Raw genomic sequence first — 114,097 nt, forward strand, 5'->3', positions numbered from 1 at the left:
ATGTGTCTGTCATAATTTTTTTATCCAAATGTTCCAATCTGCTGTGCTAAACTTTCTTTAAGAGATGTAAGGGGTTTACATACATGTATATATTTGCTTTCATGTTTCTGTAAAGTAGAACCACGTGTTTCTGTAGAGTCAGACAGAATGACAAGGCTGCGCAAAGAAAGTGTCATTTTGACAAGACTATGGTCGAAACGTGTCAGCTATTTGAATAAACTAGCACCATGGATTCATAAATATGGTTGTTGTGGTCCATTCATGTGTGTTGTTAATCTTCCCTTATTTATAAGGCTTAGGCCGTGATTCCATAATGGAGCAGTGCACTAGACAGACAGCAATGCATCTTTTAAAGGCAATTTATTTAGCATAGATCACATTCATTTTCTTTCGCTTAGTGCGCTGCTCTATAACGTGCCTCGGATTGAATCCCAGCCTTGGTATTTCAGTATTTACCCAGAAAAGCACCCCATTCCCATAGAAATGTATAATAGAGCTGCATACCTGTATCTGAGGTATCCTTTATTATGCATTGGCATCCCATAATGTTTTACATGAAAGCTCACATAATGTTTCTTTACCGTTAACACACACATTCATAAGAGTAAGGACCCACACACACTGTCATTGTGGAGGTTCATGTCCATCCTACAGTGGTTTCAGATACAGTACGTAGGAAAATGTTACTAAAGATTGTTCCCCACACAAAAATCTCTATCAAACGCATAGTAGGACAAATTCATGGTATCTCACAACCACAGTCTACATATTTACTGACTGGATATGAGATGTGATGCACATAAGTGTTGTTATGCATGTAACCACAAAATGTAAGGAAAAACACATGAAACAATTCATTAATCAATTGAAGGAAAAAAGCATGAAACAATTCACTCATCAATGGTAACACTTTATAATAACTTACATGAATAAGCATTATATTTTTTAAACGTTTATAACATTTCAAAATAATGTATACGAATTTATATAAACCTTCAACATGTACTGTCTATTGGCTTATTCAGTAAAGGTATTATAAAGTGTATTCAACAGCTGTCCATTAAAATCCCTGAGATGTCATGAATTAACAATTAATAGATTGCATGCTCTCTGATTGTAGGACTTTAACCCCAAAATATAATTCAATATAATATATGTGGGGAGCATTAACACTTGAATCCTCAGTGAACACATACAAGCAGTCTGCAGACAAGGCTAAAGCAATTCACTGCAATATCTGTATTGCTTTATCATTTAAGTATCTGGGGGAAAATGCATGGACTTGCTGACACTGTATCTGTTTGCTTACTTTGCTAAATTTGGAGTACAGCTGAGGCATTGGCCTGCACTGAGCTTTGTAGCATTAGCTAACTGTTTTTGAAATTATCTCCAACCAGTTCTTTAAGGCCCTTCTACAAGTCCTCCAAACCGCTTGTGTCCACCTTGACCTTAACAAAGAGTGTATCGTCTCTCACGTAGATGGCATTCTTGGGCGTCTCCAGCTGGGCATGCGAGGCAAAGCACTGGAAACCAGAGGCCACGTTGGTGGTTGCAGTGGCCAAGCCGGGCCGGTGGAAACTAGTGTTTTCTGGGTCGGGTTTGAAACTCATAGTCAGGTGGTTGTTGGTGCCACTCTGGTCCAGCACTGACAATGACACAGGTTGTCTGAAGGGCCAGGGCAGGAGGGGGTCGAAGTCACCCCTCATGAGGACCACGTAGAGAGACAGGTGGGTCTCCCGGCCGGCCCCGTCGCCGTTCAGGTAGGCCCTGGCGGCCATTTTGTAGCCACTGCGGCTCGTGTGGAAGGGTGCGCTGCTCAGGCACGGTCCCTGGCCTCGAGCCCCGGCCTCCTTCCTCTTGCGGTAGTCGCGGAGCTTCCAGATGAGCTTGCCGTCGTACGAGGTGGACTCGAGCTCTCTGAAGTGCTCCTCGTTGGACTCCAGCTGCGCTGTGTGGATGCTGAGGAGGCGCGAGTGGCGTAAGTAGGTCTCCTTCAACTCCCCTGGGGGGAAAGATGGCCGATGGAATTTTTTATACTTTAATTAATCCACGAGTGATTTTAATAAATGTCAGTACAATATTAATGATTTGCTCATAATCGCTTAAAAGCCTTAGAGACTTAAGATCATTGGCCTAACACAGTCTTGAGTCTTTCCATAATCTGTTACAAGCCTTGGAGACTTTAGCTTATTGCCCTAAAAGTATTGCGTCTTTCCAGTAACCCGGGAATGGTAACCACTGAGTTACTTGAATTGTGTGGAATATGCTGCCAAAGACAGAGGCAGTTTTACCATAATTCAAATAACCCAGTGGCAGTTACATTTCCCAAGACCCACTTTTCACACGTCATGGGCTTACTGTCTGTGGAAACAATAATAATGATCTCTAATCCACCTTTAGTTCACCCAGACCATTAAGGACCCCCTCCACTCACCCAGGTGGTCTTTGAGCCCCTCTGTGACGGACACCTGCTGTCTGAGGGCGTCCAGGGACGCTCTGATTTGGCCCAGTTCCTCCCGGGCCACACCAGGGCCAAACACACTGGATAGCTCCTCAAGCTGGAGCTGGACGCTGGAGATGTGGTCCCTCTGCTCCTCCAAAGACCTCTGGACAGGGACGTCCAGAACACGGTAACAATTTATTTGCAGTACTGCTATTTACCTGGGTAGTGTTAATAATCCTTAGCCTCCAAACAGAATGTTTTAACTTTTTGAAACGTTTTCTGTTGCATGCCCTAATAAACACAATCCAGGTAGTCTCTCCTCTTATGAGAATCCCAAAGTTTTGATTCCTATGACCAATGGATTCTATTAAGTGCAGTGTTGTGTGAATGAATGATTCCTGCTTTGATTCCATATACAGTAACAGCAGCGTTTCTTACCTGTACAGCAGACAGAGTGCATTGGTACCATTCATATTTTCATATTTTATTGAACAGAGAGAAGATGTCAGTGGGGAAAGATGGAAATAGGTTGTGTCAAAGGCAGTAGGCCAGATTCAAACCTATACCTACACTGTAGACATGCTGGATGCTGACCAGCCAGGCCTCTGGGTGTTGTATTGGTTCCATAATACAGCACTGCTTCTTACCTGTACTGCAGACAGGGTGTTGTCACAACGGCTGACCTGCTGGGCCAGCGGGCGGACCTCCTTCTCCAGACCGCTGACCTGGCGGCTCCTCTCCTGGAGCTCTTTGTGCCTCAGCAGCACCTCCTGCTGGAGGATTTCCATCTGGTGGGTCAGAGGAATGGTCAAAGTTCAACCGCTGCCACCGCACTGGCTCTAGGTACAATTTTCCCTTTAGCACACTGATCTAGGCACTATAAGGGCCGACTTCTAACTTGAGATGTGTGCAGGAAAGTCATATTTTGCGCAAGTCTCCAAAGGAAAGGACAAAAGTGTGTGTTCCGTGTGTAAATCTCAAGTTAGGATTTGGCCCTTTTGAATGTTTTGTGACCATGCATTGTCCTTATGATGACCGTTATTAACTTGCTCCTTCAAAACAGCACCACCTAAACATTTCCTACGCTTTCTTCATTCTGAATGCACCCTGGTCCATAAACAGAAAGGTTCTGGGTAGGGATTGGTCCTACCTGCGTCTCCAGCTTGGTGTTGCTCCCCAGAACCAGGAGGATGTGGTAATTGAGAGCGTTTTCTTCGTGAACTTGAACTTGGGCTCTCTTCTCCTGTCCACACAGAGAGAAATAACAATTCGGTACTACCATCATCTATTGCCATACAACTGCCTATCATGTCTAGACATGTTTAAGAATGACATGCCAAACAATTACATACAAATTATAACACTCATTATACATACTGTATTGACATTAACTTGTCACGATGGGTAAGGCTGTTGTTGAACCAAGACAACTTCATATATGTGTCTTTTGGTTGTAATGTATAGGACTAGTTCATATAAACACCCATTACTATTACTGAGCAAAAATATAAACGCAACATTAGTTGGTTTCATGAGCTGAAATAAAAGATCCCAGAAATGTTCCATATGCACAAAAAGCTTAATTCTCTCAAACCTCAGACCACGTGTAACCACGCCAGCCCAGGACCTCCACATCTGTATTCTTTACCTGCGGGATCGTCTGAGACCAGCCACCCGGACAGCTGATGGAACTGAGCTTTTGTGGGGATAAACTCATTCTGATTGGCTGGGCCTGGCTCCAAAGTACGTGGGCCTATGCCCTCCCATGCCCACCCATGACTGCTCCCCTGCCCAGTCATGTGAAATCCATAGATTAGGGCCTAATTTATTCATTTCAATTGATTGATTTCCTTATATGAACTGTAACTCAGTAAAATCATTGAAATTGTTGGATGTTGCGTTTATATTTTTGTTCGGTATAGATATGAAAACAATGTCATTCTGACACTTTCATAGAGACATTCTTGAGACCGTATAGACAGTTCTTATTGTAGTGAATTGTTAGAAGGCCATTGTTTTATCACGACACAACATCTGTGTCAGCCACTACCATCCAAGAGGGTCGAATAAGGACTTTGACTCATTGACTCATTGTGGTCCTCTGTAGCTCAGCTGGTAGAGCACGGCGCTTGTAACGCCAAGGTAGTGGGTTCGATCCCCGGGACCACCCATACACAAAAATGTATGCACGCATGACTGTAAGTCGCTTTGGATAAAAGCGTCTGCTAAATGGAATATTATTATTATTATTATATTATTATTGAGATAATGCAATCATTGCGACTTTGTGGAGCTTCCAGCCCAAACGATAAATTGAGAATGTCCGACTACAATTAGATTTCCTTTGGCGTAGAATTGGATTCCAAAGCACAGAGAATAGGAGAATATATCCACCAACCCGGACAGAGCAGCCATATTTCTTATAAACACAGTCCGTCTGCACCTCAGGGCACTGGTCAGCATGGTCTTCAAGCTGTGTGATAGAGAGAGAGTACATTAAAAGCAAAGAGGTGTTAGTCAGAGATGGAAAGTGAGGGGGAGGGTATAAAAAGGTGAAAAAGAGAGAGGGGAGAATGGAGACGAGAAGTCAGAAGGAGAAGGATACATGAGAGAGAAGGGTGATTGGGTGAGAGGTAGAAGCAGGAACCAAATCAGTTCTACACACGCATACAGTTTTACAAACTGCTGTAACGTGTATTATATACCGAGTGGACAAAACATTAGGAACACCTTTCTAATATTGAGTTGCACCCCCTTTTGCCCTCAGAACAGCCTCAAATTGTCGGGGCATGGACTCTACATGGTGTTGAACGCGTTCCACAGGGATGCTGGCCCATGTTGACTCCAATGCTTCCCACAGTTAGGCTCCTGAGTGGCGCAGCGGTCTAAGGCACTGCATCTTAGTGCTTGAGGCGTCACTACAGACCCCCTGGTTCGATTCCAGGCTGTATCACAACCGGCCGTGATTGGGAGTCCCATAGGGCGGGGCACAATTGGCCCAGCGTCGTCCGGGTTTGGCCGGTGTAGGCCGTCATTGTAAATAAGAATTTGTTCTTAACTGACTTGCCTAGTTAAATAAAGGTTAAATAAAAAAATAAAATAAAAACAGTTGTGTCAAGTTGGCTGGATATCCTTTGGGTGGTGGACCATTCTTGATACACACAAACTGTTGAGCGTGAAAAACCCAGCAGCATTGCAGTTCTTGACACACTCAAACCGTTGCGCCTGACACCTACTACCATACCCTGTTCAAAGACACTTAAATCTTTTGTCTTGCCCATTCACCCTCTGAATGGCACACATACACAATCCATGTCTTAAAAATCCTTCTTTAACCCGTCTCCTCCCCTTCATCTACACTGATTGAAGTGGATTTAACAAGTGACATCAATAAGCGATCATAGCTTTCACCTGGATTCACCTGGTCAGTCTGTCATGGAAAGAGCAGGTGTTCCTAATGTTTTGTACAATCAGTGTATGTGCTTATGGTCCTCTGTAGCTCAATTGGTAGAGCATGGCGCTTGTAACGCCAGGGTAGTGGGTTCGATCCCCGGGACCACCCATACGTAAAAATGTATGCACACATGACTAAGTCGCTTTGGATAAAAGCGTCTGCTAAATGGCATATTATTATTATTATTATTATTATATTATTTATGGAAAAATTTCTAGGAATATAGAAATTCCTTCTTCAAACAATAAATTAGTCTCTTCAAACAATACATTTAGCAAATAAAACCAATATTATGGTCATATCTGAATATTTACCATACATCGTTTAATCATCTGGGAGCATTTGTTGGGGCACTTGATTTCAACCTCTGGACATGAATGCCTCTCATGGTCCTGGTGGAGTCCAAACAGAAATAAGTGATTATTAAGAAGGATGTTCCTTCTTAATGACTTGCAGTATCATATCATAATAGACTGAATAGAGCTTCATTCAAGTGTTGTCAAAGGCACTTGTTTGTAGTTTTGTGAACCTTTAAGAGACTGGAGTAAGGGTGAGGGATTCAAACAGCTATTCAAGTCACTTGCGCTACCTGTTGGGAGAATTACTGTAAGTAATGTAGCCTATGTTTTTTGTCCCCCCACTTTGGTTCTGAAATTTCCATCACCCACTAATTAACTTGTCATTTTTGCAGATTAAGTGTTTGACCTAGTAATGTACAAGTATCAATATTTATTGTTTACAAATTAGCTATGACACAGCCAATAAATAGCACAATTTTGGATTTGACCCCCATCTCAAAATCAAATGGTTTTGACCGTTTGGAAGTGTAGTGAGTTTTTCTCCTCTTGCTTTAGCCATGCAGTGCGCCTTGCAAAAGTGATTCCTCGTTTTGAAATGATGAACTTTACCCTATATGTCTAAAAATGACCATATACACTGATTGTTTAAAGTAAAACTACCCAAACTATTGCTGATGGGTTTTGTGCAGCAAAACTATTGCCGAACAATTTAAATAAAATCTATTGTAAACCCTGTTCAGCAGGTATATCTCCCCTGTAGCTCAGTTGGTAGAGCATGGCGCTTGCAACGCCAGGGTTGTGGGCTCGTTTCCCACGGGGGGCCAGTATGAAATTGTATGCACTAACTGTAAGTCGCTCTGGATAAGAGCGTCTGCTAAATTACTAAAATGTAAAATGTAAATGCCTAAGACCCCTAGACATAACGGGTGCAGCAAAATCAGTAGGCTAGTTATGGGTTTCGTAACTGCTTTGCTTTATCTTGGCCAGGTCACAGTTGTAAATGAGAACTTGTTCTCAACTGTCTTACCTGGTTAAATAAAGGTGAAATAAAAAATAAAATAAAAAACAGAGTAAAAATACTATGTTGAGCCTGAGGACAGTTCCACCATCTTAGAAAATCCCAAATCAACCGCAGGGTACAATGGCAAATCGAAAGTCCTAATTTATATCATAAAACTTACCCTGACCATTGCGTGAGTAAACAAATTTAAGAACAAATTAAAACAGACTATGTTATAAAACAGTCCATTTCTCTGGCATTCACCTCGAGTTGGCAGCATGTGTAAGGATGCTTGCAGTAGTGACAGGGCTCCATACGATAGGAGCAGCTGATGCTGAGGTGCTCCTGCAGGTCCTTACGTTGCATGATCTCACTGCAGCCTGCATTGGAACACTGCAACGACTCAAACTGACATGCCTGTAGATGCTCCTGAGAGAAAGAGGGGGAGAGAGAGAGAGGGAAGGGGAGAGCCTGTCATGTATCAAATATTTGGTCACGTTGCTGTCTGAGCGTTTGTTAATGATTTATTTTACAGTCTTGTTTTAGCTGGCGTTTCTCTCGTATTTACTACAGCAATAGGTAACATTGGGTACTTGTGGTGTCTTGTGGGATTTACCTGCAATCGACATAATGTGATTCTGTGGGAGCAGTTGGGAGAGTTTGTGCAGTAGACTTCTAAATTTGAGATCTCCCTTTTGCAGCAATTGTCTTGGAAAACCTGCAGGAAACGGTAACAATTGTGTAGTATTGTTTACATTTCAAGAAGCTCATGATTCATGTTTCATTTCTGTCCGAATTTTAATACAATCGTTTTTGTCTTACAAATGAAGTAGGTTGGGTGTCTTAAGATTTCATCACAAGTAAAACCCAAAAGTATTTTTGTGTACCAATGAAAATACATTGTAGACATCAGTTGGGTTAGCAGTAAAAATGTACTCTGCAAAAGTAATTCAGAATAAAGTATGCCTAAAGTATTTCTTAATATATTTAGCTTTTTTTCTTCCCAAATGAACCATGGTTTCTTAATCTCACCTCATCAGATTTGATCAAACCTCTGTCCAAAGGACAGGCAGGGGTGGTGGCTGGGGAGTTTTCCCTGCATAAAAGAGAGCATCACATTGCTTACTTTAACTCATGACACATGCTACCTACAGTATCAACTAAAGGCCCTTTAGCGCAATGGGCTAACACATTTTTAAAGAGTAAATTCAGAATAGTACAACTTGATTAATTCACAAAACCTCTTGAACAACTAGAATGGGTGAGAGTATTGTAATATGTAATGTTGTATTTAAATTAATATGTGCACATGCCTCTTGGCAGGTGTAACTCATAATATGTAAAGGTAATAGGAATGTGGATTTGTTTGTTTTTACTTAGCTTTTGTAGTTTTTCAAAATTTCTGTATGTTTTTACATTTCCTGGTTCTAATAGTTCGCCTAATTTCAATTTGACAAAATAAGCAATTTATAGTGTAGAGAATCATTGTACCATGTAAAACGCTGTGAATTATCTTTTTAATAACCAAACATATTGTATATTCAGCTGTTTGCTGGTCTACAAAACCGAAAGTAAAAGATGCAGAAAGGAAACTTAAGAATGGGAAGCATAGAAATGGCTCACATAGAACAGATCTACCGCTTCTAATACTTTTTTTCAATGAGAATGACAGATCTATATCTCACATTTCTATGTGAATTTGGCCGGCTCGCCCAAAAAGTTACATATTGTAGCTTAAAGGACTCTTGGAAAACTAGCCCATGGTGGGCTAAAAGAGATCCTAATCAAATCAACCATGGCGGCGAAGAGCAAAGTGTACAAAGTGTTTATCTTGTGGTGGCTAAAGTTAGCTGAAGTTTGCAGTGGCTGTTTAAAGAAGAACCAAACCATAGATTAGTTTCTCCTGGCCCATGGACTACTTTCAGGGTGAGGAACCACCTTACTTACATTTAAGTCACTTAGCAGACGCTCATAACCAGAGCGACTTACAATAGTGAATACATACATTTTCGTACAGGTCCCCCGTGGGAATCAAACCCACAACCCCGGCATTGCAAGCGCCATGCTCTACCAACTGAGCCACACGAGACCACTTCAAATTGTAAAATCCTGAACTTCCCCTTTAAGTTGTGCTTGTCTGATACCAGGCCAGTTAGATTTGCACAATTGAGGGCTGGTAATTTGTCATAGGGCTGATTCCAGTTCGATTTCAGTCAGCTCTGGGAAATGTACTTTTAAAAAAATTATTGTCTTCAGAGGGGAAAGGACCATATTCAAATCACAAATAGAATTTTGATTAAACTCCTAGATTGACTGGAATTGAAATGGAATTGACCCAAAGTCATACCCCCAAAAAAATCTCACTGTGTATATGAACACTAAACATGCAGTAAATGCCTGTTTTATTATCACTACTGTGATCGTACAGGAGCCCTTGGATGCAGCGGTAGCAGAAGATGTGTCCGCAGCCGGTTTGGTGTGGGTTGAGAACTACTCCTTTACAGGTGGGACAAACATAGTGCTCTTCCAGCTTCTTCACAAACTTCAAACTGTGCTGCACCGCAATCAAGTCCGATTCCCAAGGTCCCGCCACTCCCGAATTCTGCCTGGAGAGTCCTCCGGATCCACTCGGGTCACTCTCCGTTGTTGCCATGGCAACCTGTAGACTGACAGGTGTGTGGTAAATGTTGGACAGTTTGTAGACCCATGCAAATGTACATCTACAAAGTCTGTTGACATTCAAATGTCCTATTCCAGGAGTCCTGCAATCGACTGACTACCTGCATGACTTTGACATTCAGAAAATCCCATTCACAGCCCTCCATATTGAGATATAGGTCTAACATTTGTGCATAGAAGTGTTTAGTAAATAGGGGGAGGGGTTTATATGTAAAATCCCCACATTGTAAAACAAACCTATCTTTTTAAGGAGTTTATTCACATGGATTTATAACCAGGGCCATAGCTACATATGAGGACACCAAGGTCTGGACCTCTGTAATTTCTTTGAATACAAATAAATAAATTGTCACTGACTGACAGTCACTCAATTAGAACATGACAGTTAACGTTTTTTAGATTGGTAAATTAGTCGTTAGTCTAGCCAGCTAAACTTTCATGGCTGAATTACCGACGGGGGCGAGCATCCAGACCTCACTAAAACTCAGACCGTGGCTACCGCCCTGCTTGTCAGGATGTTCAGAAAGGCATTAGTGTGTGGTAAAGTTGGCATCTAGCCAACCATGGTGCCGGTATCTAACATGTTTTATGTTAAATCAATCAAATATTCCCATGATTCTCAATCTCAATAAGCACCCAAGAAGGACCGTGGGTCGTCGGTGCATTGTCTCATCAGAATCTCCCTTTCAGAAATCCCCCTAGCCTAGTGCCTTAGTGCTGGTGGAACCAGCGATTCTGTCTTTGGGGTAACCCCCTAGCACCCCATGCTAAGAGTGCGCGGCAAATCCTTAATGCGACAATGGACAATTAAGCAAAACATGGCTTGTGTTGTATTACATGAACAGTTCGAGTAGGCTATTCATTACCGTTATATTGAGAAAGACATAAAGCAGCGACGGAATTATGCGCTCTGTGCAGCGATACAATGTCGGGGAATCCCCACTGCTGAAGAACAGCGCAATTCATTGCAAGGCATTATAATTCCAATAGATGAAAACATCATGATTATTATAAAATAATGAATATTTTAATGGGAAGACAAAATCCAAAGGAGTTCAGTATTTATATTTTTAAGTCAAAAAGGCACACTGAAATTAGTTGTTTGCTTTCGTTTTCATAGCCTACAGAATAAACAACTGTTGCATTGAAGATCTGAACAGGCATACAGTGTGTTCTTACCGTGTTTTTAAAAACGGAATGTGCGACGATGTTCTTAACTTACTTTTGTAATTTACATCCACATTCATATGGCAAAAACCTATGCACAGTACGGAGTATGTAGCCCAGGCTATACGTCACAACTCGGCGTGCCGCCAATTCTATATGAGCGGAAAATGTTTCAGGAAGTGAATGTAATGGCACTAATGTTGTGTTCACAGTTCACATCTTTAAATAATCGTAAAACGCGGTAAAATAAAATGTATAGTTTGCACCTTGCATATCCTCCCTGAAGCGTTTCCGGGACAGGGTGCTCAAGAAATTGTCCAATTTTTATGCTTCCACAGGTTTAAAATCGTATTTTCTGAAAATTGTGAGTTGAAAAAATGTGAGAAGTTTCTTAAAATATCACAATGTATTTTAAAATAACTTAACTATATGCTACAGTTCACGGAGCTAGTAGTTTTATCAAACGCTAACGTCAGAGGGGTGCTTATAATACTGCTATATTACAGGTTTTAGCATATGGAAATGTAATAAGTGGTCGAAAATAACATACGTTTAGAAATGTTGCGCACATTAATATTGCTTTTTAACATAACAAATACATAACAGAATCATGTAGGCCCTAGGCCTAATAAATCAAGACCATCAAGAAGCACAGCTGATGTTTTTACATGCATGGCGAAATCGACCCATTGGCAAAACTGGATGAATCAACGTTGTTTCCATAAAATCTATGCAATGATGAATCAACGTGAAACTGATTGGATTTGCAAAAAGTCAAGGTAAGGGCATATTTTTTTCCCGACCCAACCTAAAACCAATGACATGGTGACATTTGATTTAAAGTTATATTCACATTATTTGACAACTCAACCAAATGTAAATCAAAACTAGACGAACTGACGTCTGTGCAGTGTGGAGGTATTATTTACATAAGCCCATGCATTTTAGCGCTTTTCTACTTCATTGCATTTGTTTAGAATTATTCCAAAGCAGTTACATTAAGGCTTGATGCTTTTGGGAAAACCATTAAATTATGGTCAATTAGGCATGTCAAATAGCAGAAACAATGCTGGATGCTGATAAAATGATTTAGGCTAAAGTAGCCGAAAATCAATTAAAGGGAAGCAACAATTCCAAATGTATTTTTATTTATTTAAGTGCTACATTTATAGTTGTATCTTTGGGATTGCACTAGTATGCAATATTCATTTCAATTTAAGCAGCCAGGAAAACGTTATAATTTACTATGACAATATAGTAGGACAAAGACAACCCAAATAAATGCCTACAATAGACATGGAAATGAAAATTGTTTGAATGACACTTGAATGAGATGCAAGTGCAACCAGAGACTGAAATAATGACAAGCGACGATCATGTACTTTTAAGGCAAAATGCAAGTCCTCAATGTTCATGATTCTACTAACTTTTTTAAATTTTACTAACAGTGCCTTGCAAAAGTATTCATCCCCCTTGGCGTTTTTCCTATTTTTGTTGCATTACAACCTGTAATTTAAATGGATTTTTATTTGGATTTCATGTAATGGACATACACAAAATAGTCCAAATTGGTGAAGTGAAATGAAAAAAATAACTTGATTCAAAAAAGTATACTAAATAAATAATGGAGAAGTGGTGCGTGCATATGTATTCACCCCCTTTGCTATGAAGCCCCTAAATAAGATCTGGTGCAACCAATTACCTTCAGAAGTCACATAATGAGTTAGATTGCACACAGGTGGACTTTATTTAAGTGTCACATGATCTCAGTATATATACACCTGTTCTCAAAGGCCCCAGAGTCTGCAACACCACTAAGCAAGCGGCACCATGAAGACCAAGGAGCTCTCCAAACAGGTCAGGGACAAAGTTGTGGAGAAGTACAGATCAGGGTTGGGTTATAAAAAAATATCTTTGGAGCACCGTTAAATCCATTATAAAAAAAAATGGAAAGAATATGGCACCACAACAAACCTGCCAAGAGAGGGCCGCCCACCAAAACTCACAGACCAGGGAAGGAGGGCATTAATCAGAGAGGTAACAAAGAGACCAAAGATAACCCTGAAGGAGCTGCAAAGCTCTACAGCAGAGATTGGAGTATCTGTCCACTTTAAGCCATACACTCCACAGAGTTGGGCTTTACGGAAGAGTGGCCAGAAAAAAGCCATTGCTTAAAGAAAAAAATAAGCAAACATTTGGTGTTCGCCAAAAGGCATGTGGGAGACTCCCCAAACATATGGAAGAAGGTACTCTGGTCAGATGAGACTAAAATTGGCGCAAACCCAACACCTCTCATCACCCCGAGAACACCATCCCCACAGTGAAGCATGGTGGTGGCAGCGTCATGCTGTGGGGATGTTTTTCATCGGCAGGGACTGGGAAACTGGTCAGAATTGAAGGAATGATGGATGGCGCTAAATACAGGGAAATTATTGAGGGAAACCTGTTTCAGTCTTCCAGAGATTTGAGACTGGGACGGAGGTTCACCTTCCAGCAGGACAATGACCCTAAGCATACTGCTAAAGCAACACTCCAGTGGTTGAAGGGGAAACATTTAAATGTCTTGGAATGACCTAGTCAAAGCACAGACCTCAATCCAATTGAGAATCTGTGGTATGACTTAAAGATTGCTGTACACCAGCGGAACCCATCCAACTTGAAGGAGCAGGAGCAGTTTTGCCTTGAAGAATGGGCAAAAATCCCAGTGGGTGAATAGTTATGCACACTGAAGTTGTGTTTTTTTGTCTTGTTTGTTTCACCTCAAAAAATATTTTGCATCTTCAAAGTGGTAGGCATGTTGTGTAAATGAAATGATACAAACCCCCCAAAAAATCAATTTTAATTTCAGGTTGTAAGGCAACAAAATAGGAAAAATGCCAAGTGGGGTGAATACTTTCACAAACTACTAAGTTCTGGCCACATTATTTCCACAGGAAAGGATGAATGATTCAGTGTATATTAGTGGTTTAAAGGTAATTGAAGTTTGTATTTCAACATGTTTAATGTCATGTAACAAGCTTGGTTGAAATCTTGTCACCATGTAAAGTACTGAATTAGCCTATTTCTTCCTCCATTCCTTACCAGTGATTAGGCAAAAGTTGAGAAACGTTCCCAAAGTTCCAGGAATCAGCCAAACAGGATTTCTGGAGAACGTATTCACTTAAGGACATTTTACGGAATCTCGCAACCCCTGAACATGAAGTGGCACTAATTAATTCCAAAACTTGGTAAAAAACATAAAACAAAATGTTACAAATATTTGAATGGATATGTTAAGGACTATGCCACATCTTACACTGGGAATTACTGATGGGCGACCGTTAAAACAAAATCCATAAGCATGGTTTTAGGTATGATCTTGACTGTTTAAAATTAAGCAAACAAATTATTACACAACTGTACAGAAGTCAAACATTTTGTTCTTCAATGAAAATCATTGAAACAATCTAATTCCTGAAAATGTGGCTCACTGACTACAACAATCGATTCACTGACAGTGACATCCTCGTAGCTTCCTATTACATTAAAACAAGTTAATTATATTAACCAGTTAATTTTTTTCAACCAGTTTCTTCCAGTTTAGATAAATTCAATCACGTTAATACAGTTGTCCTAGAAGCGTAAGAGCACTTACACAATGGTTATTATTATACTGGACATAGGCAAAAATCAGTCTAGAGTCCATAGCACCGAGTAGAAAAATAAATAATGCAGATATAAAAGATAAACGTCTATATTCGCTCAAAGAACAAATATGCGTTACAGCAAATCAAACACATAACAATCCAACTGAAATATGGCAATGCCACCTTTTCACTAGTAGTGGTGTATTGTCCATCATAGTGTCTTCAATATACCTTTTTGTTTATATACCACTTGCACATTTTGCCAGTTTGTAAAATATACATTAACCAGAAGCCAAGAACACTTTCAAACAGGACCAATGCTTCTAGTAAATCTTTAACATCACCAATACATAACATCTAAGCCAGTCTATTACAAAGATGAGTAAAAAAACTAAAACATGATTTCAAATAAATAAAAAACCAAGACCTAACCTAATATACATAAACTTTAAAAACTTCACAACGGTTTTACGTTTCTCATTAATATACATAATCTCCTCATAACAACCAACGATTGACGACCTTCAGGAACACAACGGTCATTGTCAAGAAAAATACAAGCAAACAAACGAGCAAGTAGTTTTTAAAAAAAGAAAGTGAAAAATCCGTGACTAAGCCACCGACTTTTCCGTTTTCTTCCTTCGCCATCGCACACACTCAGTGCAGCGCGGAGGAGGACGGCGTCTCCGATGGGATGCCCACCAGGGTGGGGGGTGGCTGGCTGGAGCCTGGGCACCCTGTGGAGGTGGGGGCTGAGGTCAGGGCAAGTGGCCGGGGATTGAGGCGCGGGGGCGGGGGGTTGGAGGGCCGGATGAGTGGGGGGGGCTGGTGGAGCGTGGGCCGGGGCTGGAGGAAGCGGGCCTGCTGCTGGAGAGGGGGCGGCTGCCTGTGGAGGGCCGGGGTGGCCGGCAGAGAGGGCCGTAGGAGCGGGGGCGGCTGGTTGAGCGAAGTTGCCGACGACGTCACCAGGGTCTGGGAGGTTGCCGAGGAAGTGGCAGCGGGAGAAGGGCCTGACGAGGGGGTCACCTGGCCCTGGAAGAGAGAGGCGTGAGTTGAGATTTCGGACCAAAACCGATGGGCAATACATTACAGCATACAGTGGGGAGAATAAGTATTTGATACACTGCCGATTTTGCAGGTTTTCCTATTTACAAAGCATGTAGAGGTCTGTAATTTTTATCATAGGTACACTTCAACTGTGAGAGACGGAATCTAAAACAAAAATCCAAAAAATGACATTGTATGATTTTTAAGTAATTAATTTGCATTTTATTGCATGACATAAGTATTTGATACATCAGAAAAGCAGAACTTAATATTTGGTACAGAAACCTTTGTTCGCAATTACAGAGATCATACGTTTCCTGTAGGTCTTGACCAGGTTTGCACACACTGCAGCAGGGATTTTGGCCCACTCCTCCATACAGACCTTCTCCAGATCCTTCGGGATTCGGGGCTGTCGCTGGGACTTACGGACTTTCAGCTCCCTCCAAAGATTTTCTATTGGGTTCAGGTCTGGAGACTGGCTAGGCCACTCCAGGACCTTGAGATGCTTCTTACGGAGCCACTCCTTAGTTGCCCTGGCTGTGTGTTTCGGGTCATTGTCATGCTGGAAGACCCAGCCACGACCCATCTTCAATGCTCTTACTGAGGAAAGAGGTTGTTGGCCAAGATCTCGCGATACATGGCCCCATCCATCCTCCCCTCAATACGGTGCAGTCGTCCTGTCCCCTTTGCAGAAAAGCATCCCCAAAGAATGATGTTTCCACCTCCATGGTTCACGGTTGGGATGGTGTTCTTGGGGTTGTACTCATCCTTCTTCTTCCTCCAAACACGGCGAGTGGAGTTTAGACCAAAAAGCTCTATTTCTGTCTCATCAGACCACATGACCTTCTCCCATTCCTCCTCTGGATCATCCAGATGGTCATTGGCAAACTTCAGACGGGCCTAGACATGCGCTGGCTTGAGCAGAGGGACCTTGCGTGCGCTGCAGGATTTTAATCCATGACGGCGTAGTGTGTTACTAATGGTTTTCTTTGAGACTGTGGTCCCAGCTCTCTTCAGGTCATTGACCAGGTCCTGCCGTGTAGTTCTGGGCTGATCCCTCACCTTCCTCATGATCATTGATGCCCCACGAGGTGAGATCTTGCATGGAGCCCCAGACCGAGGGTGATTGACCGTCATCTTGAACTTCTTCCATTTTCTAATAATTGCGGCAACAGTTGTTGCCTTCTCACCAAACTGCTTGCCTATTGTCCTGTAGCCCATCCCAGCCTTGTGCAGGTCTACAATTTTATCCCTGATGTCCTTACACAGCTCTCTGGTCTTGGCCATTGTGGAGAGGTTGGAGTCTGTTTAATTGAGTGTGTGGACAGGTGTCTTTTATACAGGTAACGAGTTCAAACAGGTGCAGTTAATACAGGTAATGAGTGGAGAACAGGAGGGCTTCTTAAAGAAAAACTAACAGGTCTGTGAGAGCCGGAATTCTTACTGGTTGGTAGGTGATCAAATACTTATGTAATGCAATAAAATGCAAATTAATTACTTAAAAATGTGATTTTCTGGATTTTTTTTAGATTCCGTCTCTCACAGTTGAAGTGTACCTATGATAAGAATTACAGACCTCTACATGCTTTGTAAGTAGGAAAACCTGCAAAATCGGCAGTGTATCAAATACTTGTTCTCCCCACTGTATATACGGTTGCCTAACCCTCTTCCCGGAGAGCTACCCTCTTGCAGGCTTTCACTGCAACCCTTACCTAGGACAATCCTAGATTCACAGCTGAATCAGTTGTTACAAAAGACATGGAGCAAAAGCCTGCATACCCAGTAAAGTAGCTCTCCAGGAGGAGGGATAGCCACTTGACTGGTCTTGACATTGAATGACATGTTGGAATACCAGATTTAAGATCAATTTAACAAATGTCATTAGCAGTCATATTGGATATCAGGTTATGAAAATAAGCCTGGCACCTGTTGTATTTTGTTTCCTACTTAGCTAATTGACAAGGTAGCCATGAAGGCATATACACTATATATACAAAACTATGTGGACACCCCTTCAAATAGGTGGATTTGGCTATTTCAGCCACACCCATTGCTGACAGGTGTATAAAATCCAGCACACAGCCATGGAGGAGGAATAATGGTCTCGGGCTGTTTTTCATGGTTCGGACTAGGCCCCTTAGTTCCAGTGAAGGGAAATCTTAACGCTACAACATACAATGACATTCTAGATGATTCTGTGCTTCCAACTTTGTGGCAACAGTTTGGGGAAGGCCCTTTCCTATTTCAGCATGACAATGCCCCCGTGCACAAAGTGAGGTCCATACAGAAATGGTTTGTCGAGATCGGTGTGGAAGAACTTGACTAGCCTGCACAGAGCCCTGACCTCAACCCCATCCAACACCTTTGGGATGAATTTGAACGCCGACTGCAAGACAGGCCTAATCGCCTAACATCAGTGCCCGGCCTCACTAATGCTCGTGGCTGAATAGAAGCAAGTCCTCGAAGCAATGGTCCAACATCTAGTGGAAAGCCTTCCCAGAAGAGTGAGGCTGTTATAGCAGCAAAGGGGAGACCAACTCCATATCCATGCCCATGATTTTGGAATGAGATGTTCGACAAGCAGTTGTCCATACTATTGGTCATGTAGTGTATTTGTTTGAAATATTAGTATTACATTATTTTCAATACTGTACAACCAGGTCATCTACCACTGCTTATGATATCTGTTAAATAATACTTAAAGCTACACGTCATGGAAGGAGTAAAAGACCATTAGTTGACATCAACCACATTTAAATATTTCTACAAGTTATCAAGTCAATGGGACATTTGTAGAATAATAAATTACAAGTGTGTATTATACACATGTGAATTGGAAATTGAGTTTTTTGCATATCCCCCCCCAGGGTTAGAATGTCCACATGCAACTAACATTGTTAGGAACTTTGGCACATAATCATAACTGCTTATGACATCTTATGCCCTGCTTATAATGATGTTAAGACACCTTTATGAAGGAATGTAAATGAAACTGCAGTGTTAGAGATTTGTTGGAGCAAACACCTGCATGCAGAGGGGGCTTGTGGGAGGACAACTCCCAAAACTAACTATAGCGAAATCACAGAAGGGGTTTCTGGGAAGGTTTAATTTGTTTTGTTTGAGGGGAATAAAGGAACGCTCCACCACCTCCTCCTCTTCTTCATCCGTACTCTTCCCAGAAGGGGTGTTGGAGCTGTTCTTCCCCTCCTCGCCAGAGGTGGCAGTGTCACCGTTGGGGGCACCAGTTCCCTGCTCCGCCTCCCACTCCTGCAGCACCTCCTCCAGGTTAAACCGGCGGCGGTAGTTCACAAAGAAGTTCTTTACCTGCCCTACCGTCTTATTACCGATAACGTCGGCAATGGCTTGGAAGTCTTTCCCGTACTTCCGGACACCTGGTGAAACAACAAATATTCTGAAATTGCACGAGGTAAACAGACTGCCGGGCCATGGACAAGAACTTGAGCCAACTACAAGCGCACAAAGAACGTAGGTTTACCTTGAACTGCCAGAAGCTGTTCATCTGTTGTCCAGCGGGCATTAACTTTTTGGTTGCACTATAACAGACAAAAAATACCTGATATTATACACTGAACAAAAAAATAAGTGCAACATGCAACAATTTCAAAGATTTTACTGAGTTACAGTTCATAAGGAAATCAGTCAATTGAAATAAATAAATTAGGGCCTAATCTATGGATTTCACATGACTGGGAATACAGATATGTATCTGTTGGTCACAGATACCTTAAAAAAAAGGTATGGGCTTGGATCAGAAAACCAGTCAGTATCTGGTGTGACCACCATTTGCCTCATGCAGCGCGACATCTCCGCATATAGTTGATCAGGCTGTTGAATGTGGCCTGTGGAATGTTGTCCCACTCCTCTTCAATGGATGTGCGAAGTTGCTGGATATTGGCGGGAACTGGAACACGCTGTCGTATACGTCGATCCAGAGCATCCCAAACGTGCTCAATGGGTGACGTCTGGTGAGTATGCATGTCATGGAAGAACTGGGACATTTTCAGCTTCCAGGAATTGTGTACAGATCTTTGTGACATGGGGCCGTGTATTATCATGCTGAAACATGAAGTGATAGTGGCGGATGAATAGCAAGTCAATGGGCCTCAGGATCTCTTCACAGTATCACTGTGCATTCAAATTGAATAGATAAAATGCAGTTGTCCGTAGCTTATGCCTGCCCATACCATAACCACACCGCCACCATGGGGATACTGTTCACAACATTGACATCAGCAAACCGCTCGCCCACATGACATCCATATATGCTGTCTGCCATCTGCCCGGTATAGTTGAAACTGGGATTCATCCGTGAAGAGCAGACTTTTCCAGTGTGCCGGCGGCCATCGAACGTGAGCATTTCCCCACTGAAGTCAGTTACGACGCTGAACTGCAGTCAGGTCAAGACCCTGGTGAGGACGACAAGTTTCATCAGCTGTCCGGGTGACTGGTCTGACATTCCCGCAGGTGAATTCCCGCAGGTGAAGAAGCCAGATGTGGAGGCCCTGGCCTGGCGTGGTTACACAAGGTCTGCGGTTGAGGCCGGTTAGACTTAATGCCAAATTCTCTAAAACGACGTTGGAGGCGGCTTATGATAGAGAAATTAACATGAAATTACCTGGCAACAGCTCTGGTGGACATTCCTGCAGTCAGCATGCCAATTGCACACTCCCTCAATTTGAGACATGTGGCATGGTGCTGTGTTACAACTGCACATTTTAGAGTGGCCTTTTATTGTCCCCAGCACAAGGTGCACCTGTGTAATGATCATGCTGTTTAATAAGCTTCTTGATATACCACAGCTGTCAGGTGGATGGAGTATCTTGGCAAAGGATAAATGCTCACTAACAGGGATAAAGATAAACTTGTGCACAACATTTGAGGGAAATATGCTTTTTGTGCGTATGAAACATTTCTGGGATCTTCTATTTCAACTCATGTAACATGGGACCAACACTTTACATGTTGCGTTTATATTTTTGTTCAGTGTAGAAGCTAAGTGGCAATAAATGTCAAGACAACAGGTCACTCACTTCATATAAGCAACCATAATAAAGAAACGTCCATAACTAATGACTTAATCTCTTGGTAGAACTTCATTTGTAAGCTCTTACATGCTGACCACATCGCGTGCGCGAGCATTGCAAAATAAATGTACACATACATGTTATTCAATTATTGCACCCACACTGCTCGTGAGCGCCTGCGTGGCCAGGCGCTAAAATAGAACTTGGTTCTATTTGTGACGCTCAATGCGCTGCAAGTCCTGCCTCTCCCATCTCCTCATTGGTTTTTAGGAGCATCTACCCACGTGGGTGATTGAAAGATGAACTGATGTCTACGCTCCAGTCCAGTTGGTTGTGGTAATGCACCATAAAGTTGGTTGCCAACCACCATATAAAGTCCAAAGAAGAAGAAGAAGACTGAAGGAGGAGAGATTACTAGAAAACAAACTTTTACCGTTTTGTCTGTGGATTAATTGTTGGAGTAGAGGACCTTGTGCATTTCAGGTAAAATAACAACCCAATGTTTATATCCCAGGACGAATGAGCTAGCAACAGCAAACCAGCTAGCTAAATTGCCATAAATGTTTAATGCTTTTCAACCTGTCCCGAAATTAATATAATTGGTTCAGAGTTTGTTTTGATATTTCAACCTGCGTGTCCTGATCGCGTCAGGTGTGGGGTGGCAAAATCAACTTGCGCGCAATGGCGGACGCACGAGCGCGTGCGGTCTGGGTAGCATGTTAGTGATGTGTATGTTATGACCACTTATGTCACATTGCTAGGTCCCTTTCTCTCTGAAATCTAAACATTTGGCACATACCTCCGGCAGCCTGAAGTCATCAATGCCCGCTTCCATCCTGTGTTTCAGACCACTGTTCAGTTGCTTTGCATTTTGAACCTGTGGAATAAATTCCTAGTGCCTTCAGAAAGTACTCACATCCCTTTACTTTTTCCACATTCTGTTGTGTTACAGCCTGAATTTAAAATAGATTAAATTGAGATTTTTTGTCATTGGCCTACACACAATACCCCATAATGTCAGTGTAATTATGTTTTTAGAAATGTTTACAAATTAATAAAAAATGAAAAGCTGAGGTGTCTTGAGTCTAAGTATTCAACCCCTTTTATGGCAAGCCTAAATAAGTTCAGGAGTAAAAATGTGCTTACCAAGTGGCATAATAAATTGCAATAAGTGTTTAACATGTTTTTTTAATGACTACCTCAACTCTGTACCCCACACATATACAACTATCTGTAAAGTCCCTCAGTCGAGCAGTGCATTTCAAACATAGATTCAACCACAAAGACCAGGGAGGTTTTCCAATTCTTCGCAAAGAAGGGCACCTATTGGTACATACAAAATAAACAAATAAAAAAGCTGACCTTGAATATCCCTTTGAGCATGGTGAAGTAATTAATTACACTTTGGATGGTGTATCAATACATCCAGTCACTACAAAGATAAATGAGTCCTTCCTAACTCCGTTGCCAGAGAGGAAGGAAACCGCTCAGGGATTTCACCATGAGGCCAATGGAAAATTGAGGATGGATCAACAACCTTGTAGTTACTCCACAAAACTAACCTAAATGTCAGAGTAAGAAGGAAGCCTGTACAGAAAAAAATATTCAAAAACATGCATCCAGTTTGCAATAAGGCACTAAAGTAAAACTGCAAAAATATTGGCAAATTAACTTTGTTCTGAATACAAAACGCTATGCTTGGGGAAAATCCAACACAACACATCACTGAGTACCACACTTCATATTTTCAAGCATGGTGGTGCCTGCATCATGTTATGGGTATGCGTGTCATCGGCAAGGACTCTTTTTTTAGGATAAAAATAAACAGAATAGAGCTAAGTACAAGCAATATCCTAAATGAAATCCTGGTTCAGTCGGCTTTCCAACAGACTGGGAGACAAATTCACCTTTCAGCAGGACAATAACCTAAAATACAAAGCCAAATATACACTGGAGTTGCTTACCAAGACGACATTGAATGTTCCTGTGTGGTCTAGTTACAGTTTTGACTTAAATCGGCTTGGAAATCTATGGCAAGACTTGAAAATGCCTCTCTAGCAATGTTCAACTTCAACTACCAACTTGACAGAGCTTGAGGAATTTTAAAAAGAATGTGCAAATATTGTACAATCCAGGTGTGCAAAGGTCTTGGACTAACCCAGAAAGACTCACAGCTTTAATCTCTGCCAAAGGTGATTCGAACATGTATTGACTCAGGGGGTTGAATACATGTATTCAAGATAGAATTTATGAAGAATAAAACACTAACATTCGTAAAAAATTATTCTTCCACCTTGACATGAGTACTTTGTGTAAATCATTGACAAACTGACAAATCCATTTTAATCCCACCTTGTAACACAAAATATGGAAAAAGTCAAGGGGTGTGAATGCTTTTTTAAGGCACCGTACATATGCTTAGAACAACACAATGCACTAAGTAGTGCTGATCCACTAAATGACCAAAAGTATGTGGACACTTTCTCGTCAAACATCTCATTCCAAAATAATGGGCATTAATATGGAGTTGGTCCCGCCTTTGCTGCTATTACAGCCTCCACTCTTCTGGGAAGGCTTTCAACTAGATGTTGGAACATTGCTGCGGGGACTGGCTTCTATTCAGCCACGAGAGCATTAGTGAGGTCGGGCACTGATGTTGGGCGATTAGGCCTGGCTTGCAGTCGGCGTTCCAATTCATCCTAAAGATGTTCGATGGGCTCTGTGCAGGCCAGTCAAGTTCTTCCACACCGATCTCAACAAAGCATTTCTGTATGGACCTCGCTTTGTGCACGGGGGCATTGTCATGGAAAGGGCCTTCCCCAAACTGTTGCCACAAAGTTGGAAGCACAGAATCATCTAGAATGTCATTGTATTGTTAAGATTTCCCTTCACTGGAACTAAGGGGCCTAGCTCCAACCATGAAAAACAACCCCAGACCATTACAGTTGGCACTATGCATTGGGGCAGGTAGCGTTCTCCTGGCATCCGCCAAACCCAGATTCGTCCATCGGACTGCCAGATGGTGAGGCGTGATTAATCACTCAGGAGAACGCGTTTCCACTGCTCCAGAGACCAATGGCGGCAAGCTTTACACCACTCCAGCCGACGCTTGGCATTGCGCATGGTGATCTTAGGCTTGTGTGTGGCTGCTCGGCCATGGAAACACATTTCTTGAAGGTCCCGACTAATAGTTATTGTGCTGACGTTGCTTCCAGAGGAAGTTTGGAAAACAGTAGTGAGTGTTGCAACCGAGGACAGACGATTTTTACACGCTATGCGTTTCAGCACTCGGCGGTCCCATTCTGTGAGCTTGTGTGGCCTACCATTTCGCGGCTGAGCCGTTGTTGCTCCTAGACGTTTCCACTTCACAATAACAGCACTTACAGTTGACCAGGGCAGCTCTAGCAGGGTACTTGTTGGAAAGGTGGTATCTTATGACGGTGCCATGTTGAAAGTCACTGAGCTCTACGGTAAGGCCATTCTACAGCCAATGTTTGTCTATGGCGATTGCATGGCTGTGTGCTCGATTTTATGCACCGGTCAGCAATAGGTGTGGCTGAAATAGTCGAATCCACTAATTTGAAGGGGTGTCCACATACTTTTGTGTGTATATACACTACCGTTCAAAAGTTTGGGGTCACTTAGAAATGTCCTTGTTTTCCATGAAAACATACATGAAATGAGTTTGAATAGGAAATATACCAAAATGCATAGGAAATGTAGTCATTGACAAGGTTAGAAATAATTATTTTTAATTGACATAATAATTGTGTCCTTCAAACTTTGCTTTCGTCAAAGAATCCTCCATTTGCAGCAATTACAGCCTTGCAGACCTTTGGCATTCTTGTTGTCAATTTGTTGAGGTAATCTGAAGAGATTTCACCCCATGCTTCCTGAAGCACCTCCCACAAGTTGGGTTGGCTTGATGGGCACTTCTTACGTACCATACGGTCAAACTGCTCCCACAACAGCTCAATAGGGTTGAGATCCGGTGACTGTGCTGGCCACTCCATTATAGACAGAATACCAGCTGACTGCTTCTTCCCCTAATAGTTCTTACATATTTTGGAGCTGTGCTTTGGGTCATTGTCCTGTAGTAGGAGGAAATTGGGTACAATCAAGCGCCATCCACAGGGTATGGCATGGCGTTAAGAAATGGAGTGAAAGCATTACCCTGTACAAATCTCCCACTTTACCACCACCAAAGCACCCCCAGACCATCACATTGCCTCCACCATGCTTGACAGATGGCATCAACCACTCCTCCAGCATCTTTTCATTTGGTCTACGTCTCACAAATGTTCTTCTTTGTGATCCGAACACCTCAAACTTCGAATTGTCTGTCCATAACACTTTTTTCCAATCTTCCTCTGTCCAGTGTCTGTGTTCTTTTGCCCATCTTTTCTTTTTATTGGCCAGTCTGAGATAAGACTTTTTCTTTGCAACTCTGCCTAGAAGGTCAGCATCCCGGAGTCGCCTCTTCACTGTTGAAGTTGAGACTGGTGTTTTGCGGGTACTATTTAATGACGCTGCCAGTTGAGGACCTGTGAGGCGCCTGTTTCTCAAACTAGACACTAATGTATTTGTCCTCTTACTCAGTTGTACACCAGGGCCTTCCACTCCTCTTTCTATTCTGGTTAGAGACAGTTTGCGCTGTTCTGTGAAGGGAGTAGTACACAGCGTTGTACGAGATCTTCAGTTTCTTGGCAATTTCTCACATGGAATAGCCTTCATTTCTCAGAACAAGAATAGACTGACGAGTTAGCCTTTAATCGAACCCGCAATTGCTGTTGCTCCAGATACTCAACTAGTCTCAAGAAGGCCAGTTTTATTGCCTCTTTAATCAGCACAACAGTTTTCAGCTGTGCTAACATAATTGCAAAAGGGTTTTCTAATGATCAATTAGCCTTTTAAAATGGTGAACTTAGATTAGCAAACACAATGTGCCATTGGAACACAGGACTGATGGTTGCTGATAATGGGCCTCTGTACGCCTATGTAGATATTCCATAAAAAATCAGCCGTTTCCAGCTACAATAGCCATTTCAAACATTAACAATGTCTACACTGTATTTCTGATCAATTTGATGTAATTTTAATGGACAAAAACATTTGCTTTTCTTTCGAAAACAAGGAAATTTAAGTGACCCCAAACATTTGAACGGTGGTAGTGTGTGTGTATGTATGTATATATATATATATATATACACATATATATACATACATATACAGTGAGGGAAAAAAGTATTTGATCCGCTGTTGATTTTGTACGTTTGCCCACTGACAAAGAAATGATCAGTCTATAATTTTAATGGTAGGTTTATTTGAACAGTGAGAGACAGAATAACAACAAAATAATCCAGAAAAACACATGTCAAAAATGTTATAAATTGATTTGCATTTTAATGAGGGAAATAAGTATTTGACCCCTCTGCAAAACATGACTTAGTACTTGGTGGCAAAACCCTTGTTGGCAATCACAGAGGTCAGACGTTTCTTGTAGTTGGCCACCAGGTTTGCACACATCTCAGGAGGGATTTTGTCCCACTCCTCTTTGCAGATCTTCTCCAAGTCATTAAGGTTTCGAGGCTGACGTTTGGCAACTCGAACCTTCAGCTCCCTCCACAGATTTTCTATGGGATTAAGGTCTGGAGACTGGCTAGGCCACTCCATGACCTTTAATGTGTTTCTTCTTGAGACACTCCTTTGTTGCCTTGGCTGTGTGTTTTGGGTCATTGTCATGCTGGAATACCCATCCACGACCCATTTTCAATGCCCTGGCTAAGGGAAGGAGGTTCTCACCCAAGATTTGACGGTACATGGCCCCGTCCATCGTCCCTTTGATGCGGTGAAGTTGTCCTGTCCCCTTAGCAGAAAAACACCCCCAAAGCATAATGTTTCCACCTCCATGTTTGACGGTGGGGATGGTGTTCTTGGGGTCATAGGCAGCATTTCTCCTCCTCCAAACACGGCGAGTTGAGTTCATGCAAAAGAGCTTGATTTTGGTCTCATCTGACCACAACACTTTCACCCAGTTCTCCTCTGAATCATTCAGATGTTCATTGTCAAACTTCAAACGGGCATGTATATGTGCTTTCTTGAGCAGGGGGACCTTGCGTGCGCTGCAGGATTTCAGTCCTTCACGGCGTAGTGTGTTACCAATTGTTTTCTTGGTGACTATGGTCCCAGCTGCCTTGAGATTATTGACAATATCCTTCTGTGTAGTTCTGGGCTGATTCCTCACCGTTCTCATGATCATTGCAACTCCACGAGGTGAGATCTTGCATGGAGCCCCAAGCCGTGGGAGTTTGACAGTTCTTTTGTGTTTCTTCCATTTGCGAATAATCGCACCAACTGTTGTCACCTTCTCATCAAGCTGCTTGGCGATGGTTTTGTAGCCCATTCCAGCCTTGTGTAGGTCTACAATCTTGTCCCTGACATCCTTGGAGAGCTCTTTGGTCTTGGCCATGGTGGAGAGTTTGGAATCTGATTGATTGATTGCTTCTGTGGACAGGTGTCTTTTATACAGGTAACAAGCTGAGATTAGGAGCACTCCCTTTAAGAGTGGCAAGGTGCTCCATCATGCTGGAAAAGGCATTGTTCGTCACCAAACTGTTCTTGGATGGTGTGCTCCTAATCTCAGCTCGTTACCTGTATAAAAGACACCTGGGAGCCAGAAATCTTTCTGATTGAGAGGGTGTCAAATACTTATTTCTCTCATTAAAATGCAAATCAATTTATAAAATTTTTGACATACGTTTTCTGGATTTTTGTTGTTGTTATTCTGTCTCTCACTGTTCAAATAAACCTACCATAAAAATTATAGACTGATAATTTCTTTGTCAGTGGGCAAACGTACAAAATCAGCAGGGGATCAAATACTTTTTTCCCTCACTGTATACATACACATATATACATTTTACATTTACATTTTAGTCATTTAGCAGACGCTCTTATCCAGAGCGACTTACAGTTAGTGAATACATATTATTATTATTTATTTTTTCATACTGGTCCCCCGTGGGAATCGAACCCACAACCCTGGCGTTGGAAACGCCATGCTCTATCAACTGAGCTAAATCCATGCCGGCCATTCCCTCCCCTACCCTGGACAACGCTAGGCCAATTGTGCGCTGCCCATGAGTCTCCCGGTCGCGGCCGGCTGTGACAGAGCCTGGATTCGAACCAGAATCCTGTTTCCATTGATCATCCTTGAGATGTTTCTACATATACATACATTTATACAGTCGTGGTCAAAAGTTTTGAGAATGACACAAGTATAGGTCTTCACAAAGTTTGCTGCTTCAGTGTTTTTAGAGTTTTTTGTCAGATGTTACTATGGTATACTGAAGTATAATTACAAGAATTCCATAAGTGTCAAAGGCTTTTATTGACAATTACATTAAGTTTATGCAAAGAGTCAATATTTGCAGTGTTGACCCTTCTTTTTCCAAGACCTCTGCAATCCGCCCTGGCATGCTGTCAATTAACTTCTGGGCCACATCCTGACTGAAGGCAGCCCATTCTTGCATAATCAATGCTTGGAGTTTGTCAGAATTTGTGGGTTTTTGTTTGTCCACCCGCCTCTTGAGGATTGACCACAAGTTCTCAATGGGATTAAGGTCTGGGGAGTTTCCTGGCCATGGACCCAAAATTTCGATGTTTTGTTCCCCGAGCCACTTATCCTCATCAGTCTACACACAATACCCCATAATTACTAAGCGAAAACAGGTTTTTAGAATTTTTTGCAAATGTATTAAAAATAAAAAACAAATACCTTATTTACATAATTATTCAGACCCTTTGTTATGAGACTCGAAAATTTAGCTCAGGTGAATCCTGTTTCCATTGATCATCCTTGAGATGTTTCTACAACTTGATTGGAGTCCACCTGTGGTGAGTCCACCTGTGGTAAATCCAATTGATTTGACATGATTTGGAAAGGCACACACCAGTCTATAAAAGGTCCCTCAGTTGACAGTGCATGTCAGAGCAAAAGCCATGAGGTCGAAGGAATTGTCTGTAGAGCTCCGAGACAGGATTGTGTTGAGGCACAGATCTGGGGAACGGGTACCAAAAAAGATCTGCAGCATTGAAGGTCCCCAAGAACACAGTGGCCTCCATCATTCTTAAATGGAAGTAGTTTGGAACTGCTAAGACTCTGAATGTCCTTTAGTGGCCCAGCCAGATCTCGGACTTGAACCTGATCGAACATCTCTGGATACAGGTGTGCCAAGCTTGTAGCGTCATACCTAAGAAGACTCGAGGCTGTAATCACTGCCAAAGGTGCTTCAACAAAGTACTGAGTATAGGGTCTGAATACTTATGTAATTATGATATTTCATTTAATTTTTATACATTTGCAAAAATCTCTAAAAAACAGTTTTTGCTTTGTCATTATGGGGTATTGTGTGTAGATTGATGAGGGGAAAAAACGATTTAATCCATTTTAGGATAAGGCTGTCACGTAACAAAATGTGGAAAGAATCAAAGGATATGAATACTTTCCGAATGCACTTGTATGTATGTATGTATGTATGTATGTATGTATGTATGTATGTATGTAAATTATATATAGTGTATTTATCTTTTACTTTCAGGATACAACCAAAGATTCTCAAGCACTAAGGCGAAGGTAGCCTAGCGGATAAGAGTGTTTGGCCAGTTACCGAAAGGTCGCTGGTTCAAATCCCTGTGCAGACTAGGTGAAAATATGTGCCTTGAGCAAGGCACTTAACCTTAATTGCTCCTATAAGTCGCTCGGGATAAGAGCGTCTGCTAAATGACTAAAATGTACTGTGAAAAAGCCTCAACTCAAGCACCTTGAGGACCCAGGTTGCCCTGCTCACCTGTCTTTTGAGGCCCACCAGCTCCATATCCAGCTGCCGAAGGACAGTGTTGGCAGCGCTGGAGCTGCATGACACTGCCACCACATCCTCCTGGGTCAGGTACATGCCCTTGGGCGGCCGACACTTGGAACGCTGCGAGTGGTGCCGGTGCATGAGCGTCAGGTGCTCCCGTCGGCCGAGCCCAATCTTGGAGGAGCTCAGGGGCTGGGGCTCCGTGTGGCTCTGGAGAGGCACGGGTAAACTTTCTATTAGCTGTCATAACTGTTCGTAACATCTATTGCGTCATTGTTAGGACATCACTTTTGTTGGACTAATGACAGCTGGAGGTGCCAGAAAATAAGCAGAAGGAGAAAAATAAAAAGTTTTTGTCAAATTCATCCAAAGTCGACGAGGCGGTCATAACAATGTTTTAAGAGGTATAATAAAATGGGAACGCTGCACACTGCTGTTCATGCTCCCAAGTGATTTTATTGATACGTTTCAACCCTTCATCAGGCATCCATGAAAAATCACCTTGGAGCATGAACAGCAGTGTGGCGTTTTCCTTTTAATTGTTCATGAGTTCACCTATAACTCCAGCACCTGCAAAGAAGTACCTGGCTGTGCGTATGTTCTGAAGCTTTTGCACGTTATAAGAAGTGTCATATTAAAGTGAGACTCAGCGATATGACGTTGCCACGAGCAGCACCACTGATATTCAGATGAGCGCAATGCAAAACTTTGCTCTCACAGTCCCAGAGTATCTGCACATGTGCGTGGTAGAGTCAAAATGGAGCCGAACTCGCCCCGCGCCGGCCACATCAATTCTGAGCCCCACCCGATATCAAGACAGATTTTCTCTGCAACCCGACCCACCAGCATAGAATTGTTCCAAGAGCCGATCTGTGACCCGCCAAATAACAATTTTTAAAAAATGACCAGAGTATTAGGCTATTTCCCTTCCCTGCATGAAAGAATTTGTCTGCATGTCTATTCAACATTTGGATAAAAGGAAACCATGCCATGAATTAAGAATGATAGACTTATCTTATTTTCATAATGCGATGCGGCGCACATTGACAATTAAAATCGCTTTGAAAAAAGCCTTCTAATTAGCCTTCTTACCTAATGAAAGCCTATAAGCGACATAACAAAACAATACTTTTACATGCAATATTGTTAAGTTAATCAAATAGTTTAATTGAAACTTAAATAAACAACTCCCAGAATCGAATAAGCTATAGGATGCAAAAAGCTTACATTTATTTAGTAGGTTTAGACTTTATATAGCCTGCGTATGGTCTAAATTAACAAAAGCTTGAATTCATGTAATAATTCATTGATAATTAACGGAATTATCGTAAACGAATACCTGCTTGCACTTTTGCAGGCTGTGTATCTATATACTGGGTTGTTGTCCTCCTTGTGGTCCTCTGTAGCTCAGCTGGTAGAGCACGGCGCTTGTAACGCCAAGGTAGTGGGTTCGATCCCCGGGACCACCCATACACAAAAATTTATGCACGCATGACTGTAAGTCGCTTCGGATAAAAGCGTCTGCTAAATGGCATATTTATTTTGTCCCCAATGACTACAAAATCCTTCCAAACCGGGGATTTTCACTCACGGAGCACCTGTTTCCACGATGGTGCAATCCACCATCATAACCTTTCTTTCTATTTCTCCTGTTACGTTAGCCATTTTTGCGTGAGCTAGGAGTCAGGGGAAATAAACTTGCCAACGTATTGCCGCGTTGCAGAAGGAAACGTAAGCTCTGCACGTGGACAAATTAGGAACGTTTCAGCACCACACAAATAATGGACAGTTCCCTGCTCCACTCTCGCTGCCTGGCTGGTAGCCTAGGTAGGCTATGTCTGCCTCACTGCTCACATAATGGAATTCGCAACAATTCAACAATCTCCTGGGTTTGTAAAATAAATCTTGATTTAAAACGTCTGACCTGCAATATAATTGTTCAGAACCGCGATCCGACCCACGGGTTGAAATAACGTTTTCATTCCACCCGCCAGCTGATTCTTTTGTGGGTCAACCGTGGGTATCCAACCCGATGCAGGACTCCAGTGCATGGGTGCGCTTCCCACTGTTACAACGTGATAGCTATGGAACAAAAACTGTGTACAAGTTTAGCCTCGTGCTTCAAACGCTCTTAGTTGTTGCGGAAATCGGCCCTATGTTGCGGTTTACTTTATGCATCGTTTACTGTACCTTTTAAGTGTGACCTTTGTTACTAACCCAATAACTAGCCTACGGATATTGTTGCACTCGCTTTGTCTAGTGGTCCTAGGCCTAGTTATATGGTCTGTAACCTGAATGTGTGCATTTGTGAGAAATCAGCATTTGAGGACCATGTTGGATGCACATGTGCCCAAGGACACTGCAATCTTACCTTGGTCCAGGGCCAGCTCTGTCTCTCTTGACCTCTTGGTCATCCAAGTGGATTATTATTTGTTCAGATGGTGATGAAAGTAAATGTATACAAAAAGGAAACCACAAACAGGCATGACTAAACTAAAGATTCAAAACCAAATGAAAGGCCTCATGGCCAACAAACCTACTAGCAGCCTCACAGCTTGCAAGCTGGGACACTGACTGATGATCACCCTAATTGTCAGCACCTGATTTGCTTATCAAGCAGGCTCAACACCTGGATAAGACTGCTGTCACCTGGGGATGGAGTGTGGAGGTGTATCCTGGATAGTGTGTTTGTCTACTGTATGTCCTAACATTAACCTTCCCCCCACATCATAACTCTACTGCTCATTGTAAGTGAATGCTGGTCACTGATTAAAAGTGTATCCGCTATTACTTTTTGATCTATCCCAACTGACATTCCATCAGTTTAAATTCTAAAGTTTAGATAACGTACCTCTTTTTTCGTCTCCTTGGTGGGGTCATAATCGCTATCGTTTGCTTCGATGGGGTTGGCCTCCTCCATTTCTTCATCACTAATGTCAAGAAAAGCCAATCATTATTGGACTCCGACCACTTGGAATTCACCGACAGTAGTAAAAGCTGAGCTACAACTCTTACCTTTCATCTTGGGCATTTCGGTTTGCTAGCTTTCTGGCCTGGCGGTCCATCAGGCTGGTTCTGGACCGGGTCTTCTTCCAGGAGTAGTAATACTTCACAAGACTGGATATGGATTTGTCTGGTAACTACAACAGATGAGAAAATGGTACCAAATGACCGTTTATACTTACATTAAAGCTGGGATTCAATCAAAGGAGCGTTGTCGAAGGCGCACAATGCGCCTTTTAAAGGCAATCACCCCAACGTTCGCAGAGATTGCATTCAAGGTGAATGCGGATGTTGGCTCAAGTGTAAATTACCTTAAAGTCAACTGCAATATTCATCCAGACTGCTGTGTACACTACTGGTCAAAAGTTTTAGAACACCTACTCATTCAAGGGTTTTTCTTTATTTTTTACTATTTTCTACATTGTAGAATAATAGTGAAGACATCAAAACTATGAAATAACACATATGGAATCATGTAGTAACCAAAAAAGTGTTAAACAAATCAAAATATTTTATATTTGAGATTCTTCAAATAGCCACCCTTTGCCTTGATGACAGCTTTGCACACTCTTGGAAAAACCCTTGAATGAGTAGGTGTTCTAAAACTTTTGACCGGTAGTGTATGTTTGTATGAACAGTACACAGACACACATTCAAGTAAAATAAACTGTATATTAATGTATGTTACCATTTGTTGAATCCTGTGGAAGCTTTTTCCGTGGAAGCTGAAGGCTTGTTCGAACAGCACCTTATCCTCCACGGTCCACTCGTCGGGGAAGGGGGTAAAGTTGGGCAGGTCTGCCAGGGACTTCTCAATGTTGTGCTTGTGCCAGAACAGCATGCCCAATGCCTGTGGGGGACAGCAACGAGTGGAGTCCACTGAGAATGGACACCAGGCAGGTCTATGGGGCTTCACTGAGCCAGTAATGCTTGAGCAACAGAACTAGAATAGGTAGAGTAGGTATTCCCCTAAATAACATTTGAATATGTTATTTTTAAGTATGTCGTGGTAGTTTATTAATACATTGTGGGTCAAATTTACTGAGCTTTCACACCGGTGTAAATTTTAGGCCTGTCCGGGGGGATTGGAAAATGTAATATGAATGTTAAAATTGGGAATATGCTTCAATAGGGTTAAAACAATGGAAATTCTGTTTAAAGTTTTTCATATGATTTTGAAAAATAAGGTGGATTCTCTGCATTGGTGAAAAAGCTTAGTAAATGTGGCCCTATGTACTTGCCTAATAATCCTAAACAGCAGACATACCTGCTCAACATTATATCCATGCTTCTCTTTTGCAATGGCAATATATTCATCCACTGTGGAGAAAAATCATAGTTTAATTAAACTACTTAAGAAATAGTTTAAAAATATTATAAATATTTTTGTAAAATCTAGTTTTGGTTGCCTTTAGAAATAAGATGCTTGTGAAAACCAAACTGACTTACATTTTGGGTCGACAATGGTGTGGTATGGAGACCACACCAACATACCCCCACTATCTTTTTCACTGTACTTGTTAGAACCTACAGAAAAATATATAATACATAATTAGAAAAAACACATCATTTTCATATAGTGTTATTTCATGTCATTTTAACAGCCTAATTAAAGCAATACATGCAGGACTAAAGAGACTGCTTTATTGTTGTTAAAATATTGTTTAGATAGCAACAAAAAGCCAATTCAGTTGAAGGAAACCAATAGTAGCCTACGGTGGGCAAGTATAGCCTCGGAATAGAAATGTGTTTCAAAACGCTTCTATAGACCAAACATCGAAAACATCTTTCAATGGGCCATAATTCTCTACACATCTGGCTCAATTCTCAAATAAAAGCCTACTGACTATGTGTTGTAAAGTAAGAAGGTTAATGTAAATGTACTGTCATAACCTATACCGAGGCTACCACCAGAATACAGTCAGTTAGATCCAACATAACCTTACCAGGATCAAATTCTGGTATATTGGCTTGATAATCGGATCCCACACGCATTCCGACATCTGCAATAAGGAAAAATGTGTATAACACATTAATACACACATTTTTTTTCTGTTTTTCGCGTTCAAAATAATACATACAGTGTGACATGCAAAACGGGTGTTCGAGGCTATACCGTGCTCGTCGTCACTGCCGCTCTCATCAGAAAAATGTCCATTCGATGCATTTGAAGGGCTTTTTGTTCCGTTTGAGCGTCCCTTCCCTAGATACTCCGACCCTTTATCCATCATTCCAGGCATTTTTACGTATCTTTGTGGGTTCTCCTTGGGAGAATACCTAATAAAACCATGCAATGTATATTTTTTCACAGCCTGTCTTTTTCAATAACTCCCACAGCTACGCAGCTGTGTGACACTGTGCCATAGTCCAGTATTAATCCACCATTTTTTGTATATTACGGTTTTACGCAGATATATTTAAAATTATTTTCCCAAGCCTGTTCCTGAGTCTGATATTGTTAGTTTTTACTGTAATTCATGACTTGTATCTGTTCAGACATGCAGTAATTGAATATTCAAAATCAGAAGGAACTAATTCGTCTAGCGGAAGGACTTTTACGCACTTGGTTATATGAAGCCAAACTGCGGCTCTGCGTGCGCGGGTGAAAATGGAGTTGTTTACAGTCACGCTCGGTAGACGAATAGGCTACAACAAGAATATAATTTGTTACAATTTCTTACACATAATATATGATACGTCTGTTTTGGATACATTGGATGCGTTTTGTAAACCCAATATAGAACATGAGGCTCTTTTTGAAAGCCTTTATTCACAGAATCGTCAACACAGCATTTTTTTACATTTCAACGTAGGCTATTTTTGACTTGAATGTTTTGCAAATATAAACAACTCTACGTTTGCAATTATGGCCCCATAGTAGGCTAATGAGAAGTAGAGGAATATAGCCCAACTGTACGAAATAAAAAGCGAAATAAAATAACCAGTCGTTTGGGTAGCCTCTTTTTATTCTGAATACTGTCGTTGGTTTGCCAGCAGATGGAGACAAAAGACAACTAGCCTATTTCGAGAGATCCCACAATTAATTGTTCATTTGGTTTTCGAATGTAACTTATTGATTTGGAAGTATAGGCCTATTAACTGTTTACTAGGCCTATGTAACCTACTTATGTCCGTGTGAGTGATGAGCTGTGACTTTGAGAGAGTTTGGAGATGGTTTTTACCATTTAGGTATCCAAAATGGGTATAAGGGCCTAATTAACTGAACATGTCAGTAGGCTATCCCTCCCAATCCACACTGGTAGACCTCATTCCGTTATCCCTTGCCCAGTCTATGAACTAAACTATGGATGCAATGGTTGGTATAAAACACAAAGACCTTTAGATGGTCTAAAGGAGGCAAACTGGATATGAATAAAGATACGAATATGGATAAAGAATTATGAAATGTCTATTTTTTTCAACTTATTAGGCAGGCCACTGTAGTGTACCAAATATGAGCTGCATTTCGGTACAAAACGGTCTCGCTCACATGTCAATTACTGTAATGTAGGCTTACATCTATTCAATGGCAAAAACATATTTTCTTCCGGGGGGATAAGTGCACTATACCACCCTTGCCATAAGGGTGCAGACCTCTTGGCAGAGGTCTTAGTACAATCACATACAGATAAACTGTTTACCCAAGATCAGGGGTCTTTTGTCACATAACAGAATATTTTATGGGTTTTTTCGTCACGATACCTACGCTACAACTCTCTTCAATCTGAATAAGCCCTACAGAATGAGATAATCGATGGTGCCATATCGAACTTGGGGTAACCACTAGGACTATCCGCAACTATCCTCTTGCTCTCTCTCTCTCTCTCTCTCTCTCTCTCTCTCTGTCTCTCTCTCTCTCTCTCTCTCTCTCAGTCTCAGTCTCAGTCTCTCTCTCACTCTCTCTCTCTCTCTCTCTCTCTCTCTCTCTCTCTCTCTCTCTCTGTCTCTCTCTCTCTCTCTCTCTCTCTCTCTCTCTCTCTCTCTCTCTCTCTGTCTCTCTCTGTCTCTCTCTCTCTCTCTCTGTCTCTCTCGGAGTAACTGATTACATGTTACCAGCAAAAAATATTGTAATCAGATTACAGATAAAAACTAGATGATTACTTCTAAATTCAGAAATTACTTTTAAATTCATAAAGGATGTTTGTGAGGGGAAAAAAACACTGACAACTTTGTTGTCTCAATGACATTCAAGTCAGTATTGAAAAAAGTTTAAGTTTGTTCCACAAGTCCGAGACCACTATGATGACACACCAAATGATGACCACAAGCCTAACCTACCCAACCACTATGATGACACACCAAATGATGACCACAAGTCCGAGACCACTATGATGACACACCAAATGATGACCACAAGTCATAGACCACTATGATGACACACCAAATGATGACCACAAGTCAGAGACCACTATGATGACACACCAAATCATGACCACAAGTCAGAGACCACTATGATGACACACCAAATGATGACCACAGGTCAGAGACCACTATGATGACACACCAAATGATGACCACAAGTCAGAGACCACTATGATGACACACCAAATGATGACCACAAGTCAGAGACCACTATGATGACACACCAAATGATGACCACAAGTCAGAGACCACTATGATGACACACCAAATGATGACCACAAGTCAGAGACCACTATGATGACACACCAAATGTGTTTGATGGATCCTTTTTGTCTTCTTCTAAAACTCTTTTGGTATTTGTTTCATTAGTCCATTGTTGATATAGTCCCAAAATGTTTTGCATGTCAACAAACAAGTTATCAAGATATATAACTTTCAAAATACAGAAATGCAGCCAGTATGATGCATTTTGCATGATGCAATTCATTTTGGGACTATATCAACAATGGACTAATAAAACAAATACCAAAAGAGTTTTGGGGTGGCGTTTTCCTTTAAAGGGAAAGTAATCCAAGAGTAACTGAAAGTAATCAGAGTACTTTACTGAGTTTTGGTAATCCAAAAGTTAAATCACTGATTACAATTTTGGACAGGTAACTAGTAACTAACACATTACATTTAGAAAGTAGCCTAACCTACCCAACCCTGGTCGCTCTGTCTCTCTCTCTGTCTGTCTATGTGTGTGTGTGTGTGTTGCGTCCTTCTAATGTGTGGCGTCCTTGGGATGTCAGTCCTTGCACTTCTGAAGGCGGGCTACCTCCTCGAATTCCCCACAGTGACCTATTAGCCTATGTTCATGCATCATAAAAAAGGCGATGAGTACGCACAACCAACCAGTGTGAAGTGCAAGCTATAGCTGTGTTATTTTCCCGGAATCCACTGCGCAAAAAAATCTCATTTCCAGTCAGTTTTCCATTTTTGTAATTCCTATTGAGTTTTTTGGGGTTTCAGTAGAAGGCCTAACGTGTGCTTCATTGCCTAAACGCAGGGCTGTTAGTAGCCTACTCGGTATTCGTTCACGCGATTGTGGGGGTGGGGGTGCCCGGGTGGGGTACCCATGTGCAAAGATGCGAGACGAGAGACAGATGCGCTCTCTGCATGCATCCCGTCTTCAACAGGGGGAGCACAGCCACGGAACGAGCGGTCGAACAGCATGAGGTGAGGGATTCTTCCGCTCATCATATCTAAGCAGAAAAGGGACCATGAAAGCAGAAGACCGGAGATTTGAGCAGCTGTATCATCCTACGGATACTTCAGGCATTCGTTCACTCTAAAAGCGTTCACTTCTTACCGACGTTGAATGACGAGGCGGAATGGCAGGTGGACGTCGAGGACTTGTGGCCCCACAAAACACTTTTCTCGAGAACATCGTCCGACGATCCAATGGTAGGAATGTGTTCGTTTTTTATTTTGTATTTAGAAACACTGTGGACGATAGCCTATAGGCCAATCATTGAACAACAATTATTGAATTAAAACCAAAACACTCAGGACAACTAACCGACTATTGACACTATTTGATTTATTTATTAGCCTATTTGATTTATTTTGATTAGCCTATTTGATTTATACATTTATACAGCCAGCATGCTATGCAAAGAATGATTCAACAATTCAAACAATAATGGTATTTAATGGATGTTGTCTTTACAACAAACAACTCGAATACATAGCTGTGTCTACCATTGGTATTCCTTACCAGGCAACTAACTATACTGCACCTACAAATAAACCAAATCATCCACTGTATTCCACATGATTGGTGCATAACTAAATGAATAGATTAACATTTTCCTCTTGACATACTTATTTGATTCATGTTTTAAACCCAAATTAAAAGGGTTTTTCTGATAGTCTGGATTATAGAATGAGTTGGTTTGTGGAGGCTCCCAGACATGTTGGGCAAAAGGAATCTGTTGAGTTATTCGGGAAGTGGCATGCTTTTGTTTTGGTTAATTAATTTATATGTTTTTAACACTGTTTTTTGCCTCTTGCTTTAACCACTTTCCTTTTCAACTTTTCAGTTTGGACATTATCACATAGACAGACAGGTATAAACAATGTTTTGAAGTGGTGTCATGTCCCCTTTATGTTCCTCCCCCAATCATCCACCATAGACTTGTTTGTGTTCCTCTAGACCAATTTTTCTTATCCACTTTGTATCACATTGACCTCACTTATAGTGAATAGCTTCACCCTCAAATATTCCATGCACTTGCTTCCCCTGTTTTCATTCCTGATACTATCCTATGTGGGATATAGTTGATAAATAAGTTGATTAAGAATGATTACCGAAGCCATTTATTTGTAAGGCATATTATAGGTGAGAACTCTTAAAATGTGAGAACTCTTAAATTGTGCACTTCAACCACAAAAATGTTAACCATTGCTTCTGTAGTTGGATAGGTCACACGTCTTTGTTTTGGTTTAAAGGTAACGATGGATTGCCAGACTTGATGCAACTCTAGTAGATAAACTCCCTCCAGTTTCCCTACAACTCCCCATGTTTTCAATGCGTTGTGTCAGTCTTGTGAAACATTGTTTTGACATACCCAATGCCTGTGATGGTCTTGTGACGGTCTCATGTCGGTCTGTGTTGTCAAAATCTTTCCCATTGCTGTTAAACAACATACATGTGTCAGCTGTGAAGTTGATGAAGAATACATATTTTCTTAAGAGTGAGATGAAGTATACTGTAAATACAAAATAAATCAATGTAGAATCAGCGTTTATTGCCTTTTAGATTACAATGAATAAGCTGACAGGGGGGACCTGATCCTAGATCAGCACTCTTGATCTGAAACACTTGATACATACATCCCCTAAGCATGCAAGATGAGAGGAAAACATCTTATGCTCTCTCTCCCCCCACCCCCTCCCCATTATAGACACATACGTTATGTATGATGGGACCAAGACCACTTCACAAATGGGGTAGTCCCCGCTCATGGTTTGCTCAGAGAGTTTTGGAAAGGGGCAGCTAAGGTTGAAGGGCAAAACACCCTGCCTCTTGAAAGGTGCTGGCTCATCACCTAGAACTGGGCCATTGAATGAAACTGTAACGAATGTAGTCTTACAAGTGACGCCTGACGATTAGACACAACACAGCACCTTCTGAGGTCACTGCTACTGCTGTATCTCTGCCTACCTAGCCAACGATAGACAATGTTATAACGATTGGTACCACTGCCCCAGCCAATGATAATGTTACAGTCAGGTTGCACTGAAACAGGCAAGACCCATTTACCAGGCTTAAAGTTGTGGTACAATGGATACAGGCACCTGAATCTGTCCAATACTACACAAGAGGGATATGTGGTGTCGTATCGTAAACCCCTTAAACACTGTCTAAGATTCAACTGGTTCAATGTAGTAGCTTTCTGCAAATTTAAAAGTATGCAATAATCAGGCTAATATTGGCCGATTTAATATTGGCAGAAGATGTATTAGTCATATCGGTTGGGCTGTAGCCATAATATAACTATAATTTTTAAGACAACAGTGGTGGATTTTGTGTCAGCATATTGATTTCACTGTTACGTTTTCCCTCTCTCAACCTAGCCTCGGATTCAATTTACACAACAAGTAAAACATCTTTGCCAATTGAATGTATCATCTTGGCAAAATTTCAGATGCTTTCTTTCAACTGTTTCTATTGTGGAGTTCGACATGTATTTCATGTCCAATAAATTCTACATTCACATATTTAGAAATATGGTAGTATATTAAGTATGCTTCAAACCTACTAAAATACCTCACAATTGTAATAGCTGTGTCCTCCTATTTTACAATGCGCTAATTAGGCTGCCTGATATTTATCTAGATATTAGATGGTAACAGTTAGTACTCAACAATATGCCGTAATACTCAGTATTACAGTAATACCTGGTTTTACCTAACTATAACTTGTTAGCTGACTACCAATTTTGATAACATTTTTTATTTTATTTTAATTTATAGGGTACAATGTACATTAATCAACATCAATATTACAATAATGCAACATCCATGTAAATGTGCCGAGGTTAGCCAAAAGCTAATTTGCACCCGTAGTCTCAGAGAAGGTAAGGGCAGTTACACAGCCACAATACAAATACTCACTAAAACAATACAAAATACAAATACATTACATCCAGTATATAATTCTAACAACAACAACTTATTCGTAATAAAAACACTATCATCAACTGTCATCTTATATACGAGGAACCACAGATAACTTATGTGTACAGGTTTGGATATATTTGAGCCATGTTTAATCATTAATGAAATAAAGACAAGTAGGCCTACATCCAGTTACCTTATAAATTCCAAGTAAAATAATGAGTTACAGACAGTTAATAGTGCTGTAGTAGTTTCTATCAGTTCTTTCTGAACCAGGTTTCATGTTGTTTTCCCTCCCTGGGCAGATACCAACTTTGTTCTGGGCAATGCCCAGATTGTGGACTGGCCCATTGTGTACAGCAACGACGGCTTCTGCAAGCTCTCCGGTTACCACCGTGCTGAGGTCATGCAGAAGAGTAGCACCTGCAGGTACTTACGTTGCTACTTATGACTGCATTATGGTGCCACTGATTTTGTGGGTCAGCATTTTGTTTCACTGACAGCAGTAGAGTATAAATACAGTATAGCTACATTAACATATTGGGCTGGTTTCCTGGACCCAGATTTAAAGGGGCAGTCTGCGTTTGCTACATCCATTTTTAGATTTAAATTATTATAATAAATACCCATTTATTCTTGAAGAATATAACTTAAAGATGCCTCATTAGCTGTTCAACTGTCATACCCCATCAGAACCCCAAATATAAGCTTGTTTTACTCCAATGTTTGTAAAGATTGTAAACAAATACTGTATAGCCTCAAAACATGGTTAAAACTATCATTTTAATATCGCGGATGGTCAATCCTTGTATGCATAGCGCTGTCCATGAATTTGAGAGCGGTTACATTTCTCCAGCTCCACCCCACAGCTTGTTTACCAAAAACAGTGGCAGGGTAAATGCTTTGTTATGGTTTGAACTGCAGATTGCCCGATTTAAAGGCATACTCAATGGAAAATATCTAATAAAAGTGGTTTTTAGTCCAGGAATAGGCTTAATCTGGGTTCGGGAGACTGGCCCTTAAACGTATAAACATACAGTATAATCTATACATTAGTAATCCTATTATTACTATAAGACAGAAGTTGACAATGTTTGTTCCATGCAAATTTGGGTTATTTCAGTCTACAGCAGTCAAGTGTTTTGGAGAAACAATACAGGTAGTAAGGAATTCAAATGTACCTCTGAAGTAGCACACATACTTTGTATTTATGTCAATTCAACATGACATTCGCTGTGACCAGTGCTTATACAGATGGCTTAACTATGTTATTTGTGAGCCGGCAGTGTTTTTAGTGAGGCCTTTGTAGCTGGGATAATTCGTTTCAAGAACAGTGTCATATCTGCCTACATTCTGGTAGAATCTGAATGTATTATCCAGTTTTATTTGTTTTGTATGTAAATTAGCACCAACAATGCAATTTTCAGTTTCATGTATGGGGAGCTCACAGACAAGGAGACGGGTGAGAAAGTGCAACAGACCTTTGAGAATTATGAGATGAATTCGTTCGAAATTCTCATGTATAAGAAGAATCGTAAGTGTTTCTTTGATCTCTGTTGATTGAATCATATCAAATTCAATTGTTAAATCAATTACTTATGCGATACATTAGAATATGAAGAGATATCATGACATCATTTTGTGTTTCCTGCAGGGATGCCGGTGTGGTTCTTTGTGAAGATCGCTCCTATCAGGAATGAGCAGGACAAGGTGGTGTTGTTCCTGTGCACGTTCAGTGACATCACTGCATTCAAACAGCCCATTGAGGATGACTCTGTGAAAGGTTGGCGTGACACTGGATTTCAGATAATCTAAGGAAGATTCTGTTTTAATGAGGACAGGATCAAGCTGAGGATAGTAGATACAATTGGTTTTGGACAGCTACAAATGTGGGTTGCTGACATTATTGAGAGATATACAGTGAGGGAAAAAAGTATTTGATCCCCTGCTGATTTTGTACGTTTGCCCACTGACAAAGACATGATCAGTCTATAATTTTAATGGTAGGTTTATTTGAACAGTGAGAGACAGAATAACAACAACAAAAATCCAAAAAAACGCATGTCAAAAATGTTATAAATTGATATGCATTTTAATGAGGGAAATAAGTATTTGACCCCTCTGCAAAACATGACTTAGTACTTGGTGGCAAAACCCTTGTCAAACGTTTCTTGTAGTTAGCCACCAGGTTTGCACACATCTCAGGAGGGATTTTGTCCCACTCCTCTTTGCAGATCTTCTCCAAGTCATTAAGGTTTCAAGGCTGTTGTTTGGCAACTCGAACCTTCAGCTCCCTCCACAGATGTTCTATGGGATTAAGGTCTGGAGACTCGGTAGGCCACTCCAGGACCTTAATGTGCTTCTTCTTGAGCCACTCCTTTGTTGCCTTGGCCGTGTGTTTTGGGTCATTGTCATGCTGGAATACCCTTCCACGACCCATTTTCAATGCCCTGGCTGAGGGAAGGAGGTTCTCACCCAAGATTTGACGGTACATGGCCCCGTCCATCGTCCCTTTGATGCAGTGAAGTTGTCCTTTGCAGAAAAACACCCCCAAAGCATAATGTTTCCACCTCCATGTTTGACGGTGGGGATGGTGTTCTTGGGGTCATAGGCAGCATTCCTCCTCCTCCAAACTTGGTGAGTTGAGTTGATGCCAAAGAGCTCGATTTTGGTCTCATCTGACCACAACACTTTCACCCAGTTCTCCTCAGAATCATTCAGATGTTCATTGGCAAACTTCAGACGGCCCTGTATATGTGCTTTCTTGAGCAGGGGGACCTTGCAGGTGCTGCAGGATTTCAGTCCTTCACGGCGTAGTGTGTTACCAATTGTTTTCTTGGTGACTATGGTCCCAGCTGCCTTGAGATCATTGACAAGATCCTCCCGTGTAGTTCTGGGCTGATTCCTCACCGTTCTCATGATCATTGCAACTCCACGAGGTGAGATCTTGCATGGAGCCCCAGGCCGAGGGAGATTGACAGTTATTTTGTGTTTCTTCCATTTGCGAATAATCGCACCAATTGTTGTCACCTTCTCACCAAGCTGCTTGGCGATGGTCTTGTAGCCCATTCCAGCCTTGTGTAGGTCTACAATCTTGTCCCTGACATCCTTGGAGAGCCCTTTGGTCTTGGCCATGGTGGAGAGTTTGGAATCTGATTGATTGATGGCTTCTGTGGACAGGTGTCTTTTATACAGGTAACAAGCTGAGATTAGGAGCACTCCCTTTAAGAATGTGCTCCTAATCTCAGGTCGTTACCTGTATAAAAGACACCTGGGAGCCAGAAATCTTTCTGATTGAGAGGGGGTCAAATACTTATTTCCATCATTAAAATGCAAATCAATTTATAACATTTTTCACATGTGTTTTTCTGGATTTTTTTGTTGTTATTCTGTCTCTCACTGTTCAAATAAACCTACCATTAAAATTATAGACTGATCATTTCTTTGTCAGTGGGCAAACGTACAAAATCAGCAGGGGATCAAATACTTTTTTCCCTCACTGTACCACAGTGCAGCATTTCACATTACAACTTACATTTTTGTCTGATCATTTGAACCAGTAATGTTGGACTTTCTCAGAATTCCAAATCCAAGCACTTGTCTTTAGGCAGTTCATGTAGATCTGAAAGGAATGGATATGTATAAGCATATGGTAATAGTTCCATTTGCCATCTAATAAGCGATGAAGAATTTCCGCAATATTGAATACACCTATCGAATCTTTTCAGTTCTACAGAGTAGGGAGTAGGGAGTAGTAGCCTGAAAATTCAGACTGAATTTAGCTCAGTATCACATTTGTTTAAATGCAGCATGATTCAGTCTAGATTTCAAGGCTAAAGGGAGTGGATATGGGTTGATTTGGTATTCCACATTTCTTTGACTCTGTCATTCAGGATGGGGTAAATTCGCTCGGCTCACCCGGGCCCTGACGAGCAGTCGTGGAGTGTTGCAGCAGCTGGCACCCACCGTCCAGAAGGGCGAGAACGTCCACAAGCACTCTCGTCTGGCTGAGGTAGAGTGTGTGCGTCTGTCCCTGTTGATACGCACTCATCTGCCTAAGAGTGTCTGGAAGGAACAACCCTCTCGTGTTTCCAAGCCCACTTCTGTTTAGCTTCAGATGAAATGCCTAATCCTGTCCCCATACTCACTCGCTACTTCTGTGCTAAATTAAATGTGTCTTTCCGTTCCCAAAGCAGTAGACCGCAAACCCTTGGCCACCTGGGCAGCTGTAACTCTGCAGACAGACACAACTCTAATATGAATGATCACTCTATATATAGTCCTGACCATAAACCCTTATGGCAAAAGTCCGCAATTACATTCAGCCGTGGGCCAACTCTTTCTAGAGCGCATTGTCGGGGGGCAGGAACATAATTATAAACAATTTGTACACTGCAAATTGACCGCAAGAAGCCGAAACAGATCTAGTATTTGACAAAGAATTTGGCACGTGGGCCGCCCATTGGGGAACCCTGCCCTATGACCTGTGCTGTGGACTAGTGTAACCTAAATGCACATTTGCATTACTCATTTAGCAGACTCTCTCATCTAGAGTGACTTATAATCAGTGAACTCACTTATAATCAGTGCGTAAAAGGACCGAGGACTTGTTTATGGACTTGATTACACTTTTTTTACTCTGAATAACTGAGCCGTCTATGCTACAGTCTACAGTGTATATACCATGCTGTAATGCTGGTTTGATTGAATAGTCCTTAGGCCTCTGAAATCCCAAGGGGACTGACTGTTTGGGTAGATATCTCCTCTGACATCTTCTGGGACTAGTCCAAGATGTCTTACCACCACCATCTTCTAGCAACATCCTGTTTCTTGAAAAATGGTGGAAAAGCTAATTGTGTTTAGATGGTCAGATAAGGTGCTCTGTTTACTAATGGGAAGATGTGCTTGATAGCTTAGGTAAAATAAAACAAAATGGCTACCGTTTGTTTATTTGTTGATCCTGGAAGGTTCCATCAATTTATACAAACAGTATATAAAGGGAGAGAGGAATTCCACTCTTATTTTGTATTTTATATTGATTGGGATAAAGAGATACTGAGCGACGAAATCAAGGCAACACTGAACTGTCTTTGTGTGGTCCAAAAGACTACAGAATGCAGTTATTAGATTGTAATTACTCACTATTTTAGATTATGAGTGTTATATCAAAGTTATCGCTCTCATACAATAAGAGACACTGTCATAACAAACTAAAATGGTGTCATTTTTGTGTGCACTAAGTAAAAACGCACACCTGAAATGGTGAATAGCAGGAGAAACAAATGACACACTGGTCCAATTCAAGGTTAGCCTTGTGGAACCAGCCTGATCGCTGCGTAGAATGGTAACCGCGATCAGGCTGGTTCCACAAGGCTAACCTTGAATTGGACCAAACACTGACTCATTCATGACTCGTTACCAACCATTTCTTAACCAAACGTAGGTCCTCCAGTTGGGCTCAGACATCCTCCCACAGTACAAGCAGGAGACGCCTAAAACTCCTCCCCACATCATCCTCCACTACTGCGCCTTCAAGACCACCTGGGACTGGGTCATCCTCATCCTGACCTTCTACACAGCCATCATGGTGCCCTACAACGTCTCATTCAAGGTCTAAACTCTATTCAACTACCCACTAACCCTAACCTTAACCTTAGCCCTTACCCTAACCTTAACCCTTACTCTAATCCCCAAACCGAACCTTAGCAAGCTGTTTTTTTTGTATTTTTACTCTGTTTGTGTGTACTTTTATTGACTATGTACCAGCTGTAAAGTAAATTGCCACTCAGGGATAACTTATATTCATTCTCTACTCTACTACTTAAGTAATAAAGATTCTCTACTCTACTCCTCCAGACCAAGCAGAACAACGTCACCTGGCTGGTGGTGGACAGCATCGTGGATGTCATCTTTCTGGTGGACATCGTGCTCAACTTCCATACCACATTTGTGGGGCCTGCCGGAGAGGTCATCTCGGACCCCAAGCTGATCCGGATGAACTACGTCAAGACGTGGTTCGTCATCGACCTGCTCTCCTGCCTGCCGTACGACGTCATCAACGCCTTCGAGAACGTTGACGAGGTCAGTTGTTTGTTTGTTAACTGGGGTCTGTGTGTTTGTGGATGGATGGATATTGATGAAGACAGACACATAGACACACAGACCGACACACAGACAGACACACACACACACACACACACATTGTTTAATGGATCTGGAAATCTTACCACATCGTTGTAGCATAATAGACACTGACTGTGGAATTGACTATGACCGCTATTCACAACTAGTTTTGGTTTTGGTTCAACAACCCCAACCCCAGTCATTTAACCAATCCCCCCCATTTCACTTCAAATGTGTCTCCTCAGCTTACTGAAGCGAACCGCCTCTCCTCAGATAAATCAACTGAAGCGTAAATCTTAATTTGCAGCAGATTTCAAGAGTCGCTTCAGCAGAGGGAATCTTCATCTGCACTGATGAAAGCTCACATAGGGAGAGTCACTTTGAGTCAGTTTGAATTACTTGTGACTTGAAATGTCTCTAGGGATTTCACATCCATCCATAGGGACTGCGGGCGTTTTCGGCCAAGCTTTCTAGTGATAGTGGGACTAAATGCTCTGTCATACTACCAGATTCTTTAGAAATGCCTTCTCGACTATAGAGCCTGGATTCAAATAATCCCAGATAAATCCACATTATTTTCAATGATTTTGGAAAAGTATTTTTACAGAAGCAATTTTTTATTTTATTAATTTTTTTACACATTTTGAGTACTGTAAAAACATACTATTACATTGAATTCTGTTGTTAATCTCTGTAAGCAGGAAGTCGCCCCACTGTGTATGATGAAGTCATTGTCACGCCCTGGCTCTGGGGACACTTGTATGTTGAGCCAGGGTGTGAGTATTCTTTGTTTATTCTAGTTTTTATCTAGCTCTTTCGTTTCTATGTTGGCCAGTGTGGTTCTCAATCAGAGGCAACGTGTATCAGCTGTTGCTTGTTGTCTCTGATTGGGAACCATACTTAAGCAGCCAGTTTTCCCATAGTGTTTGTGGGATCTTGTTCCTGTATAGGTTTGTGTTTTGCACCTTTGGACGTCACGTTATCGTTTGTTGTTTTGTTCGTATTATCAGTCAAATTAATAAAATATGTTCACCTTCCACGCTGCGCCTTGGTCCTCTGTACCCGACGATCGTGACAGTCATATTGCTGAGTATACCCTTAACCTCTGTTCACCATTAAGCACACTACAATACAGTCCTACCCACAGCCAGCTGAGTCATATCAAATTGAAACAGAAAATAGATATGGCTGAATAACACTAGAAATGTGCATGTGATTTGGATGACTCTGCTTTCTGATGGTTATTCTAATACAACTTCTCAGCAGTAGAAATGTCATCCCCTGCAGTTGCCTTAGAGTTGCCAGATAGTCAAATATTTAAACACCATCAGACAACAGGGTTGCTGGGGAATACTGTGACTAGAGGCTAAAAAGTCAGAGAAGATCCCTCTAACATATTAAAAAGAACACAGGAATTGGAGGCTGGTAAAACAGCAACATTTTCTGATGCCTCTTCGAGACATTCTGTTGTAAAACACACTGGAAGCAAACTTGGCACAGAGGCCTTTGTAGGATGGTCCAGATCATCTTGATTCATGCGCTAGTCTTGATAACCTTAATGTAATTAATAGATGCTGCAAGTGATACCATTCTAACCTTCGCACAAGTACAGTATTATCAGCTTAAAAAGAACTCTGTACTACAGAAGGCACAGATAAAGGTCAATATCACATTTAAATAATGAATAAACCAGAGCTTCAATGGTCAAACAACAAACATTGTTAGCCAGTTATAGCTTAATTAACAAGTCAAAACACTGCTCTTGGCCTTAAACTTTGGGCATTGTAACTTAGAACCAAAACAAGTCCAGACATCACCATATTTCCTCTCCACATCTCCAGTGTTATGTACTGTTCTGTTGTCTGCCTGTTGTTGTATGAAGGGTGGTGTGACGAAAGATTATAGCACCCCCACAGTGAGCTCACACAAAGCCTGTGGGCACTGCCTGTGCCTTTGCTGAACTTGTCAACGGCAGTTATCCTGCCTTTTCATTCGGTGCTGTGCCTCTCAGATTCAAGCAATATGCAGCTCGCATCCATTCTGCTCCTCTGAAGCGAAGGCTTTCAGCACAGTGACCTTGTTTGGATTCAATGACAATTGTAATGAGACATTCAAGTTGCCGTAGGGACACATTTTAGCTTTTTGTTTTTCCTTGGCTTAGACCGAAGCAGAGCTTCTTCTCTCCCTGTGATTGGGGAGATTTGTTTATTGTAGTTGAATGTAACTGCATTATGAATGTGTCCCTGGTGAACTGAAAATTGCTTGATGCAGTAGGTTCGCACACGTCGTGGAGGCAGATGCGAGCAGAGGCTAGTGGGATTACATAAACCACACTGCATTATGTGTTTGCCTTAAGTACTGAATGTAGATTTGCCTTAAGTACTGAATGTAGATTTGCCTTAAGTACTGAATGTAGATTTGCCCTTTCGGGAAGTGCCAGGCCCATGCATTTTGCATCTCAGCCTCTCTGTACAGTATGCCACACTAAGTCTTAAATGTTTTAGGGAATCTAGATTCGATGAGCAGTTGATTTCACATCACATTGAAAAGTGAACACATTTTGGCGTTTGAAGACACTAAGAGCTTCAAATTGAGTATGCAAAAGAGGGTAATGGGATTTTTGATAAAGCCACATACGAGTGACTCATTCAAATGCTGGAATTAAATGTGTCATCTCCAAATGGATCAGAAACCCGTCCTCCCTAGTACTCACATACCATTATCGGAGTAAGATCCTGGAACATTAATTTGGGATGCCTGCTCTGTGCCCATCTATGAAAACAAAAGTAATCCTGGGCTAAATTAATTCCAGAGGTTGGTCCAGGACCCAAATAACCGTTATTCTGTCACACGGCAGTGTGGAATTCTTCAGTAAACAAGCTACTGTAGCAAAGTGATGTTTTGTAGAAGTAGCATGTTGTAAAGCATATCCTCCAGCTATTATTTTATTTTATAGCTAATGGCATTGTATTCATTATCATTAACACAACAGGGAACTACACCATGGTACCAAATCCATATGCAGGATATACTGTACAGTGCTTTAGGGAGTGGAGTTCCACAGGGTTCACTGTTGGGACCCTTCCAGTTTATCTTTAATCAATGCATGAACGGTTAGAAAAATAGTTAGAACCATGAACAATGGATAATAGGCTTGTTAGTAAAATGGTCAGACCTCAATGAGCCATCTTATCGAGGCTCTACTTTTCATTCTCTCTCTAACCATACCCTTCTCCTTTTCTTTTCTTTTCTACCCATCAGGGGATCAGCAGTCTCTTCAGCTCCCTCAAAGTAGTCCGTCTGCTCCGCTTGGGCCGGGTGGCCCGTAAACTAGACCACTACATTGAGTACGGTGCCGCTGTCCTAGTCCTGCTGGTGTGCGTCTTTGGCCTGGCCGCCCACTGGTTGGCCTGCATCTGGTACAGCATCGGCGACTACGAGGTCATCGACGAGAACACCAACAGCGTGAGGATGGACAGCTGGCTCTACATATTGAGCGAATCGGTGGGGACGCCGTACCGCTTCAACGCCAGTGGCTCCGGGAGGTGGGAGGGCGGGCCTAGCAAGGACTCGGTCTACATCACTTCCCTCTACTTCACCATGACCAGCCTGACCAGCATCGGCTTCGGCAACATTGCCCCCACCACCGACGGAGAAAAGCTCTTCGCCGTGGCAATGATGATGATCGGATGTGAGTGAGAACCCTACCCATTACATTTCACACTGCCATCAAAGGAGACTGTAGGTCGGAGACATGGGAGGATGGGTTCATTGTAATGGCTGGAATGGAATAAATTGAACCTTATCAAATCAATGTTTGATACCTTGTCACCGATTCCATTCCAGCCATTACGATTATATCTCCTCCGCCCACCAGCCTCCTCTGACTGCCGTATTATCTTTATGAAAAACACAATCTACGTTTCATTAAGAAATACCATGCCAGATGTGTCCCTTGCTTCTTCAAGGAGAAGTACTGTTAACAGGCCAGTATGTCTCTGAATCCTTGATGAATTGCTTCAGTAGAAGATAGCATTCTGTTTAAAGTACTTATTATCAAACTCAATCACAGCTAAATTTACCATTAAGTTATTACAGATAAATGCTTGATTGAAGCATTTATGAATATTGTGACGGTTCTAATCAGTTTAGAAAAGACACAGGTGGCGAATTTCACATGGTGTTTAAGATGTATTATGAATATGCCAATTTGTTTAATTTTGTGCTGTGAAGATTGCACATATCTAAAGAGGATTTTCAAATGCTTTCATCCATTTTGAGCTGGCAACTGAGCGATTCATCTAGTGCCCATCGTTACAGGATTACTCCTTCTACTGGAGATGCGATTGACACAGTTTTGTCCCGGTCCTATTGTGGGACATTGCATTGGGTTTTTATAGAACCCTGTTGTGATTTTAAATTGCGTTCCCAATTGCAACGCAGGCCTCAAGATTGGGGAATATGATGGATTGCATAAAGAGTTCTGTTTGATCTTTTTAGGTCAAGTTGAGACCTTCATTATCTACCTGGAAATAGACATAAAATGTGATAGGACTGGGCCAACTGTGGCAGGCATCATCAGTTTGCATGCTAGTGTCAGGTATGAAGTTTGCCAGTATACAAAAGTTTGTTTCACATGACTATGGATAGACCAGTACACTTCAACATCCCTGTGACATATCACAGTTGCGGAATAATGAAGCAAGCGTGATCTGCACCTTTCAACTACTATTCCATCCCAGAATGCATTGCTGACCATCCAGGGCTGAGCCGATGCCAGTGCCCAGAGAGGAAAAGTCATTTAGCATACATTATGATCCATACTGACTTGGTACCAATTTCTGAGTGTGAATCAAAACCACAAGCCTGGTGTTCGAAGCATCACACCCCAACCAACAGAACCTTCTTATTATCTTCGATATTTTAATACATACTGTACACTGTAAGGGGGGAAAGTTATCCAGCTTAGGAACTCAGGAAATCAATTTGAGTAAAAACAACGCAATGTTATGAAGTTAAATTATAAGATACATGGTACAACTTGAATAAATCACAAGTGAAGAAGTAATAAAAAATATATATATTCACATCACACATATGCAGCATTGTTGTGTTGGTGTTGCAGCAGCAGATGAGGGGGAGTATAAAGAGGTTTGCTCAGCACCTCGGGGAGAGACTGGCACTGCCCAGGGGTGACAGTGATGCAGGGTGGCAGGTGATAGGGGAAGCGAGAGTGACGGGGGCGCGGGAGAGGGGGGGGGGGGGTGTCATGCTGCTATTCCTCAGTGGTGGGAAGACAGTCTGCCACCCACAGCCTTGAAGCTGGACAGAAGCTTAGTCATGCAATATGTTGCCAGTTGAGTCGTCTGCCAGTGTGTGTGTGTGTGTGTGTGTGTGTGTGTGTGTGTGTGTGTGTGTGTGCGTGTGTGTGCGTGTGTGTGCGTGTCCTGGGATGGATTTTGTGTCTTGGGTCTTGGTCTGTTTGTGAGGGAATATGTAGTATATTTTCTGTATGTGTGTTTGAATATGTGTGGTTGTTTAGGTCTTGATAAATACATCAGTCACTATTCTGCAGATCTTATCCCCAACAAGAGCGGTCATAATTGTGTAAACTGTAGCCGTAAAACATGGAGCTCACCCCGTTGCATTTTGGCGGTGTCCAGAGCTTATGACACGACAGTCTCTATGGCGGTGTGACAAGTTGTTCTTGGCTGTCACGGTGGTCTTGTCTCAGTGCAGCCAGCCGTGTCATACCCTTCTGGGTCCCCATACGCACACCAACGCTCCTCTCTCTCTCCCACAAGGCTTGTTAACTGTTTATATACACTGAGTATACAAAACATTAAGAACACCTGCGCAACTCACTATTAGGAAGGTGTTCCTAATGTTTGGTATACTCAGTGTATTTATAAAGCCTGTCACCCCATAACTGCCAACAGGCAGAGGGTCATCTGCCATGATTTACATTCCAAAGCACACTGATGGAGAGGGGTGTTATTTTCTACAGGTGGATGTACTGGACTGTACGTTGACGCAATACGCTTCTTGTTGAAATATAGCAGCAGTGGTAGTCTTTTTGTGAATTTGAACTGCTTTAGTAACTGGTTCTAGGATTTCTGCCCAGGCCTTTTAAAAGGAAATGGCTCTGTCATTTCACGTAAGCTGAGAGTTAGCTAATACTAATAATTTATCCTTTTCGAGTTGATAAAGTCATGTTCTCTTTTGGGCCAGTAATGATGACTTGCTTGAACACAAACTAGAAATAGCAGTTGTCATCCTCAGTGTTGTGCCAAATAGAATACATTATGGAAATGTTCTCAAAAGAGGAATTGACTAAAATGAGCAAAGTCACTTCAAATACATTTGAAGTGTCATGCTTTCAAACGGTTCCCTATTGTATATGCAGATGCTGCCAGGTATTTGTCTTTTCAAAATGTCAACCAATTGCTTTGCATGCAAATAGTAAACTGCCAATTTTGTCATAGTACACATTTTCCCTTCTTTGACTCATTGCTCGCTCAGTGGGAGCTGTCACTTCTGTGACGCGCCCAAAGGGGGGAGTACAGGACTCAACCCATTCTGAAAAGAAATATGAGCTAAATCAGGTAGACTTGACTAAAGACCATGGGTATTATGCATCAGCATAATGATGCCAATATAGTGCATTGAAAGCCCATATGACCCCCTGATAAAATTCTAGTGCCAGTTTATACTGATTCTGAGTTGTCAGCAATTTTGAGTCAGTTGAGAAATTGGCAAGTAGAAAGTTTGTTCTGGTGCTTGGCACCCAGGGCCGGTACATGATGACATGGGACCACTTAGGTCGGTTGAGTGACATCCTGCCTACCCCTAAAAAGAAGAATCAATGGAGATTCTGGTTCATGCAACTGCCAAAATAGGCACTAGTGACCTTGTCAAGAGGTTTGGACCTCTTGGTGTAAGTCGCAAGGTAGCTGGTTCAAGCCTAACACAGGATCCTGGTGAATATACGATCACAGGGGGTGTTTTGGACTTGTATTGTCTCACGCAACCAGCAGACACATTCAGTGTCAATGATCTGGAACAAAAGCTCTGGGCAACAATTCAAACCCTTGCGCACACACACTCCTCACTCTGACAGTTAGCTACCTGCAGCTAAAGCCCAGCTTACTGTCTTATCCAAGTGTCACCAAAGAGAGACCCTGTGCTTGACGGCAAGCCCTAATGGTGATCACTCCCCATGAGGCAACATTTGGAGTTGAGAGGTAATGAGAGTTTGTGCCTTCAGGGCTCGGCGATTACACTCTGAGGAATGACTGTGTGCGAGCCAGCCTGGACAAAGCCCCAGACATGAGCTAAGTGGCTTGTCAGCTAGCTCTGGGTTTAATTTAGATTTAGGAGTCACACTTAATGTGTGCCACGGACAATCAAACGCACTGAGTGTTAGGGTCACTGCATGGTACTAGATTTGTGGGAACTCATTGCCATGGCAACCGACGTCCAGGTGGACCATTTTTAGCTCATTAGCGTAGTAATTTGTGAATGTCTTAACAATCAACAGTTACTCTAATCTGCTGTGCCTTATTACTTGGACTGATCTTTTTATTTATGCACTGAGTACCTGAGACTACTTCTCGAGCCGGCTCAAGAATCCAATGGTAAAAACAGATGATCCAGTTCCCTATGAAAGCACCTGGTTCGGCAGACCACACACAGCATAGTTTCACTACCCCCATTCTCCTAGCCCCAAAACCTGGATACATTTCCACTCGTTAACGTGACGAATGTCACATGTAGTGGGTTCCACTACTATAAAATAAGAACTCAAATCGACCTCAGAATCTCAGATCCTCAGTCAGACCAATGCCTGCTTTAATTTTCCAATATAGGTTCACACGAGGACAGCCATATGGGGGTAACATGTCATGTGAAGAATCCTATCAGCTCTATGTACATACCCTGGAGACCCCCACCGGAGACTGGGGTTCAATCCCTGTATCCAACCCGTGTGATAGAAAATGAAAGACTTTCAAAGACTTCAAATACCTACTTCTTAATTGACAAGTTAACACACTTCTTTTTTTCCTGAGGGGTATATAGAGAGTGTGAGGGTGGACCACACTATTCTTTAGCACACAGAGTAAAGGATTGTTAGAATCATTGGATCAAGGCAATTTGGCCATTATTGAAGTTCTCAAGTGGACCAATCCTCACATACAGCCGCTTAATTTCTAAAACACCTTCTAAAGCTTATCTCTTACAATGGGGGAATATTGGATTATGTACAGTTTACCTATTCTAAACTGACTCAAGTCTGGTAAGAAATCTGTTGTGGTAATGCATTCCAGTAATCAGACTTCCACACAAAAGACAGATTGGTGTTGGAGAGAGAAAACAAGGGGGTGAATCAGGATTGCTTCAGTTGGACGTGGTGTGAAGACAAACCGAGTCCATTTCAGAGGATTGCTCTCTGCAATTACATTTCCACCTCAAACCAATCACCCAAGTCCCAAAATGAGGCTATAGCGTAACGATTTCTATCCCCAGGACAAGAACAATTAATATATATATATATATATATATATATATATATATATATATATATATATATATATATATATATATATATATATATACAGTGAGGGAAAAAAGTATTTGATCCCCTGCTGATTTTGTATGTTTGCCCACTGACAAAGACATGATCAGTCTATAATTTTAATGGTAGGCTTATTTGAATAGTGAGAGACAGAATAACAACAAAAAAATCCAGAAAAATGCATGTCAAAAATGTTATAAATTGATTTGCATTTTTAATGAGGGAAATAAGTATTTGACCCCTCTGCAAAACATTACTTAGTACTTGATGGCAAAACTCTTGTTGGCAATCACAGAGGTCAGATGTTTCTTGTAGTTGGCCACCAGGTTTGCACACATCTCAGGAGGGATTTTGTTCCACTCCTCTTTGCAGATCTTCTCCAAGTCATTAAGGTTTCGAGGCTGACGTTTGGCAACTCAAACCTTCAGCTCCCTCCACAGATTTTCTATGGGATTAAGGTCTGGAGACTGGCTAGGCCACTCCAGGACCTTAATGTGCTTCTTCTTGAGCCACTCCTTTGTTGCCTTCGCCGTGTGTTTTGGGTCATTGTCATGCTGGAATACCCATCCACAACCCATTTTCAATGCACTGACTGAGGGATGGAGGTTCTCAACAAAGATTTGACGGTACATGGCCCCGTCCATTGTCCATTTGATGCGGTGAAGTTGTCCTGTCCCCTTAGCAGAAAAACACCCCCAAAGCATAATGTTTCCACCTCCATGTTTGACGGTGGGGATGGTGTTTTTGGGGTCATAGGCAGCATTCCTCTTCCTCCAAACACGGCGAGTTGAGTTGATGCCAAAGAGCTCGATTTTGGTCTCATCTGACCACAACACTTACACCCAGTTCTCCTCTGAATCATTCAGATGTTCATTGGCAAACTTCAGACGGCCCTGTATATGTGCTTTCTTGAGCAGGGGGACCTTGCAGGCGATGCAGGATTTCAGTCCTTCACGGCGTAGTGTGTTACCAATTGTTTTCTTGGTGACTATGGTCCCAGCTGCCTTGAGATCATTGACAAGATCCTCCCGTGTAGTTCTGGGCTGATTCCTCACCGTTCTCATGATCATTGCAACTCCACGAGGTGAGGTCTTGCATGGAGCCCCAGGCCGAGGGAGATTGACAGTTATTTTGTGTTTCTTCCATTTGCGAATAATCGCACCAACTGTTGTCACCTTCTCACCAAGCTGCTTGGCGATGGTCTTGTAGCCCATTCCAGCCTTGTGTAGGTCTACAATCTTGTCCCTGACATCCTTGGAGAGCTCTTTGGTCTTGGCCATGGTGGAGAGTTTGGAATCTGATTGATTGATTGCTTCTGTGGACAGGTGTCTTTTATACAGGTAACAAGCTGAGATTAGGAGCACTCCCTTTAAGAGTGTGCTCCTAATCTCAGCTCGTTACCTGTATAAAAGGCACCTGGGAGCCAGAAATCTTTCTGATTGACAGGGGGTCAAATACTTATTTCCCTCATTAAAATGCAAATCAATTTATAAAATGTTTGCTTCACAGAGTTCAAGACACAGACACATCTCAACATCAACTGTTCAGAGGGGACTGTGTGAATCAGGCCTTCATGGTCGAATTGCTGCAAAGAAACCACTACTAAAGGACACCAATAAGAAGAAGAGACCTGCTTGGGCGAAGAAACATGAGCAATGAACATTAGACTGGTGGAAATGTGTCCTTTGGTCTGGAGTCCAAATTTGAGATTTTTGGTTCCAACCGGTGTCTTTGTGAGACGCGGTGTGGGTGAACGGATGATCTCCGCATGTGTAGTTCCCACCGTAAAGCATGGAGGAGGAGGTGTTATGGTGTGGGGGTGCTTTGCTGCTGACACTGTCTGTGATTTATTTAGAATTCAAGGCGCACTTAACTAGCATGGCTACCACAGCATTCTGCAGCGATACGCCATCCCATCTGGTTTGGGCTTAGTGGGACTATCATTTGTTTTTCAACAGGACAATGACCCAACACACCTCCAGGCTGTGTAAGGGCTATTTTACCAAGAAGGATAGTGATGGAGTGCTGCATCAGATGACCTGGCCTCCACAATCCCCCGACCTCAAACCTCAAACCTCAACCCAATTGAGAGGGTTTGGGATGAGTCGGATGGCAGAGTGAAGGAAAAGCAGCCAACAAGTGCTAAGCATATGTGGGAACTCCTTCAAGACTGTTGGAAAAGCATTTCAGGTGAAGCTGGTTGAGAGAATGCCAAGAGTGTGCAAAGCTGTCATCAAGGCAAAGGGTGGCTATTTGAAGAATCTCAAATATAAAATATATTTTGATTTGTTTAACACTTTTTTGGTTACTACATGATTCCATGTGTTATTTCATAGTTTTGATGTCTTCACTATTATTCTACAATGTAGAAAATAGTAAAAATAAAGAAAAACCCTTGAATGAGTAGGTGTGTCCAAACTTTTGACTGGTATATATATATATATATATATATATATATATATATATATATATATATATATATATATATATATATATATATATATATATCCTGTAAATACATACATACATACAGTGCATTCGGAAAGTATTCAGACCCCTTTCCTTTTTCCACATATTGTTTTACGTTACAGCCTTATTCTAAAATTGATTAAATTATATTTTTTTCTCATCAATCTACACACAATACCCCATAATGATAAAGCAAAAACAGGTTTTTAGAATTTTTTGCAAATGTATTAAAAATAAAAAACAGATACCTTAGTTACATAAGTATTCAGACCCTTTGCTATGAGACTCGAAATTGGGCTCAGGTGCATCCTGTTTCCATTGATCATCCTTGAGATGTTTCTACAACTTGATTGGAGTCCACCTGTGGTAAATTCAATGTACTGGACATAATTTGGAAAGGTACACACCTGTCTATATAAGGTCCCACAGTTGACAGTGCATGTCAGAGCAAAAACCAAGCCATGAGGTCGAAGGAATTGTCCGTAGAGCTCCGAGACAGGATTGTGTCGAGGCACAGATACTGAGAAGGGTACCAAAAACCCAAACATTTCTGCAGCATTGAAGGTCCCCAAGAACACAGTGGCCTCCATCATCCTTAAATGGAAGAAGTTTGGAACCACCAAGACTCTTCCTAGAGCTGGCTGTCCGGCCAAACTGAGCAATCGGGGGAGAAGGGCCTCGGTCAGGGAGGTGACCAAGATCCCGATTGTCACTCTGACAGAGCTCCAGAGTTCCTCTGTGGAGATGGGAGAACCTTCCAGAAGGACAACCATCTCTGCAGCACTCCACCAATCAGGCCTTTCTGGTAGTGTTGCCAGACGGAAGCCCCTCCTCAGTAAAAGGCACATGACAGCCTGCTTGGAGTTTGCCAAAAGGCACCTAAAGGACTCTCAGGCCACGAGAAAGCGTCACGTCTGGATGAAACCAGGCACTGCTCATCACCTGGCCAATACCATCCCTGTGGTGAAGCATGGTGGTGGCAGCATCATGCTGTGGGGATGTTTTTCAGCGGCAGGGACTGGGAGAATAGTCAGGATTGAGAGAAAGATAAACGGAGCAAAGTACAGAGAGATCCTTGATGAAAACCTGCTCCAGAGCGCTCAGGCCTTCAGACTGGGGTGAAGGTTCACCTTCCAACAGGACAACGACCCTAAGCACACAGCCAAGACAACGCAGGAGTGCCTTCGGGACATTTCTCTGAATCCAGTTACAATTAAATTACTTTAATAACACCCTCAAATTGCTTCTGATAACTGAATGATCCAGCTTAGTGTACGTTGTCAAGACCGTCCCAAGCTGTTGCATTTAACAGGAGTCAACAGTATACTGTTGCATTTTTATCCTAGGCGGCTACCCATAATTCAGTTGTGTGGCTTGTTCAGGCAAGCCTATTTGGCCGGTCACTCAACACTGCTGCGGTGGAAAAATTACATAGACATTTTTAGCCCAGCCTAATGCCTCTGAGTGTCACCCCATTGTGTATCTGACAGGCCCTCTCTCGTCTCCCTTACTGTTTACCTGTTGTGCTCGCTCGCCGCCTCTGCAAGGATCGATTGCGTCAACAACAACACCGCAGCTTCAATCATATAGTCAAATCATCCACCTTCTAAAACATCCTTTGGCAAGGTTGCACAATATCACCTATAACGATTATGATGACCCCCTTTGTTATAATAAAGCCAGCGATTTCAGCTTATGGCGTGCCACCTGAACGAATGAAAACGAGCACTATGATTCACTTCCCTTGAAAATGGATGCCACCAGTGTCATTACTAATGGTTGACAGGACCTCTAGCAATTTCTCTGACCCTGCTGTGGAGGAGTGGGACACTTGAAGAGGAATAGGGGCGACACATTCTCAGGCAAAGTGCTGACTTGGGTATGAATTGTGAGAGCCGATGTTGATTGGCTGGCCGTGGGATTGAGAGACAGAATGAGCGATGGCTGATTGGTAAGCCGTCAGTGGGAAGTGAGAGAGAGCGTGACATCATTTGTCTTTACAGACCATCTCCCAAAGCCCATTATGACCAATGAAGGGATATTGTCCATGGAGAACAAGATATGATACATATTACATGCCACTATTGTTTTGCTACACACATCGCTGCATTTGCAAGGGCGCATAATGATGTTTCCAAGTTATGACTGTGAATATGGGGATTTTACAAATTACATTTTAGTCATTTAGCAGACGCTCTTATCCAGAGACGACTTACAGGAGCAATTAGGGTTAAGTGCCTTGCTCAAGGTCACATCGACAGATTTTTCACCTAGTCGGCTCGGGGATTAGAACCAGCGATCTTTCGGTTACTGGCACAACGCTCTTAACCACTAAGCGACCTGCCGCCCCAGATTTACAGACTGTTGTCTGCCAAGAGAAAACATCAAGAATGGTTCCTTTGGGTCTCTAGTGTTCTGTTCTTTCGCTATTTATAATAGACTGAACAGTCTTGTCAGTGGAGAAATGCTAATAAACTCAAAACTATTATTCTCATTAGCTCATAATTTTAAGGGTCCCTTGGAGCGTTTGCTAGAATACTTTAGTTGACACATCTACAGTATGCCATATTTGCCAGCAGATTGACCACACTCTTTCTTTGTCTTTTCCAGCACTCCTGTATGCAACCATCTTCGGTAATGTGACCACCATCTTCCAGCAGATGTACGCCAACACCAACCGCTACCACGAGATGCTTAACAGCGTCCGCGACTTCCTCAAGCTTTACCAGGTGCCCAAGGGCCTCAGCGAACGCGTCATGGACTACATTGTCTCCACATGGTCCATGTCTAGAGGCATCGATACAGACAAGGTAACGCAAACGTTGCTCAAACCTTCCATACCATTTTGTTACCATCTCACAGTATGCACCTTTATTTCATGGTAAATTGGTCTGTGAGAGGAAGCAAAAATTACGCATCACCGTGGATATTACTGGTATGTGTTGGTGGTATTATGTTATCATTTTTATACCATTATTATTAATTCATTATCATAATTATTATATTAATACAATTTATTAGGGATGTAACGATTTACCGATACTCATCGGCCCTGATTCAAATGTTTAAGATATGACTGCATTAGTCCTCTGACCCCAAACCGATTCAAACATTACAAATCACAGATTCACAAAACAAAAATCTGATCTTACTTTCTTTCTACCTTCCAAAAATACCTAATATTTTGTGACAACTGATGTGTCCTCTCCTTCAGTGTCAAACTAAAAGCATGTAACTGTTGACAGTCATTGATCTACAAGTCATTTTGCATGCCGAACAACCCTAGGGAATATCATTAGTGTTGTCAAACTGAACACTGTGCCCAGCTTCGCGCGCTGACTAAAGCGAGGTAGGCGGTGTTAATTTGCGTCAATTCAAATCTGGTATTGGGAACAAAAGAGGTCAATACACGTCTTCTAAAATAGACTAGTATTTTAATTAATGCAAAACACTTCAATGGTAAATATGATGTTCGTACAGTGGGGAAAACAAGTATTTAGTCAGCCACCAATTGTGCAAGTTCTCCCACTTAAAAAGATGAGAGAGGCCTGTAATTTTCATCATAGGTACACGTCAGCTATGACAGAGAAATTGAGGAAAAAAAATCCAGAAAATCACATTGTAGGATTTTTTATGAATTTATTTGCAAATTATGGTGGAAAATAAGTATTTGGTCAATAACAAAAGTTTCTCAATACTTTGTTATATACCCTTTGTTGGCAATGACACAGGTCAAACGTTTTCTGTAAGTCTTCACAAGGTTTTCACACACTGTTGCTGGTATTTTGGCCCATTCCTCCATGCAGATCTCCTCTAGAGCAGTGATGTTTTGGGGCTGTCGCTGGGCAACACAGACTTTCAACTCCCTCCAAAGACTTTCTATGGGGTTGAGATCTGGAGACTGGCTAGGCCACTCCAGGACCTTGAAATGCTTCTTACGAAGCCACTCCTTCGTTGCCCGGGCGGTGTGTTTGGGATCATTGTCATGCTGAAAGACCCAGCCACGTTTCATCTTCAATGCCCTTGCTGATGGAAGGAGGTTTTCACTCAAAATCTCACGATACATGGCCCCATTCATTCTTTCCTTTACACGGATCAGTCGTCCTGGTCCCTTTGCAGAAAAACAGTCTTCCATTTCCTAGTAATTGCTCCCACAGTTGATTTCTTCAAACCAAGCTGCTTACCTATTGCAGATTCAGTCTTCCCAGCCTGGTGCAGGTCTACAATTTTGTTTCTGGTGTCCTTTGACAGCTCTTTGGTCTTGGCCATAGTGGAGTTTGGAGTGTGACTGTTTGAGGTTGTGGACAGGTGTCTTTTATACTGATAACAAGTTCAAACAGGTGCCATTAATACAGGTAACGAGTGGAGGACATAGGAGCCTCTTAAAGAAGAAGTTACAGGTCTGTGAGAGCCAGAAATCTTGCTTGTTTGTAGGTGACCAAATACTTATTTTCCACCATAATTTGCAAATAAATTCATAAAAAATCCTACAATGTGATTTTCTGGATTTATTTCTTCTCAATTTGTCTGTCATAGACGTGTACCTATGATGAAAATTACAGGCCTCTATCATCTTTTTAAGTGGGAGAACTTGCACAATTGGTGGCTGACTAAATACTTTTTTTCCCCACTGTATATACGGGTCCACTGAAATACCACACAGGGCAGTCAGAGAACTGAGCCATTGTTCTAAGTTCTTCTTTAAATACTCTGACAGAGATAGTTCCCGCTCCCTGCTGGCCTATCAGAGTAGAGACTGAGCGTGGTTTAGACTTACTCAGCCTATCGTTGGCGCACAGGCTGGTCCCAGCCCCTTGGCGCTTCACTGTTGCCAGGCATAAGTTGTTATCTGCAGCTTGTCCAGAGAGTCAGCAACCTCAGACATCTTTGTAGCAGAACACATGTCCTTGAGCGTTCTAACAAAGAGGCAGTGTTTGTGTATGTGAGACACAAGCCTTATCTCCCCCTACTCCCTAACAGCTCCTCACATGAATCACAGCTTGTTATGTTAAACAGTCTATATCAGTACAGCACAAACCTATTATGTTTAATCATTAATGTATTCTTTCTAAGCTAGGCATCACATCTAGTTATAAGAAAATAGATCCCCACAGCGGCCTGTTCCTGATCTTGCACATCTGTGTTCAAATGCTAAAATGGCTTGCGCGATATTAGGGTTTATTAGTTGTGACAACCTATGTAATTCGCTAGGTTATTGTTATCAATGCGCTGTTGAAAATTTTGTTTTACCGGAGTAAAAGTAAGCTACCGGAAACACAACTCTCATCTAGATATACCTGCTGAACGGGGTTTACAATAGATTTTATTTAGATTGTTCGGCAATAGTTTTGCTGAGAAAAACAAATCAGCAATAGTTTGGGTAGTTTTACTTTAAACAATCAGTGTATATGGTCATTTTTAGACATATAGGGTAAAGTCCATCATTTCAAAACGAGGAATCACTTTTGCAAGGCACACTGCATGGCTAAAGCAAGAGGAGAAAAACTCACTACACTTCCAAAAGGTCAAAACCATTTGATTTTGAGATGGGGGGTCAAATCCAAAATTGTGCTATATATTTATTGGCTGTGTCATAGCTAATTTGTAAACGCTAAATATTGATACATGTACATTACTAGGTCAAACACTTAATCTGCACTATGATAGTGGGGTGGTAGATGCCTAGTCTCCTTTATGGCTCAGATTAGGTGCCAACATAGTATACACCATAGACATGCATCATTTACACACGCACATGTACACATCAACTCAGATAACTCCAGCTCAGAGAGGCCCAGCTCATGAGCTCCATCAGCAGCAGATTTGAATTAAAAATGGAAATTTAATGTGTTTATGCAACAAATGTTAGTGCATCGAATCGTATCGCATCGATTAATTCTCTAATTCAACCGAATCGCACTAAATCGTTTCAAACTAAAACGTCTCATTCTGGTATCGTATCCGAGCCCATGTATCTAGATACGCATCGAATCGTCTTGAAAGGGAAGGATGCACATCCCTACAATGTATTATTATTATGGTATTATTCTATTATGTCAAAAGGGAATAGATTCATACTGAACTACAAATACAATCTGATGTGCTGTTATCTACTGTCATATTTCAAAATCACCGGTTCTATTTGTATTCTGGCTCATCCTAAATTAGAATGATTCCTTACCTGGTCCTGCAAAATCCTGTTGGGTATGACCTTTTAACATTTAACACAATAGGAGGTGCAGAGGTAATCATGTGCAACAGGGAGAGACTGACATTTGCAAAGATTCACCTTTTTGAAGTTGATGTTAAAGGGATCATTCCTTTAGGGGGGAAGTTTTAGCTTATTTTCTACTTGTTGTCATTTCATTCAAGCCTTTTCTAAACACCCACACCAGTAGAAATCCACTTTTTCGAGCTGAAAGACTATAGCCAGAGCTTACCCATGATGTTGCACAACAATTTAAGTTAATAAGTCATCGTTTTAGTCAAAGTATGATATATTTGGGCTTGAAGTGACAAATCCGAACTGCCCACTTCATGCAGATCCGTGTGAATGCGGTGTTTTTTCCCATGATATGACATACAAATTATTTTCAGCCTACATTTCAGGGCAGTTTTTTTTATGTTACCACCCATCAGCATGGCATTGTTTATTAATCAGAAACAGCTGCGAAGTTATTACTCTTCTCTACTGAGATGAGCCAAACAGCCTTGTGGCCACTTGGCTGCCTGAGCCATGCAGCAAATTAAAATAGGGGGTGAAAACTTGTGTTTTTTTGCAACTCCACTTTTTTTTTTACCAGAAAATTATCATAATCCATTGGATAATTTGTCACATTTCAAAAAAAATTTTGCTAGTCTTTATTAAAAATATATACATGTGACCATTTTATAAAACGGTATAATTGAATGATACTGTATGATAGCATTTTGCAAACTCGCACCCCCCGTCGCCCCAAGATGAATGGTTTTGACCACTAAAGTTTTGCTTCGCTACACGCTCCACTGCTTTGATTGGTGTAACGTTAGCTAGAAACCACAAGTGTCTATCCAGATAATGAAAAGGCACCCACGAAAGAAAATTCAAGTAACTTAAAGTTACATGTCGTTGCGGCGTGCATGATCATGAGCAAAGTCATTGTAGGCTATAATTTCACATCCTCTGTGAGCACACGCTGACTTTGCTGTACCGCAGGCAAAGCCTGCTAGCAACCTACCTACTAAAGGTTTACCGTGTCCATTACAATGTAGAAAAACTCATATTAGCTATCTTTCAATAGTTACTGTAAGTAGCTTTTGTCTCCCACAGGTGTTGCAGATTTGCCCCAAGGACATGCGGGCGGACATTTGTGTCCATCTTAACAGAAAGGTGTTCAAGGAGCACCCAGCCTTCCGACTGGCGAGCGATGGGTGCCTACGGGCCCTGGCCATGGAGTTCCAGACCACCCACAGCGCCCCCGGGGACCTCATCTACCACGCGGGCGAAAGCGTAGACAGCCTCTGCTTCGTGGTATCCGGATCCTTGGAGGTCATCCAGGACGATGAGGTTGTGGCCATATTAGGTGAGGGTTTATTTTTTCTTAATCCTTAAACCGTAATTTATCCAGGAAGTGCCATTGAGGGCAAAAGACCAGAGGGAGACATGGCCAAGAGTCCATCTTTGGTATCTGTATGTATAGTCAATAACATCTGACATTCGAAAACATTTGCATACTAAAATTGTGTGTTTTCGTGTCGATATTAGGCATAGTGACCTTTAAATGTATAGAGCATTGATGGACCTGGTGTTAAGTTGTGTCAATTCAAATCTGGTATAGGAACAATAAGAGGTCAATACACGTCTTCTAAAATAGACTAGTATTTTAATTAATGCAAACACTTGAATTGGTAAATATGATGTTCGTATATACGGGCCCACTGAAAAACCACGCAGGGCAGTCAGAGAACTGAGCCATTGTTATAAGTTCTTCTTTAAATACTCTGACAGAGATAGTTCCTGCTCCAAGCAGGCCTATCAGAGTAGAGTCTGAGCGTGGTTTAGACTTACTCAGCCTATCGTTGGCGCACAGGCTGGTCCCAGCCCCTTGGCGCTTCACTGTTGCCAGGCATGAGTTCTTATCTCCACAACTTGTCTCGAGTCAGCAACCTCAGACATAGTCTGTTCCTCTCCACTGTAGCAGAACACATGTCCTTGAGCGGTTTAACAAAGAGGCAGTGTGTGTGTATGTGAGACACAAGTCTGTCTCAGCCTACCCCCTAACGGTTCTTCACATTAATCACAGCTTGTTATGTTAAACAATCTATATCAGTACAGCACAAACCTATTATGTTTAATCATTAATGTATTCTTTCTAAGCTAGGCATCACATATAGTTGTAAGAAAATAGATCCCCACACTGGCTTATTGCTCATTTGATGAAGTTGAGTTTGGAGTAAAGTGGATTGCGCTGAAAAACACGTTTCCTGTTTGTGTAAGGTATTGCATCACATTAGTATTCAAGGCGACACTAGAGACTCTGATTGCTGAGATCCACCCCTTGATGTGGGTTCATGTCTGCTGCTTTAAATCGTAAGCCAGCCTCAAAATAGCAAATTACATCTGTGCTTCTTTTTAATGAAAAGTGAATAAAAGCGTCTCTATTCCCTATACAATCTGTTCAGGAAGTATGCTCAAGGGTCTACATTGAGCAAACTCTATTTTTATGCATAAAGTAGGTTTTTTTGATAGTCAGGTGCTTTTTACTTTCATAAGCGCTGTGACAATATCTGTGCAACCCCTTAGAGCGATTCTCATGAAGCCATTATTCTTCAGAAACTAATGTTGTGAAAATTAGCAGTGAGCGTGTCCACACAAACAGTAATAGTCCTAACTGTAATAAACAAAATCAGCTTTGTGTGAAGCTCTGTGGAGTTGACTTACAGATGTAGGATCTTAATTTGAGCCAGTTTGCTACAGAAGGAAAATAATACTGCAGCAACAGGAAATGTGAATTATTTTGTATTTGTATTTATTATGGATCCCCCTTATCTTCCTGGGGTCCAAAAATCCAGAAAATCACATTGTATGATTTGTAAGTAATTAATTTGCATTTTATTGCATGACATAAGTATTTGATACATTAGAAAAGCAGAACTGAATATTTGGTACAGAAACCTTTGTTTGCAATTACAGAGATCATACGTTTCCTGTAGGTCTTGACCAGGTTTGCACACACTGCAGCAGGGATTTTGGCCCACTCCTCCATACAGACCTTCTCCAGATCCTTCAAGTTTCGGAGCTGTCGCTGGGCAATACGGACTTTCAGCTCCCTCCAAAGATTTTCTATTGGGTTCAGGTCTGGAGACTGGCTAGGCCACTCCAGGACCTTGAGATGCTTCTTACGGAGCTACTCCTTAGTTGCCCTGGCTGTGTGTTTCGGGTCGATGTCATGCTGGAAGACCCAGCCAGGACCCATCTTCAATGCTCTTACTGAGGGAAGGAGGTTGTTGGCCAAGATCTCGCAATATAAGGCCCCATCCATCCTCCCCTCAATACGGTGCAGTCGTCCTGTCCCCTTTGCAGAAAAGCATCCCCAAAGAATGATGTTTCCACCTCCATGCTTCATGGTTGGGATGGTGTTCTTGGGGTTGTACTCATCCTTCTTCTTCCTCCAAACACGGCGAGTGGAGTTTAGACCAAAAAACTCTATTTTTGTCTCATCAGACCACATGACCTTCTCCCATTCCTCCTCTGGATCATCCAGATGGTCATTGGCAAACTTCAGACGGGCCTGGACATGCGCTGGCTTGAGCAGGGGGACCTTGCGTGCGCTGCAGGATTTTAATCCATGACGGCGTAGTGTGTTACTAATGGTTTTCTTTGAGACTGTGGTCCCAGCTCTCTTCAGATCATTGACCAGGTCCTGCCGTGTAGTTCTGGGCTGATCCCTCACCTTCCTCATGATCATTGATGCCCCACGAGGTGAGATCTTGCATAGAGCCCCAGACCAAGGGTGATTGACCGTCATCTTGAACTTCTTCCATTTTCTAATAATTGCGCCAACAGTTGTTGCCTTCTCACCAAGCTGCTTGCCTATTGTCCTGTAGCCCATCCTAGCCTTGTGCAGGTCTACAATTGTATCCCTGATGTCCTTACACAGCTCTCTGGTCTTGGCCATTGTGGAGAGGTTGGAGTCTGTTTGATTGAGTGTATGGACAGGTCTCTTTTATACAGGTAACGAGTTCAAACAGGTGCAGTTAATACAGGTAATGAGTGGAGAACAGGAGGGCTTCTTAAAGAAAAACAAACAGGTCTGTGAGAGCCGGAATTCTTACTGGTTGGTAGGTGATCAAATACTTATGTCATGCAATAAAATGCAAATTAATTACTTAAAAATCATACAATGTGATTTTCTGGATTTTTTTCTCTCATTTTGTCTGTCACAGTTGAAGTGTACCTATGATAAAAATTACAGACCTCTACATGCTTTGTAAGTAGGAAAACCTGCAAAATCGGCAGTGTATCAAATACTTGTTCTCCCCACTGTAAATGAAAAATCAACATCGCAATGTTGCGCCACCACAATATTTTGCCTTACAATATTACATTGGACAAAAATGGATTACATAATAGCCATATTAACCATAATTTTCTCATCTGAATTTAAAAGGAATGTTTTTCACAATTTTCACAATTGTTTAAAAATGTTTATACTTAGCCCTACCAATCAGGTGCGCTCCAGCAATCCTTGCCATGCGCGCTCCTCGTGTCTTGATAGAATAAACATCTTTATTCTCTTCACAAACTCATCACATTTCCATGGCTTGACATAAGGTAATTGACCACCAGAATCATAAAGATATTTATAACCACTATTTTTAACCACTGTTGAGAAAAGCTTATGTGAGAAGCTGATCCATCAAGTCAATTGATTAAGGCATAATTCTAATTGAGTCACTAGATGGGTTAAGAAAATGACATATGTTTTGAACCTTAAACAACTAAACACAACTCTACAACTGAAAAACACTTCCAGGTCTGTTTTTTTTACTTTTTACTTACATCGCTCAAAACCACTTTTTGTTGATAACTCGGCGAAACAATCATATCTTTCTGTCAGGTAAGCCTACTTTGCAGTAAACATTAAATTGAGAAGGTTTTTGTGGAAAATCTTTCTGCTCCCCATAAGTATGGAGGACTAAAAGTGCCACAATTAAATAAATAAATACACCATTAAATAATTACTTAAATGTGTCATTAATTAATTAAAATTAGAATTAAATACATAAATGTGTAATTAAATGTATCATTAATTAATTCAAATACCGATTCATTTTATGTAAAATACATATATAATTATTTCACTATTTACATTTACATTTCATGATCCTGCATTGCAGTGATTCATGAATTACTTAAAACTGTCAAACTGACCCATCAAAGTCAGTGGGCGGGGCTAACGCGAATCTAGTCTGATCCATTGCTTTGGTCTGAAGTAGAGTAGGCCAACCTGGATAGAGACAATGGAGGATCTCCGTGAACTTTCCAGGGAGTTGGTTAGAGACATTTTAAACTTAGCAGAGGATGTAGAAGCAGGACCTGCTGACATTATCCGGAATTGATTTGTCTTGGCTTGATGCAGAGGGTAACCAATCAGGCGTTAGGTTCCGCCTACCAACTTTTGATGGGTCAGTTTGACAGTTTTAAGTAATTCAGGAAGCACTCCAACGCAGGACCATGAAATGTAAATGTAAATAGTGAAATTATTATATATGTATTTTACATAAAATGAATCGGTATTTGAATTAATTAATGACACATTTAATAACACATTTATGTATTTAATTCTAATTTTAATTAATTAATGACACATTTAAGTAATTATTTAATGGTGTATTTATTTATTTAATTGTGGCACTTTTAGTCCTCCATACATAAGACAGTTATCGATACTAGCATCACTAACTGGCTACAAAGCCTACAGAGTGATAGACAAAAGCGCGCACCAAACAGACAGACGGGCAATATTGCTGGAAATTAATTGGCAGATATTGTGTTACGTTTGGCCTTTTAAGCCAAAAGTGGCTAACCAGGGGTGGGATAATGTCAATGTGGCTTTGATTGGATAGTAGCTGGAAGCTTTTTGTTTATGATAGTTTGCGATGGAACTCATTGCACTCATAACGGGCAGCTTTGTCTCAGTAATCTCTCTTCTGCTAGATCTACCTGTTGGAGACGCCTGGTCTAAAGTTAGCACCTCCGTAGGCAATGCCTAAAACCCTCAGAAGCAATGCACAGGCACTCGTAACAGGCAGCTTTGTCTCATTAACCTCTCTTCCTCTAAAACAGGGGCTTTCAATTCAGCTACTGGGGCCATCCCAGACTGGCTGCACAGGTTTTGTTCTAGCCCAACACTATTGCACCAAATCCCAACCACAAGGGCTTGATGATTAGTTGATTAGGTAAATCAGGTGTTATAGTGTTGGGGTAGGAAAAATAGTTTCAGTTTAGGGAGGTTCCGGGACCAGAATTGAAACACCTGCTCTATTACAATTGAGTCAAAGTTTTTCTCCTTAGCCGCCCCACTGTATTGGAACAAACATGCCATATTTGGTTCAACCTGTAGTGGTTGATATTATTTTCAAATGCTTGTGTGATATAAGCATTTGAAAAATATAAATTTCTTTTGCAGGTATTATGCTGTGTTCATGTATTGTCTTCCAACTTGATTTACAACACAGATAACCTTTTTCTTGGTTCCTTCAGATTAAGTGGTGGAGGAGAAGGGGCACTCTTGAGTCAGCCCTCTGTCACATGCAAGATGGTCTGATAACTTATCCTCACAGAGATTAGCTGTGTCATTGTGACAAAAAAACGCTGGTAGGAAGTGGGATGATGAATTTACAATACTCTAGGGCTGCTCTCTGCATCCTTTCGGGGATTGTTTTTTCCTCCAAATCGTCAAGCGAGAAGACTGGTTATCACGATGGAGCTCGTATTTACATGAGGGATAAATATTTGGATTGCGCTCTCCCTCTAGCAGTGACTTAACCTTTAAGAAATGAGCAGGGGAATATCCCGCACTAAGAGGGTCTTCACACTTACTAGACTTTTTGCAGTAATACCCTTGGCTACACATATACTGGGATGTAAACTTGCGAGCTTGTCACGTTTCGACTGCTACCTCCGGCAGTAGCACATGACACTCTCCCAACAGTTGCCCCCCTGTAAGCAGTGTAATGTAAACAGAATTGCCTGGTTGAGCCAACAGTCTTACAGTAAAAATTGTAATAGCATAGCAATGTTTTTGAAACGGCTGAAATGTACATACATTTTCCTTATTTTTTAAAACTTATTTTATAGATTTTTTTACCTGAAATTGAAATTGAAGTAACAGCCTGTTACATTCTGAAATTGTCGCCGTAGCTTTAAATCTCAACAGTGTTTTTTTTTTTTTGCTTGACTGCACGGAGGTCCAGGCAAGAAGCAACTCCCCGGGGAATTATCATTTTCAGTCGCAATTTGCTTTTACCTCATATAGGTGGTGGGTGCAAGCTATGCTTTAGTTTTCGAGATGATCGATCTCTGTCGAGGGTGGAGTTGGTTTTTACATATTGTGTATATATATTTATTCTGAACACATTTCCGTTGGTTGGTAATGTCAATTCTTGCATGTTTTTTTTTAATACTTACTTTTATGTTCGCTAGTTGGACAGGCAAACATCGGCGAGTACTAAACAGTGAACAAATCAAAACTTGTGTACTATCCATGGTACTATCTCTGCTGATCACGTCTGCCAATCACGTTGTCCTTATCTAAAGGTAGTAAACAGCTGGTGAAACCTCGAGAGAGATCGCAGTCTGACACACCGCTATCAGGTAAAGTTTTTTATTTATTTTTTGTAATCTAACTATTTAGTTATAGAAACATGATACCATCAATGCAAGCTGTAAAATTACCCCCAATTTAGAACACAGCAACATTGGTAATTTAGCTAGCTTGCTAGTTAGCTAGCTAGTTACAACAAGTAGATATGTTGCTACCTAGCAGAAGCAGATAGCTTTATCACTAGCTAGCATGTCATTCTGAGACAAGGAGCGTTTTAGCTATCAGTTTATTTCAAGTAATAATTTAAGACTACAAAAATCTATAGGACAGTAGTGTAAATCTAATACAGTCATCAAGGCAGGACCCACTAATTTCATTCATACTGACTAATAAGAAATGCCACATTATCCGTCAATAGTTGGAGTAGGACGATTGCAGAGCACCCTGCCTCAGACTGTCAGGATGTTCATTTTCTAGCTCACAAACTACATTCCTTTGCTATGATTTGTTTTATCAATTCTTGTCTATCACTTTTGTCTCACATGATCTATTCAGCTCTCCTGTGTCCTGCTCCAAGAGATCAACCAAGTGCCATTCACCATGCATGGGCTGATTCACTCACCTGTGAGAACTATCTTACTGCAGTTTGAACTAGCCCTGCCGTCACTATTTAGACATTGAGACCACATACGCATTTGCCTGTTGTCTTTTCTTTGTGGGTTTAGTCTTACACAGTGTAGTGCATTTCAGAGTTAAAGAACACCAACTACAGATACACGTGCTTGTTTGAGTATCTCAGTTTAGATTCAGTTTAACAGGTGACTGTCAGAGGTGTGTGTGTAGATGAGTGGAAGGAATCAAGCGCAGGAACCAGGATGACTTCAACCGTCTTTTATAGTAATGTTCAACACGTGAACAAAATAGTCGCCTACCCAACCGGGTGGCGCAAAACAATTACGCACAAAACACAGTGCGAAATACACATGAAAAGCGCACGCAGTGCGAACTCTCGGGAACACGCCACAACGAGAGAAATAAACCCTACAGAGGCAGTCTGACAAATAACAATCACGCATAACACCTGACCCAAACACACGAAACTAAATAGGGAAACAATTAAGACACAAATAAGGGACAGGTGTTATGAACAGACAAAACCAAACGAACATGAAACATAGAACGGTGGCAGCTAGTACTCCGGAGACGACGACCGCCGAAGCCTGCCCGAACAAGGAAGAGGAGCAGCCTCGGCCGAAACCGTGACAGTACCCCCCCCTTGACGCGCGGCTCCAGCCGTGCGCCGACCCGGAGCTCGGGGACGACCCGGACGACGCGGAGCAGGGCGCGCAGGATGACCCCGATGGAACTCGGTCAGTAGGGACTGGTCCAATATGTCCCTCCTTGGCACCCAGCACCGCTCCTCTGGACCGTACCCCTCCCACTCCACGAGATATTGAAGACCCCCCATCCGGCGTCTAGAATCCAGGATGGACCTCACGGTGTACGCCGGAGCCCCCTCGATGTCCAACGGGGGCGGAGGAGTCTCCTCAATCTCAAAGTCCTGGAGTGGACCAGCTACCACCGGCCTGAGGAGAGACACATGGAACGAGGGGTTAATGTTCTTGTAATCAATAGGTAATTCTAACCTATAACTCACCTCGTTCAATCTCCTCAGGACTTTAAAGGGCCCCACAAACCGCCGACCCAGCTTCCGGCAGGGCAGGCGGAGGGGCAGGTTTCTGGTTGAGAGCCAGACTCGATCTCCAGGTGCGTACACTGGCCCCTCACTGCGGTGTAGGTCGGCGCTCGTCTTCTGTCGACGTATGGCACGCTGCAGATGGACGTGTGCAGCGTCCCACGTCTCCTCCGAGCGCCGCACCCACTCATCCACAGCGGGGGCCTCGATCTGGCTCTCATGCCATGGTGCCAGAACCGGCTGGTACCCTAATACACACTGAAAAGGGGTTAGTTGGGTGGAGGAGTGGCGAAGAGAGTTCTGTGCCATCTCGGCCCAGGGCACATATCTCGCCCACTCCTCCGGCCGGTCCTGACAGTATGACCTCAGAAACCTACCCACATCCTGGTTGACACGTTCAACCTGCCCATTACTCTCCGGGTGGTAACCCGAGGTAAGGCTTACCGAAACCCCCAACCGTTCCATAAATGCTCTCCACACTCTAGAGGTGAACTGGGGGCCTCGGTCAGACACTATATCCTCGGGTACCCCGTAATGCCGGAAGACATGGGTGAACAGAGCCTCTGCGGTCTGTAGGGCAGTGGGTAGACCCGGCATGGGAAGGAGACGACAGGCCTTAGAGAACCGATCCACAACGACTAGGATGGTAGTATTCCCCTGTGAGGGGGGAAGGTCGGTAACAAAATCCACCGAGAGGTGGGACCAGGGTCGTTGTGGAATAGGCAGGGGTTGTAACTTACCCCTGGGCAAATGTCTGGGCGCCTTACACTGGGCACACACCGAACAGGAGGAGACATAAATCCTCACATCCCTAGCTAACGTTGGCCACCAGTACTTCGTGCTAAGACAGTGCACTGTCCGGCCGATACCCGGATGGCCAGAGGAGGGGGACGTATGAGCCCAACAAATGAGGCGATCGCGTACCTCGAGCGGAACGTACGTCCGACCCACAGGACACTGTGGAGGACTCGGGTCGGTGCGTAACGCCCGCTCGATCTCACCATCAACCTCCCACACCACCGGAGCAACCAGACAAGACTCCGGTAGTATGGGCGTGGACTCAACTGACCTCTCCTCTGCGTCATACCGCCGAGACAGAGCATCTGCCTTCCCGTTCTGGGACCCAGGGATGTATGTGATTTTAAACACAAACCGGGCTAGAAACATAGTCCAGCGAGCCTGGCGAGGATTCAGTCTCCTAGCTGCCCGGATGTACTCCAGGTTACGATGGTCAGTTAGAATGAGGAAAGGGTGTTGAGCCCCCTCGAGCCAATGCCGCCACACCTTTAGGGCCTGTACCACGGCTAACAGCTCCCTGTCTCCTACGTCATAATTCCGCTCCGCCGGACTGAGCTTCTTTGAGTAAAACGCACAGGGACGGAGTTTAGGTGGAGTGCCAGAACGCTGGGAAAGAACGGCCCCTATCCCGGCCTCTGACGCGTCCACCTCTACTTGGAACGGTAAAGAGGGATCCGGATGCGCCAACACCGGCGCCGAGGTAAACAGGTCCTTCAGTCTCCCAAATGCCCTGTCCGCCTCAGCTGACCACCGCAAGCGCACCGGCCCCCCCTTTAACAGAGACGTTATGGGAGCTGCCACCTGTCCAAAACCCCGGATAAACCTCCGGTAATAATTCGCAAAACCCAAGAACCGTTGCACCTCCTTCACAGTGGTTGGGGTCTGCCAATTACGCACAGCTGACACCCGGTCTACCTCCATCTTCACCCCTGACGCAGATAACTGGTAACCCAGAAAGGAGACCGACTTCTGAAAAAACAGACATTTCTCTGCCTTGACATATAGGTCATGCTCCAACAGCCGCCTCAATACTCGGCGCACCAGGGCTACATGCTCAGCACGGGTAGGACTATACACCAGAATGTCGTCGATGTACACAACTACTCCCTGTCCCTGCATGTCCCGGAAAATCTCATCGACGAAGGATTGGAAGACTGAGGGAGCATTCATCAACCCATATGGCATGACTAGATACTCGTAGTGTCCGGAAGTCGTGCTAAACGCTGTCTTCCATTCATCGCCCTCTCTAATGCGCACCAAGTTATAAGCGCTCCTCAGATCCAATTTTGTAAAGAACTGCGCACCGTGCAGTGACTCCGTCATAGTCGCAATCAGAGGAAGTGGATAGCTGTACTTCACTGTGATCTGATTGAGACCGCGGTAATCAATACACGGGCGCAGACCTCCATCCTTTTTCTTCACAAAAAAGAAACTGGAGGAAGCGGGTGAAGTGGAGGCCCGTATGTATCCCTGTCTAAGCGACTCAGAGATGTACGTCTCCATAGCCTTTCTCTCCTCTTGAGACAAGGGATACACATGGCTCCGCGGGAGAGCTGCTCCTGACTGGAGATCTATCGCACAATCCCCCCGTCTATGAGGCGGCAGCTGCGCCGCCCTAGTCTTACTGAACGCCAGTGCCAAATCCTCATACTCGGGGGGAATCTGCAGTGCTGGCATTAGATTCGGACTCTCCACCGAGGTCGCCCCTATGGAAACACCCAGACACCGCCCCTCACATTGAGCAGACCACCCTTTAAGAGCTTTCTCTCGCCACATAATAGTAGGGTCATGAGTCATCAACCAGGGAAGACCCAGCACCACCGGATACGCAGGAGAGTCAATCAGATAGAGCTGAATACTCTCCTCATGACCCTCCTGCGCCATCATCTGAAGGGGTGCTGTGACCTCCCTAATCAACCCAGACCCTAACGGACGGCTATCTAGGGCATGGACGGGGAAAGGCTTATCCACTGGAAGGAGGGGAATCCCTAACTCTATACAGAACTGGCGATCTACAAAATTCCCAGCTGCGCCTGAATCTACCAGCGCCTTATGCTGGGAACGAGGTGCAACCTGTGGGAAACAAACAGGCAAGGTTAGGTGCACGACAGAAAGCTCTGGGTAAGCAGGGCGCCTACTCACCTGGGGGGACCCCCCAATGCGTGACCTGCCTTCTCCCTCCCCGGAGGACCCGCCCCAACACCTAGCCGCGGTGTGCCCTCCACGGCCACAGTTAGTGCAAGGGCCGGGTCCCCTCGGGCTCCTCCTCCTCCGTTCCCTAGCGCCAGCACCACCGAGCTCCATAGGACTCGGCTCGGAGGTGCTGGAGAGTGGAATGGGCGAACCCCCCCTCCCGGGACGTCCACGGGTGGCGAGCAGGGTATCCAGCCGAATGGCCATGTCGACAAGCTGGTCGAAAGTCAACGAGGTGTCCCTGCACGCCAACTCTCGCTGGACGTCCTCCCGGAGGCTGCAGCGGAAGTGGTCGATATGGGCCCGCTCATTCCACCCTGCATCGGCCGCTAGGGTCCGAAACTCCAAGGCAAAGTCCTGGGCGCTCCTCATCCCCTGTCGGAGGTAGAATAGACGCTCCCCCGCCGCCTTCCCCTCTGGTGGATGGTCGAACACAGCACGGAAGCGGCGGGAGAACTCCGCATAGTTCGTGGTAGCGGCGTCCATTCTCCTCCACTCAGCGTTGGCCCACTCCAACGCCTTGCCGGTGAGACAGGAGATGAGGGCTGAGACGCTCTCGTGTCCCGAGGGCGCCGGGTGTACGGTGGCGAGGTAGAGCTCCACCTGCAGCAGGAAACCTTGACACCCGGCAGTGGAGCCGTCGTACGCCCTCGGGAGCGAGAGCCGAATCCCACTGGGTTCCGGAGATGAGACAGGAGGGCTGACCGATGGGGCTGGTTCGGTTCGTGGGGGTGTGGGAACCCCGCTGGTCTCCCATCGGTGCAGAGTATTCATCACCCCCTCCAGGGCATGACAGACCTGGTTGATGCGGTCCTCCTGACCACGAAGACGTTCAGCCATCTCGGCTGTTGGCGCGGTCGCTCCTGCTGATTCCATGGAGATGATGCGTGATTCTGTCAGAGGTGTGTGTGTAGATGAGTGGAAGGAATCAAGCGCAGGAACCAGGATGACTTCAACCGTCTTTTATAGTAATGTTCAACACGTGAACAAAATAGTCGCCTACCCAACCGGGTGGCGCAAAACAATTACGCACAAAACACAGTGCGAAATACACATGAAAAGCGCACGCAGTGCGAACTCTCGGGAACACGCCACAACGAGAGAAATAAACCCTACAGAGGCAGTCTGACAAATAACAATCACGCATAACACCTGACCCAAACACACGAAACTAAATAGGGAAACAATTAAGACACAAATAAGGGACAGGTGTTATGAACAGACAAAACCAAACGAACATGAAACATAGAACGGTGGCAGCTAGTACTCCGGAGACGACGACCGCCGAAGCCTGCCCGAACAAGGAAGAGGAGCAGCCTCGGCCGAAACCGTGACAGTGACAAATAGATAATTATTGTAACATGCAGTGGGGAGAATTCTATTGTCCCCATCAGGAGCCCAGGCTTTCACCATAGATGGTAGAGTTCTCATCTCTGGACTACACAAGCTTTAGATTGCATTCTGCTAAGGCACTTGTCCTGCTCTACATCGGTCAGCTATATTGGTGACCAGGGTGGGATCCTTTCGATATGCCTATGGGGCCTGGGCACACAAATGCTCCTAGAGAGAAGGGGGAATACTGAAGCATGCCATGATGACAGTTGTACAGTCTCCATCAGAGGCCCAGGCTTTTGGCATAAATGCTAAAGCTTTCATTTCTGGACTGCAACATTGTAAGATTGTTCCCTCCACGGCACTTGATATACATTGATTGGTAGGTTACACTATATTTAGATACTTCAAATACTGCCCGAGACACCTTTGCTATTTGTCTCTGTACTCAATAAATGGTGAAACACTATTTGTGATGGTGGTCTTTGTTCACACGTACAGTATATGCATGAAACGTAGATTATGGAAAACATGTCTCACACTCAGTCATAGTTAGTAGAATAATGAATGGATTGGCAAGATTTTGGCACCTTCAACTTTTAGAAGGTGTGTAGGAAAGTTAATAATTTAAACCACCTAAACATACTCACATTCACTGAACATTTTAGTATTTTAAACAAACATTAATTTCCAAACTGCTTTTTCTACAAGCCTACAGGATCTTTATCATTGTTCATACCTTATATTCCAATGCATCCAACATTATGCATGCCCACAATGGTATTGGGCAGCTGCTATTTGAGAACTCGTCTGGTTTAGAAATCTTATTGCACATTGTATCACTGTTTTTAGAGAAGATTGTATAGCAAGGTATGCTATATGTGTTGGCTATGCTATATGTATTGGCTAATATGCATATGCAGCTGTCCTTTTTTTAAACCCCCATTCTAGCATACATGACACACATCTTTCTATCTACATGATTTTATTTGGGTTTCTATGCGAAGTATATGATTGAATGTTTCTTTAAGCCTGCAGCTAGTTATATGAAATTAGACATATAATCAGGCCAAAACATGATTCAAAAATTTAATTCACTGACAGAGATATCTAATGAAACACAAATTGACATTTACAGGAGCTGGATAGGCTAGTCAAACTAACAATCAATTTCAATCAATCAATTTTATTTTATATAGCCCTTCTTACATCAGCTAATATCTCGAAGTGCTGTACAGAAACCCAGCCTAAAACCCCAAACAGCTAGTAATGCAGGTGTAGAAGCACGGTGGCTAGGAAAAACTCCCTAGAAAGGCAAAACCTAGGAAGAAACCTAGAGAGGAACCAGGCTATGAGGGGTGGCCAGTCCTCTTCTGGCTGTGCCGGGTGGAGATTATAACAGAACCATGCCAAGATGTTCAAAAATGTTCATAAGTGACAAGCATGGTCAAATAATAATCAGGAATAAATCTCAGTTGGCTTTTCATAGCCGATCATTAGAGTTTAAAACAGCAGGTCTGGGACAGGTAGGGGTTCCATAACCGCAGGCAGAACAGTTTAAACTGGAATAGTAGCAAGGCCAGGCGGACTGGGGATAGCAAGGAGTCACCACGGCCGGTAGTCCCGACGTATGGTCCTAGGGCTCAGGTCTCTCAGTTGGCTTTTCATAGCCGATCATTTAGAGTTGAAAACAGCAGGTCTGGGACAGGTAGGGGTTTCGTAGCCGCAGGCAGAACAGTTGAAACTGGAATAGCAGCAAGGCCAGGCGGACTGGGGGCAGCAGGGTGTCATCATGCCCGGTAGTCCTGACGTATGGTCCTAGGGCTCAGGTTCTCAGAGAGAAAGAGAGAACGAGAGAATTAGAGAGAGCATACTTAAATTCACACAGGACACTGGATAAGACAGGAGAAGTACTCCAGGTATAACCAACTAACCCCAGCCCCCGACACATAAACTACTGCAGCATAAATACTGGAGGCTGAGACAGGAGCGGTCCGGAGACACTGTGGCCCCATCCGAAGAAACCCCCGGACAGGGCCAAACAGGAAGGATATAACCCCACCCACTCCGCCAAAGCACAGCCCCCGCACCACTAGAGGGATATCCCCAACCACCAACTTACAATCCTGAGACAAGGCCGAGTATAGCCCACAGAGGTCTCCACCACAGCACAAACCAAGGGGGGGGGGGCGCCAACCCAGACAGGAAGATCACGTCAGTAACTCAACCCACTCAAGTGACGCACCCCTCCCAGGGACGGCATGAAAGAGCACCAGCAGGCCAGTGACTCAGCCCCTGCAACAGGGTTAGAGGCAGAGAACCCCAGTGGAGAGGGGAACCGGCCCGGCAGAGACAGCAAGGGCTGTTCGTTGCTCCAGCCTTTCCGTTCACCTTCACACTCCTGGGCCAGACTACACTCAATCATATGACCTACTGAAGAGATAAGTCTTCAGTAAAGACTTAAAGGTTGAGACCGAGTCTGCGTCTCTCACATGGGTAGGCAGACTGTTCCATAGAAATGGAGATCTATAGGAGAAAGCCCTGCCTCCCGCTGTTTGCTTAGAAATTCTAGGGACAATTAGGAGGCCTGCGTCTTGTGACCGTAGCGTACGTATTGGTATGTACGGCAGGACCAACTCGGAAAGATAGGTAGGAGCAAGCCCATGTAACGCTTTATAGGTTAACAGTAAAACCTTGAAATCAGCCCTTGCCTTAACAGGAAGCCAGTGTAGGGAAGCTAGCACTGGAGTAATATGATCAAATTTCTTGGTTCTAGTCAGGATTCTAGCAGCCGTATTTAGCACTAACTGAAGTTTATTTAGTGCTTTATCCGGGTAGCCGGAAAATAGAGCATTGCAGTAGTCTAATCTAGAAGTAACAAATGCATGGATTAATTTTTCTGCATCATTTTTGGACAGAAAATTTCTGATTTTTGCAATGTTACGTAGATGGAAAAAAGCTGTCCTTGAAACAGTCTTGATATGTTCGTCAAAAGAGAGATCAGGGTCAAGAGTAACGCCTAGGTCCTTCACAGTTTTATTTGAGACGACTTTACAACCATCAAGATGAATTGTCAGATTTAACAGAAGATCTCTTTGTTTCTTGGGACCTAGAACAAGCATCTCTGTTTTGTCCGAGTTTAAAAGTAAAAAGTTTTCAGCCATCCACTTCCTTATGTCTGAAACACAGGCTTCTAGCGAGGGCAATTTTGGGGCTTCACCATGCTTCATTGAAATGTACAGCTGTGTGTCATCCGCATAGCAGTGAAAGTTAACATTATGTTTTCGAATAACATCCCCAAGAGGTAAAATATATAGTGAAAACAATAGTGGTCCTTAAACGGAACCTTGAGGAACACCGAAATGTACAGTTGATTTGTCGGAGGACAGACCATTCACAGAGACAAACTGATATCTTTCCGACAGGTAGGATCTAAACCAGGCCAGAACTTGTCCGTGTAGACCAATTTGGGTTTCCAGTCTCTCCAAAAGAATGTGGTGATCGATGGTGTCAAAGGCAGCACTAAGGTCTAGTAGCACGAGGACAGATGCAGAGCCTCGGTCTGACGCCATTAAAAGGTCATTTACCACCTTCACAAGTGCAGTCTCAGTGCTATGATGGGGTCTAAAACCAGACTGAAGCATTTCGTATACATTGTTTGTCTTCAGAAAGGCAGTGAGTTGCTGCGCAACAGCTTTTTCTAAAATTTTTGAGAGGAATGGAAGATTCGATATAGGCCGATAGTTTTTTATATTTTCCGGGTCAAGGTTTGGCTTTTTCAAGAGAGGCTTTATCACTGCCACTTTTAGTGAGTTTGGTACACATCCGGTGGATAGAGAGCTGTTTATTATGTTCAACATAGGAGGGCCAAGCACAGGAAGCAGCTCCTTCAGCAGTTTAGTAGGAATAGGATCCAGTATGCAGCTTGAAGGTTTAGAGGCCATGATTATTTTCATCATTGTGTCAAGAGATATAGTATTAAAACACTTAAGTGTCTCTCCCGATCCCAGGCCCTCGCAGAGCTGTGCAGATCCAGGACAGCTAAGCCCTGGAGGAATACGCAGATTCAAAGAGGAGTCCGTAATTTGCTTTCTAATGGTCATGATCTTTTCCTCAAAGAAGTTCATGAATTTATCACTGCTGAAGTGAAAACCATCCTCTCTTGGGGAATGCTGCTTTTTAGTTAGCTTTGCAACAGTATCAAAAAGAAATTTTGGATTAGTATCAAAAAGAAATTTTTGGCTAGCCAACTAACATTGGCTAGCTTTCAATAAATTGGCTAAATGGTCAACGGAGTTACCTCTTCATACGATCAAGACAATTCATATTGCATTTTGCATATTTGAAGTGCACTTAAACAGATATTTATCTTATTTCGGTCTTTGGGAGCTAGCTATGTTCCTATTCATCAGACAGCAGCTCGTGTTTTTGTTACGCCCCTGAAAAAGGGGAGAAATAATCACGAGAGTGACGCAGTTATGTTTCCTCACTGAAAACTTTAGTATAATCCTTTTACAAAAATACCACATTTTACAGAACAACAGATCTACAGGAACCAGAGTGTTGTAGGGTACAAAGCTTATTCAAGTCACAACAGCATAAACTGTAATTCACTAAAACATATACAAATGTTTCAATATAACTGTCAAACACAAAGTAGCTTTAGCTCAGTAACCCATAACTACATTTATCAACCATGTCAACAAAGTATTCGAAACACATTATACAAATAACCCCAAATATATTATTAACAGCGCACATGCTCATTCACAATTAACATAAAATGGCAGCTACTCTCAGTACGAAGCTATTCTTCGCTGCAACCAAGCAGGTTTCACTCACACACGCACCTAATAACTCTCTTCAACTTAACTCTAACTTACTCAAGATGTTACTAACACATACCTTAAACTCTCTTGACATGTTAGCAAGTTATTACATTCAAATTAACTCGTTTTATATCAATAACGTACCTGAAAAAGGGGAGAAATAATCACGAGAGTGACGCAGTTATGTTTCCTCACTGAAAACTTTAGTATAATGAGAAAAAAGACCGCGATTTCCCCAGAAAGTTGGGTGGAGACCAGAGCAATCGATCTCAGGCTCATAGATTAAGAGCATTTAGTAGATCACAGATTAACACTTTTACCCTTAAATTAGGCACCACAAAATAAAGTAGTCAATATAACGTTTACACATTCCTCTTACAATATTTACCCTTTTACACTTGACGGATTTTAACACATTTATGAATTTTATCAATCTCTATGAACTAGTACTGGATGCATGATCTTTTTAACCTTAGATATTTTAAGATCCTTACATACCATGAACTTACTAATACTTTTTAGTGTATAACAGGCTATGAATATGTCCTTTAACCTGTCACATTTTCACCAGAGGCTGTGTTTACATCGTAGATAGATGCAGGCCATTGGCTGCCGCCATCACAAGGGATATGTACGGGAGTTCTGATTTGGTTCCAAGTTGAGCATTTGGGCAAATTTCCCTGAGCAGACAGAGTGGTGAAATATACTTCTTATGAGAAAATGTGCAAGAATTGAAGGTGCCAACAAATGTTATAGCAACAAATGTTATAGTCATCATAAGAATGTGTTATAGTCATCATAATAATGTTTTACGGTCATATACAAAAAATCTGATCCTCCCTCGACAGGGATTGATCAAGTTCATGTCTTTCGGCTTCGGCCAACCACCTAATATAATGACTTCCATGATATTGATAAAATGAAGCCTGGTTTGTTCTAAGGTAACTTTAATATGGTAGCTAGTGTAAGCCTAAGAGCTTCTATCTAGCTATGGTTCAGCTAAACGTCAGCATTCCGCTACAGCTAGCACGTTTGTAAGAATGCAGAAATTATTTTGTTTACCTAGCTAATGTGACCTAGCTGTGTAGCCTATATTATAATATGAATGACACTGTATGATAACGTTACTTTACTTTTATAGTCGTATGGGAGGGGTAAACGTTCATTATTTATATGCTAACGTTACTTGATCATGATGCATATTCATGTTAGTTAGCAGGAGTTAGCTGTGTGTTGTCAGCTAATTTAATGTGTACGGATGCGAAAATAAGTCCTTTGTCTGCATATGCTTGTGGATTGTTGCATTATTCAAGAGTGTAATATGGTTTGGTTTCATTATTCAATATTGTAGTATGTTTTAGAAGAAAAGTTGCTTGGATTGTTAAATAGTTTGTGCTTACTGGCTAATGGCTACTGTGATATTTATGGTAAATTTGAGCTGCGGACCAAGAATGTCGCATTGCCAGCCACAACGAAAGGTAAGGCAAGGATGTAATGTGAATTGAAAAGTATATATCTTTCGCCAATCTGCTCCTCAGACTCTCCATCTCTCGTAGTGGGAATAGGGCCTAAGCCTGTGTTAATATTCACAGTGTCAAAAATACTATGTTAATATCCTCTTCCCATTGGGTTAGTATGGGTAACTTGTCATTAAAGCAATTTGTGCCAGATGTGGCTTGAGTCCATTAAATTTGACTTGTCATACCCATTTTTCACATATCATCTCAAGTATCATCCAAGGGCAGAAAGAGTCTCCCAAAAAGCAAGCCATGGTGACACAAATGACAAGCTGTTTGTCTGTTAATTAATCTAAAAGGGACATTAATTTCACTTTCAAATCCAAGGTTGTCAAATGTTTTCAGACCTCTAAAGTAATCATATGTCAAGATGAAACCACGTGACAACGTCGAGTGTGTAGGTCCAGCTGTATTCCTCCACCCCAAATGAATGAAAAGTCAAGCACCGAAAGAAACCAGGAAATTAGACATTGCTTATCTTTTCCATTAGTTTGGGAGGTATCTACACAACCGATGTTGTGGGAGGTTATTTCATCTTGACATTACTCTACTTTCGAGGCCTGAAAACATCTGACAACTTTCATTTCTGAGTGAAATGTCCCTTTAATGGGACAATCAGCAGTTGCTACATCCAGTTTTGTACCCATTTATTCTTGAAGAATATAACTTATAAATGCCTCATGAGCTTAGTTCAACTGTCGTACCCCATCAGATCCCAAAATATAAGCTTGTTTAAGTTCAATATTTGTAAACAAAGTAAATCCAAACAAACACTATATAGCCTCAAAACATGGTTAAAACTATAATTGTTATATCATGGATGGTCAGTCCTTGCATCCATAGCTTGTCTATGAATTTGAGAGCGGTAACATTTCTCCAGCCCCATCCCTCAGCTTTTTACCGAAACAGGGGCGGGGACTTCACTTCGTTATTTTTTCTACTGCTAATTGACGCTTTAACTCTTGGATGTAAACTCCCCTAAAGTTGGGAGTAGCGTGGTTCTGGTACTGCTTCCGACCGTCATTTTCACTTATAAATGTGTCTGTAGACACCGTACACTCGGCTAAAGCCCTGCTTCTTACGGTTGCGGGAGTATAGGTGTCGTGTCGATGTGAAATTTGACACCACTTGAAGCTGTGAAGTCCCATTACACTTTCATTCACTGGTTGGACTGTCCATCAATTGTGGTGGAAGGACACGTTGCACTCTGACATGCCATATACCACTGGGGAGCTAAGAAGCTTCTGTGCTGAAAGAAAGTATTCCCATTGCTCTACGATAAACACAAATGGTTTTATTTCAAGTTTAATTTTTAAAAAAACGAACATATTGGGTATTTATTATTCTCCTAAATTGATGGGATGACTAACTTAGAAAGAATGCATTCTTGACTGGGCTAATGTAGGCTGTGACACCTGGCAGGCTGTGATTGATGTGAAGAGCTGTTTTAGGGGGAAAAGGGAGATAAGGATTTGCCTCCAAATGCTAGACTATACTGGTTCTTTGTGATCTGTGAGCCTTCCTTGGACATAGGAATGATGTCTAAGGGAGCTGGCTCTTCTCACTATGATAGGTTGTTATGATAAACTTGTGCCTGGCTGAAGTGTGCAACAAATGGCGCCGAGGAGATGAGACCAACCCCTGAACCAACGGATTGGCTGAGTAAAGTTTAAACCACACTCAGTTCTTTACTCTGATTGGCCAGCAGAGAAGTGGGAAACTTTCTCTGTCAGAGTATTTGAGCAACAATCTGAAACAATGGATTTAGTTCTCTGGGGTGTCCTGCGAGGTATCACAGAGAGCCCGTATATACGAAACATCATATTTACCATTGAAGGTTTTTGCATTAATTAAAATAACTAGTATATCTTAGAAGTCGTGTTGACCTCTTTTGTTCCTAATACCAGATTTGAATTGACGCGACTTTGACAAACATTATTTGTAGATGTGAAACATAACCACTTTGCGTTCATCACAGACAGACTCAATCTTAAAGCTGAAGTTGTAACGATTCGGCTGGTGTGTGAATGGCGTCTCTGCGTCACTCAGAGGACACAGGGCAGAACATTTTCTGTCGCCAGTTCTAGAAACGGTGCCAAATGGTGTCACTAAATATGATCATATCTATTTTACAGTTATAAGGTGAACTCTTAGTAGTCGTTTTCTAAATTGGTTGTAACTATATTAAGAAAGCATGTAAGTCATTTCAAGCCCTATTCATTAAGTTTTGTTGAATAGCAACTAAATCATATATTTCATATTTTCATATAATTGAGCTTGTGTCTTCAAAAGTGAGTACAGCTCAGCAATAAATTTTTACTAGAAAAGGTGAGATTTTTATATTTCTTGGAGTATGTAGCGTACTGCTTATTGCTTATGGCCGTCTCATGATCGACGTACCCAAAAGTAACTATTTATTTAGGCGGAAATCTACATACATCTAACAGGCATTACGCAACATTTCCACATGCAAATAACCCTTAATGTCCGAACATCGTTCAAAGCTGTATACAGTTGTTTGTTTGTGGTGAGGGACCGGTTGGTCCAAAACAGTAAACTTCAATCATAAATGTAATGTTTTTAAAATAAAGAGTACTCCCCCATCTATACTGAATATAAACGCAACATGCAACAATTTCAATGATTTGTACTGTTAATACAGTTCATATAAGGAAATCAGTCAATTGAAATAAATTCATTAGGCCCAAATCTATGGATTTCACATGACTGGGCAGGGACACAGCCATGAGTGAGCCTGGGAGTGCATAGGCCCACCCACTTGGGAGTCAGGCCCAGCCAATCAGAATGAGTTTTTCCCCACAAAAGGGCTTTATTACAGACAGAAATACTCCTCAGTTTCATCAGCTGTCCGGGTGGCTGGTCTCAGATGATCCCGCAGGTGAAGAAGCCGGATGTGGAGGTCCTGGGCTGGCGAGGTTACATGTGGTCTGCAGTTGTGAGGCTAGTTGAATGTACTGCCAAATTCTCTAAAACGATGTTGGAGGCAGCTTATGGTAGAGAAATTAACATTCAATTATCTGGCAACAGCTCTGGTGGACATCCCTGCAGTCAGCATGCAAATTACACACATGCAAATTACACACAGCATGCAAATTACACACACTGGTGTTGTGTGACGACAACTGCACATTTTAGAGTGGCCTTTTATTGTCCCCAGCACAAGGTGCACCTGTGTAATGATCATGCTGTTTAATTAGCTTCTTAATATGCCACACCTGTCAGGTGGATGGATTATCTTGGCAAAGGAGAAACGCTCACTAACAGGGATGTAAACAAATTTGTGCACAATATTTGAGAGAAATAAGCTTTTTGTGTGTATGGAACATTTCTGGGATCTTTTATTTCAGCGTATGATTTACATGTTACATTTATATTTTTGTTCAGTATATTTTTTTCCCCCAGTATATTTTATTCACAAAGCTATATTTACCCAGTCACTCAAAGCTGTACTGTACTGTAATGCCAAACGCTCCCCTAAGCTGTCTGATGCATTTCATCAATCCAATTTGGACACTGGAAAGGGACAGATTTGCATTTTCATGTGTGAAAACCAAAAAGTCTGCAAATGTGTTAATAACCATGGCTTATGGAGTCTGTTTCCAGAAAAGTAGGAGCTCGATGAAGTGAGGGATGCAGCTTTTCATTAGTAAGCGCTGCAATATGTTGTTTACAATTCAGTACATTGTCTGTTTGCCTTGTAGGCGACAAGGCTTCTACAATTGGTATCACAAATGCACTGTGTATAATTTTCCCCCGTTGGTCTCAAACTAGATATTTTTTAAATACCAGTTACGTAACGCACTCTTTTTTTAATGGTCTGTTTTGCTGTGTGTTCACATTGTACAGACAGTTTGCATTGAAGAACATTTCAGCATAGAAGTATGACCTTGGGCTTTTGCCTTTGTATTACCATGAAAGGCTGCAAGATTAGCTTCATGGCAGTTAGATTCATATCACTGTGGATGGATGGGGATTCCCTTGTTATCATTCACCTCACTATTTATCTCTCCCCTTTCTATCCCCCGTTTTTTCTCTTCACAGGAAAGGGGGACGTGTTTGGGGACGTCTTCTGGAAGGAGGTGACCCTAGCCCAGGCTTGCGCCAACGTTCGGGCCTTGACCTACTGCGACCTCCACGTCATCAAGCGTGACGCTCTGCAGAAAGTTCTGGAGTTCTACATGGCCTTCTCCAACCACTTCTCCCGCAACCTGCTGCTCACCTATAACCTCAGAAAGAGGGTAAGCTGCCCGGGGGCATTGCTCTCTCTCTGACTGTGTCTGAATAGTCTCCAATATCTTATTGATTGGCAAAATGATTGGATAGACTCCGAAGTTATTTTTCACCTATCCAGTCCTTTCCAAACAGTGGTCTGAAGGGAAACGAGAACTGATGTCATTGCTGAGTCTACCTTCATCATGCCGAGTCAGTGTCTCACACTTAATTTGTGACTCTGGCCTTGCTGTTTCACCATAGTTAATCTTGTTCCCAGACACAGCCACCCATTGCGCTCAATAGCTGGGGACGGGGTTACACCATAATTTATTCTCTGTGAAATGTGTCTTAAAAATACTTTCCCGGTCTTTGTATTGCGTAGTGCAATATTTCCTTTCAGGGGACATGTAATTGCACAAAGTGATATTTGACAAATGCTGAATAATTACTCAATAATGGATTCACCTTGTCCTCCATTTTTATCAAAATGTCCTTGTTTCTCTTTTGTTTGTCTGTAATTTTGACCTGTTACTGGCTTGTTCCTTACCTGTAAAAAGATAAGGTATCTAAAGAAAATATAAACTCCACTATGCTCCCTCAGCCTTTGTCAAAATATTATAGAACCCAGGTCGCTTGTGTTAAAGACACTCCAATAGGGTTAACTCACTTGGGGGGGAATGGTAAGGTGGGCTCATTAGCGAGGGTCGTTACAATATGACAATCATCATGGTCTTTGAATAGTATATTATAAATGCATAATTGGACAGATTATTATTAATGATGCAGTTTTATTGATGATTTTATGATTTTATAAATGTTCCATTTTTTAACAATCGGCCCGCAACGTCTTATTGATCTGAATATCAGTGCTGTAAACTTCTAGCCGTTAACCATGGTAGTGATGAGCGCGTTTCTTAATTGACTCTTTACACCCACTCAAACACTCAGAGCCTTAATACAGACAAGAAATTGATAACTTGTAAACCGAGAACATCACTGAAAACCCACAGCATTTTCCATAAAACATCAAGTACTGAAATTGATTCAATTTCGCTGAAGAAAACACAGCGTATTCGTCAGGAGGACATAGCTTATTAATCAGAAGGTGCTGTTGCTTCATCAAGATGCAATCCTCTGTCCTTGTCGTCATCATGCAATTCAAACTTGAGTATATGTTAGTCAATAGAGGTCATGTTGACTAATACGATGACTCACTTTTACCGCATATCCTATTATGGTTAGTCACGATCTGCAACCTTCCTCGCTGTCATCAAGGTTATTGTTTTGTTTAGTCTACAAAAGCTTTCAGGTGCATAAGCCTCTTTAGGCAGCCACTGATCCACCGTACATTTTAGGTTAGGTAACCAGAGGGGTTGATTTGGCTAATGCTAGAACCTGCTGTGAGGTATGATACAGGTCCGTGATCATTAGGCACCAAATTGAAGAAAACGAACTGACAAAGGGAGGGACTACCTGGACCTGTCCAATTAGAAACGCTCATTGTTGTTTTCTATCGTGTGCCCTAATGAACACACCAGTTGATGGGCCAATTCTGGAGGCCCATCATAATAGCTTTTGATGTCTGTCGACAACCACCATCTTTCATAGACCTTTGCATTAACACGAGCTGATTAGGCATTTAGACAGTGAATGTCGATAAGGTCAAATATTGATGAGTATAATAAGTCATATTGATTTCAGAAATAAATTGATTGCATAATTGACACAGTAGCTAGGTCCACCAAACTGACTTGTGCGTGATGACGGAGTGCACACAATGTACATCTTCGCTTAAGTTTTCATGTAACGAATACAAATATTTATGTCGTAGTGGGAGGACCACACACCATGTCATCGCGACTCCAGGTTTACTGCATAAAGGCATTTCCACCGCCATTTGTTGCATAATTAATTTTATTGACACAAAAAGATCCCACCATGTCAAACGAACAAATAATCTGTCAGCATTTATAAAATTGTACCGAAACTTCCTGTTTCCATCACAGCTATCGTGATTTTTTTTTATACGGTACGACTTTACTCGCATAAAAACTGTGGTTGGAAACGTGGTTTATGTTATGTAAGTTTAATGAATGAACCATACACTCTGGAGAGACGGGACCAGATTCACCAACAAGGATTGAAGTAGCTTCCTATTTGTGTAGTTTATTTTTGTTGGGTGGTTTACTCAGATCGGTTGTGAAAAGGGAATAATTAGGGACACATCCATTGTGGATCTATCTTTACAAAATGAAATGAGCTCTTAGCAGAGATACTGGGATATGCAGTCTGGATTTATTTTGGAAACTTAATTTCATGCCAGTTGATAAACCAAATTAATGATCAAAAGTCTCCAAGCCTAGTTTAAAAAAGTAAATGTCAATGCAACTATTGACATTGCAGCATAATCTGAGGTGAGAGAAGTGAAAATGCATAATATATATAAATATGCCACTTGGGAGACGCTTTTATCCAAAGCGACTTACAGTGGCTTGCGAAAGTATTCACCCCCCTTGGCATTTTTCCTATTTTGTTGCCTTACAACCTGGAATTAAAATGGATTTTTTGGGGGGTTGTATCATTTGATTTACACAACATGCCTACCACTTTGAAGATGCAAAATATTTTTTCTTGTGAAACAAACAAGAAATTAGACAAAGAAAACAGAAAACTTGAGCGTGCATAACTATTCAACCCCCCCCCCCCCCCCCCCCCCAAGTCAATACTTTGTAGAGCCACCTTTTGCAGCAATTACAGCTGCAAGTCTCTTGGGGTATGTCTCTATAAGCTTGGCACATTTAGCCACTGGGATTTTTGCCCATTCTTCAAGGCAAAACTGCTCCAGCTCCTTCAAGTTGGATGGGTTCCGTTGGTGTTCAGCAATCGTTAAGTCATACCACAGATTCTCAATTGGATTGAGGTCTGGGCTTTGACTAGGCCATTCCAAGACATTTAAATGTTTCCCCTTAAACCACTGGAGTGTTGCTTTAGCAGTATGCTTAGGGTCATTGTCCTGCTGGAAGGTGGACCTCTGTCCCAGTCTCAAATCTCTGGAAGACTGAAACAGGTTTCCCTCAAGAATTTCCCTGTATTTAGCGCCATCCATCATTCCTTCAATTCTGACCAGTTTCCCTGCCGATGAAAAACATCCCTACAGCATGATGCTGTCACCACCATGCTTCACTGTGGGGATGGTGTTCTCGGGGTGATGAGAGGTGTTGGGTTTGCGCCAGACATAGCGTTTTCCTTGATGGCCAAAAAGCTCAATTTTAGTCTCATCTGACCAGAGTACCTTCTTCCATATGTTTGGGGAGTCTCCCACATGGCTTTTGGCGAACACCAAATGTGTTTGCTTATTTTTTTCTTTAAGCAATGGCTTTTTTCTGGCCACTCTTCCGTAAAGCCCAGCTCTGTGGAGTGTACGGCTTAAAGTGGTCCTATGGACAGATACTCCAATCTCCGCTGTGGAGCTTTGCAGCTCCTTCAGGGTTATCTTTGGTCTCTTTGTTGCCTCTCTGATTAATGCCCTCCTTTCCTTGTCTGTGAGTTTTGGTGGGCGGCCCTTTCTTGGCAGGTTTGTTGTGGTGCCAAATTCTTTCCATTATTTTATAATGGATTTAAAGGTGCTCCTTGGGATGTTCAAAGTTTCGGATATTTTTTTATAACCCAACCCTGAACTGTACTTCTCCACAACTTTGTCCCTGACCTGTTTGGAGAGCTTCTTGGTCTTCATGGTGCCGCTTGCTTGGTGGTGCCCCTTGCTTAGTGGTAATGCAGACTCTGGGGCCTTTCAGAACAGGTGTATATATACTGAGATAATGTGACAGATCATGTGAAACTTAGATTGCACACAGGTGGACTTTATTTAACTTATTATGTGACTTCTAAAGGTAATTGGTTGCACCAGATCTTATTTAGGGGCTTCATAGCAAAGGGGGTGAATACATTTGCACGCACCACTTTTCCGTGATTTATTTTGTAGAATTTTTTGAAACAAGTATTTTTTTAAATTTCACTTCACCAATTTGGACTATTTTGTGTATGTCCATTACATGAAATCCAAATAAAAATCCATTAAATTACAGGTTGTAATGCAACAAAATAGGAAAAACGCCAAGGGGGATGAATACTTTTGCAAGGCACTGTACAGTACAGCGAGTGCATACATTTGCTACATTTGACGAGAGAGCTGCTTTCAACTTCTTGTCTTATAGTGCCTGCAAGATGGATGTCAAATATGCATGAATCTTTAATATCACATTTATTTAACTGTTACATCATATAAATTAAATAGGATGGATGACTCATTCAACCTCACTCCTCGCCCTGTAACTTTTCGCAGTTCTATCAATTTACCTAGTAAAAGGTTTACAATTCATAAATGCTTTATCTAGATAGTTGGGGCCCCATTCCAAGTTGAGAAAAGCATGCATTACTTTCACGTAATTCATTCATTGATGTCAATGGGAGACTTGCATGAAAATGTTTGTCAAACACACAGATCTAAAGTTAAAAATACTGCCCCTTAGTGATGTTAATTGTGTCCAAATCATGTTGCACAAACCAAGGACCTTGAGATTTGCATAAAGTTAAAAAAAACATGACATTTCAGAAGGGGAAGTAACCTAGGTGGTGAGTGGGGGAACTCCTTCAGGGCTATGGTCAGATCCTCTTCTCGGTTCTGCTTTACCATGAAACTGATTTTTATTTATTTATTCCTTCTATACCAGAAATCAGAAGGTCAAGGTGAGAAACACGAAGTGTGAAAGACCTCCAGTATTGCAGTTTTGAGTGCAACAGCAAGCGGCTTTGCACAAAAAGTGTTTAATAGATTAACACACGAGCTCTGGGAATATATTGAGAGACATTAGTCACTCGTTCGATCACTGTCCATGCGCCAAGAATTTCAATTCATAATCAGTCATTCAATCAATACATTTTCATGTGTATATCACTTTTTACAAATGAAGTGTTCGGAAAAAAAAGCATGGGCCTCAAATCCACAAAGAGCAAAGGCGACTGGAGTAAAGAAAAACCTTGAGAAGAACTAGACCCTAGAGAGGTAAACCCATACTTCTCTGACTGGCTGATCAGATAGTTCAGGGTTCATAATATTGACCACCAATGCCAGACAGTTGTCCTTTAAAGGCAAAGTCAAAGCAGAGCCTGGCAATGTTGCCACCACATCATGGTGGAAGCCAGCCAACAGGGATAAAACACTACAATCATATTCCCTCACAATCATATTGGGCAATACTTTACTACTACAAAACAGTACCTACTTCCACATACTTACTACCACTTCCATGTTGTGCTACGATGACTACTACTGCTACTACAGCTACAGAGTACATAACTATTAACAAGATAAGTAACACCAACTTTTTGATCAAAAGACAAATCCTATCACAGGAGGTTGGTGGCACCTTATTTTGGGAGGACGGGCTTGTGGTAATCGCTTGAGCGGAATCAGTGGAATAATATCAAACACATGGTTTGATGCCATTCCATTCGCTCCATTCCAGCCAATAATATGAGCCGTCCTCCCCTCAGCAGCCTCCACTGAATCCCTACGCTGGTTAAACACCAGGTGGCTGTTGTCTACCATCACCAGTCTCTCTCTCCATCTTCTTCCCATTCTCTTTTTCTCCTCTTTATTTCCCTTTCGTTGTCTCTCCACCCCTCTCTCGGCCTCTCCCTTCCCCTGATCGATCTGAAACCCAGCCCTGCTGCATGGGACCCGTTCTGCCACACTGTGCAATAATTATCTCCTGTGTGAGAAATGACCCTGACTCGCTTGAGTAGGCACAGCGCTGGTCTTCCACCTGCAATACTCCATACTGCATCCTCTGCTGTCGCTTCACAGGACAGATCTTTTTACATTACACATCAGGATTTAAAAAATAAATCCCCCTGCTCTATAAGGTTTTTATGTATTTTTCACCAATCGAAGATATCTGTATTAAGAAACTCTCGGGAAAGGTTGCTGGTCAAGTTTCAGTCAGTATTACTGATCTTGTGAGAATTCTGCGATACAGGTCTAAATCTAATCTAAATCTAATCCAATAATCTGAACTACAGTATTTGTGCTGTATTTCCTAATAACACGGTGATCTACATGATTTCTACCTAAGGAACCAGCTGTTTCATATTTACATTTTACATTTTAGTCATTTAGCAGACGCTCTTATCCAGAGCGACTTACAGTTGGTGAGTGCATACATTTTCATACTGGCCCCCCGTGGGAAACGAACCCACAACCCTGGCGTTGCAAGCGCCATGCTCTACCAACTGAGCTACACGGGGCCCAATAACATTAAACAACAAGCTACAATAATCCACTCTACAAAGCATTATGTACTAACTACTCTCTTGTTCTTCATCTCTGTTTTATTATAAGACTACCAAGACCTTTTAAATTCCCCTGACCCTTACATTATTCCATTGTCACGATTCAATTTGACTCAAGAATAGAACGTTTGAAGCGTAGCATAAAGTAACCAGTCCATCCAGTATGCATAATAATACAGTCCACACTCAAAGGCGATTACTGTTATTTGTTTAATTTTGGAGTATAGGTTAGACCAATTATGTACCAAAGACATCTTAAAATCTGTTTTTTGTTGTTGTGCGTAATATGCGGTAGGCTATGTATTGTGGAACGGCACAGTCATTATTTTAATTCGGGGGGGGGGGGGGGGGGGTTTCGGGCTTGGTCTCATACTGTACATACTGTAGGCCTATGCATATACAGTGGGGAAAAAAAGTATTTAGTCAGCCACCAATTGTGCAAGTTCTCCCACTTAAAAAGATGAGAGAGGCCTGTCATTTTCATCATAGGTACACGTCAACTATGAAAGACAAAATGAGAATTTTTTTTTCAGAAAATCACATTGTAGGAATTTTAATGAATTTATTTGCAAATTATGGTGGAAAATAAGTATTTGGTCAATAACAAAAGTTTCTCAATACTTTGTTATATACCCTTTGTTGGCAATGACACAGGTCAAACGTTTTCTGTAAGTCTTCACAAGGTTTTCACACACTGGCATTTTGGCCCATTCCTCCATGCAGATCTCCTCTAGAGCAGTGATGTTTTGGGGCTGTCGCTGGGCAACACGGACTTTCAACTCCCTCCAAAGATTTTCTATGGGGTTGAGATCTGGAGACTGGCTAGGCCACTCCAGGACCTTGAAATGCTTCTTACGAAGCCACTCCTTCGTTGCCCGGGCGGTGTGTTTGGGATCATTGTCATGCTGAAAGACCCAGCCACGTTTCATCTTCAATGCCCTTGCTGATGGAAGGAGGTTTTCACTCAAAATCTCACGATACATGGCCCCATTCATTCTTTCCTTTACACAGATCAGTCGTCCTGGTCCCTTTGCAGAAAAACAGCCCCAAAGCATGATGTTTCCACCCCCATGCTTCACAGTAGGTATGGTGTTCTTTGGATGCAACTCATCCTCCAAACACGACGAGTTGAGTTTTTACCAAAAATATATATTTTGGTTTCATCTGACCATATGACATTCTCCCAATCCTCTTCTGGATCATCCAAATGCACTCTAGCAAACTTCAGACGGGCCTGGACATGTACTGGCTTAAGCAGGGGTACACGTCTGGCACTGCAGGATTTGAGTCCCTGGCGGCGTAGTGTGTTTCTGATGGTAGGCTTTGTTACTTTGGTCCCAGCTCTCTGCAGGTCATTCACTAGGTCCCCCCGTGTGGTTCTGGGATTTTTGCTCACCGTTCTTGTGATCATTTTGACCCCACGGGGTGGAGCCCCAGATCGAGGGAGATTATCAGTGGTCTTGTATGTCTTCCATTTCCTAATAATTGCTCCCACAGTTGATTTCTTCAAACCAAGCTGCTTTCCTATTGCAGATTCAGTCTTCCCAGCCTGGTGCAGGTCTACAATTTTGTTTCTGGTGTCCTTTGACAGCTCTTTGGCCTTGGCCATAGTGGAGTTTGGAGTGTGACTGTTTGAGGTTGTGGACAGGTGTCTTTTATACTGATAACAAGTTCATACAGGTGCCATTAATACATGTAACGAGTGGAGGACAGAGAAGCCTCTTAAAGAAGAAGTTACAGGTCTGTGAGAGCCAGAAATCTTGCTTGTTTGTAGGTGACCAAATACTTATTTTCCACCATAATTTGCAAATAAATTCATTAAAAATCCTACAATGTGATTTTCTGGATATTTTTTCTCATTTTGTCTGTCATAGTTGACGTGTACCTATGATAAAAATTACAGGCCTCTCTCATCTTTTTAAGTGGGAGAACTTGCACAATTGGTGGCTGACTAAATACTTTTTTCCCCCACTGTACATAGGCTCTAATATGCATATGCGGTTTTCAATTAATCATCACCATAGAATGCGCTGTCCATTTCATTGTTAGGCTTTGAAACAACATCCATAATGACCACCCAGTTTCAACCTGTTGTTGAACTTCTTTCTTCAAATTGATCATCACAGTGAGGTGAGTTTTAAAAGCACGATACTGTTTTGATGATAAGTGTTCGAAGTGATTTTGATGTGGTTAGAGGACAATAGAGCACTGAGTACCAGGGCCAGGTTGCATAAAACGTCTGAAGTTAATTTCCCCCATATCTTTTCCTTTAAAGTTTCCTTTACTTTAAGTCTGTTGCACAAAACATTTTAAGGTTAATTTCCCCCTTAAATTAAGTGAAAATGTAAGTGGCCATGAGGTCCCTTAACTGCTTCATTCAGTATGGATATCAATGTAAACAGCATTTGTGGAGGTGAATGTTGCTTTCATCTGCTCTGGTTACAAATGGAAAACATCAAGCAGCTTGCTACTTAGCTAAACAATGGAATGTGCACAATCCATGGCTACAAAGCTAGCTGGCTAGTTAGCTATAGCTACTCTGTAAGCTAGCTTGACGTACTAGAAAGTAATATAAACAAGTTGAGAAAAAAGTAACTACAAGAAATGTGATTTATTATCTTCTGAAGAATTTGGTTATCCTGTCTTGATTGTAGAACTTCTATTTTGCTCTCATAAAATGAAAGCGATCTCTTTGAGGCCTTTAGTCAGTGAATCAGGCATTCTCCATGGTAACCAGATACTCTTTCTGCCATACATGCCTTCAAACTACCGTAAAACCCCTTAAGTATGCCCTTACCCAAGGAAATATTTGAGCGGCTCTATGCAACGCCCTTAAACAATTCCCTTAGGTAAGGGAAAATGATTCCCTTAAGGGAAGCACTTAAGATGTTTTATGCAACTGGGCCCACGCCATTAGCGACCTGATGGTCACCTTATGAAAAAAGATTGCAGTCAGAGTGCATTATAACTGCAGTATGCTGAAAATACTGTGTCCAAAATAACAGGGTTTTTTTCTGCAGTAATTTTGCAGTGTACCTGCAGTTAGAGTGCATTATAACTGTAGTTCAACTGGAATACACCGCAGTTATTCTGTAATTACTGCGTCCAAAATACCACAGTCGACTGCAATTACTGCACTTTTACTGCAGTTTCAAAACTGTAATCTTTTTTTTTAAGGGTCGTTAGCGAGTTGGTACACTCACAATGGCTGCCTGGTATTGTGATGCAATAATTTCCATGGTAATGTAGAATGTTCATTCAAATGATGTTACCTGATGTGGCTCATGCAATGGAATGTTTTTATTACATTTTTTATGTCAGTTGAGTCAACAAATCACAGCACATATTGATGGGTGCACTTCCTGCTTTTACTTCCTGCTTTGCTCCTATGGATACACTCGCAATGGCCGCCAGTCCACCCAGTATGCCATCGTTGACTTGAATGGAGATTCTATTCATTCTATTTCTATAGCAGCATATGCATTGAGAAGCGGAGAGGAGAAAATTCACCCTCGTTCCATTTTTAGGCACCCACCACTTGCATTCGTTTTTTAGTAGTTCTGAGCGATTAGTGCTTTTTGAGGTCGGTTCTGTTCTGGTTCGATTATAAAAAATTATCAAGTTTTTTGGTTTCGATTATTTGGGTTGAATGCTGTAACACAGAATAAAACGATTTAATAAAAGTCCCATGATGGTAGTGACTGCCCAACACTGCTTATCACTTATTAACCATCATTTATTCATATTACTTGACTTTACACTGAAATATTTTATTATATTACATTTGTTTTATTTGATGACTATTTCATTCCAAGTCATCATCTCTATAGAGCTTCTGCATCTGCTGTCTGACAAAATCACTATTTTCTAGTTCTTCAAAGTAAATAAGGCATACTTTTATGACTACGAATACCAACTGTCAATCACTTAGAAAATGTATTTTAGGTACAGACACCTCGCGAAGCAACAGCTGTTCTCTATATCCCCTCATGACCCTGCATTCTTCTGCCGCTTCCTTAGAAGGCATAAACGAAACACAGACCGGAAAAGTAGATGCACAATGGATTACTGTCATTGTAGTTAATTACCACGTTTTATGCACTGAACTATGTAGAATATTGGCCTGTTGGAAACTTCAACTCCCTACCATCACACAGTTCAGGCTGGATATGATTTTATCTCTAGAGAAACTGTGCAATGTGCGCATTGAGCTCACAGAAAAAATAAATAAAATGGAATTAAAATAATTGTACCGACATTGGTTAATCACTCAGCACTACTTTTTAGCCCTTCCTCAGGTCAAGGAGTTATCATCACAGCTCTCTGCTCTGCCAAAAATACAAAAGATCTGATTGGCTGTTCAGTGGATTGTGCTTCATGAATACACAAATGTAATTTGCACTGTGGGATAGTCTATGCCTTTTGGAGCAGCCTCTGGAGAAGAGTCTGAATATGTATTAGTCATAGATGGCCTCTGTTTGAACGGACAGCTAAAACTGCATTTGCAGTTTGAAATATCTGATGTGACGAGATAACCAATTCATTTCAGTTACTTGGTTAGACTAATACAAGTTCAAGGTTTCAAATAAATGCTTCCAAAACCATACCTGCGCTCATAGCTGCAGGAATTAAGCTTCTCTTTGAAAATATGATAACCTGAATGTATCTTAGGTTAAAGAGATGGTATGAAAACAGTATTTACCAGATGTATGCAAAGGTGCTTAATCTCCAAGAGAGCAAAGTATTTTTGGTTCTTTGCACAAATAGCATATACAGTGCATTCGGAAAGTATTCAGAGCCCTTGACTTTATCCACATTTTGTTACTTTACAGCCTTATTCTAAATGGATTAAATTGCTTTATTCCCTCATCAATCTACACACTATACCCATTTTACATTTTAGTTATTTAGCAGATGCTCCTCACCAGAGCGACTTACAGTTAGTGAGTGCATACATTTTTCATAATGGCCCCCCGTGGGAATCGAACCCACAACCCTGGTGTTGCAAGCGCCATGCTCTACCAACTGAGCTACAGGAGGCTGTAGCTCATAATGACGAAGCAAAAACAGGTTTTTATAAAGTTTTGCATATTTACATAAGTATTCAGACCCTTTATTTAGTACTTTGTTGAAGCACCTTTGGCAGCGATTACAGCCTCGAGTCTTCTTGGGTTTGACGCTACAAGCTTGGCACACCTGTATTTGGGGAGTTTCTCCCATTCTTCTCTGCAGATCCTCTCAAGCTCTGTCAGGTTGGATGGGGAGCGTCGCTGCACAGCTATTTTCAGGTCTCTCCAGAGATGTTCGATCGGGTTCAAGTCTGGGATCTGGCTGGGCCACTCAAGGACATTCAGAGACTTGTCCCGAAGCCACTCCTACGTTGTCTTGGCTGTGTGCTTATAATAATAATAATAATAATATGCCATTTAGCAGACGCTTTTATCCAAAGCGACTTACAGTCGTGCGTGCATACATTTTTGTGTATGGGTGGTCCCGGGGATCGAACCCACTACCTTGGCGTTACAAGCGCCGTGCTCTACCAGCTGAGCTACAGAGGACCAGGGTTGTAGGGTTGTTGTCCTGTTGGAAGGTGAATCTTCACCCTAGTCTGAGGTCCTGAGCGCTCTGCAGCAGGTTTTTATCAAGGATCTCCCTGTACTTTGCTCCGTTCACCTTTGCCTCGATCCTGACTAGTCTAGCAGTCCCTGCCGCTGAAAGACATCCCCACAGCATGATGCTGCCACCACCATGATTCACCGTAGGGATGGTGCCAGGTTTCCTCCAGACGTGACACTTGGCATTCAGGCCAAAGAGTTCAATCTTGGTGTCATCAGACCAGAGAATCTTGGTTCTCATGATCTGAGAGTCTTTAGGTGCCTTTCGGCAAACTCCAAGCGGGCTGTCATGTGCCTTTTACTGAGGAGTGGCTTCCGTCTGGCCACTCTACCATAAAGGCCTGATTGGTGGAGTGCTGCAGAGATGGTTGTCCTTCTGGAAGGTTCTCCCATCTCCACAGAGGAACTCTGGAGCTCTGTCAGAGTGACCATCGGGTTCTTGGTCACCTCCCTCACCATGGCCTTTCTCCCCTGATTGCTCAGTTTGGCCGGGCAGCCAGCTCTAGGAAGAGTCTCGATAGTTTCAAACCTCTTCCGTTTAAGAATGATGGAGGCCACTGTGTTCTAGGTGACCTTCAATGCTGCAGAAATGTTTTGGGACCCTTCCCCAGATCTGTGCCTTGACACAATCCTGTCTCAGAGCGCTACGGACAATTCCTTCGACCTCATGGCTTGGTTTTTGCTCTGACATGCACTGTGAACTGTGGGACCTTATATAGAAAGGTGTGTGCCTTTCCAAATAATGTCCAATCAATTGAATTTACCATAGGTGAACTCCAATCAAGTTGTAGAAACATCTAATGGATCATCAATGGAAACAGGATGCACCAGAGCTCAATTTCGAGTCTCATAGCAAAGGGTCTGAATACTTATGTAAATAAGGTATTTCTGTTTTTCATTTTTTATAAATTTGCACAACATTCTAAAAACCAGTTTTCACTTAGTCATTATGGGGTATTGTGTGTAGACTGATGAGGATAAAAAACAACAACATCCATTTTAGAATAAGGCTGTAATGTAACAAAATGTGGAAAAAGTCAACGGGTCTGAATACTTACCGAATGCACTGCATAAGGGAATTTGAAGCTGGGGGATTCATATGCCTTTAAGGAATTCATTCAAAGTTCAATTAAAGTTAACCAAATGCATTCACATGTCTTTGCACAATTAGCTCATTGTATATTCGCCAACTGAGTGTGTGGTCTGAAAAATTATAAAGATTAGCTGTGCAAGTGTAAAATCCCTTTATTGATATAGTACCGTAGCCAACAATGGTCTTTTGATTACGTTTCCTATCCCCATACATTACTTATTTATTTGTGTATTGTTTTGTGTCACACTTTTAAAAGGGGTCACACTTTGCATTTCCACTGCCTCGATAAATAACTATGGTGAGCGGAAGCTGCTTTACTTTTTGCCGCTACTGCTTTGTGTTTGTGTAGCTAAATAAAGACCACTGTGTTACATAAACACAATGCAGACTTCTTGTTCCCGTGAGCTTCCAGCTGGCCATTCAAAATGAAATAAATAAAGAAATGAAATGAATGAGACAAACAAAAACCACACTGATATTTTTAGGGCAGTGAGCGTTTGTGTCCTCAGAGTTGTAGCCTACTAGTCGATGCTAACGTGCCAGTTCCACATGTTTATAGTAATGATGTTGCGCAATATTGCCTACATTTTATCGAATTAAACATGACCACTTCCAAACTCTCTACGATTGAGCTTTGAATTACAGTCAAACCTGGTTAGTCAGTGCCAACTTCCCCTATGAGGCATGAACTATTCCCAAATGCCAACACTTTATTGTTCCGACGCTTTTGCTTCATGAAAGAATTACAGTACCTCTTTCTTAGGACATCACCACCATCTGACCTTCCATGTCGAATAACATCATAGAAAAATGGGGGCTGTTTTTCATGGTTCGGGGTAGGCCCTTTAGTTTCAGTGAAGGGAAATCTTAACACTACAGCATACAATGACATTCTAGACGATTCTGTGTTTCCAACTTTGTGGCAACAGTTTGGGGAAGGCCCTTTCCTGTTTCAGCATGACAATGCCCCTGTTTACAAAGCGAGGTCCATACAGAAATGGTTTGTCGAGATCGGTGTGGAAGAACTTGACTGGCCTGCACAGAGACCTGACCTCAACCCCATCGAACACCTTTGCGATTAATTGGAACGCCGACTACAAGCCAGGCCTAATCGCCCAACAGCAGTGCCCGACCTCACTAATGCTCTTGTGGCTGAATGGAAGCAAGTCCCCGCTGCAATGTTCCAACATCTAGCGAAAAGCCTTCCCAGAAGAGTGGATGCTGTTGTAGCAGCAAAGGAGGGACCAACTCCATAATAATGCCCATGATTTTGGAATGAGATGTTTGACGAACAGGTCTCCACATACTTTTGGTCATGTAGTGTATGTTTGGAGGCTGAGTGACATTATGCTCTTATCCTTCAGTTTAGAAACGTTTAAGTGTCCAAAGAAATACTTCAAGAAAGTTAAAATCCTTCAAGGGTAACCCATTGAGTAGATGTAATGCAGCACATTTCATTTTGGACCCAATAGATTTAAGATGGGCTTGATCCGAACCTGATGTTCTGTTTTCTTGTTACAGATAGTGTTCCGGAAGATCAGTGATGTGAAACGCGAGGAAGAGGAGATGCTCAAGAGGAATAACGAGGCCCCTCTGAACCTTCCTCCGGACCACCCCGTCCGTCGCCTCTTCCAGCGCTTCCGGCAGCAGAAGGAGGCGCGACTGGCAGCGGAGCGAGCCAGTCAGGGGGAGCCACCGGACGTGGAGAAGGGCATCGTCCAACTGGAGCAAACCAAGGTCCACGAGGTCCTCGCCTCTACCAGCATCATCATGGTGACCGAGAGCCCTGCCACTCCCACAGCTTCGTCCACATCATCGTCTTTGTCCTCCAGGCCTTCTAGCCGAGTCATGCTTCATGCCCCCGCCATCCAAAACGGAAACCTCGTAGGCTGCAAGTCCGCAGAGCCTCCACCAAAGACCAAAAAGGGCTGGGGTCGTTTCAAAGAGTCTGTTGTGAAAGCAGAGTCGTGGAGCAGCGTTTCTAACGCCGAGTCCTTGGAGACCTTGCCGGACAGGACTAAGTCCCATAACGAGATGTCTCTCAAGAAGACAGACTCTTGTGACAGCGGTATTACTAAGAGCGACCTGCGCTTAGATAACGTGGGTGACGCCCGCACTCCACAGGACCAGAGCCCTGTGCAGTCAGAAGGGAAGCTGGTTGTTTGTCCTATACCCGTACAGACCATGCACGCCTCTTTCCTGGAGCTGAAGCAGCAACTTAGGGGAGACATCGGGTCTCTAAATGGCCGCATGGCGGTGGTGGAGGCACAGCTGGCCGAGATGCTTCAACTGCTCAAATCGAAAAAGACCTCTGGTTCAAGAAAGGCCTCTCGCTCATCCAGTTTCTTTGAGATGTCACGACCGGCATCCCCCGATTCCGATAAGGACAACAGCTTCTCACAATCTTGACACTGCATGTTTTGTCAGTCTATGCAGTGTTTCCCAACTCCAGTCCCTGAGTAACCCCAACAGTACACATTTTTGTTGTAGCCCCAGACAAGCACACCTGATTCAACTAATTATCAAGCCCTCAATGAGTTGAATCAAGTGAGTTTGTCCACTGCTATACCAAAAATGTGTGCTGTTGGGGGTACTAGAACTGGAGTTGGGAAACATTGGTCTATGGGACATGAAGTGAATACATCCTAGAGTTCATCCAGGAGCTGGCTGCGGTGTGGCAAAAATGTGAGAAAGGTTTTGTGAAGACTTGGGCAGTAAGATGTTCCCAAATTAGTATAGATGAATATGAGGGATTTTCTTACCCTTCTTTTATTATTATTAGATATAGGGGTAATCTGGATAAAAAATGCACATCTGGATTATCTCTGCACCTTGAGGTACATACTGTGCGATATTCCATGGATCTACTTTTGTAGGGGTTGTTTTAGTTTTAAGAATAACTTGGTCACATATTTCTCGTGGTAAAATGACTAAACCCTTATGGAGGTTTGTGCACTCGTAATTGAAATTAGGAATAATATTTTATTGCATTTATATATAGAGTTTTTCACCGGGTCTCAAAGCACTTCACTTTGCAGGGGGTGATGTGGCCATGATAACATGAGCAGTGTGGAGCAACAGCGAAGACGCACATATCTAAAATGGCATTTTCCATAAATGGATTTGCTTTCATTTTTTGTCAAAGGTTAATGCATTATTGGGATAAAATACAATCTTGTAAATAATGATGGATTGTTATGTTGGATATCCATCACTGCCCAATGGCAGCGTATACATGAACGTGAGCACAGTTGCACAATATATGAAAGCATACCATGTGTGGTATAATTTCAGGGGGAAAGCTGGATATTTTGGATTTTGTTGTGTGGTAAATGTCCTCACATGATAACATGTTTGGTCATTATAATACTGTATGTTGCTAAATTAAAGTTACACCAAAAATACATGTTAGAGCCATTTTTAAAGTACATGTTTTCATCCCATCCAACCGTTATGTTATTTGGTTTTGTCCAGTCAACAACCAAACAAATGTTGCTATGCTAGCTCAAAGCACGCATTGGCAACAACTGTAAACTTGTGTAGTAAAGCAACTTTTGCACAAAAATACCTTGAAAGCATTGTGGCTTGTTATTTACACTATTGCTCTCTCCTTGTGGTATTAAAATGGAGGAAAAATCATGATTGTGAACTTTCAATGTATGGTGGAAACCATGGTATCTTTTCAACCATATTTTGTGAGTTTCTAGTAAACATCCATCTTAAATTGTCATGGGAAGAAATCAAAATGAATGTCTCGATTATGAAACCTTTGTGCATTTCTGGTCATCACTGTTGATATAATATGCAAAGTATTGCCATCTACAGTATATTGTGTCTTTAGCATTTGTATTGCAATGTTAAAGGAGTAAAAGGAGATACACGTACAGAATTATTGGAACCCTTAATAAAGATGAGCAAATAAGACTGTGTATAAAATAAATAATACAAATACTGAGCTATATTGTATGCCAAATAAATTGGGGAAATTATATTTTATACTAATACAATTGCTCAGAGAAAGAGATTTTGTTTAACAGGTAATAATTGTTTTCTCTAAAAAAAGATAGGGGTCAATTATTGGCACCCCTGTTTTTAATAATCCGGCACCCTCCCCCTTGCAAGAATAACAGGCACTGAGCCTTTTTCTGAAAAGTTTTCTGAGATTGGAGAACTCATTGGGAGGGATCTTAGACCATTCCTCCATACAGAATCTTTCCAGATCCTTGATATCCTTTGTCTGCGCTATATGGACTGCCCTCTTTAATTCAAACCACAGGTTTTCAATGGGGTTCAAGTCCGTAGTCAGATGGCCATTGCAAAATGTTGATTTTGTGGTCAATTATCGATTTCTTTGTGGATTTTGATTTGTACTTGGGGTTATTGTCTTGCTGGAAGAGCCACTTGCGGCCAAGTTTCATCCTCCTGACAGAGGCAACCAGGTTTTTGGCTAAAATGCTCTGGTACTTGCTAAAGTTCATGATGCCGTTGACCTTAGCAAGGGCCCCAGGACCGATGGAAGCAAAATAGGCCATAATATAAAAGATCCACCACCATAATTTACAGTAGGTATGAGGTTTTCTGCATATGCATTCTTCTTTTGACGCCAAATCCACTACTGCTGTGCATGGCCAAAGAGCTCTATTTTCATGCCATCTGACCATAGCACAGGTTCCAATCCAAGTGCCAATGCAAACTCCAGACGTTTCCATTGTGGGTTGCTCTCAACATTTTTTTTTCTTTCTGGCTACCCTTCCAAAGAGCCTATTGGCGTGGAGGTGGCGTTTAATTATATATTTAAAGACTCGGTGACCTGAAGACGCCACCAAGTTCTGTAATTCTCCAACTTTGGCCCTTTGATGTTTCTTTACATCCCGAACCATCTTCCTTACTCTGGGTGAGGACAAGATACACATGCGTCCAATACCAGGCAAGTTTACCACTATTCCAGTGGTTTTAAACCTCTTTAATCGTTGCCTAATAGTGGTAAGTGGTATATTTGTTTTTTTAAAGCAATTTTTGGTACCCGTTGCCTGATTTATGAAGGTCAACAAACATTTGTCTCTTTTCGTTTGTGAGTTCTTTGCCTTTTCCCGTGGTGATGGATATCAAAGGGATTTTACATGAGTGTTACCTAATTTTTATACCCCAGTGAAACAGGAAGCCATGGAAGACCACAATACAGTTATTTAAACTGAGATTAATTTTAAAAAGTAGAATGTTAATGCAGATTTAATTGTTTTTATTTATAAGAATCTTTAGGGGTGGCAATAATTTTGACCCCTATCTTTTTGAGATACATTTGTTCTCTGAGCTATTCTCACAGTTGCACTTTTGTAATTTAAAGAAACATTGTAGTCAATGCATGAGAACTGCATCTGCATTTGTATTTTCTTTGACCAATTATAAAAGACATTGAAAATGAATCAGTATCTCCCAAAGCTGGCCCTTGACACTTTCCCTTTCTATTAGTTTTATTAACTGACCAACTTTACCTTGGGTCGCCTTGAGGCTGTCTTGAGTACACTTTTCTTATTCATGGAAAAACACCAAGAATTACAATTAGTGAACAAATTATTGGATTCAATTCTTATTTAACCCCGTCTTTGAATCTTCTATGTCTCTCCTGCAGCCTTGTTTGTTGTGCGCATGATTGCACCACAATGTTTGTATTTGACCTTAAAACTGTTAGATTATCATGTATGCACTGTTCTGGAATTTCAGATTTTGAGGAATACTAATAATGAATTGTAAGGACTAATAATGAATAGTAAGGAAAGTATTCACACCCCTTGCCTTTTTCCACATTTGTTGTGTTACAGCCTGAATTTAAAATGGATTAAATGTAGATTTGTTGGTCATTGGCCTAAACACAATACCCCATAATGTCAAAGTGGATTTATGTTTCTAGAAATGTTGACAAAAATGAAAAGCTGAAATGTCTTAAGTCAATAAGTATTCAACCCCTTTGTTATGGCAAGGCTAAATATGTCCAGGAGTAAAAATGTCACTCTGTGTTCAATAATAGTTTTTAACATGATTTTTGAAGGACTGCCTCCTCTCTGTACCCCACACATACAATTATCTGTAAGGTCCCTTAGTCGAAGCAGTGAATTTCAAACACAGATTCAACCACAAAAACAGGGAGGTTTTCCAATGCCTCACAAAGAAGGGCACCTATTGGTAGATGGGTAAAAAAAAAAAAAAAAGAACAGACATGGAATATCCCTTTGAGCATGGTGAAGTTATTAATTACATTTTGTTTGGTGTATCAATACACCCAGTCACTACAAAGATACAGGTGTCCTTCCTAGCTCAGTTGCCAGAGAGGAAGGAAACCACTCAGGGATTTCACCATGAGGCCAATGGTGACTTTAAAACAGTTAGAGTTTAATAGCTGTGATAGGAGAAAACAACTAAGGATGGATCAACAACATTGTCGATTAGGTTATTACTGTGGAATAACTACAGAGTGAAAAGACGAAAGCCTGTACAGAATAAACAAATATTCCAAAACATGCAGTAAAAGAAATACTACAAAAGTAATACTGCAAAAAATGTGGCAAAGTAATTAACCTTTTGTCTTGAATACAAAGTGTTATGTTTGGGGCAAATCCAATACAACCGCAGGAAGCCTAGAGGTTAAGAGAGTTGGGCCATTAACTGAAAGGTCGCTGGTTCGAATTCCCGAGCCGACTAGGTGAAAATCTGTCAATGTGCCCTTGAGCAAGGCACTTAACCCTAATTGCTCCTGTAAGTCGCTCCAGAGCGTCTGCTAAATGAAGAAAAAAAATAAAAAATAAAAAATACATTACTGAGTACCACTCTCCATATTTTCAAGCATAGTTGTGGCTGCATCATGTTATAGGTATGCTTGTAATCGTTAAGGACTGGGGAGTTTTTCAGAACAAAAAATAAATGGAATGGAGCTAAGCACAGGCAAAATCCTAGAGGAAAACCTAGTTCAGTCTGCTTTCCACCAGACACTGGGAGATGAATTCACCTTTCAGCAGGACAATAACCTAAAACACAGTTTTTACTTAAATCTGCTTTAAAATCTATGGCAAGACCTGAAAATGGTTGTCTAGCAATGATCAACAACCAATTTGACAGAGCTTGAAGAATTTTGAAAATAATAATGGGAAATTGTTGCACAATCCAGATGTGGACAGCTCTGAGAGACTTACCCAGAAAGACTCACAGCTGTAATCTCTGCCAAAATTGTGATTCTAACATGTATTGAATCAGGGGGTTGAATACTTATCTAATGAAGATATATTAGTGTTTCATTTTTATTTACAAATGTTAGAATTTTTCTTTACAATGAAATCCACTTTGTAACAACAAAATGTGGAAGAATTCTAGGGGTAGGAATACTTTCTGAAGGCACTGTTCATGCTATTCTTGTCACAAAGATGCGTATTTGTAAAATGTGTAAAACGTTCATATTAAATTATTTTGTACTTTGGATTAATTTTTGAATTTGGTAGGACTTGTAAATACATTCAACCACAAGTGGAAAAGGATTTCCCTTTACAGTAACTTCCCTAGATAACCTTGTAAACACTAGATTATCATTTATGTCAAGTCTTGTTCATTACTGTGAGCACCAAGGAGGTCTTGCAAAAGGTTTGCTACTGAAATTAGCTCTTATAAGGCCTATAGCTCTTATATAGCTGTTATTCGGCCTATAGCACCAGAAATAACCAGGCAAATATTTGGTAACTTACAAGTACTTGTAAATTACCAAATATTTACCTGGGTATTTCTGGTACTTTATAGTGCTATAGGCCAAATCTTGATCTGTACCCATAAATGTAGACTTTTGCCCAAATATGCATTGATATCAATGGGAGATAAAAAATAATAAAAATAAAGTATTAGATTACATTATTTCAAATGGAAGTACTACGTTTTAGCAATTATAAACAAAAGGGAAATTCTTTTTTTTCATGTAAGTGTAAGCAACTTCATGTAAATCCTATAGTAATCTATATTTAATTATAAATTTGCCATGTACTATAGATAATCTTTACTGAACAGTTGCCTATATACACAGTGTACAAAAACTGTGTACAAAACATCAGGAACACCTGCTTCCATAAGACTGACCAAGTGAAATCTATGATCCCTTATTGATGTCACTTGTTAAATCCACTTCAATCTGTGTAGATGAAGGTGGAGGAGACAGGTTAACTAAGGATTTTTAACCCTTGAGACAATTGAGACATGGATTGTGTATGTGTGCCATTCAGAGGGTGAGGTAAGTGCCTTTGAAAGGGGTATGGTAGTAGGTGCCAGGCACACCGGTTTGAGTGTGTCAAGATCTGCAATGCTGCTGGGTTTTTCACGCTCAACAGTTTCCCGTGTGTATCAAGAATGGTCCATCACCCAAAGGACATCCAGCCAACTTGACACAACTGTGAAAAGCATTGGAGTCAACATGGGCCAGCATCCCTGTGGAACGCTTGACACCTTGTAGAGTCCATGCCCTGACAGATTGAGGCTGTTCTGAGGGCAAAAGGGGGTGCAACTCAATATTAGGAAGGTGTTCCTGTTTTGTACACAGTGTATAATATACTGTATATAGCTATAGTAAGTTATATGTGACTATAGGCTAGATCCACTCTAAATATCCACCCAAACAAGTCTTAGGGCTCAGACACACCAAAAGCATTTGCTGGCACCTCTGAACGTAATTTGCGAACCGAGTGCGCAACGGTTTTACATGTAGAATCGGCAGTATGAGGTCTACTGCGGATGATCCCTAAAACAGCGCGCTGAACGATCTGCAGATGAATACTAGATCCACATTCGGTGCGATGTGTGCAAGCCTTTAATTGAAAAGCGACACAGCAAAGATTGTGGTTTGTGAATCTGCTGGACCGAACCAACTATGAATACCAGGAAAGCCAGATGCCACAGCACACTCAGTATGGTGCAAGGGGGGCTTCGAGTCCCCTTGAACCATGGTCATTAGTTTGTTTTCTCTGATAGCCTCTCTAATCTGATTTAGATCTGTAGAGATATTATGGTCCTTTGGGCACTCTACATCAGATACTTGATTAGTCTGAGACATTCAACTACAACAGCAGAGCAAAAGTAACAAACCTACACTATACAGTGCATTCGGAAAGTATTTAGACCCCTTGACTTTTTCCACATTTTGTTACGTTACAGCCTTATTCTAAAATGGATTTAAAAATACATTTTCCTCATCAATCTACACACAAAACCCCATAATGACAAAGCAAAAACAGTTATTAGAATTTTTTTGAAATAACACATTTACATAAGTATTCAGACCCTTTACTCATTACTTTGATGAATACATTTGGCAGCAATTACAACCATGAGTCTTCTTGGGTATGACGCTACAAGCTTGGCACACCTGTATTTGGGGAGTTTCTCCCATTCTTCTCTGCAGATCCTCTCAAGCTCTGTCAGGTTGGATGGCGACTGTCTCTGCACAGCTATTTTCAGGTCTCTCCAGAGATGTTCGATCGGGTTCAAGTCCGGGCTCTGGCTGGGCCACTCAAGGACATACAGAGACTTGTCCCGAAGCCACTCTTGCGTTGTCTTCACTGTGTGCTTAGGGTCATTGTTCTGTTGGAAGGTGAACATTCGCTCCAGTCTGAGGTCTTGAATGCTCTCATCAAGGATCTCTCTGTACTTTGCTATTTTTCCCTCGATCCTGACTAGTCTCCCAGTCCCTGCCACTGAAAAACATCCCCACAGCATGATGCTGCCACCACCATGTTTCACTGTAGGGATGGTGCTAGGTTTCCTCCAGACGTGACACTTGGCATTCAGGCCAAAGAGTTCAATCTTGGTTTCATCAGACCTCTTGTTTCTCATGGTCTGAGAGTCTTTAGGTGTCTTTTGGCAAACTCCAAGCAGGCTGTAATGTGCCTTTTACTGAGGAGTGGCTTCTGTCTGGCCACTCTACCATAAAGGCCTGATTGGTGGAGTGCTGCAGAGATGGTTGTCCTTCTGGTTGTTCTTCTCCACAGAGGAACTCTGTCAAAGTGACCATGGGGTTCTTGGTCACCTCCCTGACCAAGGCCCTTCTCCCCCGATTGCCTAGTTTGGCCAGGCAGCCAGCTATAGGAAGAGTCTTGGTGGTTCCAAACTTCTTCCATTTAAGAATGATGGAGGCCACTGTGTTCTTGTGGACCTTCAGTGCTGCAGAAATCTTTTGGTACCCTTCCCCAGATCTGTGCCTTGACACAATCCTGTCTCGGAGCTCTACGGACAATTCCTTTGACCTCATGGCTTGGTTGTTTCTCTGACATGCACTGTCAACTGTGGGACCTTATATAGACAGGTGTGTGCCTTTCCAAATCATGTCCAATCAATTGAATTTACCACAGGTGGACTCCAATTAAGTTGTAGAAACATCTCAAGGATGATTAATGGAAAGAAGATGCACCTGAGCTCAATTTTCGAGTCTCATAACAAAGGGTCTGAATAATTATGTAAATAAGGTATTTGTTTTTTATTTTTAATACATTTGCACACAAAAAAACTGTTTTGGCTTTGTCATTGTGGGGTATTGTGTGTAGATTGATGAGGATTTTGATTTATTTAATCCATTTTAGAATAAGGCTGTAATGTAACAAAATGTGGAAAAAGTCAAGAGGTCTGAATACTTTCCGAATGCACTGAATAAAGGAGTCACATTTTACTTAACCAGGTGTGAAGTGTATAATGATCAGAATGCATGGTTCTCAAGCAACCAAGCAGTCAAGGTTCCATTATAATCAAGGTAATTACTCTGGATAATTGAGGGGATAATATTCAATCAAAGATCACTACAAATAATAAGATTCAATTAATTGTAATATTAAGACAAATTGAAATGCATACCCTAACACACTAAACTGCAGTGAGTAAGAGGAGCCATTAGACTGGCATATGATATTCTGCAGACTTTCAACAGGGAATCCCACAGCATCCCTCTGGAAATCCCAGCTCTCCCTCCCGCCCTCTCATTTGATGATCTGCAATGCAGTGCCTTCCAACCTCCTCTTCCCCTTTTTACTTCTTGGGCAATCTCTGCATTGCCCAAACAGGCTATCTTGAGCTGTGCATTCTGGCAACTAAGCATGCCATTACAATCCTACTCCTCCCACTCCATCCTGGGCTGAGGAGACATTTCCTGCAACTCATTAAGTATTGGCTGAAGCCACAGCTCCCTCTAGAGGGCATTATGTAGCCACTACAGTTACAGCGGTTTCTATTACAAAATGCACACGTCTACTACCAAAGGTGTCATCACTGATAGTGAGTGTATGATTGGAAAAGGATACATTTCTGAGTATGGTGGGTTCTAAATATGCTGTGTCTGTTCAAGTTTTTGTGTCGCTTTTGAGCCAGAGAACATTTTAGTCAAATATTTCCCCCGGGTAAAAGAATGTAGTGAAATTGCAAGGCACAGCATAATAAAGGTATTGGAAATTAATGGGCAGATATTCTTCCACTATTAAAGCAAAGATTGGGGATATAAGTGAACTTAAGTTAGAGGATCCAACTATGTGCCCACTTATTTTGGGGATATGACAGTTTGGCTGACCTCTTTCTACATTGTCCAAAAGGTTGGCCTTTTTATATTGGTCAAGTACCGGATGTCATGGCAACGGGGCAAGTCGACCCCCTGATTGGCTGGCTGGCCGGGATCATCCGTTGCTGTTTGCAGTGAGAAGTGCTGAGTGGACCCTCCTTTTTAAAGCCCCCTCCCTGCCTCCCCCATGGAGTTCATGGCCTCCTATTATTTAGCAGATTTGTTTTTGCATCCTGGTTGAACCTTCTAGTGTGAGGGGAAAAAACTCTATCAGGATCATATATGTGCCTTTGCAGGGACGTGGGGGGCATAACCTAACAAATGTGTGGGGTCAATTGGTAAGGACTGCTTTCCGTTTGTTATTCCTCCAGAGGTAGGGACTTTAGACGAGGACTGTAAGTCCTGTGCCGAAAGAAGAGTGGCGGTTGACTGTGTGGCTTTAAAGAGGGGTAGCTTGGGTGTGGATATACTAATGGCAGCAATTGGAGTTCCTCACCTCCATTTTAATAGTTGAACTCAACTATTGGTCAGGAGTAAGACCCTTTCAACTCCTGATGTATTTAAGGCAAGTGCTAATAACCTGTAAGAAAGTAATTGTGGAAACTTGGTAGGTTTCATGCCAAACACAGACTATGGTATTTTCTGAGGATGTAGTTCTACTTTGAAAACGTATTCTCAATGGATATTTTAGGGCCACCATTTGGCTATAACTGTATTTGAACTCTTATCAGTGTTTGGATTGAAAAATTAAGCCA

General features: G+C 42.0%; 3 protein-coding genes across 6 annotated transcripts; 1 reads left to right on the top strand and 2 right to left on the bottom strand.

Annotated features, from left to right (window-relative positions):
• Nucleotides 1-314: 314 nt before the first annotated feature.
• Nucleotides 315-11,145, bottom strand: LOC311113564 (TNF receptor-associated factor 5-like). Its single transcript, XM_084156811.1, has 11 exons — nt 11,055-11,145; nt 9,623-9,862; nt 8,229-8,292; nt 7,813-7,914; nt 7,461-7,625; nt 6,212-6,289; nt 4,842-4,916; nt 3,594-3,686; nt 3,091-3,231; nt 2,435-2,606; nt 315-2,002 (listed from the first exon to the last, which is right to left on the bottom strand). Exons 1-11 carry the CDS (start codon nt 11,120-11,122, stop codon nt 1,413-1,415), a joined length of 1,788 nt encoding a protein of 595 aa, XP_084012937.1. The 5' UTR covers nt 11,123-11,145; the 3' UTR covers nt 315-1,412.
• Nucleotides 11,146-12,173: 1,028 nt separating this feature from the next.
• On the bottom strand, nt 12,174-35,004 carry LOC311113645 (REST corepressor 3-like). Of its 4 annotated transcripts, none has more exons than XM_084156914.1 (12): nt 34,741-35,004; nt 34,571-34,627; nt 34,074-34,151; nt 33,892-33,944; nt 33,313-33,474; nt 32,637-32,761; nt 32,473-32,551; nt 29,610-29,831; nt 21,560-21,637; nt 19,212-19,269; nt 19,040-19,107; nt 12,174-15,700 (listed from the first exon to the last, which is right to left on the bottom strand). In XM_084156914.1, exons 1-12 carry the CDS (start codon nt 34,862-34,864, stop codon nt 15,326-15,328), a joined length of 1,479 nt encoding a protein of 492 aa, XP_084013040.1. In that variant the 5' UTR covers nt 34,865-35,004; the 3' UTR covers nt 12,174-15,325. The 4 variants fall into 4 exon arrangements, with proteins under 4 accessions (XP_084013040.1, XP_084013039.1, XP_084013042.1 ...); XM_084156913.1 differs by having other exon boundaries at nt 18,863-19,107; XM_084156916.1 differs by having other exon boundaries at nt 18,772-19,107.
• A 3,355-nt stretch (nt 35,005-38,359) lies between these two features.
• LOC311113644 (voltage-gated delayed rectifier potassium channel KCNH1-like) lies at nt 38,360-104,191 on the top strand (the record flags this gene model as incomplete). The annotated part of the gene is made up of 12 exons (XM_084156912.1): nt 38,360-38,432; nt 41,456-41,579; nt 42,578-42,684; nt 42,805-42,933; nt 45,044-45,162; nt 46,594-46,761; nt 47,007-47,231; nt 50,535-50,964; nt 60,928-61,127; nt 65,627-65,879; nt 88,553-88,749; nt 103,304-104,191. The coding sequence occupies 12 exons, from the start codon at nt 38,360-38,362 to the stop codon at nt 104,189-104,191; spliced, it is 2,913 nt and encodes a 970-aa protein (XP_084013038.1).
• Nucleotides 104,192-114,097: the final 9,906 nt, after the last annotated feature.

Source organism: Coregonus lavaretus (genome assembly GCF_964263955.1).
Source record: "Coregonus lavaretus genome assembly, chromosome: 40".
NCBI classification, from domain to species: Eukaryota; Metazoa; Chordata; class Actinopteri; order Salmoniformes; family Salmonidae; genus Coregonus; species Coregonus lavaretus.

Bases quoted from the DNA above. Each gene is read 5' to 3' on its own strand.
- LOC311113564 (XM_084156811.1), bottom strand. From the start codon at position 11,122: ATGAATGTGGATGTAAATTACAAAAGTAAGTTAAGAACATCGTCGCAC. The intron at 3,232-3,593 runs GTAGGACCAATC...CTGACCCACCAG, and splicing joins ACACCAAGCTGGAGACGCAG to ATGGAAATCCTCCAGCAGGA. The intron at 2,607-3,090 runs GTAAGAAGCAGT...GTCCCTGTCCAG, and splicing joins ACACCCTGTCTGCAGTACAG to AGGTCTTTGGAGGAGCAGAG.
- LOC311113645 (XM_084156916.1), bottom strand. From the start codon at position 34,864: ATGCCTGGAATGATGGATAAAGGGTCGGAGTATCTAGGGAAGGGACGC. The intron at 33,475-33,891 runs GTATGTCTGCTG...TGTCCCCCACAG, and splicing joins ATGGATATAATGTTGAGCAG to GCATTGGGCATGCTGTTCTG. The intron at 21,638-29,609 runs GTGAGCAGGGCA...TTTATTCCACAG, and splicing joins TGGTGGGCCTCAAAAGACAG to GTTCAAAATGCAAAGCAACT.